This window comes from Phacochoerus africanus, chromosome 2 (assembly GCF_016906955.1).
Source record: "Phacochoerus africanus isolate WHEZ1 chromosome 2, ROS_Pafr_v1, whole genome shotgun sequence".
Classification (NCBI taxonomy): domain Eukaryota; kingdom Metazoa; phylum Chordata; class Mammalia; order Artiodactyla; family Suidae; genus Phacochoerus; species Phacochoerus africanus.
In genome coordinates this window covers 31,874,905-32,019,083 of record NC_062545.1, presented here as the reverse complement: position 1 = coordinate 32,019,083, position 144,179 = coordinate 31,874,905, and the positions used below count along the sequence as shown (strand labels likewise).

General features: G+C 38.9%; 2 protein-coding genes across 4 annotated transcripts; one reads left to right on the top strand and one right to left on the bottom strand.

Annotated features, from left to right (window-relative positions):
* The first annotated feature begins 82,889 nt into the window (after window positions 1–82,889).
* On the top strand, window positions 82,890–96,269 carry ARG1 (arginase 1). Its single transcript, XM_047758641.1, has 8 exons — window positions 82,890–83,216; window positions 87,248–87,320; window positions 90,993–91,167; window positions 93,170–93,329; window positions 94,755–94,849; window positions 95,200–95,304; window positions 95,523–95,659; window positions 95,882–96,269. The coding sequence occupies exons 1-8, from the start codon at window positions 83,160–83,162 to the stop codon at window positions 96,046–96,048; spliced, it is 969 nt and encodes a 322-aa protein (XP_047614597.1). The 5' UTR covers window positions 82,890–83,159; the 3' UTR covers window positions 96,049–96,269.
* A 5,181-nt stretch (window positions 96,270–101,450) lies between these two features.
* MED23 (mediator complex subunit 23) lies at window positions 101,451–142,931 on the bottom strand. Of its 3 annotated transcripts, XM_047758610.1 has the most exons (30): window positions 142,672–142,931; window positions 142,298–142,329; window positions 142,058–142,145; window positions 139,364–139,488; window positions 137,567–137,678; window positions 136,032–136,130; window positions 134,882–134,983; window positions 134,390–134,459; window positions 132,764–132,876; window positions 131,149–131,244; window positions 130,567–130,584; window positions 125,293–125,493; window positions 123,304–123,447; window positions 122,033–122,178; window positions 120,842–121,087; window positions 118,319–118,461; window positions 116,921–117,095; window positions 116,071–116,234; window positions 114,192–114,316; window positions 113,497–113,702; window positions 113,228–113,408; window positions 111,824–111,994; window positions 111,184–111,400; window positions 109,064–109,300; window positions 107,730–107,895; window positions 107,098–107,170; window positions 106,021–106,235; window positions 105,244–105,364; window positions 104,408–104,539; window positions 101,451–102,586 (listed from the first exon to the last, which is right to left on the bottom strand). In XM_047758610.1, the coding sequence occupies exons 1-30, from the start codon at window positions 142,717–142,719 to the stop codon at window positions 102,419–102,421; spliced, it is 4,134 nt and encodes a 1,377-aa protein (XP_047614566.1). In that variant the 5' UTR covers window positions 142,720–142,931; the 3' UTR covers window positions 101,451–102,418. The 3 variants fall into 3 exon arrangements, with proteins under 3 accessions (XP_047614566.1, XP_047614587.1, XP_047614576.1); XM_047758631.1 differs by lacking the exon at window positions 123,304–123,447; XM_047758620.1 differs by lacking the exon at window positions 130,567–130,584.
* Between the last annotated feature and the right edge of the window lie 1,248 nt (window positions 142,932–144,179).

The following is a 144,179-nucleotide window of genomic DNA, read 5'->3' as shown; positions in this document are numbered from 1 at the left end:
ACTCCTGCAGTTCAGGTTTTCGTTCAGTACCCATCAACACCCCTCTTACGGTTGAACTGTGTCCCCTAGCCCAAAGATACATCAAAGTCCTAACCCCAGTATCAGACCATGATCTTATTTGGAAATAGGATCTTTACAAAGGCAATCAAGTTAAAATGAGATTAGCAGGGTGAACCCTAATTCAATATGACTATTGTCTGTACAAAAAGGGGACAGACCCAGAGACAGACAGGGTACAGAGGAAAGATAGCCACGCAAACATTGAGGACTGGAGTGATGCATCTATAAGCCAAGGATTGCCAAGGATTGCCAAGGATTGCCAAGGATTGCCAAGGATTGCCAAGGATTGCCAAGGATTGCTGGCTAACACCGTAAGCTAGAAGAAGGCAAAGAAGGGTCCTCCCAACATGTTTCAGCGGGAACATGGCTCTGCCGACACCTTGATTTTCAGATTCTAGCCTCTCAAACCATGAGACAGTAAATGTCTATTGTTTTAAGCCACTCAGTTTGTGGTACTTGGTTACAGTGGCCCTTGAAAACAAAAATAACCTTGACTTCTACTATCCCCTGCCGGAAGCGCACAGAATTCAGTCTCCTCCTGCACCTGCCCTCCTAGCTGCTATTTAGGTTTTCATCCCAGTACTTTGATGGGACTTAGAATAATGCAATGAAAGGCTAATCATTTGTTAGATGTTCCAAAGAAGGCTTTAGGCAAATTATTTCACAATTTGAGGTGAGTGAATGCATGTGTTATAGTTCAAGATAAGGGCTTATTTATATAATCTCAAATTGGCTAGTGAATATGTTCGTTCATTTAAAAGCTGTGTAATTATTTAACCTGATTTAAGATGTAAGATAACTTAAGAAGACAGGAATCCTGCTGTGAAAATAATTGGATAGTGGGTTAAGTCTGGAGCTATTGCTTCATATGAATTTATGAATTATGAAAATAAGAATTTCCCCCTTGGAGTTCCTGCTGTGGTGCAGTGGGTTAAAGACCTGGCATTATCTCTGCAGTGATGCTGGTTCGAACCCTGGCTCAGCAGAGTGGGTTAAGGATCAGGTGTTACTACAGCTCTGGCATAGGTCAATCCCTGGCCCAGGAACTTCCATTTGCTGCGGGTGCAGCCAATAAAGAAAAAAAAATTTCCTCCTTGTCTTCTTCATCCTTCCTCCCTATTGATACACTCCTAGCCTCCCAACAGGGCACCACTTTTTCTCCTACAGGTGTTCCGTGCCCCGTCCCCAGGGCAGAGAACAGAAGGGCCCTTTGGTACTTTCCAGGATGCTACAGCAGACTAGGTCCTGACCTGGAACATTTGAAGCCTCTCTGTGTCTATTGCTGAGGAAGGTGCTTCTCAGAGGCTGGTACTATTATAAGCTATCCTTATCATTTAGATGTCTGCATGTAATGTCATTGGTAATTTTTTCTTTTTTTTTCTTTTCTTTTTTGTCTTTTCTAGGGCCATTCCCATGGCATGGAGATTACCAGGCTAGGGGTCTAATCAGAGGTGTAGCCACCAGCCTACACCACAGCCACAGCAACGTGGGATCCGAGCCGCATCTGTGACCTACCCCACAGCTCACGGCAATGCCGGATCCTTAACCCACTGAGCAAGGCCATGGATTGAACCCACAACCTCATGATTCCTAGTCGGATTCGTTAACCACTGAGCCACAACAGGAACTCCGGTAATTTTTTCTATTTTTAATTCTGAGAAGGAAAATTTCCCTCTATCCTATCCATTGCCAATATTTAATCATCTAATAAATACATGTTTTCTTATTTCTGTTCTTCGTGAAAGGAAGACACTAATTCAAATTCTTAGAAAAGGGATTACCTTCCCAGAAGAAATGTGCATTTTATCAGGGCCCCTGATCCAAAGACATTAATACCTGTATTTCTTATTCTCTGTAGGGTTGCTGAGGGTGGATTTTGGGGGAAGGGTCTTACCTAATGGGTCCTAAAGCACGTAGCCATGTGGCTGCCCACACTGTCTTTGTATAAAGTTATCCTGAAAGCTTGGCAATATGAAAGTGCAGCACTGTGTGTAAACTCTGAGGGTCAAACAGTATGTGGCCTCCCAGCTTATGGAGCAAAAAAGGTCAAATTCCAAGAGGAGCTGATGCAGGAGATGGGGCAATGGTGGCCTCTTGCCCCTGAGACCGGTATTTCGCCATCCTCCCTATAGCTCATGTTTCCATGACCTTCCTTAAGTGGCAATCAAGCAGTGCTGGGTCAATGTCACCATCTGGTGACTAGTGTCACAAACCACCTGACCTGAAAGTTGTTCCTACTTTCTGGAACAAATTAGACAGAACAAAACCCAACTCCCAATACTCTGCTTTTCCTCAAGGATTAGCATTCACAACTTTTCCCTCTTTAATTGTCATATTGTAATAATATTTTCTATTGTGAATACATAACTTTTTAATAGATTACTCATTTATTTTTTTCCCATTTAAAGCATATACCTTAATAGTTTTCTGCATAGTCACATCACCACAATCCACTTTAGAACCATTTTAAGCAGCAACCCCCCCCCAAAGAAACCCCATTCTCCTTAGCCATCACCCATTCTCCTTAGCCATCTCTGCTCCCTCGCCCCCTCCCTTTACTTCCTGGTCCCCTATATGATTTTAATTTTAAATTAAATTAAATCTTTGAAGGCCAGTTCGATGATCTATTTGCTTTTCTTTTCTTTCTTCTTTTTTATGGCCACGCCCGTGGCATATGGAAGTTGCCAGGCTAGGGACTGAATCCAAGCTGCAGCTGCACCCTATACCACAGCTGCGAAACTTCAGCTCCTTTAACACACTGTGCTGGGCCAAGGATTGAATCCACACCTCCACAGCAACTGAGTCACTGCAGCTGGATTCTTAATCCACTGAGCCACAGTGGGAACTCCCTGGTGATCTACTTTCTATGCCTAACGTTGTTTCTATGGGTAAATGTGTTCATAGTTACAAACTATTGAAATGTTAATGGCATTGACTTTTGGTTTGCAGCCTCCTGATAATTTGGAAGAAAAAAATATATAAACATATATTTTAACACATACCTATATATCATCAAATACATATTTTAATTCAATATCAGGATGCAAAGTGTGTCATTTTCTTTCACACTTTGAATAAAATATTTTCGGAACCTCCATTTGGCTGTAAAGGCAAGAAATCCATTCTCACTCATTGTTAGACCCTCATCACTGCAATTTGAAAGGGTTAGTCAAAGGTCCAAGGTGTCTTTTCAGGCCAAGTCTGCTGTGAAGGGTCCTCTGTCTTTGGTCTTCGTGGTCACTGCTGATTGTAGTGGCAGCGAACAGAGGGAAGATGTTTCTACTGCTTTGTCAGCTGAGGTGCAAAGGAATCTTTGCCAAGTATTGAGATTCCTTTCTCAGGGTCAGAGCTGTGTAGATGCTCCAGACAGATGTTCCTTCCCCAGGGGTCCTGCCGTCTCCCCAGAGTGCTTCCGTAGCTGTTCTCTCCCTGTCCTCTCACTGCTCAATGCCACCTGCCCAGGTGGGGAGGGTTCCCATCCCTCCCTCAAGCCCCCATCTGGCTAGAGCAAGCTCTTTCAGTTCAGGCCACCCTGCATTCCCACTCCCAGCCCAGCAACCCCGATCCCAGCCTCTCCACCCCCAGAAAGCAGATAGTTTCAAAATCTTTCAGTTCTGAGTTGGGAGTAAAGGAAGCCACAGATCTTCTGGATTTCAGTCCTTGCTTGTCACCAAAGTTGGGTTCTGTGGGAAGAACAAGTACTCCTCACTCTTTCTCACCTCCATATGCACACAAATAAAATAGAAAGTAAGCAACAGTAGCAAAGAAAACAAACACAAATTAATGTGGTATCTTAATAAACTGCCTTTCAATATGGATTCTTGTGATGGGACTCTGATGTTCTTAATCTGCTGAGGCATCTTCCACATTCTCAGTCATTAAATGTCACACTTTATGAAATCGTGTCGCTGAGTCTTTGAAAAGAGTAATAGAAAATACTATTTGGATCTCATTTGGTGTCTCTAAAGACACATACCATTCTAATTTTTTAAAACTGGGATGGGGATTATTCCAGAAAGGTTTTCACCTTTGTGTAGTATGCACACTCAACCCCAAAACATTTAAAACTAATTTTTGAGATAAGAGGCAAGTCTTACTGGCAGAGTTACTGTCGCTCTCATGTGGTGCCTCCTACAGGTAGGGAGAGATCCGATGCTAATATTTCCTTTCCTTGCTTCCCTCTCCAGATATGACTCCCTCTAGAAGCATTAGCTTAGTCAGAAAGAGTTAAACATCTACAAGGAGCAAATGTATTATTTATCTTCCTTTAAGGAAAATCACTTCTAAAGCAACATATGAACATTGGATAATACATTTAAGAATTGAAGGGATTTTTTTATACATATAATGGTTTTTATTTTTTTCATTATAGCTGGTTTACAGTGTTCTGTTGATTTTCTACTATACAGCATGGTGACCCAGTTACACATGCATGTATAGATTCTTTTTTCTCACATCATCATGCTCCATCATAAGTGACTGAATGGATTTTTTTTTAATGTTATTTTTCTTTGAAAACCAACTTCCTTCATTTTTCTTGAAAAATATGGAAAAATCCTGCAGAGCTGGGTGATGATAAATGCAGCCCTTGGCCAGCTTTGCCTGTGTTGGAGTGTTGGAGGTGCTGATGTAGGGTTTTTTGTTTAAGTTATTTTGGGGGATAGAGCTTATTTCAATTTCACCAATTTGGAAAAAAAAAAAAAAAACACCCCCAAACAGTGCTGCTTCATTTTGGTTGAATAATTCACAAATGGGCAGATGGAAGTACACATATAGCTACAAACTGAGTGTCCCTTCATATAAGCATCCTTCTGTTCAACATTCCTTACCCAGTTCCATCATGGTTAAAGCAGTACTTGGGAGGAATGAACAAGATGAGGGTCTCCACTCAAATACCTCATTGACACGGTATTTATTAAAAACTCTTCTTAGTGAAGCTATAGGTCTCTGGAATCTTCTAGAAAAAGGACAGTAATCAGCATCCAGGCATTGTACTGAAAAATAAACATCCAGTGAAAGAAGTCTGCTCCTAGTTCTGAGTTTACTCCCCCCCCCCCCAAAAAAAAGGTTGTTTTGGAAAAACACAATTACTGCTCTACTCATTCAAAACATGAATAGAAAATCAGAACGAAGGCCTCTACCATGTTTTCCTGAGCCACTCAGCCCAGGCCTCCTGCAGAGCAGCAGTGGCGGTGGCATGACTCAGGGAATTTGGCACCAGGCTAAATTCCCGGGGCCATCATCTAATTTTCAGTGACTGTGTGAAAATTACCTCAAGGGTCTGTGCCTCTGCTTTGCTTTTAAGGTGAGGCAAATAATATCAGCCTCCTACCAAGAAAGTTGGGGGTGAATAGCAAATGAGTACAATTGAAACTGCCTTGCTAATACAGTGTGACGAGCCATGTGAACTGTGAAAAGATAACCCCACTTGATGTAGCATGACTGAAGGTGAGGGATGACACATAGCCTGGTGCATTTTGAGATCTGCAGTTCAGCCATGATGTAGCTTGCAATCCTTTGAAGGCTTTGTCATGGTTTAAGGGCGTGAATAACTCGTTTTAGTCCTAAAGAAATGAGACTTTAATGACTTGCACAATCAGAATCTGGAAGACCTATGTCTACTTTTAGCTTATCCTAAGAGCGTAGAGGTCTCAGAAGTCCTTGAGTCTACCACTGCCCATATCCAGGGGTAGAGGAACCACATTCCATAAGTAGGGCCATTTCCCATGAGAAGACACTCACATCTCCTAGTGAATATATTGGGCAGCAATTCTTCCTGATATTGACATGAATTTTGATTCCCTATAACATCCATCTGTTAGGTCTGGTCCTATTCTCTGAAGCAACAAAATCAGTCTAGTCCTTCTTTCATGTAACAGACTTTCAAATTGTTGAAGTCTCCCATTTTTCTTGAGTTTCTATATTCAGGTAAAATATTTCTGTTTCTGTTCCATATGTGACAAGTTGCCTGTAGATTCTCATCATCAGTGACATCTTGTAATCAGCCCAGCTTGTTTTTTTCATTTCCCTTAAAATGTAGTCTTTAGGGAGTTCCCATCGTGGTGCAGTGGAAACTAATCCGACCAGGAACCATGAGGTTGTGGATTCGATCCCTGGCCTTGCTCAGTGGGTTAAGGACCTGGTGTTGCCATAAGCTGTGGTGTAGTTCACAGACGCGGCTTGAATCTGGCGTTGCAGTGGCTCTGGCATAGGCCCTAAAAAGACATTAAAAAAAAAAAAAAGTAATTTTCAAAAAGGACCAGTACCTTAAGTGGTGAGTTTAATAGTTCAAGGTTCAGCAAGGCATCTTTTATTTGAATTTTCACCAAATGGGTACTTACTGATTACCACTATGGATATAATGCTGAACAATATAGACACAAGTCTTGTTCTTATGAAGCTTGTGTTTGGAAATTGTGGAAATGCATGGAAAAGACTCTCCTTCCCCCCAAAAAAGACAGTTACAAAAAGTCAATAAAATACTTCCAAGTCTTGAGAACAAACCAAGAAAAAGAAGAAACTCAGAAACCAGAGCAGAATTCTTGTGGTGAATATGGCTGAATGGAGCTCAGTGTCTATTTCCCCTCCTTCCTTTTCTGCATAGCCTGGAAAGCTAACACTGCACATCCCAGACAGCCTTGTAGGTGGGAGTCTGCATAGAAATTAGGTTCCACCAAGTAAATGCAACTCAGGTAGACCCTTGTTAGGGAGTTTTATTAATGCAATGAAAAGACACTGAATGATTTTAAGCATTGTTTTAGCATTTATATCTTTAACAGGTTTAGATAGCTGGTAAGACTAATTTCTTATTTCTTAAAATTTTTAAGCTTTTTTTTTTTGCTCGGTTATCCTTTAGGTGAATTTCAGGATAACTTCATTGATTAAAAAATCCAACCATGGATGATTATAATGAGTTAAGCTTTAAAATTAATGTGAAAAGAAGTGATTCAATTTTCCATTCTTGACATATTATTTCTCTCCACTGATATAAATTTCCATTCTCTTAAAAAATGGAATGCTGGAATTCCCGTCATGGCGCAGTGGTTAACGAATCCGACTAGGAACCATGAGGTTGCGGGTTCAATCCCTGCCCTTACTCAGTGGGTTAACGATCCAGCGTTGCCGTGAGCTGTGGTGTAGGTCACAGACGTGGCTCGGATCCCGCGTTGCTGTGGCTCTGATCCCGCGTTGCTGTGGCTCTGGCGTAGGCTGGCGGCTACAGCTCCGATTAGACCCCTAGCCTGGGAACCTCCCATATGCCACAGGAGCAGCCCAAAAAATGGAGAAAAGACCAAAAAAAAAAAAAATGGAGTGCTAAGCCAAACATACTAAATATTGCTACAATAAGGAGTCATTGGGGGTATTATGAGAACTTACAGTATTGGAACCTAAGCTACACTCACAATTAGAGGCAAGTCTTAGCAAAAGGGACATCTCAGTTGAGTCTTACAAAAGGAATTGGAGTTCACTGGGCAGAGAGAGAGGTGAGGGAAGATACTTCCAGACAATTTGATCCATTTATGGGGAAATCCAGAGGCAAAAGAGATTATGGGGTCATGCTTCTAGGTACCGAGGAAGTTTAATGTGGCTAGCACATAAATTTCAGAAAAGGGGAACAAAAATGGAACAACCCAAGTAGGCAATAGCCAAATCATGAATAGATTTGTAAGCTGTATTTGAGTATTTAGTGTATATTTGGAGTTTAGATGGCAGAACCAGCTTGAGGAAGTATGAGAAGGGTAGGGATGGTGACGGAAAGGGAGGTGTTAAGTTGAGTGCCCAGGCTTCTGGCTTTGGACCTGAGAGAAGGGCTAAGTTTTTCACAGAGACAAGAACAGGAGATGAGTCATATCTGGTGGAGGAAAGATCCTTAACGCACTTCTGTACATGTTGGATTTGTGGTACCTGGGGACACGCAAGCAGCAATGTCCAGGGGATGTTTGCATTACAGTCAAAGAAGATCAAAACCAGAGATGAGCAATGGAGATGGAGAAACTGATTTTTTTTTAATCATTGTAACTGAAGGCACAGAAGTGGACATTATCAGTGAAGGACAGTGTGAGGATCAAGAAGCGCAAGAGAAACAGCATGTAACTTAGACCCTTTGCTTTGAAGCCCGAGGATAACCTTGGTGACATTAGAAGTCCCATCACACTGGTGACTCACTCTGCACTCATGTAAACCTTCTGACACGTTTCACACAAACTCTAGCAAGGTCATCTGGTTGCAAGTGGCAGAGACCCAACTCAAATTAGTTTAAGAAGGAAAAAAAAAAAAAGGAGCATGGGTTCAAAAAAGTAGGAAATCCAAGGTGAACTTCAGGCATCACTACATCCAAGGGCTCAAAATCTTATTTCTGATTTGTAAACTCCTGTAGAGAATCTCCTTCTATATAACAGACAAGATGAACCCCAGCCAATCCAGCTTACAACCTCAAAGCTTAGCAATATCGGTGGAAAGAATATATACACATTAACCTTTTTTTTTTTTTTGTCTTTTTGCCACTTCTAGGGCCGCTCCCGAAGCATATGGAGGTTCCCAGGCTAGGGGTTGAATCGGAGATGTAGCCACTAGCCTACGCCAGAGCCACAGCAACGCGGGATCCGAGCCGCGTCTGCAACCTACACCACAGCTCACGGCAACGCCACATCGTTAACCCACTGAGCAAGGGCAGGGACCGAACCCGCAACCTCGTGGTTCCTAGTCGGATTCGTTAACCACTGCGCCACGACGGGAACTCCTATATACACATTAATCTTAAGGAAGACACCAATTGGTCCTGCCTAAGTCTTTTGTGCAGCCATAATTCAATTGCAGAGGCCAGGAAAATGGAGCAAAATCCTTAGACATCACGGATTAGGATCTCTAAGAAAAATTGCAATTCTTGAAATCCCCTCCAGCCCTTCTGAATCAGAGTATCTGGGGAAGAGTTCCAGGAGTGGCTATTTCTTACAAGCTGCTTGAGTGATTCTCATTGGGGTGGGATAAATAGGGCAGGCTCCAGAACTGGCTGGGAGGATGCTGCCTAAGAGAACCTCAGGTCTGTGTCTGAGAGGACTTCAGATCTGTGTGCCCTATCAGTCTCGGTGACGTTGGAAAGTGTTCAGTCTTTCAAGTGGACGTGAAATGACTTGGGGTGAAATCTAGTCTGAATCAGTTTATTAAATGTATGACCAGGGAATTCACTTCACTCCCCTGACATTTAGCTCCCCCATTTCAGCACAAAGGAAAAATACTTGCCTAGAAGTGTTGCGCAAGGTTAAATAAAACAATATTTGTGAGGTCTGATTGCCCTCTAGCTTTTACCATTACTCAAGCTCCCCAACCCCATGACAAACCTTCCATATTTTTTGAGGTCCCTAACACTGCACTTCCAGGATGCTAAACTCTGCCTACCTGCCCAGACCCTCACTGTCTTTCTACTTCCCAGCCTCCCTACTCAGTGGCTCAGGGAACTTCCTGATCTCCATCTTCTCCAACTCTAAACCCAGGATACAAACATAGAATGTATTCTCAGAGTTCCCGTCGTGGCGCAGTGGTTAACGAATCCGACCGACTAGGAACCATGAGGCTGCAGGTTTGGTCCCTGCCCTTGCTCAGTGGGTTAACGATCCGGCGTTGCCGTGAGCTGTGGTGTAGGTTGCAGACACCGCTCGGATCCCGCGTTGCTGTGGCTCTGGCGTAGGCCGGGGGCTACAGCTCCAATTAGACACCTCGCCTGGGAACCTCCATATGCCGCGGGAGTGGCCCAAGAAATGGCAAAAAGACAAAAAAAAAAATGTATTCTCATGTACAACCTGATGAAAGTGACATTGTCTCAAGGTGAAAGCTGATTGGGCTTTTAGAGAATGACAGATTGCAGGAGAAATAGCAATTATCACTCTTTTCCAGGAAAAAAACATCTCATATAAAGAACCTGATAATAGACTGACTCATGAAACCCCTCCTTAAAGAGCCACGCTTAGATAAAATGGACAAAACCCCACAAATGCTGGGCTACATTCTCCATATATTTGGTTCTTCATTATGTTTTAATATTCTTTTTTTTTTCAGGTGCCATCTTGGGAGAAATTAAAAAAGCAAAGAGGAGACAGATAATTGACTGGTAATTTAAAAAGAAGATGACTCCCTTTATGAGAGCCCTGATGGTGTCGACACAGCACACATTAGAAATGGGACAATGAAAGAAATGGTGTCAGTGGTCTGTGAACTCATGCCCCCCATGATACTTTCCCGGCTCTCAGAATGCTCCCGAATATGTGCGGGGAAGAGGTTTGTACAATTGCTCTTATGTGAAAGGACAACATTTTTAGCTTCTAACTTTCTTGGATATTAAATGCACTGTGCTGTAGTTGACATATTTTGCACTGCTGTGTGCTTGCTGGTTTGGTGCCAGAAGATAAGCTACTGGAACTGTCACCCAGATCACCCAAAGACCTTTATTCTATGCTTTGTTTCTAACAGCTAAGTGGCATTTTTCTTCTAAAGAGCTCAAAGTGGTGGCAAGATACTATTTTGGTATAGTAAAAATACCATATTACTGTATTTTTTTCCTCCTTGTATTTTCTTTGTTGAAACAGCTCATAGGTCTGGACCTTCCTGCCTCCAGAGAGGAAGAGGCAAGATAAACTTAGAAAGCCTGGCTTTAATTTCTATATCCTAAGCCCTGGAGGGAGGAGAACATTTGTGGGTATGGGGAAAGTGACCTTTGGGTAAAGGATTCTGCAGATGAGAAATATTCCTCAGGACCCAGAACCCAGGGCTGTGGGAAAAGAGGTGGGTGAATTTGTGCCCACCTTCCTGGTCATGCTTTGGGTCCCAGGAGCAGAAGGGACCAAGGCAAAGCATGACCATGGGGACCAAGGTGGCTCCCTAACCAGGCTCACAAACTCAGTGTACCCAGGTTCCCTGTAGGCAACATACAGGTGAGCTTTGTATGTGGTGTGAGTGGGAGAGAAAACTCTAGATCGTGTGCCTTGCCCATGTGTTTTCAATGGACAACAATGATACTAGCTGCCAGCAGAATCTTCTCCCAGGTTCAGATTTATAATATAGATGCCATCATTTTTCCTTTTGCAAGTGTTCTGTTCTACTTGCAAGTCAAGGCTGGTGCCACTTAAGGGGATTCCTGCTGCAAGGAGTTTAAGAACATCCTCCTCCTTTATATGCAGGACATCAAGGGCTCCTGACATTGCAAAAGTTTCCCTTTAAGTGACAATAGGAACCCAGAACAAGGTCTTATGGACCTCTCTGTGGGTAACTCAGAAAGGCCAGAAAATCTAATTGAAACTTAATGAAGGCACTTCTATGAGGGCCTAAGTTGCTGTGGTCCACATGTATGGTCTTTGGAACTTTAACATGATTCCAGAAGTGGAATATTTGCAGAAGTGGAAGGATAGGCATGTGTCCCTTCCACTGAAGACTTCTCTCAGCTGGACTCCTGAGTTGTTGCAGCCCCTCCCTCCTGACATTTTGTTTCGTTTTCTACTTAAACCCTTCACACTGGTGGAGAAAAAAAATTACTCAACTCACAGATGTTCAGCTGGTCTTTGAGTTTTTCTGGGAATTCTGGACTGTCCCGGTTATTTTTCTTTTTGCCGTTGTCTGTTATGACAATTCAAACCACCTACTGTATGGCCTCCTCCCTCCGGCTCAATAAATGATCTTGTTTTCTTCTTGTTCTAGAGTCTTCTCTCCTGCCTCCGTGGCTGCCTCCATGAGTTAGCCTCACTGGTCCCTGTATCTTCATCTTCTCTATTTACTGGCTCCTCCTCATTATCAACGCTTGTTCAGAGTCCCCCCACCTTTTTGGTTTTCTTTTTTTTTTTTTTTTTTGCTTTTTAGGGCCACATCTGCAGCTCCCAGACTAGGGGTCAAATCGGAGCTGCAGCTGCCGTCCTGTGTCACAGCCACAGCAATGCCAGCTCTGAGCCATGTCTTCGACCTGCATTGCAGCTCATGGCAACACCGGATCCTTAACTCACTGAGTGAGGCCAGGGATCAAACCCACATGCTCATGTTTACTAGTTGGGTTCTTAACCAGCTGAGCCATGATGGGAACTCCTCTCACTAAAACTTTTGAAGTAGGCTTCTGGCCGGGCTTATTGCATCTCATCTGGGTTCCCACTAGTCAACAGCACAGTCTGAGAGATCTCTCTGAAACAGATAAGCCAATGATTTCTCTTAAGGGCCAAGAGTAATTATGTTAGGTCTGGGGAGCTCTATGATCTCTATTCTCAAGTATTCAAATTTACTTTTGTAACACGACATCAGCCATAGACAATATGTAAAAAATGGGCATGGATGTGATTCAATAAAACTAGTGACAAAACAGGCAGTGGACCAGGTTGGGCTTGTGATACATGGATTGCTGCTACCTGTTCTGAACTATAAACTTGAACACATTCTTCCCACTGCCTTTAAAATAAATTATAACTTCTTGAAAAACAGCTTAAGAGCCCAGCCAGACTGCTTACCATCCATATCCAACACAAACTCAGCTCCAGCCATGTTGGAAGACTTGAATTTTCTGCATCATGTTTTGATCCACAGTGGACCTGGCAGGTCTATTTGGGGCTGATGTTCTTACAACACAAGCTTAAGAGGCATGAACTGAAGAAGGTTAGTTATAGCTCTGTCCTTACTAAAACTGTGATCTTGGGCAAGCCTCAATTTCTTCAGTTATGCAAATAAATGGGGATAATTATATTATCCTGGAATAATAACATTAGCTCTCTCTTACGTAATTCCGTTGCTTAAAAATAAATGGCATCGTGAAGAGGAAAAGCACTCATAAGTGTAAAGCATTACATCAATGTCCATCTTGTCTACCTAGGCTTGGCCAGTCCCTGCCTCTTCTTTCCCCCATTAGACCATCTCAGCCGGTGCTCTCTCTGATCCTGATCTCTGCATCTACCTGCTTTTATGGTAGTGTGGGTCAGCTACAGCTCAGCGGAGCCCTGGAGGATTCAGGCCACCTGTACCTTCCTCAGATCGACTCATTTGTTCCTTTATAGAGCAGCCCACTCTCACTTCCCTGCCCAGCCCCAAATCTGGTGATGGAAGGTCTGGCCCTGTCCCCACCCATTTCTAGAGCAATTTCTCACTCCCATGAAGGCTAGTTAGAAAATGACCTCGGAGTTCCCGTCGTGGCGCAGTGGTTAACGAATCTGACTAGGAACCATGAGGTTGGTTGCAGGTTCGGTCCCTGCCCTTGCTCAGTGGGTTAGCGATCCGGCGTTGCCGTGAGCTGTGGTGTAGGTTGCAGACGCGGCTCGGATCCCGCGTTGCTGTGGCTCTGGCGTAGGCTGGTGGCTACAGCTCCGATTCGACCCCTAGCCTAGGAACCTCCATATGCTGCGGGAGCGGCCCAAGAAATAGCAACAACAACAACAACAAAAAAAAAAAGACAAAAAGACAAAAAAAAAAAAAAGAAAATGACCTCCCTCTCTCCCTGTGCGTGTGTGTGCGTGTGTGTGTGTGTGTGTGTGTGTGTGTGTGTGTGTGAAAGAGAGTTGGGAGAGGTGGTGACAGACAAGGGGAGAAACAGGCTACTCACTGTACCTGGACTTCTCTTGTTCCCTTGCTGTCCTAGGAGGGGACAGTGCATTTCCAAATGGAGGAATTATGGACTGAGCAGATTGTAAGGAAAAACAAGTCAAACCAGTGCATCCTTCTGGATCTCGATGCCCTCAGTGGGCCTGGAGATTATTCCCACGTATTTACAACACCAGAATGTGGTCCATAATTTAACATCAAACAGGACTTTTTATCTTCATATTTACCTTAAAAAAACTGCTTTATACCTTCTATCTTTGGTTATCTTATTTAAGATTTTTCCGACTCATTCAGGCTTGTTAACTCGCCTATTGAAATTTTCTGAGGGCTCAAAATAGGAAACCAATCTTCTATATTCTGTAAAGTTTTGAAGAAACAGCAGCCCTGACATCTGGGCATTGGGATCAATTACACAAGAGAACACTATAAAGGAACAGAGTAGAGCAGGGCTTTTTTTCACTGTCTCAAACTAGAGCAAATTACTTTTTCATAAACTGGAAAATGTACTTTTTTATGCTTGATAGACTATTCACTTTTTGGATTACAAAATTACTAAGAACATCATGACAGGTATTTACATACATATATTTCGTCTGCTCTGAATGGTGCCTCTTACGAAGAATCATGTGTGTGTGTGTGTGTGTATAAATATATATATAGGATAATATAGAATTTTCACAAAGGAGGAAGTTCTGCAGGCTTTCCTATAATTGATTTTCATTTCAAATTTGATTAGAAATCCATTTCATTATCTTAATCTTTCTCTTTTCCTGTTTTAAAAAAATTTCTTTATGTGAATTAATTAACTATACAAATGCTTCCAGACCCTGCATTATGGCAACTACTATGTATATCCCAAATATTATGTTAAATATTAACCTGCAAAAATAGAGCTACCCAATCTAGTGTTAGATTTTATGGCATCTTGGGAAAAAAAATCTGTCATCTCCTTAAGATTCTGAATGAGTATAGAAAGGCTTCATTATGAATCAGATATAATAATTATAAACCTACACACCCAACAACACAGCCCTTAAATGTATAAAGCAAAAATTAACAGAATTAAAGGGAGAAATTATTTTATGATAATAGGCTGAATGCTCCATACCCTACCTTCTGTAATGGACTGAACAGCTAACAGAAGATCAATAAGGAAATTGAGGACTTGAGCAGCACCATAAACAAACTGGACCTGACAGACATACAAAACACTCCACCTGAACAAGCAGAATGCACGCTTTTCTTAAGTGCATTTGGAACATTCTCCAGGATAGGACATGTGTTAGAATACAAAACAAGTCTCAATAAATTTTTAAAGTTTGAAATCATCTGAAGTATCTCCTCTGATCACAATGAAATAAAACTAGAAATCAAAAACAGAAGGAAAACCGGAAAATTCACAGGTTTGAAGAAATCAGACAGTGAGCTCTTAACAAAATTCAGTGCATAACAAGGATTATTATTTGTTTGTTTGTTTTCTCAATTCCAGTTAGGAAACTGGAAAAAGACTCTAATAGTCCAACTGGAGATTAGGTACTTTTCCTGGGACAGTCAGCTGGGGCCGGTGTTAGAAGAGGCCAATACTCCTGCAGAGACATAATGGGGTTTGGGTGATATCTCGGGAACAGGAAGGGGAACTGATCAGAAAGGATGGTAAGTCTACCACACTGATAGTGATCTGTATAAAGTTAAAAAGTTCTAATAATATTACTATTTAAGATACACATGGAGAAAGGAGGCTGGTGGGATGGGTCCTCTATTGCTCCACTGGGTGAGGGGAAGCTTTGAGTTCTGTCATCCAGGCAATGTTGAGTCTCTGTATCTGGAAGTAGCAATGGCCAGTGAACCCCAAAGTAGGTATCTCTGGCTTTCTCAGCTGGAGAGAATAAAGTATATCCAAATGTCTCATTACAACAATGTCCCCTGAGCTAAACATACAGAGTTAGAATACAAAGAAAAAAAAGAGAGAGATAAGAATAGAGATATAACTTAGAGGGATGCCAGAAATTGGGCTGTTGCACAAATACAAGAGTATTTGTGCACATTTTTAGAAGCCTATGGGAAGGTTAGGTTATCAAGATCTTATGATTTTCTGAATATCTTTTTCCTTATTTTAATTCTTTCGTATGTATTTCATTTCTTTCCGTCTTTGTCTCTGGAGATCAAATGGAAAGAGTGCTTCTGCATTATAGGAATGTGACTATGAATTAATTCACCATCTGGAAATATGTAGCTGGAACAAGATCCTTCTGCTATTGTCACTTAAAGGGGAAGACCTGGTAACAGGTAACAAGTCCCTTTCTCCCTTTTGATAATCTCCCTGTTTGTGGTGTCCCTCATTTAAAAGTGCTCATCTCCTTATCTGGATGCAGCTGAGTGACAGGGAACACACCAGAAGCAGCTCAGAGCAGACAGGAGATGGGTGGTTCTCAAGGCAGAGCTTTCTTTTGTGCAGAATCTGCTGAACTTGCCTCTGTTTCTGGTAATTAACAGGCTCTTCTTTACCCTTGTTCTGGGAGAACTACCTTTTCTTGCCCCTGGCAGTGACCAGTCATACTTCTTCAACACCCTTGTGAAATCCCCAGGAGAGAAAGGATAAGAATAGCTTTCAGCAAATCTATGGCAAGAAGAAATTCTTTTCTAAGGAATTTAAATTAGGAAATATACTGACTTTAAATAATATTTGTGCCATATCAAAACCTGGGTGAAATGTCTTAAAATATTTTAGATTTATTTAAGTTCATTTGATACATAAACTATGTGTCGACTAAAAGAAACCTTCCTGAATACTCTAAAAACATAGATTTTTTTTTACAATATTGGACAACTTGAATTTTCCTAAAAATCCTCAAACTCTACGTGAACTTATTAAGATTTCATTTTGAAATCACAGATCTAAATTAATTATTCAATTAGTCACTTTAAATTGGAATTACAAGGCTGATCTGTGACCCTAATTGGCTAATTTCTTGTAAACACACTAAGTACAATATATTAAAAGTACACAGATTCATTAACAGAAATATTAATGCTGTGGATTTGATTACTCAAAAATTTCTGTATTTAATTCTAAATCTTTACAGAAGTGAAAGATGCTTATCAAGGAAATAATTATGCCTTTGAAAGCAATTTTGAAGATATTGTCTCTGCAGTTCTGTAAGTGTTGAGGTTTTCAGCTGGGACACTGGATTCTTGTGGATGACACTGATGGGACATGTTTCGGCCTATTATGTCATGACCCTCTAAATAGGATGGTCTAGAAGTTCCCATTGTGGCTCTGTCAGTTAAGGAAGGATCCATCGCAGTATCTATGAGGATGTGGGTTCAATCCCTGGCTTCGCTCAGTGGGTTAAGGATCTGGTGTTGCTGCAAACTGCAGCATAGTTCAGAGATGCAGCTCAGATCTGCTGTTGCAGCTGCAGCTCCAATTCCACCCCTAGCCCAGGAACTTCCATATGCCTCAAGTGGGGCTGTAAAAAGAAAATTAAATAAATAGAGAGGTCTGAAGTCACTTGTGGTCCCTATTCTTGTGATTACCCTATTCTTTTATCTACTTATAGAGCATAAGACTCTCATTCAGCAGCTACATAAATTATTCTCTTTACTCTTTCTGTTCTTTCAAGAAGAGCAGGGAGAAGGACCTTCTTCCAGCCACGTTTTTCTAGATGATAAACTAATTCAAAACTTGGTGGCTTTAAAAAAAAAACAAAAAAACCTCCATTTAATTTTCTCACAATTTTGGGTGCTAGAAATGTGGACAGTGGATTTCCCATCGTGGCTCAGTGGAAACGAATCTGACTAGCATCCATGAGGATGCAGGTCCGATCCCTGGCCTTGCTCAGTGGGTTAAGGATCTAGCATTGCCATGAGCTGTGGTGTAGGTCGCAGACTTGGCTCAGATCTGGCATTGCTGTGGCTGTGGCTAGGCTGGCGACCACAACTCCCATGCGACCCCTAGCCTGGGAATCTCCCTATGCCAGGGGCACAGCCCTAAAAAGGTTAAAAAAAAAAAATGGACTGGAATCAGCTGGTCCATTCTTCTGTTTCACCAAGTGACTTCCATTAATGCCACATAGAAGATCATCCCAGGAACACCATGGCATTCCTGACCCACAAAACTGGAAAATATGATAAAATGGTCTGAAAAGTCCAAAGTGATCTCATTCTCATGTCTCATACTTTGGGAGAATGGCTGGAAGGCTGGGACTGTCCATCGGAGCGCCTACATGTAGCCTCTCCAGCGGTGTGACCTCAGGGTAGTCAGACTTCTTATGTAGACTCTAAGGCACTAAAAGCAAGTGTTCCTGTAAGCAAGGTGGAAGCTGCAAGGGCCTTTTGTGATCTAACCTCCAAAGTCACATAGGGTTCACTTGCCACTAGACTTGACTGGTTGAAGCGTCACAAGCCCCCTCCATATCCAAGAAGAGGCGACATAGGTCCTCCCTTTCTATAGCAGAAATGTCAACCAATTTGTGACCATGTTTTAAACCTGCCACAAAGCTATTAAGATAATTAAAGGTCTTTTCCATTTAGCTCAAAAGTCTTTGACTTTAATGAGTGTTCTTTTCAAATCTTTCCTGTAATTTGCGAAAACATAACTTACAGATACTGAAGCAACATCTAACTAAACTCTAGGTACATTGCATGGTATTGTCTCATAATCTGGTCACAACTTTGAAAGGTGAGTCTGTTTGGTAAAAAGACCTTGAAAGATCATTCTACTTGATGAAATCAGATATAAGAAAATGTCTGTACTTCATTTGCCATCTCCTGAAATAAACTCAGAGGTGAAATGTCCTGGTCTTACATTTACTATTTTTTAAATTTTCCTAACTGATTAATATGCTATGAAGAATATTTGATGTTTTTAGATATTCAGTTCAACAAATATAAAATGAGTATCTTCTGTAAGAGAAGTGCATATTAAAGGTTTGGATTTTATCAAGTGTAGGTGGTTTGAAAGTCATTCAAAATGAATGAAATAAGATGAGCAATTGAAGTAAGACATTTTTGAGGATACTGTGCTAAGGTGTGAGCACGTCTGCAACCTGCTTCATTCAGTCAGGCTTGGGAACCAAGTTCCTTATGCTTGTCTTACTGTAAGTTAACTCCTTCTACAGGGTTCTTAATCTCTATTCCACTTTTTGAGTGATCTGTCCATTGGCCCTCATTAAAATAAGAATTGATGGCTGTTGAGTAAATATTTGTTGACTGACTAAATGAATGGCCAGTTTCAAAGAACTTGACTGTGATAAATCATCTTTTCTCGCTAAAATTGTACTGTTCATGATTTAATTTTTCAGGGATCAGAAGGCCTTTTAGGTTCTCACTAGTACCTTTGGTCATCATTGTACACAATCGGTTATCATTGTTTTTGCTGTTCAACTTATTTTGCTTTTCTGAGTATTTTGATTCCAGATAAAGAGGCACGTACTACATTTCTCTCCAACTGGTTTTTCTCTAAGATGACAGAGAATAAGGACTCTGAAAATTCAGAGTCAACTGACTCATATACATACCAACCCCAGCTCTTCTCAGTGGTGACTGTAAAATAGCCTCAGGAAGAGAATCTTGTTTGGTTCCAGTGAAATGCACTGAAGAAAGCACAATGTTTGATGTGTCAAAGGCAAGATAATATTACAAAATTGCCACTCCCTCAATTCGGCTGGTTTTGATCTCACATTATAGTTGTGTCCTATAATGTGGGTTTGGAGAGAGATGCGCTTGTGCTGCCCCTGATTTAGTTTGCAGGACTGCTCTACCTTTTATTTTTCATTGCTTGCTTCCACCTCCACATTCACCTCCTCTTTCTTCTCCAAATACCATGATCTTTCTGTTTTGTCTTACATGCTTTGTGCAGCTCTTGAAAATAACCTACTGTAGTTAAGGGGGCCAGAGAAGAAAAGCTCTCTCTGTGATTTAGGCTGATGGTTTCAACTTTCAAAGGCCCTCTAACTATAGCATCTACTTGGCTTGGAAAAAAATGTGTTTAGATTGGGATCAATTGAGTCAGGTTTCTTGTGCTCAGAGTATCTGAAGGGAGTGCTGAACAGAGGTGAGGAATGAAATGTGAGATGAGATTCCTGGTCCTGAACCCTTGCAGGCTGAGCTGTGTCATGGTGGGAAACAATTTAGGGGAAGTGTGACATGGGCCAGTGGATGTGTTTTCTCTTTATGCTATTGCAGCTAAGTGACTGGGCTGTCACTGTTTTGCTATCGTTTAAAAACAAGAAGTATTCCTGGTAGGAGGGCCTCTAGCTATTTTTGATTTATTACCTAATTTTCAGACACTAGAAATTAACAACAAGAACAAGAAATGAAAATGGGCAGAAACTAGCAGGAGCTCTACAGTGATTTTTCCTTCATAAGAATAAATAGCGTCATTTCAGCATTAAGACAAAGCAGGTGTGGCCTCTTGAGAAACACCAAGGTTTCTACTATCTTCTATTTTGGAGAATCTCATCATTGTATAATAATGAAATTGTGCAAAGAGCTGATCATGAACATTAGCCTTTTTGCCAAACTAGTCCATGAGGTTTTACCAAGTAATCTTTTGGGGAGAAACATTTTTTTTCCCCTCTTGAAAAATTAAGTTGGAGAAAGGAGGCTTGCTGAACTAGGGTGCCTAAAATTGTAAAAGCAAATATTCAGTAAAATAAATTTTCACGCACAAAGATTCTCATGCTGCTGACCTGGCCTCTTTTTCTGTGGAATATAAATTTGTCTGACTCAGCTAATTTTGCCACATGGTTTTTACTCAGCTAATGCAGTAATGGATTTTTTTTTAAATATTTAAAAAACATTATATTATGCTTCATTTGTTAATGATAGCAGTGATCAGTCTTATTCTGACTTTAGTGAAAATAGATAAATTTTAATTTAATTTAAAATTGATATTTTTATTTGAATCCATGCTCCCTTTGGTTTGGAAAGGGTCTCCAGGACTTCTTTCCATCCTGATTACACATCGCCACAGTGTCATCGTGGTAGAATGTACTTCCCTGCCCTGTTGATGCTGGGCTTGTCCTTGTGACCTGATTTGGCCCTCGGAGTATTACTGTACATTACTAAAGCAAAATTTTCACAAGTGTTCCTTTCATCGGCCCGCCCCAGGTAGCTGGAACACCTTTTGTGAAGCTCTAAGAATGAAAACACTTGTAACAATAACAGCAAAAAATTGGACCTGAAAATTATTTCACCCTGGGATCACAAAGTCCAGGCTAGAGCAGCCCAACCACTGCAGTGTGCAGACCTATGAGAATGCAAATAGTTGTTTATTGTTATAAATCATTGAATTCTGAGTTTGTTTATTATGCAGCAAAAAATGACTAATACCTTGCTTCTAGAAGTAGTTATTGTCTTTACAAAAACCCAAAATATATGGGGGCAGGTAGTATGAAAACTAGTGTAGAAAGCTGGAAAACATACAATCTGTGTTATATACTGACAAAACATTTGGTTAAACTCTCATCTGCTATACCCTCGAAGGCAGAAAATGTAGCTTAATGACCTTGTGGAATTAGACAGTTCAAGGCAGAATGTTGATAGCATGAACAAGTTGGTGTAGGAAGTGACCTCAGAAAAAAAACCTGGCCAGTTTACAAATGGAACTGAAAGAAAACAGAATTCAAACAATGCTGTTTGGGTAATGAAACTGTTTCTCACTGAATCATAGCAATGGCCATGAAGACATGGAACAGACATAGCAGAGATAGAATCTGTAGCATCCTTTTTTTTTCGCTTTTCAGGGCTGTACCCATGGCATATGGAGGTTTCCAGGCTAGGGACTGAATTGGAGCTGTAGCCACTGGCCTACACCACAGCCACAGCAATGCCAGATCCTTAACCCACTGAGTGAGGCCAGGGATGGATCCTGCGTCCTAATGGATGCTAGTCAGATTCGTTTCTGCTGAGCCATGATGGGAACTCTGTATAATTGGATTGTTTAGTAATTCTTTCCTTCTTTTTTTCTTTCTTTCTTTCTTTCTTCCTTCCTTCCTTTCTTTCTTCCTTCCTTCCTTCCTTCCTTCCTTTCTTTCTTCTTTCTTTCTTTCTTCCTTCCTTCCTTTCTTTCTTCTTCCTTCCTTCCTTCCTTCCTTCCTTCCTTTCTTTCTTTTTAGGGCCAAACCCTGCAGTATATGGAAGTTCCCAGGATAAGGATTGAATCGGAGCTTCAGTCACTGGCCTATGCTACAGCCACAGGTATGCGGGATCTGAGCCATGCTCTCGACCTACACCACAGCTCACAGCAATGCTGGATCCTTAATCTACTGAGCAAGGCCAAGGATTGAATCCACATCCTTATGGATACTAGTTGGATCCGTTACCGCTGCGCCACAATGGGAATTTCCTAATAATTATTTCTTCTTGTGTCTTATCTCTAAGAACTTTTTCTTATCCCAGAGATTCAAAGATATTCCATTTTTTCCCAGGAAATTTATAGTTTTAGTTTTCACATAAAGGTCAATGATTCTTTTTGAATTAATGTTTATGGTCTGAACAAAGAGTTAAGATAAATTTTTTCCCTCTATGGATATTCAGTTTCTTCAGTACTATTTATTGGAGAGTCCTTTCTTTCTCGTATTAAATTTTATTGACATCTTTGTTGAACATCAAATAAATGAGTTCTCTATTCTAATCCATTAATCTACAGATTTATCCTTATGCCAAATAGGAAATTCACTGTTTTAATTAGTGGAGCTTTTTGTTAAGTTTTGAAATCTTTTAGTATATGTCCTCCAAATTTATCTGTTTAAATCAAGATTATTGTACTATTTCAGGTCCTTTTCTCCACATATATGTTAAAATCAATTTATCAATATCTACAAAAAATGCCTGCTGGTATTTTGTTTGGGATGGTAATCAACAACTTAACAATATTGAGTTTGATGCATGAGCCTTGTCTGTCTTTCCATTTATTTAGATCTTTAATTTCAGTAGTAGTAGTTTAGATCTCAGCAGTAGTTTCTTGTTTTAGGTTTTTTGTTTCTTTTTTTTTCTTTTTTTTTTTTTTGGTAGTTTTCTCTTATAGCTTTCAGCATAAAAGAATCTGCTCTTCTTTTGTTAAATTTACTTCTAGGTATTTGCTGTTTTTATGCTATTATAAATGAACTGTTTTTTAATATTTCGTTATACAATGGCTTATTGCATGTATGTGGAAATGCCATTGACATTTTAAGACACTGACCTTCTATTATGACTTTGCTAAATTCTCTGATTAGTCCCAACCATTGATATTGATTCTTTTAGATTTTCTACTTATGTAATCATGTGATCTGCAAATAGTGGCAGTTCTACTTACACTTTTACTCTATTTATTATATTTATTCTTATTATATGAGCTAAGACTTTTATTTCACTGTTAAATGGAAATTGTGAGAGTAAACATCTTGGCCCTCTTAATCTTAGGGGAAAAGCATCCAATGTTTTATGGGATAGTATTAGCTCAAGGATTTTGTTAGATATCTTTTATTAGTTTGAAAAACTTTCTCTTCCTAATTTGCTGAGAGTTTTGTTTGTTTGATTCTGTCATGTACAAGTATTAATTTTATCCATTTTTTTTACTTCTACTGAGATGACTTTATATTCCTCCTCTTTATTTTCTTTATGTGATTGACTTTCTAAAGTTAAAATAACCTTGAATTCCTGGTGTAAATGCTCCACTAGATCATGATATAGTATTATTTTTATATATCACTCAATTCTATTTGCTACTATACACTTTAGGATTTTTTTCTATCTTTGTTTATGAGATATGAGACAAATTTCTTTTTCTAATAATATCCACTTTAGGTTTCAGTCACAGGGTTATGCTGACCTCATAAATCAATAGTGAAGTACTCTCTCTATTCTCTGTAAAAGTTTATCTAGGATTGAAATTATTTCTTCCTTAAATGTTTGGTAAAATTCTCCAAAGGAACATCTGGGCCTGGATTTTCCATTGAAGGAAGAAGTTTTTTACTTGCATATTTGCTTTTTAAAAACAATATACAGCTCTTTAGATTTTCTATATATTCTTGTGTCAGTTTTGGTAAGTTGTATTTTTAAAGAAATTTATCCATTTCCTCTAAGTTGTCAAATATATTTCCATTAGTTGTTCACAAAATATCCATTTTTATTATTTTAATATTTGTAGGTTACATATGGTTTCCTCTTTTATTCTACCCTCATATTGGTAATTTGTGTTTTTCCCTTTACATTTTGATCTGTTTTTTAAAGAACAAACTTTTGATTTTGTTTATTCTGTAGGATTTCCTTTATGGGTTTCTTTTTTCTTCATTATTTCATTTTTTTCTATTTCCTATAGGTGTAATTTATTCTTCCTTTTCTAGATTCTGGAGACAGAAGTCTACATGATTGATGTTAATTTTCTAATTTATCAAATACTTATAACTATAAATTTCCATTTATGCATTATTTTAGCTGCATCTCAAAGATAATATGGTATATTTTCATTATTATTCAGTCAAAACTAGTTTCTAAATTTCATTATTATTTTGTTTTTGACCCTTAAGTTACTTAAACACGTGTTACTTACTAACCAAACCAGAGATTGTTTGGAGAATTTATTATATTCTTTTTCTTATTGATTTCTAGATTCATTGTGATCAGGAAACAGACTTTAAAAATTTTTTTTTTCTTTTTTCTTTTCAGGGCCACACCTGTGGCATATGGATGTTCTCTCGCTAGGGGTCAAATCAGAGCTACAGCTGCTGGCCTACACCCCAGCCATAGCAACACAGGATCCTTAACCCACTGATTGAGGCCAGGGTTTGAACCCACATCCTCATGGATACTGGTCGGGCTCATTACAGCTGAGCCACAGCAAAACTTCCTAGGCTTTTAAAACTTTTCTCTCTCCTTATGATCCTACACATGGTGTGCTTGGGTATATGTACCTTGTGAAGTTAAAAATAATGTGTATTCTGTAGCTATTTTTATAGCATCTTATAACATCAATTAGGTTAATTTGCTTAATATTGTTCACAGCTTCCATATTCTTACCAATTTTAGCCTACCTGTCCTATCAATTACTGAGAGATGCATGCTAAAAACTCCTATGATGGTTAATCTGTCCATTTTTTTCTTTATTCTTGTCTTTTTTTTTTTTTTGCCTAATTTCTTCTGAAGTGACATTATTAGATGCATACATATTTAGGATTATTATGTTTCTAATGAATTGACCCATTTATTATTATGAAATATCCCACTTCATCTCTGGCAATATCCTTTATCTTGAAGTCTATTTTATCTGATATTAATATAATCATACCAGACTTCTAATTATTAGTATTTGGATGGTATAACTTTTGTCTTTTTATTTCATCCTATTTATATCCTTATATTTACTGTGTGATTTTTTGCCTAGATATTTGTTTCTAAATTATTTCCTCACTAAAAGGAAGCAGATACCCTCAGAGAATGATTGAGTTCATGACTGAAGAGACAAGGAAAAAAAAAAGAGCTTGGAGAGTTCCCGTCATGGCTCAGCGGAAAGGAATCTGGTGATGCAAGTTCAAACCCTGGCTTTGCTCAGTGGGTTAAGGATCTGGTGTTGCTGTGTGAGCTGTGGTGTAGGTCACAGAAGCAGCTCAGATCCTGTGTTGCTGTGGCTGTGGCATAGAAAAGCAGCCATAGCTCCAATTCAACCAATCCCTAGCCTGGGAACCTCCATATGCTGCGGGTGCTGCCCTAAAAAGAAAAAAAAAAAAAAAAAAAAGAGCTTGGAATTTTCTTTGTGTGTGCCAGAAATTTAAAAAGCACTAAAAATGAAATTGGGGCATGTTGAAAGGATACGTGATCCTGCTTTAAGGGTCTCCCATTAGCCAAATCCAGGACAGTTTGAACATCAGAATAGGTTAGGAAAATAATAAGTTATAGTGCAGTAAATAAGAATACACGTGTCCAAACTGGAAAGGAAAAAAGGAAAGAAAGAAGGAAGATGTGTGTGTGTAGGCTCTTCCTTACAGTAAAATGTCAATCGATAAATATAGAACAAATAATAGAGTTTTTAAAAATCATCAGAGCATCATATTAAAAATACAGACAAGAAACATACACAAAGGTAATTTAAATAATCTATGGTAGTATATAGTGTAATAGGGGGACAATCTGATGAAGAAAATGCTATTACATTATCTAAAAGAATTTCCCAGAAGTTATTAACCATAAAAAAATAGTAACTTTTCAAGTAAGGAAAACAGATAACACATCATCCAAGTCCTTAGTATTACCACTAAGTAGAAATAAACATATATCTCTAGATATGATACTTCCAGAAGATTGTAATATCATTCATGGAGTATTTCATCAAAAATGGGTAGCCTGTGATTGGATTCGGAAGATGTGGTATATATGCACAATGGAATACTACTCAGCCATAAAAAAGAATGACATAATGCCATTTGCAGCAACATGGATGGAGCTAGAGAATCTCATACTGAGTGAAATGAACCAGAAAGACAAAGACAAATACCATATGATATAACTCATAACTGGAATCTAATACCCAGCACAAATGAACATCTCCCTAGAAAAGAAAATCATGGACTTGGAGAAGAGACTTGTGGCTGCCTGATGGGAGGGGGAGGGAGTGGGAGGGATCGGGAGCTTGGACTTATCAGACACAACTTAGAATAGATTTACAAGGAGATCCTGCTGAATAGCCTTGAGAACTTTGTCTAGATAATCATGTTGCAACAGAAGAAAGGGTGGCGGAAAAAATGTAATTGTAATGTATACATGTAAGGATAACCTGACCCCCTTGCTGTACAGTGGGAAAATAAAATAAATAAATAAATAAATAAATAAAATAAAATAAAATAAGTAGAGCCAATACAAAAAAAAAAAAAAAGGTAGCCTGAATCTAATCATAAGGACAAATCAGGAAAGAAAAAACAAATTTAGGGAAATGCCATAAAATAATTGGACTATATTCTTTGAAAGTGTCAGTAAAGAAAAAGAAAAGCTGAGAAACTTTCAAAAATTGACTAGTATATATATTATAAATCCTACATTACATTGTTTATTTTTGTTTTGGGTAGAAGCCTCTTTAAATTTTTAATAAAAATAGTATTTAAAATTTACCCACGTTTCTCTTTATTGTGCTTTTAATTCCTTCCTTGATTTGTGATTATTTCCCTTCAACCTGAAAAACTGCCAGTAGCATCTCATGTTTTCTACTTCTGCTGACTTCAAATTCTCTTAGCTTTTGTTGTTTGGATTTGTTTGGGGTTTTCAGCAGCTTGCCCTAGGGTAAGTTTAAGTGTGTTTCTTTGTATTTATACAATTCTTTGAGATTGGCTGAACTGCCTCAATATGTAGATTTACGCCTTTCATAAATTTTTGAACACTCTTGGCCATTGTATATTAAAATATTTGTTCTGCCACATTCTCTGCTCCATCTGGAACTTCATTTGTATGTTAGAACATTTAATATTGTTGTTCATTTGGTGGTATCTTTTCCTTCTCTTTTTAGCTTAGGTAATTTATATTGATTTGCCTGGATGTATTATGTGTGCTTGAGGAGAGAGCCACACAAATATATTAGAATATCAAATGAACCATCTCCTAGAAGAGAAAACAGTCACTAAAGACCTGCACATCCATCAGCAGGGGAAACATTTTGTAAGTGATAATGATCTTCCTTTCCTCTGGTTGTTGCTCAATCTTCCTCTGTTTTCCTTCAGTGCATGTCAGTTAATTCTTTGTGAAGTAGTTGGAGTAAGTATAGTACTGTGTCTGTCAAAAAGTCAAAGAGAAAATAATTGATCGGGAAAATTAATTTTTTTAAATTTTTTTTGTCTTTTTTTGCTATTTCTTGGGCCGCTCCCGTGGCATATGGAGGTTCCCAGGCTAGGGGTCGAATCAGAGCTGTAGCCACCGGCCTACGCCAGAGCCACAGCAACGCAGGATCCGAGCCGCGTCTGCAACCTACACCACAGCTCACAGCAACGCCGGATCGTTCATCCACTGAGCAAGGGCAGGGACCGAACCTGCAACCTCGTGGTTCCTAGTCAGATTCGTTAACCACTGCGCCATGACGGGAACTCCCGGAAAATTAATTTTTAATTGTCAAGGTTGGATATTTCTGCAGTAAGTTTAGGATGAAAAAGCCCAACTCACTAGTAAATCAGTAAGAGTGGACCGTGAATGACAGGATTTCTTATTGATGCTGTTCAGATACTAATCTGATGGAGGATCCCTACGCACAGATCTGGTCAGTCAGAGAATGAATATGTCCCGACAACAACTATAATATATCGTCTAAAAAGTTTTTTGAATGAGCCAGAAAGACAAAGACAAATACCATATGATATCACTTATAGCTGGAATCTAATATCCAGCACAAATGAACATCTCCCTAGAAAAGAAAATCATGGACTTGGAGAAGAGACTTGTGGCTGCCTGATGGGAGGGGGAGGGAGTGGGAGGGATCGGGAGCTTGGGCTTATCAGACACAATTTAGAATAGATTTACAAGGAGATCCTGCTGAATAGCCTTGAGAACTTTGTCTAGATACTCATGTTGCAACAGAAGAAAGGCTGGGGGAAAAATGTAATTGTAATGTATACATGTAAAGATAACCTGACCCCCTTGCTGTACAGTGGGAAAATAAAAAAATAAAAAATAAAAAAATAAAAAAATAAAATAAAAAGTTTTTTGGGAGTTCCCATTGTGGTGTAGTGGAAATGAATCCAATTAGTATCCATGAGGACGCAGGTTCAATCCTTGGCCTTGCTTAATGCGTAGGACATCCAGTATTGTTGTGAGCTGTGGTGTAGTTTGCAGACTCAGTTCTGATCCCGAGTTGCTGTGGCTGTGGTGTAGGCCGGCAGCTGCAGCTCCAATTTGACCACTAGCCTGAGAGCTTCCATATGCCCCAGGTGCAACCCTAAAAAGACAATGAATGAATGAATGAATAAATAAATAAATAATGCTTAACTTTGCTCATAATAAGATGAATGAAAATGAAAATCATTTTACACTATTTTTCTTCATCATTGCAAAGACAAAAAAGTTGATAACACCGAAGTTGGTAAGACTGTGGGGAAACAGTATTATCTTATACTTACTGATGGTCATTTAATTGGTACAGCTTTTATGAAGGGTCATTTAGCACCCTCTTTTTTTTGATCCATCAACTCCATTTATAGAAACTGAAATGACATATTTACCCATTGAAATTATATTTTCATGAGCGTATTACTTTCAGTATTGTTTTCAGTAGCAAAAGATTGGAAATGACTTATATGTCTAAGTATAGGGAAACTAATCATATAAATTAGGGTGTACCATGTAATGTAATATCAATGAAGTATTTTTAAAAACAGATAAAATCTTCTAGAAAGAGATAAAGTTATATTGAATTAAAAAAATTCAATTAAATTAAATTAATAGGTACAAAGCAGTGGATATAGTGTGCTATCAATTTTAAATTAAAAAAATAGGTACAAAGCAGTGGATATAGTGTGCTATCAATTATATAAAAAAGACAAAATAAAATTTTGGAGTTTATATATGTTTACATTTACATAAGTATATATTTTTGCAATACATGAATCTGCTCAACAGTAAACTATCTTTAGAATGAAACGCAGGTAAATGATAGCATTTGTTGCCCTCATGAAGGGAAATACATATATATATGTACACACACAATATACATGCACATGTTAGACATAGAACAATTTCTGGTAATAATTTTTAAAAATTGTTCTAGAGAATTTAAAGAATTTTTTCTCTAAAGCTGCATGTTATTCCTTAGACATGTTTCTTGATTAAACAAAGATGTACATTCAAACTTATTGACACAGACTCACAGACGTGGAAAACAGACATGCGGTTACTGAAGGGGAGGGAATGGAATGGACTGGGAGTTTGGGGTTAGTAGATGCAAACAATTACATTTAGAATGGATAAGCAATGAGGTCCTGCTGTATAGCACAGGGAACTATATCCAATCACTTGTGATAGAACATGATGGGAGATAATACGAGAAAAAGAATATATATATGTATGTGTGTGTGTGTGTGTATGACTGAATCGTTTTGCTGTACAGCAGAAATTGACAGACTATTGTAAACCAACTATACTTTAATAAAAAAATTTAAAGAGATGTATTGACACAGAAAGATGCCCACATCACATACCAACAAAATTGCATATATAGGCATCTGTGTGTATGTGTGTGTCTATATATTGATAGACACTTGGAAGAGGGATGTATATATACACACACTTGCCCTTAGAGAGATGCTTGGAAGTAGCATAGGTGCCATATATTATCCATAACATCTCCCTCTAGGTGATAAAATTTGCAGGATTTTTGCTTTCTTCTTTGTGCTGAATTTTGTAGTCTAATTTCTACACATAATGAATATGTATCTTTTTCCCCCCAAAGAACAAAGTTTTTGTAAAAGAGTACAAAATATTCATAAGTTGGAAAAATTGATGCTAGAATGAATAATAGAATTAAGTGCAGTATTTTTTTCTAAATTGCCACTTGAAATTAGAATAAAAACACCCCATTTTAAAATAATAATTGCTGATTCCCTTCCTGAATAGTGTACCAGGCTAGTAAGAGCAGTGTTTTTCTAAGGTTCCAGCTATTTCCAGGTGTACCAGTCCCACATGTTTTCATGCCAGTGCTTTCCTGGATACAATGTTGTTTTCTCTTGCAAAGAAAGACTGACACAGAAAAACATGTGGGAGAAAAAAGGCACTAATTCTCCAAAGTTTTTAGACTCTTTTATCAGATAGGATTTGCAGGCTGAACAAGCCCAGCCTTATGTAGTCTCCTATAGGAGGGATGGTTTGGCCTGACATTTATACCCCTTTCCTGGAGGGTCACTAGTTTATTTCTGCTCTCCACCCTGTCCTTTGGCACTGATTAATTTTCCTGAAGTTCCTCTTCAAGTTTTGAGAAGCTGCCAGCACAGATGCTCCCTACACTAAATTGTTACCTGACCTCTTAACCCAGTAACTCCCAACTTATCATGACAATACGGAAGACCTACAAAAATTTCCAAGGCTGATCGCCAGTGTGCACCTACTAAAAACCAAAACATAGACATACATTAATACATAAAGAGAAAAATATTGCCTTTTTCCTGTGCTCTGCCAGTTCTTCATGATGAATAGACTTAAACTTGTTGGTCTATCCAATCTAAATCATGAAACAATCCAGGATTTTAAAATATATCTACAATCATTAGTCTACTTAGCAAGCATTGGGAGTTACTTGGCATCTCAGGGGGTTAAGGATCCACTGTTGTCACTGCTGTGGCTCAGGTACCATCCCTAGCCCAGGAACCTCTGCGTGGTATAGGTGTGGCCAAAAAAAAAAAGTCTCCTCTTAGCAAGCACTGTAGTGCCAAGGACTATGGTAAGTAGCTTATGTTCTTTATCTCCAACTTGCCAAGGAAACTTCATAGTGTTTTCCACAGTGACTGTGCCAATTTGCACTCTTGCAACAGTGTACCAGGGTTAACAGAGCACTCGTTCAAAGAATGAGAATTCTTTACACTAAGTTTGCCAACTATTCCACATCATGCATACCAAACCTAAAGGAAGGAATAAAGAGGGTGTGTCAGCTAAGCCTGTCATTTTTTATTACATAAGCAAAGTTTTCCAGATGCCCCATTCAACACGCTTCCACTTGTTGGTTAGAACCATAGCCCAAGGCTAATCCAGGCTGGAAGATGTCAAGCGAAAGGGGTTGGAGCTGACCAGAATACAGGTCAAGGAGAGAGAGTATAAGAGAAGACAAGAGAAGGGTGAATGGGGCTGAGCAGAAGCTGGGGAAAAGGACCTGTCGCCACCCCTGGGAAGGTTGTGGTTGGGGATGGGAGAAGGATGGTGGGTGATGTAGACACCTGTGCTATCTTTACAGTTTTGCATTGGACTTGACTTTCCAGCATGGCTTATGTAAAATGGATTTTCTGTGTCTCTCTTTTAGTCATTCCACAGAGATCTATCAAGAGTCTAGTACATATTCCCAGATGGTTTTCAAAGGAACACATAACTCATGATTGGGCTATATATATGTGTGTGTGTGTGTGTGTTCTATATATATTTGGTCTTTGTCCCTAGTTCCTGGCACAGAGCTCCTAAAATTCTTGAAAGGTCCCGAAGGATAAGAGTGTCTTGTATTACTCATAATGAACCCTTTGGGGGAATGCCTGAGCCTGTGCCCTTGAGGTGACCTAGGGTGGAGTTCCTAGATGGTCTTAGCATGGGGGCTCCTCACCGCAGACTAAACGTGTGGTTTTACAGCTTGGGAACTCTCAGCCTCACCCCTAGATGATCAAAGGAGGGGAAGTGGGCTGGATATAAAACTCTTGAGAGTTTCTGGACTGGTGAACACATGGAGTTCTGGGCGAGTGGTGCCTCTTGAGAAGGCAGGTAAGCTCAGCACTACCCCTTCATACTTTGCTCTATGTATCTCCTCCACTTGGCTGGTTCCAAGTTGTATCTTTATTTATTTGTTTATTTATTTTTTGGCCACACCCAAAGCACATAGAACTTCCTGCTTGGGCCTGGATCATAGCAGAGACTCAAGCCACAGTAGTGGAAATGTTGGATCCTTAACTTGCTGAGCCACCAGGGAACTCCTGAGGTGTATCTTGTATAATAGACTTATAATCATAAGTAAAGTGTTTTCCTGAGTTCTGTGAGCCATTCTAGCAAATTATCAAAGCAGAGGGTGGAGGTCTCTCAAACTGCAGTAAGGCAGAAGTGTGAGCGGTCCAGGCACCTCATTCGAGCTTATTTTAGAAGTTGGGGCAGTCTTTTGGCACTGAGCCCTTTAACTTATGGGCTCTGATGCCAACACTGGTACAGAGTGGAGGTTTTTTGTTCATTCCCTCCCCCACAAGCATATTCTCTTTACTTCTTTCAGAAAACAGCCTTTAGTCCTCTGGTCCTTGCAAACATTTAACACAGTTGGTGTGAGATCAAACTGTAAGTATCTATATCCTTGGCCTGTGTTGCTGGGGTGAGTTTATACAAGGAGAAGTTGGAGCAAAGGCAGTGAGCCCATAGTGTCAGCATCAGAAAATTGGTGTTGGAAAAAACATCATATGTTTGGTATCAGGAAAAAAAAAAAAAAACCACACCCCAAAAAACCAAAAAGGCAAAAATGGAACCAAAACCCCATGAACAACAATAAACATACCAGTATGACCATCAATTTTCACATGCTAGTTAGAACCAAAGCTTAGCAGTCCAAACCCTTCCTTTAAAGTTGCAAAATAGTGATTCTTTGAAGCCAAGAGAGCAGTCACATTGGCACATGTCTCCAGAATTCACAGTGCAGGGAGCTGAGGTCAGCATGTTCTACATATATGGATAATCAGCTCAATTGTTCTGTCACCAGGTAACCCATTCCCATGAGACAAGTCTCTAAAACGTTGACCCAGGCCCAAATGAACCCTGGTTTGCTAAACTATTAGAACACACCGTAGAGGTGTGTTTTCCCACAGTCATGTTGGAAAAACACAACAATATTGTGAGTTGTAAACACTTGTTATGGGTTGGATTGTGTTGCCCCCAAAAATATATTGATGTCCTAACTCCCAGTACCTCAGAATGTGGCCATATTTGGGAACAGGGTCATGGCAGATGCAATTAGTTAAGATGAGGTCACACTGGTGTTGAAATGGCCCTTAGTCCAATATGACGGGGGTCCTTATAAGAAGAGAAAAAATACAGACACAGGAGGAGGGAAGGCCATGTGATGATGAAGTAGAGATGGAAGCATTGCAGCTGCAAGCCCAGGAATGCCAAAGGCAGCCAGATGCCCACAAAAAGTTTGGCCAAGCCAGGAAGGAGTCCCCCTTAAAGATTTCAGAGTGAGCATGGCCCCAATGATATCTTTTTTTTTTTTTTTTTGAATTCACACAGTCCCTACTTTTATTTTTTTTATTTTATTTTTTTTTGTCTTTTTGTCTTTTTTGTTGTTGTTGCTATTTCTTGGGCTGCTCCCGCGGCATATGGAGGTTCCCAGGCTAGGGGTTGAATCGGAGCCGTAGCCGCCGGCCTACGCCAGAGCCACAGCAACGCGGGATCCGAGCCGCGTCTGCAACCTACACCACAGCTCACGGCAACGCCGGATCATTAACCCACTGAGCAAGGGCAGGGACCGAACCCGCAACCTCATGGTCCCTAGTCGGATTCGTTAACCACTGCGCCACGACGGGAACTCCCCCCAATGATATCTTGATTTGAGATGTCTTAGCATCCAAAACTGTGAGACAATAAATTTCCTTTTTTTTCTTTCTTTTTAGGGCTGCACCCTTTTTTTTTTTTTTTTGGTCTTTTTGCCACTTCTTGGGCCGCTCCCGCGGCATATGGAGTTTCCCAGACTAGGGGTCTAATCGGAGCTGTAGCTGCCAGCCTATGCCAGAGCCACAGCAACGCGGGATCCAAGCTGCATCTGCAACCTACACCACAGCTCAGGCAACGCCGGATCATTAACCCACTGAGCAAGGGCAGGGATTGAACCTGCAACCTCATGGTTCCTAGTCGAATTCATTAACCACTGCGCCATGACAGGAACTCCAGGGCTGCACCTTTGACATATAGAAGTTCCAGGGCTAGAGGCTGAATCAGAGCTGCAGCTGCCGGCCTATGCCACAGCCATAAGCAATGCTGGCTCCTTAACCCATTGAGCAAGGCCAGGGATCAAAACTTCATCTTCGTGGACACTAGTTGGCATGGACACTATGTTGGGTTCTTAACCCCCGATCCACAAAGGGAACTCCTCCATTATTTTAAGCCATCCAATTTGTGGTACTTTGTTATGGCAGCCCTGCAAAACTATTACAAAACTGATATATTTTTATTTCCTGTTATATGCCATGGAAAAAATTACCGGAAAGGAAATATTTAGGCTCTTGATAGAAAAGAGACTTTTTACTCCTTAGTGTTCTTTCTGGAATTTGACTTGCAATGATTTATTCTAGGATTCTCTTTCTCAAGGATTACCAGTAGTGTGTTTTATATCTTTGGCTAAAACACAACTAAAAATGATAATCTTTCCATTGAGACTGGAAAAATTTTGACCATTAGGACTCTATTCTTTCTACTGCCTGGACCACAGGCTATATTGACTCAGTGGCAATTTTTCCAATCTGTGCCCTCCTGCTCCACCAAATGTCACCTCCACAGCTCTCCCTATGATCAGGAGCTGGAGTGGTGCCTCGAGGCCAGTCTCTTCCTTGCATTCCAACTTCATCCAATGTGGAATTGATTTTCCTTTAAGAAACCTTAGCTTTTTTTTTTTTCTAATAAAGTATAGTTGACTTGTAATGTTTCAAGTGTATATGAAAGTGATTTAGTCTCATATATACATATATAAGATTCTCTTCCATTGTAGGTTATTACAAGATATTAAATATAGTTCCTTCTGCTTATACAATAGGTCCTTGTTGGTTATCTATTTTATGGATGGAATTCATGGCAAGAACCATGAAGTGTCTGAGACCTTACCCTGTTTACAAGCAAACAGGTAATCATGGATGATGGCAAAAGACAGGAGACTCTGGGGTAGAGACAAAGATATGACCAATCATAGCAAAAGCAGTAAACTTTCACGTTCACTTGAATCAGAGTCCCATGGCCCCCAAGTCTCTTGGAGACACTGCAAATAGCCCTTGATGAATGCCTATAGACACACTGAGTTGGATTACAGAACACTGATCTTGGGGAATCTTTCACTTTTAGAGTGAGACTACTCCTTGTCTTGGGGAGATGTGCCTCATCCCTCAAGATTGCTTCCTGCTGATGGACTGGTAAATAGCATCAGGGCCCTGCAATTTTGGCATACCAAGCAAGGCTGTGCAGGACCACTCAGAGCCCAGGGCAATATAGCTTCTCCCAAAGGGGCAGAAGGTAGAAAAAACTACAGATGGCATGAGATGTGGCCTGTTACCTGTTCCTGTACAATCCATGAGCTAAGGATGGGTTTTGCATTTGAACTCTGAATAAGAAAATTTTTATACCTCACAAAAGAGAATTCTATCCTTTTCCTTCATAGATGTATATTACAAAAAATTTACTCAATTATTGTTAAAGTACCTGGACTTTCATCAGCAAAAAAAAAAAAACAAACAAAAAAAATTCTTTTTATATAAGTGTCTATATAATATTGTTGTTTTGTCTCTTGGCCTGCAAACCCTAAAACTATCTGGCTCTTGATAGAAAAAATTTGCAGACTCCTGATCTAAAGTTCACAAAAGGTCCTGCTTATCTTCCATTTTTGTAACTGTTAATTTCAGTGCTAAGCTTAGAAGAAATATGTGACTAACCAAATTAGTTCAAGCATCTGCAGATTCTTTTTTTAAATATAATCTTTGAATAGGTAAACATGTATACTATTTAATTCAAATAAAAATTTAAAAGGCTTCTTATCAGCCTTCCTCCACTAGTGAGGTTGATCTTAAGTGTCCCATCACTAAAGCCAAGGTTTATCACTGAAAAACACCTTGGCTTTGTATTGAGTCTGATAATAAAGAAGATGAGCATGCTTGAATGAGAGAGAGAGAATATTGCTTATCCAAATCATTTTTTACTTGTATCATTTCCTCTTCTTTTTTGAAACCAGCTTGCCCAGATTAACTTCATTTAGTCCTCAGACTCAGTACAAATGTCAAACTAGTTAAAGTTGGTGTTTCAGTTATGTATTAGAGCATAATAAACTACCCCAAACTTAGAGACTTAAAGCAATAACAGTGTATTATGTCTCAGGATTCTATGGGTTGACCAGATTGTTCTCCTGCATTCTGCAGTGTAAGCTGGAATCCCAGGTTGGCTGAAGAACCCTAATGGCCTCAATCACATTGTGGGCTGTTAGTACCAGGGGCCAGCCGGGAGCTCAGTTGGGATTATTGGCTGGGCCCTTGGCTTTTCTCTGAGTGGGTCTCCCACATGGGCTGCCTGGGTTTTTTACTTCCTGGACATTGGGCTCTAAAAGAGAGCATTACAAACCTAGTCTAAGAAGTTATGCTCCAACCATTGAATACCATCGATCAAAATATATCAGAGAAATATATCCTGGTCATGTGAAATATTAACATTTTGAGAAGCTGGGTGAAGGGTACACAGGAACCCACTCTGTTATGTGTTCAACTTTTCTACAAACTAAAATTATTTAAAATAAAATGTTGACCAAGAAGTAAGTCACAGGTTTAGCTCAGATTTAAAGGAAGGGGAAATAGACCCCATTTTTTGATGAAGGAATGACAAGGTTATATTACAAGAGAGCCAGTGAGATGGGAGGGGTTGTTGCAGCAACCTAGTGAGCTTCCAAACCCTGTTCAGGACATTTTAGTCATGGTATGATTTGGAGAGAGAGAAAGAGAGAGAGTGTGTGTGTGTGTGTGTGTGTGTGTGTGTGTGTGTGTGTGTGTGTGTGTGTGTCTGTCTGATTTCTAATTCTTTGCCATCTCAACTTGACAATCTTCCTCTTTCTCTTTTGAACCAGATCTTAAGTACCTCTGTGGTCATATTGCCATTACTCCTCCTTGGATCATGTTTTCTGGGAATGATCCAAGAAAAAATAGGTTGTCTTAGGTAAAGTTAAGGAGCAGTCACCGACTTGACTCCTGTGATGTGCTGATTCCAAGCTTGAGAATCAGACACAGAAATCTATCACAGGCAAATTGTACATGAGCTATAGCAGAGAGCGTTTTTTTCCTGGAAGACCTGGGTCTCTAGGTTGTAACCTCTGGAATCTAGATGAACCACTCATCCTCAGTATTGGCTTTGTGAGCGACTAAACCACCTTTAGATTTGAAAGCTTGGTTGTGATAATTTGGGAGTCATTTTTCAACACCTCAGAGTTTCTTTACATTACATTTGGGAGTCTGGCTTGGTCTTTTCTGAAGTCTCAAATTCTGATTTCTGCTCCTTTAATTTCCTTTCCTACCATAGTATGGGAAGAGAGGATTTATGACGGAAAAAGGAGAAACCTGGGATTATTTGGCACAGAAATTCTATCTACATCTTCACTGTTTAAGAAACCACCATATTCATCAATGAAATTGATCTGTGCTTTACCTTTTGTGCTATGTCGGATTTAGTATACTAGAATGCTAGTTTTCCAAAATGAACTGGAAAGACTTCAGTCTTTGCATGTTCAGCAAAAATTTAAATATCACAGGAGCCATCTGTTCTTTGAGTAGGATAAATTTTTTAGAAGCAGATCTTTGGTAAGTTTTTCAATTTTTTCAGTGACTATTGAAACATTCAGATTTTCTATTTATCCTTGAGTCAATTAAAATATTTTTCTTCTAAAAAAATCAACACTCTCACCTAGACCTTCAAATTCATTGGCAGAAAGCTACACATGGTACCTTATTATGAACTTTCAAATGCATCCCCATCTGTGGTTTTACTGTCTTTCTCACTAAGTTGTACATTTTTTGGTTTATCTCTTTTCCTCAATTAATCTTAGCTATTCTTTTTTTAAATTTTTTTTTGGAAGAAAAGGCTGTGATTTTATTTATTAATTCTACTTTGCTGTTTGCTTTCTAATTCATTAGCTTGATTAATTTCTTTGGCTTTCTGAGGACTCTCTGTTTACTGATAAGGTCTGGGAACCAAGATAATTGAGTGGTAAATTTTCAACGTGGGTATGAAAGTTGTCTAAACTGGTGGCGGGGCACATGGTGGAGAGGAAGGCTGTTGGATGTGATAGAGGCTTCTGAATGGTCAGTAAATGAAGTTGGGAGAGGAGGGACCACTTCATTTTAGTATGAGTGATATCTAGAGATAGTCCTTTTGAGTGATTTCCCTGCAGTGCAATGAATAATTTAAAGACGTTTAGAGGAAGTAGAGCATAAAGAACAGAAAGGAAATAAAATGAGCACATTTAATGGTGCTTAGGTAGTTCTACCCTGCTCTGACTACTGTCAAGTTGTTTTATAGCCATCAAGAGCTTTATGACTTCCAGGGAAAAAAATTACTCTGAAGGTTGTACTTCTAAATTTGAATTTATGAAATATCTTGTTATTCAGCGACACTTTTTCTTCCATCCAGAGCTATGAACTCCCCACATCAAGATGTAGAATTGCCCCTTCTTGAAACAAAAGCATATTCGTAATGAGCAGAAAGAGGTTTTTGTGTCACTGGGAAAGCAAATTATCTTTCTGCCATTTTCATAACTCAGGGAGAATAATTGAGATTGAATTCAGAATGGAGGACTCTGTCTCAGGCTTCAACACCTTATAGACTATTATAGAGAAGCAATTCCTTGGATTCTGATTCCTCTGAGATCAAATGTCTGTCTTGTTGAATTTGAATGCAGAGCATATAAAACTTTTCCCAGCATTTCATGCAAACTGGATAATGAAGTGTTCATATACACTGCTTTTAGCCATGTCCAACAATTTAATTACATCCAACATCTTTAATTCCCTGGCCCCAAGAATCTGGACCCCACAAACCTCTTAAAGTGATATTGTTTGTATTAGTTACTTGCATCCTACTATTACCTCCTATTGGGCCTCTAAACCTTCTCAGTGGCCTCAGTTTTATTGCTCTGAACTCAACCATCTTTGAATTTTTTGCCCACCCTCACTTTCCCCTTACAACTAATCACTCACCATCAATTCTAGCTGCAATGCCTTTTTTTTTTTTCTTTTTAGGGCCGCCCCCACGGCATATGGAGGTTCCCAGGCTAGGGGTCGAATCTGAGCTACGGCTACCAGCCTACACCACAGCCACAGCAATGCAGGATCCAAGCCAAGTCTGAAAGCTATACCACAGCTCATGGCCCCGCAGGATCCTTAACCCACTGAGTGAGGCCAGGGATCGAACCTACAACCTCATGGTTCCTAGTCGGATTCATTTCTGCTGTGCCACAACGGGAACTCCTGCAATGCCTTTTAAATGTAGTTCAGACCCATTCTTGCTTTCAGAGTCAGAGGAACTAGGAGTCACCAAGCTCCTATCGTGTGTTAGACATCGTGGCAGACATTGCTGCCTAATGATGTTTATTCTCCCTTTTCCTTTAGTAAGAAAATCCTGATTTTTAAGCTGGATACATAATTGCTCAGCTAAAAGGAGATCTAATTAAAAGGGAGTGTGCTGGCTTTTCTTATACCCTTTCTTTATCCAGCTGCCCAAGAGAGGGGTCAGTCACTGAGCTGTAGCCTGCAGGCAAGAACAGTAGAAAATTGGGTGAGGGGTGTTATTATGGACTAAATTGTGTCCTCTAACCCCAGTTCATATGTTGAAGCCCTAACCCCCAATGTGACTGTATGTGGAGAGAGGGTCTTTAGGGAGATCATTAAGGTGAAATGAGGTCATAAATGTGGCATACTAATCTGTTGAGACTGGTTTCCTTATTTGAAGAGGAAGAGATTCCAGATATCTCTGTCTCCATCTCTGTCTCTCTCTCCCTGTCTCTCCGTCTCTCTGTCTCTCTGTGTGCACACAAAAAGGCCATGGAGGAAAAATAGTGAGAAGGTGGCTGTCTACAAGCCAGGAAGTGATGCCTCACCAGAAACCAAGCCTGATGTCACCTTGATCTTGGACTTCTAGCCTCCAGCACTGTATCGCACTGTGTTGTTTGTGTCACCCAGGCTGTGGTATCTTGTTGTGGCAGCCCTAGCAGGTGAGTACATATGTATAGGGACTCTCTATACGATACTTGTAACTTTTCTGTGAATTGACAATTATTTTTAAATAAAAAGCTTATTAAAGAAAAAAAGAGTGAGAAGAAAGAAAAGTAAGAGAGGCAGAACACTAAAGAGTCAGAATGCAGAAACACAAAAGCAGGCTGTGTTGGAGAATGGCTCCCCCCCACCTCCTCCCTTTAGATCACCCCCTGCCATTTACAAATTCATTCCTTTCACTTTCCTGCTTTACCTCCCTGCCTTCTTCCTCCTGCTTCCATTTGAGTAGAAATCCTCTACTTTTACAGTCCTGCTATCTTCCTCCCCTCTTACATCTGTATATTTCAATTTCTTGGATATAAGAATTAAGCAAAGTATGATATGTACTACAGGTACTGCCTGCAGCCGTGTTGTTTCATGATTATGATGTGATTCTTACAAAGCACAAGGCCACAGGCAACACATATCAAATGAACGGCATAGATGCTAAAGACACCTGGATTCCAGGAACCAAGGGAGTCTGGTAGGGCCCTGAACAGATTCTGATAATATTCTCTGTGGGTATAATGATATAACAAATGAGGAAACTGAGGTTCAAAGAAAGCAAGTAACTTTCTAATGTTACCCCCTGCTATGATCTGAATGTTCGTGTCCCTTTAACATTTCGTGTGTTGATATCCTGACCCCAAGGTGAAGCTCATAGGAGGGGAGGCCTTTGGGAGGTAACAAGGTCATGAAGGTGGAGCCCTCCTGAATGGGATTAGTGCCCTTTCAAAGGCTCCAGAGAGATCCTTTGCCCATTATTCTGCCGCATGAGGATACGATGAGAAATCTGCAATCTGGAAAAGACCCTCAGCCAGCTCTGCTAGAACCTTGATCTTGGGTTTCTAGCCTCCCAAACTGTGAGCAATAAATGTTTCTTGTTTGTAAAGCCACCCAGTCTGCAGCCTAATTGGACTAATTCATCCCCTTACCAATCCCAGTATGTCTGCTTTAGTAGAGAATCCTAGCTAGCTATTTAGTCCCAAACCTAGAAGTGCCTGGCCCACAGAGGCACTGATTAAATGCCTGTTGAGTGAATGACTCAGTCCTCTTTGATTATTACATTGGAGTTCAAAGGGCACAGGCTTAAATTTAAATCCCTGGCTACTTTGCTGTATTATCATCATCCTCGGATGATGGTTGTTAGGACCTTTGCCTAAGAAAAGAATAATTGAATACTTCTCCAAATATTCTCCTTTTATGCTCTGACACTGTCTTTGTGCTTAACAACCCCACATACTGTCACCATGACAACCCACTGTCCTTAGTCCCATTCAGACCATTAGACATACTTTATAAATAGAATATTCAGTTTCATTCTACCCAATTTTGCCTTAACTTTTTTTTGTGATAAAGCTGGAGATACTAAACAAAGCATTAAGTTTTTGCTTTAAGATTCAGAACATGGTGCTTTCCTGAGCTTTTTATTTAGTAGTTCAAACAGGTCATGTGAGACTTGTCATGAGCATTTAACATTTAGAAAGTATTAATTTTGTTCCCATAACAAGTAGCAAGAATCTTCCATCTGGGTAGGTGTAAAATCAGGTGACAGAAACACGAAGATATGCAAAAATGCCTTTCTTTCCCCGGGGAACCTAACAACACAATACCTCATATATTTGTGTATATGATGCATGAATCTGTAAATTTAAAATTCGACATGATATGGTCAGAGAGTGTTCCTCTCATTTCTTCTAACACAAACACAACCAATTATTGATGTCTTACATTTGCAGTTTATTTTTGATTTTACTCTGAGAGTCTCAACACTGAATGAAGGGTTTGAGTCTTAACACTGAAGGGTTTATAACTTGTCACATGACAAGAAAGCCAAATTAGGGGAAAAAGAGACTGCATATTAATTCCAATCAGTGGGTGGTCTTCCTGTTTTATTTCAAAATACATCTGGTAAAGAAGCATTTTTCTTTACCTCAGGTAATAAAATGTGCTCAAGGAATCTTTTTGAAAAATAACAGAATCCCACCTTATTTAATTATATTTTATATCCAATCATAAGATTATCTTTCAGATTTTTCTAGGGATGGGAAAAATGTGCAGAACTAACTGGGATTGGTAGTAACAATGATAATGCTAGTTTATCATATGCCTTAGGCATGGTGATCTGCCTATTTATATCATTATCTCACTCAGATAATCTTTATGAAAACCTAGTGAAGGATGTACTAACACCGGCCCCAAGGAGGAATCTGGGGATTAAAGAGATTAAGTCGTCTGTTGAGCTCCTAAAGGTGAAGGGGAGGAAGTTTTGGATCTTGTTGGTACTCAACTTCATTAGCAAAAGGTTGACCTTCATTTGTTCTTTTTTTTGGCATGTGGAGGTTCCCAGGCTAGGGGTTGAATTGGAGCTACAGCTTCTGGCCTACACCACAGCCACAGCAACGTGGGATCTGAGCTACATCTGCAACCTACACCACAGCTTGCAGCAACGCCAGGTTCTTAACCCAATGCTTGAGGCCAGGGATTGAATTCGTATTCTCACAGGCCCTATGTCAGGTTCTTAACCTGTGGAGCCACAATTCTCACCTCCATTTGTTCTCAAGGTAACTGTCACATTGACCATTTGCAGCAGAATTTTTTTACTACGAGCGAATATTCTATTAAGCCCAGACATTTCTAGCCCTTGGCCATACACCTTGGGTTATTGATGTCTCTCCTGTTATGAATAAAACCTACTTCTTGTCACCCTGTAATATCAAGGTATCTCCAGCTAGACTCTGGAATCCAGAACACTACCCCTGAGGTCACTGCGATGCTGATGTTTTCTTGTAGATCTTCCTCCTCTTCTCCAGGAGCTCTGTTCTGCATCCCTGACTCACAGAACATTCTAATGGATCCAAGAGGCAGTGATACAATGTACCTTAGTTAATAAGCCCATTAGCAGTCATCACCATTGTGGGTGGAAGAGAAAACAACTCTCAGTTTGGGCTGAAATAAAAATACACAGTACACCAAAGCATTGGAAAGGGTTGGGAGTACAACCAGGAAAGTCACAGTTATTCCCTTAGGGACTCCATGCTGTAAAAAAGCTCATTAAAATATTTTATTCCCATCTTTCCATGACTGAGAAGCATTTCTTAGTGTTAAAAACAGAAGAAGAAGGAAAAAAAAAAAAAAACTACTGAAACTAAAACCTAAAAGGTAACAGAAAGAATTAGGTTTCACCCAGAGTCCTCTAAAAGGTCCAAGAAGAAAAAAATCAGAGTTGTTAAAAAAAAGAAAGATAAAGCAGAGCTCTTTAGGATTTCAGAGTTAATGGGTAGACCTCCAGAGTGCTGGCCACTTGAAAACCACTGAGATGAACATCCAAAAGACTTCACTAGGGAGCAGCCTAATTACTCAAATCTACAGTGACTGAGGGGAAAAGAGGTTGCTCTTCAAGATTCTTATCTTCCAGGGGTGATTAAAATATGGCCCTAATTCCAGGATGCATGGTTGGATGGCATGGACCAGAGTTTCTCAGTCTCAGCACCACAGACATCTGGGCCAGGTGATTCTTTGTTGTGGGGGCTGTCTTGTTCACAGTGGGATGTTTACCAGCATCCCTGACTTCTGCCCACTAGATGCCGGCAACATACCCCTCCCTCAGTCATGACAATCAAAAATATCCCTAGACATTTCCAAGTACTCCATATGGAGCAAAATCACTCTAATCAAAAACCAATGGCTTAGACACTCCTTTTTCAAGCTCCTATTATGTTTCATGACCCAGCAGACCTTTCTTTAAGGAAACTCAAATACATCAGGTCAGGCCAGGGGTATGGACGTCTGCACTCCTTCAGAGGACCTTGAATCCCAACTCTTTCACTTACTAGCTGCATGGCCTTGGTCAAGTTACAAAATAATAAAAGATCAGTAGTTATTATTTATTAAGTGTTTATGCATTCACTTTTTATCCAGAACGTACTGAAGGAGCCAGGAAACATCAGGTCTTGAAGATCATGGAACTAAAAGCCTAGTGATGAGGTGGAAGTTACTCAAATTACTGCTCAGGTAAGTGCTTAATTACCCAGTCAGATGAGTGCTGTGAAGTAAAGTACACAGCATTAGCATGTAAATAGGTCCTGTGGTTGGAGAAAGATTCAGGGTTCTGAAAGATCGGTATGGTTGAGCCACAGAGAGCAGGTTTGCTGGAGGCCAGCCATTCAGCTAGGCACTTTCCTTGTAGGATGGCAGGGAGTGGATTCTTGCCACAAGACATAGGTACTGTGGTTAATACCCCTATTTTTAAAAACTGTTATATTTAAAAGTTATATTTTCTGTCTAATGCAGTTGATTTTTGTATATTGCTCTTCTATCCAACAGTCTTGCTGAAGGCTCTGCTTAGATCTTATAAATTGTCTGCAGATTTTTTGTGTTTTCTATGTAGACAAGCATAATGTTTATACTCATATTGCTAAGACTCAAATTTATCACATGAGGCTCTGTGATGTTGTCACCAGGCTACTGTCACATGATTTGAGAGCGGGGAAACTGGGGTTCAAGACCACATCTGTTGTACTTCACAGACTGTTCTTTCCCCATTCAACTGTGCTACCTCTTCATTATCCCATCTTTTAGTATTTTGTTTGAAGTTTGATTGATTTAACTTTAATAATGAAGTATTTCATACATATCACAAAGATATAGAGAAGAATGGAATAAATACCCATCTATTATCGTTCAGCTTGAGAAATCCCAAGTTACCAATGGAATTGGAGCCCCAACTGGGCTATTTTCCAGTCTCGGTTCCCAATCCCAAACCATGTTCGCCAGAGGTAACTACCACCCTGAATCTAGTCTGTATCTTTCTCATGCATCTCATTGACCTTTCTTCCATATAAGAGCAGCTAACCTAAAAATATGTTGTGCAAGTTTTTAAGTTTTATAAAATGATATAAAATTATAGGTCTCTTAATAATTTGGTTTCGTATTTTCTTTTGAGGTATCTGTTTTCTTTTTCAGTGTATCCATGCTGACACCTGAAGCTTTAGTTCATTTTTTCATTGTTCTGGAGTGTTCAACATATAAATATGCCACAATTTATTTATTATTCCCCTATTGCCAAACTGGATTATTTTTAAGTATTTTTACTATTATAAACAATGCTACCACAGTATTCTTGTACATATCCTCTCGTACACAAGCGTAGGAGTTTCTCTGGAGACCGTATCTAGAAACTGCTAGATTGAGAGTATGTTTCTTCGATATTGTTAGGCATTGTCAAATTGCTCTTCAAAGTGATACCAGCATAGAAACCCTGAGTATGTGAGAGCTCTCCTTGTTCCATATGTTCTCCAGACTTAGGACCTGTCAGTTATATATGATTATGTATCTTCCAGTCTGTAGCCTGTTGTTTTACTCTATCTATTGTGACTATTATGCAATAGTCAATCCTAGTGTCATCAAATCTATCAGTCCTTTTATTTATGGTTTGTGCTTTTTGTGCCTTCTTTGACAAAACCACAGAAATGAATGGCTTATAGAGGTTCTTTACATATTTGGAAAAGCAGTGGTGTGTTAGCCATAGCTAATGGTTTCCTTTTAATTTCCTTGTCATGTCTTTCGTTATTAGTCTATTCTTTTTCATGTTGACTTGTCAGTTATACATGTTGCAATATCTTTTCCCAGTTCATAGCTTATTTTTTCACTTTGTTAAAGTAGTATTTGTCAAGCAAACATCACTAATTTTGAGGCTGACAAATTTATCATCTTTTCCTTTATTGTATATACATTTAACATGTTATTAAAGAAAACTCTCCTTACTCAAAGCCGTGAAGACTTTTTTTTTTTTTTTTTTGTCTTTTTGCCATTTCTTGGGCTGCTCCCACGGCATATAGCAATTCCCAGGCTAGGGGTTGAATCGGAGCTGTAGCCGCCGGCCTACACCAGAGCCACAGCAATGAGGGATCTGAGCCACGTCTGCAACCTACACCACAGCTCATGGCAATGCCGGATTCTTAACCCACTGAGCAAGGCCAGGGATCGAACCCGCAACCTTATGGTTCCTGGTTGGATTCGTTAACCACTGAGCCACGACGGGAACTCCCATGAAGACATTTTTTAAGAAAATGTTTAAAGATATATTTTTCAATGTAAGTTTCTCATAAACCTAGAGATGACTTCTGTAATGTAATCATGTAATACACAGGGATCCTATTTAGTATTTTCCTATATGGATAACCAATTGTTCTAGCATCCCTGAATCCCTCCTGAACCCTACCTCGGTCACAAAAACATTAACCAAATGTGTACAGATCTTCTTCTGGACTATGGCTTCTTGTCTATTTTTCTTTTCTTGTCACATTGTCTGCATTGCTATAGTTTCATCACAAATCTTAATATCTAGTAGGTATGTATTGATCTTATCCAATATTATTTTTAATATGCCTTACCCTTTGTTTCTCCATGTAGATTTTAGGGTAAACTTTCAAGCTCTATCAAACCTTGCTGGCATTTTTTATTGGAATTATATTGATTTATAGATGAATCTGAATGAAGCATTATAATTTGATTACCTAAATATATACAACTCTCTACTTATTTTGGTCTTTAATATCGTCAGTAAAGTTCATAATTTTCTCTGAGTCATGCACATATTTTATAATGTTTATTTCTAGATTACTCATGTTTTAAAATTATGTTTTCTAAATGTTGCTAGCATGTAAAAATACAAAAGATTTTTATTTTGCTCTTATATCTAAAGGTCTTGCTGAACTTTCTGCTTTGAGTTCACAAGTTGCCTATTTTCTTGGATTTTCTGTGTAGACAACCATAATGACTATAATCATATGCCAGTGCTCATATTTATCACATGAGGGTCTGTGATCTTGTCACCTAGCCAAGGTCACATGGTTTTTTTTTTTTGTCTTTTTGCCAATTCTTGGGCTGCTCCTGCAGCATATGGAGGTTCCCAGGGTCGGGGTTGAATGGGAGCCATAACCACCAGCCTCCGCCAGAGCCACAGCAATTCAGGATCCGAGCCGCATCTGCAACCTACACCACAGCTCCTGGCAACGCCGGATCCTTAACCTATTGAACAAGGCTAGGGTCCGAACCCGCAACCTCGTAGTTCCCAGTCAGATTCGTTAACCACTGCGCCATGACGGGAACTCCAAGTTCACATGATTTGAGAGCAGGGAAGCTGAAGTTCAAGCTTGTGTTGTACTTCAGATCTGTTGTACTTCACAGCTTGTGTTCCTCCACCACTCAGTTATGCTACCTCTTCACTAGTGTTTTGCTTGACAGATTTTTTTGGGGGGTTTATTTTTTCAATTGTTAGATATTTTATTTTGCAGACTTTTTCTTTTTGAATTGTTATATATTTTATATATATTTTTTCTTCCTGCAATTGCTAAGACTTCCAGCGTTAGCTTGGACTTGTATTAGAATACTAAATAGAAGCAATACAGTGGACATTCTTGATTTATTCTTGGTTTTAAAGGAATGTTTCTACATTTCTACCATCAGGCATGATATTTACTGTAGATTTTTAAATATATATTTAAATATATTTATATATTATATGTATATTCATATATATATATAAATTTCTTAATAGATTAATAAATTCCCAGAGTCCCCTGATGGGCTAGTGGGTTAAGGACCCCATGTTGCCACTACTATGGCAGGGGTTCCAACCCTAGCCCAGGAACTTCTGCCTGCCACTGGTGAAACTAAGAAAAGTAATTCCTTCTGTACAGACATGGCTCAAACATTTTTATCATTAATGGAAACTAAAATTTTTCTAGTGGTTTTTTTCTGCATGTACTTAGATTTTTTCCTCTTCAGTCTATTACTGTGATGACTTCTACTATTGGAAATGGTGAACTACAGTAAGAGATTTGAGCCTCAGTTTTCTCAAGTGCAAATTGAGAAAATCTTTACTTTGCATAATTATGGTTAGGTGAGAAATAAATTAGATTGTGTCTATGAAGGATTGCCCGGGGCGGGGGGCACAAAATAAAGGCCACACCCATGTCTTCCCCTTTCCCCCACCAGACCCACTCTGTGCTCTGGCTTTGTGCCCTAGTCCTGTGTTAATAATTATGACTCCCTTGTTTCTGTTTCTGGCTAAGTTCAGCCAATGGTAAGTAGTAGCAGGCTATTGGAGCAGTATGGGAGAAGAGTGAATGGGGTGTTTATTGTGCCAGCCATCTCTTCAGGCCACACCAGATTGTCGGTATTCCTTTGCTCAAGATTTTGGTTGCTATCATGCAGCCCTCTATAGAACTGCCCCATCAGATTCTGCTAACACTCCACCTCCCGCCTCTTTGAGCCCAGAGGTGATATAACTCTTTATGCCCACCTGCTCTTACCAAACTCTGAGTCCTACTGTCTTCACACTGGATTCCTTAATCTCTGCCCACATCTTTGTTAAATGTCCTTTTCCTTAACTATCTTCAGATGATTCAGTTTGAGTGCCTTTGTTTCATCTTAGGAACCTGATGAATACAGAGACAAATAAATGCATTTTTTATCCCATCCCACTATAACCTGGGTATGGAAATGGATGAGTTTTAAATCAAGTATTTCTGTTCAGTGGAACATCTATTCATTGTCCTGATTTAAATGATTGAATTAATAATTATTATCTCTGATGGTGTCAAAACTGTTTTCTCTGGTTATTGATTGGAACTACTTGCAGCTTTCAAATCAGAGTTAAATAAGCAATGTACATAAAGAGCCTAGCATGCTACTTTGAGGCATTTTAAAGGCACTTTAACATTTGTTTTGTTTAAAAGAAAGGAAGGAAGGGAGGGTATTATGAAGGGTTTCAGGAGCAGAAATTTGAGCCATTTTAGTAATTTTCAAGCTCACTGTGCTCTGCAAACCTAATATTACCTCTAATTTGTGATATTATAATAGAAATTACAGAGCACAAGTCAGATCTGGAAAGCAAAGATAGGAGAAATTATTTAACGGATCAAAGGAACTCAAGTTTAATCTGATTTTCCTCTGGGTTATGCCGACAATCTTTCTCATTTTGGAAGGTCTTCCATAGCTTTGTAAAATGTCCTGGGCCAACATAATGGGCCCAGTAGAAGCTATGTTGGAACTGGAAAATTGTTCAATAGTCATCCCAGCAAGAAACTAGCAATTCTTTATTTGACGGAATTCTTGCTTAGAGTGTATTTTGAATTATTCCAGGATAAAAAGAAATTTCAAGTGAATTAAAAAACCCAAGGTATTAGAAACTACAGCTTCCCAGCTTTTTCAAAGGTTAAACAAATACCTCTGGAAAAAAAGAATTATCGCAAACAATAATCCACTGACCAATCCCTTGCTCGGTGTTTAAAATTCTGTATTTAATCTATACAAAGTATGATATAGAGTCCTGCTTAGAAAATAGATAATATGATATTACTGAGTTTGGTTACTTTCAAAAATATTCTAGATAGCCCTATATATAATGTCATATCATTGAATCTCTATATATTCCATCTTCCTCACCAGTAATGTTAGAAGAACATAGACTTGTGTTTAATAATGTATTTAAAAGCTCTAATAATTATATGAAAACAAACCAAATAGAAAACAAAGAAGTAGACTCTCTGGATTGACATTTAAAATCCTACAACGCCAATTCTATTGTGCCTTCCTATAAAGGCTATAAAAGAGTTACTTCCCCAGTCTCTGTTAAAGGTCGAGTTCCAGGAGTAACTCAGGTTCTAGCATTAGAAGAGACTCTTACTCTGAGTTACACAGAGGGAAAAGCAGAGCTCAGGGCAACCATCTCTCTCCCCAAGAGAGCTTGTCACCGGTAGCATGTTGGTATCAGCAGCAGTGGCTTTCTGATTCAACAGCCTCATGTTGTGGAAGAGCCAGCAGTTCCTTGGAAGTTCAGCCCATTTTTGCAGTTGTCTCAACAATTCTGGGAGTTGCTTCTATCCCTTAAAAAAAAAACCAAAAAAACAAAAAAGCAAAGAAACAAAAAAGCCTTACCTTAATGGATTGCCTACTGCTAAAAACCCTGCCTAAGAAAGTTCTAGTGTCTGCATCCACGGTAGAGCTGAAATTAGTAATAATAGGAAAGGAATATGACCTCTGAAACAGTAGGGTTGATTCACTTAGTCTTGCACAGATACTATGCAAAGTTTTTGGAATACAGCCCCTGAAGAGCTCCTCATGAGAGTTTTTGAACGTGGTTGTGGGGACGGGTGTCCAGGGAGGGGGCAAGGAAAAATTAACAAATTAAAAACAACAAAATATTAAACATGGCTGCAAGACACATGACACTTTTTGAAATCAGAGAATTTAGGAAGGGACAAAGGAAAAGAAAGAGGAGAGAGGAGTTCCCACCCTGGCTCAGTGGTAATGAACCCAACTAGCATCTCTGAAGACACACGTTCCATCCCTGGCCTTACTCAGTGGGTTAAGGATCCAGCATTGCTGTGAGCTGTGGTGTAGGTCGCAGAGGTGGCTCAGATCCCTCTTTGCTGTGGCTGTGGTGTAGGCTGGCAGCTGCAGCTCCGATTCAACCCCTAGCCTGGAAACTTCCACATACTGTGGGTGCAGCCCTAAAAAGACAAAAAAAAAAAAAAGAAAGAGAAAAGAAAGAAGTATATCCAACACTTTATAGATATTATTTGACCTGTATAGATATTATTACATATTAAATAATGCCATCATGATATACCAAATACATTGAGAATGTCGATCTTCTTTTAGATATGAGAAAACTGAGGCTTTGCGCCTGGGATTTAAACCCACATCCATCTATCCTAAGAACATACACTGTTTTTAATTTAATGTAGTGATGAGAACAATGGGGATAGGGAGAGACTTAGTAAACTTTTGGGTTATCTTTAAAAAAGTATTAATTGAATACCCAATCTGCAGAATGAGATTTAGAACTGTGAAAATTTTCTTCCTTGGACTTTAATTAGAGATTTCTGATTTTTTTCCTCTACATAAATTCAAATCTTTATACTATGGACATTTACTGGACAAATTTGAAATGAGGACATAAATGTTTCCGGATATTTCTTCCCTCTCCTGAAAATTTTGCTGATTTGTTCTTGATAGTTCCTATAAATACCTTTGTGGGATGGGAAAGTGTAAAATTAGGAGGAATGACCCGGCCAGAATGAACTATGATTCATGATAACACTTAATTCCCTTAAATGTTTAAATTTAAAATCCGTGTAAATGAATAACCTTTTAAAAGACATGCTGTATCACCAGTGGAGTTTATTTTGACAACTGCTTCTAATTACTTAATGCATTACATAGGTAAGAATGCTTAATACTCTTAGACCTCATTGCTATTTCAGATCAAATGAGAGATGGGTGCATTGATTTGCCATACATGTTTGTGTGTGTGTGTGTGTGTGTGTGTGTGTGTGTAGAATTCATTCAAAGAAACTTTTGAAATCTCAGATGTAAAAAGAGATTAAATTCCACATGGAATGTGAAAAAACTCTTCAATTGGTTAATACTGACAATTCTCAACTATAGCTACAATTTATTTTATGTTAAATTATATTCTAAAGATAACAAATGTCTGGTCTTTTATGAGATTAATTTATTATATGTAATCTAGCGCCCCCTTGTGTAATAGATTTTATTAACAAAGTTTGGGAACCAGTATTTGTATACTACAAATACTTTCCTGTAAATCATGTATCTGATAAAGTTTTGGTATCGTGGCATATAAAGAATTCTTACAGGAGTTCCCGTCGTGGCGCAGTGGTTAACGAATCCGACTAGGAACCATGAGGTTGCGGGTTCGATCCCTGGCCTTGCTCAGTGGGTTAAGGATCCGGCGTTGCCGTGAGCTGTGGTGTAAGTCGCAGATGCAGCTCGGATCCCACGTTGCTGTGGCTGTGGTGTAGGCCAGCAGCCACAGCTCCGATTAGACCCCTAGCCTTGGGAGAGGCCCAAGAAAATAGCAAGGTTAGACCCCTAGCCACGGGAGAGGCCCAAGAAAATAGCAAAAATACAAAAAAAAAAAGCAATGAATTTGAATATACATTTTTTCTCTAAATGTATATTCTTACATGGCTAATGAGCACATGAAAATATGGTCACATTTGTCCTTAGAGAAACGTAAAATAAAACCACAATCCAATAGTACTTCACATCTTCTTGGATGGCTTATATATTGTGTTTTGATTTCTAATTTTAGTCCTTGGATCATGGTGTTATTTTATCTTTATTTTTTGGTTTGTATTTCCAAAGTCATACACAATAAAAAATATAGAAAGGAGCAAGGTTGAAATTTTCAGGTTTCATGCTTTGCCTATAACTGTCATTGAACCAAAACCACGTATGCATTGGAACGTTTCTTAAGAAAATCAGATTCATTCTCAGGAGGGAGGAAAAATAACTTTGTAAAACAGGAGAATTAGTTCTCAGAGATTCTTGGAATTTCAGGGTAAGAAGAAATTGTGGTGATGGAGCGAGGGGCAGAATGTGGCTGACATTTGTTTTTCCTGTGCAAATACAGCTGTCACTGTGTGGTGTGGCACAGGCTACAGGGCATGGTTAGTCCTTCCCATGGAGTGTGGGTTTATGACAGACTTCTCTTTTTTTAAAAAATTGTGGTACACATACAGAGAACAAACTACTCATTACCAGTAAGAGGGGGAAGGGCAACATAAGAGGTGGAGAAGTGGGAGTTACAAACTATTGGGTGTAAGATAGGCCACAAGGATGTATTGTACAACACAGGAATATAGCCAATATGCTAACAGTAAGTGGAGTGTAACCTTTAAAAACTGCATATGTTGGGAAAATGAGTCATCGTCTATGAGTCTCCTCTTCAGGAAATATTGCTGTAAGACAAAAATCAGTTGAGCAAATATAGTTTGGGGTGCTTTGTTCAAAAAATGTGATAAAAATCACGTAACATAAAATTTACCGTCTGAACCATTTGTAAGTGTGTAGAGTACAGTAGTGATTGGCAGAGGTACATTGCTGTGCACCAGAACTCTAGACCTTTTCATCTTGTAAAATCGAAACCCTGTATCCATTGAACAACTCCCCCTTTCCCCTTCCTGACAGTTTTTCTTTTTTCAGGAAATCTCATGTGAACACCAATATGCGAAGAGGTAGAAGCTATGTTGCTGTAATCCATGGCAAGGGAGGTGGCACCCTTTCCCTGGGACCCCCCTCCCTGTTGATGCTCAGGCTTGTGCACTCTGTGACTCTAGGCTTTTCAAGACTGTGGTTTCACACAATCAGAGACTTAGCTCTTCCCCACTGTAAAGGGTGGAACAGTACCCTTTCTATCCCCCAAGTTCATATGTTGACGTCTCAACCCCCCAGTACCTCAGAATGAGATCCTATTTGGCAATAGGGTCTTTATAGAGGTAATCAAGTTAATATGTGGTCATTAGGGTACAGCCTAATCCAACAGGACTGGCGTCCTTATAAAAGGGGGAAATTTGTGACAACCAAGGCAGAGGTGGTGGTGATGCTTCTAAAAACCAAGCACCTAGAATTGCTCATAAACCACCAAAAGCTGAGGAGAGGGCTGGAACAGATTCTCTCTCACAGCCCTCAGAAAGAACTAGTCCTACTGACACTTTGACCTTGGACTTGTAGCTTCTAGAACTGTGAAAGAATAGATTTCTATTGTTTAAGGCCCCTGGTTTTTGATGACAGCCCTAGCCAGCCAACACTCCCACATTTCCCATCAGTGAAGCTGTGGATTGCTACGGCTGCCGGATATAGCCAACGCAGCCAACAGAGACTTAAGTTTTAGGCTGAGTAGTTACAAATCCCCAGAGATATGACAACTTTGTACTATAATGCAATTACAGGTTATGGAAAATAATTAACTCAGTGAAAAATGTGCTTTCTAATTGGCCATAAAGGAGAGCAGAATATGCACCCCCAAATATACCTCTTTGGCATAAGGATTGTCTTGAGCTGGTCTTTTTTAAGAAGTAGCAGACACAAGGGAAGCTTTGAAAACTGAACAGAAGTTACCCTTTGGTCAGGGACATTTCCATTTATTAGGGATATCTTCACTGGTGAGGGTGTCTCCCTCTCTGTACCAGAAAGAGAAAGATGATGAAATTGCTACAATCTCTTGTCAGTGGAGAAGGCAGCAACTTAAATTGATATAATAATTAAGTGAAATCTTTTTTTAAATTGTTATTTCCCCAATACAATTTTTTTTCTACTGTACAGAATGGTGACCCTGTTACACATATATGTACACATTCTATTTTCACACATTATCATGCTCCATCATAAGTAGCTAGACATAGTTCCCAGCGCTACACAGCAGGATCTCATTGCTAATCCATTCCAAAGGCAATAGTTTGCATCTATCAACCCCAAGCTCCCAATCCACTTGGCCACCTCCCCCTCCCCCTTGGCAACCACAAGTCTATTCTCCAAGTCCAGGATTTTCTTTTCTGTGGAAAGGTTCGTTTGTGCCATATACTAGATTCCAGATGTAAGTGATATCATATGGTATTTGTCTTTCTCTTTCTGACTTACTTCACTCAGTTTGAGAGTCTCTAGTTCCATCCATGTTGCTGCAAATGGCATTATTGTGTTCTTTTTATGGCTGAGTAGTATTCCATTGGGTATATAGACCACATCTTCCTGATCCAATCATCTGTAGGTGGACATTGGGGTTGTTGCCATGTCTTGGCTATTGTAAATAGTGCTACAATCAACCTGCGGGTGCATGTGTCTTTTTTAAGGAAAGTTTTGTCTGGATATATGCCCAAGAGTGGGATTGCTGGGTCATATGGTAGTTCTATGGATAGATTTCTAAGGTACCTCCATGCTGTTCTCCATAGTGGTTGTACCAGCTTACATTCCCACCAACAGTGCAGGAGGGTTCCCTTTTCTCCACACCCCCTCCAGCATTTGTTATTTAGTAATGATGGCCATTCTGACTGGTGTGAGGTGGTATCTCGTGGTAGTTTTGATTTGCATTTCTCTAATAATCAGGGATATTGGCCATCTGTACATCTTCCTTGGAAAAATGTCTATTCATGTCTTTTGCCCATTTTCCCATTGGGTTGTTGGTTTTTTTGCTGTTGAGTTGTACAGGTTGCTTGTATATTCTAGAGATTAAGCCCTTGTCAGTTGCATCATTTGAAACCATTTTCTTCCATTCTGTAAGTTGTCTTTTTGTTTTCTTTTTGGTTTTGTTTGCTGTGCAAAAGCTTGTCAGTTTGATGAGGTCCCATTGGTTTATTTTTGCTTTTATTTCTGTTGCCTTGGGAGACTGACCTGAGAAAACATTTGGAAGGTTGATGTCAGAGAGTGTTTTGGCTATGTTCTCTTCCAGGAGTTTGATGGTGTCTTGTCTTATATCTAAGTCTTGAAGCCATTTCGAGTTTATTTTCATGCATGGTGTGAGGGTGTGTTCTAGTTTCATTGATTTGCATTCAGCTGTCCAGGTTTCCCATCAATACTTGCTGAAAAGACTGTCTTTTTCCCATTTTATATTCTTGCCTCCTTTGTCAAAGATTAATTGACCAAAGGTGTCTGGGTTTATTTCTGGGTTCTTTATTCTGTTCCATTTGTCTGTATTAAATTGACATAATAATTAAATCCTTGTTTACTATGTTTTGCCTGACAACTTCCTATAACCGGAAAATTAGGTTTCCTCCCCTTCATCTAGCAGCTTTCTTAACATTTATTTTTATGCAGAAAATTGTTTTAAAGCGACTTCCAGACACTGAGACATTCCACCATAAGTATATCAGTTGCGTCTTTTAAAAATAGCAGCATTTTCCTGCATAGCTAAAGTAACATTTTCTAAGTAAAAACATTGTTCTAAAATCTTTAGTATCATCTAATAACCAGTCCACATTTAAATTTCCCTAGGTGTTCCCCAAGTCAACTCCAAAACAGGATCCCATTTGAGACCACACATTGCATCTGATTGTTAGTGCTTTAATCTCATTTTAATCTGGCCAGGCTAACATTTTAATGGGACTGTCTTGCTCAAGAGAATGGTTTACAATGAAGAAAATACCCCCAATTCTGGATTTATCTGATTATTTCCTCATGGTATCATTTACCTTTTGGCTGTTAATTGGAAATTAGATATAAAGGCCTGATTTGATTTAAACATTTCTGGCTATAATACATCCTAGATGATGTGTTTCATTTCATATTTCATCTCACCATAGGACTCTTGAAATCTGGTTGTCCACCAGTAGGATGAAAGGGCAGGGGGAGATGTAGGGTTAACATCTTGAGCAGTCCATGGCAACCAAAACCCAATCTCTGTGGTGTTATTGTGGCCGCATTCAGTTGTCCACTTCTCCAACAATTATTCTCCTAAGGGTCAACACCAGTTCCTTGCCTGAATAAATGACTGGATGAATTGTAGTGAAATGTGTATTTCCTAATTTTATTATTTCCTATGTATTGATTGGGAAATTTAAATGTGGACTGGTTATTAGATGATACTAAAGACTTTAGAACAATGTTTTTAGTTAGAAAATGTTACTTTAGCTATGTAGCTATCTTGTTATGCTGTAGGAGAGGGAAAATAATTTTTCCTCCACCTTTCAAGGTTATTGGCTGTGAACCTTTATAATAAAAAGATACATGAATGAGAGAAAAACAAATAGAAGTTTAATAATATGTATACCTCCTGTGTAACTCCTTGAGATGGGCCAAGCTATTACCTTAAATACCATCTCCAACTAAAGATAAAAGGAGATATTGGGGGTGGGGGTGGGGAGATAGGAGAGCTTAGGCAAAGCACAGTAAACAAAGGTATGTTTGTTGTGTAGATTTAAGTCCTTGCCTTTTCCATTGATAAAATTTTCTAGATAGTTTGTTATCGTCCTCTTTCTGGTACAGGAATCCATCTTCCTTCTTTCCTTCTTTCCTTCCTTCCTTCTTTCCTTCCTTCCTTCCTTCTTTCCTTCCTTCCTTCCTTCTTTCCTTCCTTCCTTCCTTCCTTCCTTTGTCTTTCTTTCTTTCTTTCTTTCTTTCTTTCTTTCTTTCTTTCTGCTTCTTCTTCTTTCTTTCTTTGTTGCTTCTTTCTTTCTTTCTTTCTTCTTCTTCTTCTTTCTTTCTTTCTTTCTTTCTTTCTTTTCTTTCTTTCTTTCCTCAAAGACATTGTTAGAGGGAGTACATGTCACCTGGAATTGAAGAAGCCCATCCTCAGGTGTCTTGTCCCATTGATTTCAGGAAGACAGCAGGGAGCAAAGGCTTGAAGTGAGATCTTAATTTCCCATTCAGGAACTGAATTTGGGAAACCAGGAATCCTGGCCACTACATCATCTGGGACTAGAGGTTAAAAGCAGAATTGCCCTGATTCTTGCCCCTGTTGAAAGCAAGAATGTTTCAAGGAGGCAAAAACTGTAAAACAGGCACAAAATTTATTATTGTAAGCACATCATATGTAGGAGAGCACACAGGGAAACAGTTTAGAAGCAAAACAGCAGACTCAGAGAGGAGTGTGCCTGTCCCTGTTAGAGGGGAGCATCCAAAGGGCTGATTTAAATCGCTTATATAAGGGCAGTTCTTCCAGATCTTTGTTTTCCTCTGGCCAATTATCTTGCTTTGTTTTTCTCACCTAATCCAACCCAGGACCCTCCCTCCCAATATGCCTGCACATTTTTAGCCAAGATAGATTCCAGTGTGTGTGTGTGGCAGGGGGAGGGGGGGTTATAAGAAGATTGACAACATCTATCATGGGGTAGTGCCCCCACCTTTTTGAGCCCAAGGAATCATTCTACACTTGTGTAGCTGGGGGCATCCCTGACCCCAAAGATGAGAAATCTGTGCCCTCTTGATCTTTTGCCTATGTAGGGCTTAGCCCCTCTCTGCCCCTGCTATTACCATTATTTTTTAATGGCCCCAGGAGACAAAGCCCAGCTACTTACCCTGACCCTGTTGTTATTTCTACCTCAAAGTATGAACAGGAACCTATCTATTTCCTGCCTCACCATGAAGGGTGAAAATGATAAGTTCATTTGAACAAAAAAAGGAATGAGAAATGACGAATCTCAGTCCTACTCATCTAGGGTGAATAGTTCAGTTTTCATGATCAGTTGAGTTTTCAGATAAGCATACAAACAATACCCTTAATGCTGCATACCATGGAGACTATTATGACAGTTATAAGCAGAATAATTCCCATTGTCTGGAGTACACCTCAGAGCCATGGTTCCCAAGACCCTGATCAACTGGAATCAAAAAGTCAAAGAAAAATCTTTCTTTTTATTTATTTATTTAAAAAAATACTCAATGAATTTTATTACATTTATAGTTGTACGATGATCATCACAACCTGATGTTATGCACTTCCGACCCAAACCCCTAGCCCATCCCCCACCCCCAACCTGTTTCACTTGGAAACCATAAGTTTTTCAAAGTCTGCGAGTCTGTATCATTCACCAATACTGAAGTTCATTGTGTCCTTTTTTTAGATTCCACATATAAGTGACAGCCTATTATGTTGTTCTCACTGTCTAACTTCACTGATCATGATAATTTCTAGGTCCATCCATGTTGCTGCAAATGCCATTATTTCTTTCCTTTTAATGGCTGAGTAATATTCCATTGTGTATATGTACTATATCTTCTTTACCCACTTCTCTGTCGATGGACATTTAGGTTGTTTCCATGTCTTGGCTACTGTATATAGTGCCGCAATGAACATTGGATTACATATACCTTTTCGAGTCATGGTTTTCCCTGGATAGATGCCCAGGACTGAGGAGTCACATTCTTAAACCAGCTGGTTTGTTCAGTGGTCTTATGTAGCAGAGTCTCAACTTCCCCAGAAGTATCAATCCAAGTATAGCAAGTGGTGTTGACCGTAGAACAAATAACCTCCTTGCTCTGCTAGTCTAGCATCTAAACCAATCTTGGCCAGAGAGTCTAGGGATTTTTGTTGGGCAGCTATTGCTTTAGCAGCAGATTGCCCAGTGTCTTTAAGAGCTAAGAAGATATTCCCAATCGTAGCCTAATTTTCACTTACTCCTAGCCAGGGAAATAGGGATATGACAAAGAGAATGAATCAGAGTCATGAATGCCTCCTGGTAATTCCCATCTGAGTCTGTGGCTCAAGACTGGAAGGAAAATTGACAGCCATGGAAGCCAGTAAAGTATAAGGTCTGGTAGATCACACAGGTGGCTTTATTTTGGTTACCCTTGCCTTGTGTCCCTTTCTTTGTACAGGGCCTGGGACGCAGAGTTCCCAGGTTTGGGGTTGGTAACCAGAGGTGGAGAAATGGACCCCTAGGGTTAGGGAGTCTGACAAGATTGAGAGGAGGCTGAGTTTGTTCCACAGAAACCGAGACTATAGGATCAGCAGTGTTGTGGCAAAGCCAGCAGTCATGTGGAGATTGGATTATCCTCTGTGGAATGACCTAAGATACTCGAATAATGTCATCATTTTTCCAGGTCAGAGAATATTTCGTAACCCCTAGAAATGTTACCTGAAAATTGGGTTCACCTTTTGGTGGATGTGGAGCCAAAAGACACAACCAAGCCAAAGATTGGGGAAAGGGGAGTTCCCTTGTGATGCAGTGGGTTAAGGATCTGGCATTGCTGCTGATGTGGTGTTTGATCACTAGCCCAGGACCTGCTGCATGCTGCAAGTGAGAAAAAAGAGGGGGGGGGGGTGATGATAAGGGTTTATTGCTTATAGCAAGCAAGAAGAATGCTGGGGATCTTTCCCAAAGCAGTGCATCTCCAAACCACAAAACTGTGGAAGTTTTAAGCTAAGGATGCATGCATATTCATGAAGGGGCTTGAGCAAAGGAGAATTCAGCATAGAATTTGGGCAAAGGTTGATCGATGGAGTCCAAGCTTTGGTTGATTAAGGTCAGAAGGTTCAGAATGAAGTTCATTGTCATCCTGTAGGTTTCAGGAGATCTGTTGACTGAGCTCTTGGGGAGGGTAGTGTAAAATTCTGCGAAACAGCTCAAGAAAATGCCTTGGACTAATCTTTGCCATTCCAACAGAATCTTTACAACTGATGCATTGTCTTGGCTATTGCTACTTCTCTTGCCTAACAGTCATTTGTTTGGGAATTCCCTTAAGATTGTTGTCACTGAGACCTGTTCAAAAGCAAGCATTGTGGCCAGGTTTTCATCACTAAATGGCTTAGGCCTAAGATGCCTTCTCTTGTGTCAAAAAGCTTTATCTAGTCCTTTTCCTCTGGGACCTCCTACCCACACTGCTTACAAAATTATGTTCTTCCTCACAGTACAGTTTTCAATGTGGCACAATATGTGCTTATTAACAGAACAAAATAGTTTAGTTCCTCTGTAAAAGGAAGACAAAAGTAGACAAACTCACGTGTGGTATTTAGTCTTTTCAGTTTTTTATATTATTTGGACATGATCTAGATATTATTTAATGCATACTCATCAATCAAGTTATCTCCATATGACTTTAAGGTTTCAAGTAACCAAAAAATTTTGGAAATTATTTTTAAGTGCATAAACCATAAAGCACAATTATTGTTGAAAATTTTATTTATAAACTTATATCTTATATCAATTTAATTTACTTGTTATTAACAATTATGTTTAGATTACTCATAAAATTTTCATTGGACATTGAACAGCTAATTGTATTCTTGTTATCTTTTTTTTTTTTTTGTCTATTTAGGGCTGCACCCGTGGCATATGGAGGTTCCCAGGCTAGGGGGTGAACTGGAGCTATAGCTGCCAGCCTACACCACAGCCACAGCAATGCCAGATCCTTAACCTGCTGAGCGAGGCCAGGAATCAAACCTACAACCTCATGGTTCCTAGTCTGATTTGTTTCTGCTGAGCCCCAAAGAGAATTCCCTTATGTTATCTTTTCTTGCTGACTAATTCTGTGACAGAGATAACACAAGCTTATCTTAGTAAACCTAGGTAGAATAAAGTCTTATATTTAATACTGATGACTCTTAAAGGTATGATTTTAAAATTAAATCAAAAAACTTAAACTAGGTTTTATTTATTAATGTGGACAGAAAATGTCAGCTTGCTATGTGTGTATATATACATATATTTTGTCTTTTGTCTTTTTAGGGCCACATCTGCAGCACATGGAGGTTCCCAGGCTAGGGGTCTAAACCTCCACCACAGCCACAGCAATGCCAGATCCAAGCCACATCTGTGACCTACACCACAGCTCATGGCAATGCCAGATCCTTAACCCACTGAATGAGGCCAGGGATCAAACCCGCATCCTCATGGATACTAGTCAGGTTTGTTAACCACTGAGCCATGACGGGAACTCTAAACTTGCTTTATAGAAAACAGAGGATGTTGAAGCCCTCAAGCCATCAGCCACTGCAGCCACCCTTGAAGGTGCATCCTGAAAGGATTCAGGGTGGAGAAAAACAGGATCCTGGCGCTAGATAGATAAGGTGCATATCAAAGGAACAATTTCATTGCATGAAATTTGGTTGAGTTTCATATTCCTGAGAGTCCAGAAATACTTAATTCATGTAAGCGCTTATTTTTCTGTAAGCCAATTAAATAGAACTCTCTTACAAATTAATGTTGGCAATACCCTCTGCAGGTAGAAAAATATCACACAACTATCACATACATACATAGACATACATAAACATGCACGCAGAGATGCAGAGATCTTTGAATTTTTGTTTTAGCATTTGAGCCACCAGACAAGTACAATAAAGCAAAACTCACCAGTCTGTAAAGAACAATTTGATCCAAATTGTGTTTCTGGAAATTCCCTTGTGGTGCAGCAGGTTAAGAATCTGGTGGTGTCACTGCGGCAGCACAGGTCACTGCTGTGGCATGGGTTCAATCCCTGCCCTGGGAACTTCCACATGCCTCGGAATTTGTCAAGGTTTTCCATTAATTTTTATTTTAGACTTCCCTTGGCTGTTTAAGGGAATAACTGGTAGCAGTTATGGGAGAACCCCAGCATCCCATCAACCCTATTGGGGCCCAAATGGGGAACTTCTTCCAGGATGAACATGAGGATGTCTGTAAGGCCACTAACTTGGGGGGCTTTTTAAGAGATTGTATCATCTCTTCAAAAAGGAAAGACAATTCAGGCAGAATATTAGTAGAATGAATACTCATGTAAAGATGTTGAAGCAGTAGGTGTTTTGTGAACGTTACAGTTTTTTGTTTCAGATAATTCTTGGATCTCTAATTTTCCTGAGCCTTTTACCATGAATCTTTCAATAAAGTTATTTTGGAATTTTGAAACCCTTTGGAGTTTTCTCCATGCCAGTTAAAATAGGTATCCCATTCTGTCTGACTTGAGAGTACTTGCTTTCAAATGCCCTTTTAAATAACCAATCTTGTCTAACTGGAACATTCTTCGTAAGGCCATTGTAATTCTAGGTTGTCTTCAGCAAAATTGATCTATGCCCCTAAAGAAAAATCATAATTTTTTTAAAGCATAAAATTGGCTAGGGTTCCTAAAAGGGGAAGGGAGGGGGTAACTTTAGAACATTTAGATGACTGAGATCTCATTTTTGGAGTTTTCCTGAGAACAAAGAAAAAATTTCTATATAACTTATGCCTTGGGACTTGGGTATTTTTTGATAGTATGTTTTTCATGGGATACTTCTTTTCCTGGTAGATGGCCTTGGCCTTACTTGAGCCATGCCCTGGTGTTTCTCCTTGCAGGGAATTTTTCTTGCAGATGGCTAGTGACCTGTTGTGAAACTTGCTCACCCATGACCACTATAGGTCTTTTTTTTTTTTTTTTTTTTGCCACATTCATGGCATGTGGAAATTCTCAGGCCAGGGACTGAACCTGCACCACAGCAGCAACCCAGGCTGCTGCAGTGACCACGGGGGATCCTTAACCCGATTCACCACAAGGGAGCTCCATTTGTAATGATGTCCCTTTTAATCTCCTATGTTTATTTTTGCCAGTGCACTTAAAAGAAAAATTTCTTCCTTTCCTACACAAAGAGTGGTCTGTTATTGACTTTTGTACTCCCTTGCTTTTGTACCTAACCATGTATCCTGGTAATCTCTCCACAGTGGTGTTATTTTTATCCTTTTCTAAGGGTATAGAAAGTCTCTCTTATAGTCTTCATATATTGAGTTTCTTAATCCAGCATCTTTTGAATAGTCTCACTATGTTTAGGAACTACGTAGCCTCACAAGGGTAGATACTGAGACCAGGCAAATTGATTCCCACATCTCCCCACTCCTAGCATCCCCCTTGCAAAAGTGCATTGTCATATTTCTTGGGTCCCTCCAATCAGGCTGAACTGGCAGTGAGCCCTGGGAAAAGGCAGTTCTGCATGATACCACTTTTGATGACCTCGGTGGCAGCAGGATTGTGAGGCTTCTGCGTGCTTCCCGGTGCAGATGCGTCATGGGTGACTATGGCGTTTGCAGATGTGATAAAGTCCACTCGACGGCATCAGGACAAACAGTAGCATCTGGTGCTCTGTGGCAGCAGTCACCGTGAGGACCCCCTTGTCAGGCCCCCTCTGTGGGCATGTTTGAGGTCTTGTTCCCAGAAACAGCCTTGAGTGGCTTTCCAGCCCTCTCCGCATTTCTCTGAAGCTGCCTGGGATCCTTTTAATAAATTCCTTTCTCAGCCTAATTGGCCAGAGTATGCTTTCTTTGCTTACAACTAGGAACTCTGACCTAAATCCTCTTTATGAAAAGATAATGACTTTAATGATTAAACAAGACTAAATATAGAGAGTGAGAAAAAGGAGTGTACCATCTGCCCTCACTTCATCTGTAATAAATTATCTTTGACCCACTCTCTCTAAGCCTGTCCTCAATATTTCTATTATCCTCATTATTCTGCTTTAAAAAAAAAAAAGCAAACAAGTTTTGAATTCTATGTTTTGCTTCCTCATTGTGTGCCAGGATGGTAAGTGGAAGTGGTGAACTGCAGGTTAGCCCTCAACCAGTGCCAGCATTTCTCAGGGTCCTTGGCCCTTCTCCCCTTGTTGTGGCAGCAAAGATGGCTTTGAACATGACTACTCTCAGGACAAGAAAGGTAAGAGAGGAGTCGAATGGCTGACTTTGGGATCTCTACAGAGATTCTTGTGAACTTCTGGGTAAGGGAGATGTTGATTTTTTTTATTTTTTATTTGTTGATTTCTAGGGTCACGCTCACGGCATATAGGCTAGGGGTCTAACTGGAGATACAGCTGCTGGCCTACACCACAACCACAGCAATGTTGGATCCAAGCCGCGTCTGTGACCTATACCACAGTTCGTGGCAACACCAGATCCTTAACCCACCAAGCAAGGCCAGGGATCGAGCCCGCAACCTCATGGTTCCTAGTTGGGTTCCTTAACCCTTGAGCCATGACAGGAACTCCCCAAAGAGAGATGGTAATCTTCAAAACATAATTTTCAATTTCAAGAGCCAGTATTTGAAGGTCCCAAGAAATGTGATTATTTCATTTTCAGAAGTCCGAAAATCTTATCTTTGAATGTTAAGAACAAAATCAGGAGAAATTCACACATTAATGTTTGCACCAAGAGGCACTGAGAAGAAAGAGGGCTACCATGGGGGAGGTTTGGGTTTTCTCCCACTTCTAGAGAAGATGTGGCTGAGTGGATCTGTGGACCCGAAGATTCCTTGGGGGTGGTGCAGGAGGAGAGAGCTTTGTGGATCTTGCTGCCTAAAAGCAGAGGGGTCCGGGGCAGCAGCCACCAAGGGACTAAAAGACCATTAGCATCAGCAGCATGTGTCCACAGAGACGTGGCCACGTGACAGACTCTCGCCTGCCCCTGATGCCATGATCCTAGCTGAGCATGGTTAAACTCACTGCCTGGAATATGGGATCTAACGAATCATGTTCTCCTATTGTTATCACATTGTTATGAACAGGCTGGAGCTCTTCTTGGGCACGGCTGGAACCAAGCGCTTGCTTAATGAAGTTACTCTAGGCTACCTAAAAGAGGGACTGGCCGACTCCTAAGAGAACAGGGGGCACGGCAGTGTGCTGAGCACACTCAGACCTCCAGCGAGGGTCAGAGATGAGAGTGAAGGAGAACACTGGGCTCTGGGAGGCCAGGCACCCTTCACCGGTGCCTCTCCTGGGCTCTGATGTTGAAGGAGCTGTAGTCAGGCTGCTTACATTCAGGAGGGGGAAGAGGGGTCCTGGGAGGTCCGTGGTGCAGAGAGAAGATGTCGCACCTCAGACACAGATCCGGGAAAGCCTGACGTGACCTGGATGAGACCCATAACCAGGGACGTAATTTTCTCCTTCTTCCCTGTGTTCTCCAGCCCAGAGGTTGTCTTGGATGCTTTCCACGACTCCCCTCTTCATGCCTAAGCATCCCCTGACCCTGAGACCCCCCCCCCAAATCTGGGGCCTCCACCTGGCTCCTTGACCCCCATTGCTTTTGTTTTTCATCACTTGATTCCTTCCCGCCAATCTAGAAGGCTCAGGCTGCTTTTACGGTTCACATACAAATTTATTTAAAAAAAAAAAAGTGGGAATTTATTTTCCTTTCCTCATAATAGATTGTAAACTCCTTTGAGACAGGGAACCCACCTTCTACAAGATGCTTTATATGATGGACTAGGCAAACAGGGGAGGATTTCCAAATGTTGCCTGATGGACATCTGGTCCCCTCCATTCTGATGGGAATGCTGACGCCTCTGTCCTCAGCGTCACAGGGGAAAATAACAAATAGCACTAGATGTTCCAAACGTGTTTGCTTTTCTTTCCCAAGAGGACTACTTTGTGCTTCCCTAAGTCGTTCCACTTGGTGGCTCACCCAACTATAACTGTCCAATAAACTTGTCTGGCAAACGACCTCATAGAAGCTGATGCTAATAACCTCGAGGACAAACCAGGATTTCTGGCTTCGCCTGTTGACTTCAAGTACCTGGAGCACTTGTTCATGTTTTCTTGACTTTGTTCCACATTTAATTTTATTAAAAGATGCTGTGTTAACTGGAAAATTCATGGGGTTTAATACGATGATAATGTAGCATACTTAACACAACTTTGACAGCAAGCAAGCTCTCTCAGTGTGAGCTAAGCTTATTACCCCCATCGACAGAGAAATCATTGTATTCATTCTCTCTCTGGTAACCACACATGACACGATAGGAGAAAGCAACGTCTAGGTGGTGGTTCTTTTTGCTTGACACATATTTTAAGGTTTGCCCCCTCCTGCTTTCCCTGCATTTTCTACGTTCTAAAATGGTCACAAATAGTAGCACAGTAAGAACTGCATGAAAAGAAGCTGCATGCTCTGTACATTATTCATGGCCTCCGTTACCCACAAAGGGCTGGCCTAGTTTTCTCTCTCCACAGGGACGTTGCACACAGCCCACGGTCCGTGTGACTGTGAGCACTCATGGCAGGTAATATTTTATTTAGCCGACTCTAGACATCCACACAACCCTCAAACTTGGTAAGAAAGCTGAAGCCCCTCTTGGGAAATTGATTTTCAGGAAATGTGCTGCCTGTTCCAATAGGGTGCCCACTCTGAGATGGTACTTTAAAGGACCCTATCATGGGATTCAAGTTAGTGAAATGTGCACGAGATATTTTCCTGGATTGAACTTGCTTCTCCTCCACTCAAGGAGGTACTGTTACCTTTTCCTACGAGGGAGCTTTATTTATTTAGGGTCACACCCTCGGCATAAGGAAGTTCCCAGGCTAGGGGTCGAATTGGAGCTGCAGCTGCCTGCTTACTCCACAGCCATGGCAATACTGGATCTGAGCTGCATCTGCCAGTTATGCCGCAGCTTGCAGCAACGCCGCATGCTTAACCCACTGAGGGAAGTCAGGGATCGGAGCCGCATCCTCAAGGACATTATGTGGGGTTCTTAACCTGCTGAGCCACAGTGGGAGTGGCTCTTAGATGAAGAGGCTGGTGTCTTTATTGGCTGATTTATTTATTTTTAAAATTTTATTTTATTTTTGGGGGGCCACACCCACAGCATGCAGAAGTTCCCTGGCCAGGGATTGAACCTGTGCCACAGCAGTAACCAGATGTCCATATCTACATATCCATGGCTCCCAGCCTGCATGATGGCACCAGGATAGGGGGTTTAAAGGTGTCCAGGATGACCAGGTAGCCCTGCTGTGGTCATGAGGGCATTCTGAGGCTATGTTCTAATGCTCTTCCTTCTTCCAACTGACATTGTTTAAGAGAAGGAGCTCCAAGCCCTACTTTCTAGTTGATAAACATTAATTTATCTTTTATTTATTTATTTTTATTAAAAATTTTTTTATTGAGGTTCACACTGTGGCTCAGCAGTAATGAACCCAACTAATATCCATGAGGACATAGGTTCAATTCCCAGCCTTGCTCACTGGGTTAAGGATCCAGCCTTGCCATGAGCTGTGGTGTAGGTTGCAGATGCATCTCTGATCTACTGTTGCTGTGGCTGTTACATAGACCAGCAACTTCAGCTCTGATTCGACCCCTAGCCTGGGAACTTACATATGCCTCAAGTGTGGCCCCAAAAAGAAAAAAAAATTATTAAAGTATAGTTGATTTCCAATCTTCTATCAATTTCTGCTGTACAGTAAAGTGACCCAGTGAAAAAGAATATATGTATATATTCTTTTTCTCATATTATCTTCCATCATGTTCTATCCCAAGTGATTGGACCTACACAGTAGGACCTCATTTCTTATCCATTCTAAATGCAGTAGCTTGCATCTACTAACCCTAAACTCCCAGTTATCTTTGAGAGTTATTTTAATGAAAAAGATAAAATACAACCTCTGAGGAGTTTGTATGACACTAGAGGATAGAAAATCCATTCCCGGGGTGGAGGTTTTTAACTTCCAATTGTCGTCCTTAATGATAAATAGATCAATTTTTGTTACTGATCAGCCACTCTGCTAACAGTTTCTGTTAAGACATCTATTTCACAACTAATGGAGAAATTTTTGTTTTGAAGAGTTCTTTCTACTTACATGAGAAGGAATTTTTGCAAGTCACTGTCCTCTAGAATATCTGTACGGGGTCACTCGAGTCAGATAAAAGACACTGCCTTGCCCAATAGTGTGAAGTTAAAGAGATATAGATATATACATATACATACATATTAAAAAATAATAGTAGCCACCACTTTATTGAGCTTTTGTTATTGGATATTGGATTGGACACTGTATTGGATATATACATACATTAGTGAATATATTCTTCACAAGAATCACTCAAAGTTTATTATTGTCCCCATTTTGTAGATGCTCTTCAAGGTCTAATACTCAAGATTCAAAGCCAGACCTTTCTGATTCCAGAATCTATGAACTTTTCACAATATCGCACTATCTTCAATCCTTTTATGACACATAGAATCCTAATATTCATATCATGCTTCATAGATTACCATGGGGAAGAGTTATGCAACAGAACTCCAAACTCCTCTTGCAATTGAACGTTTGCAAGAGCTAGCTGCATAATGCTCATCATTTCCCTTTGCAATTCCTATAAGAGCTGCCTCTCTTTTAAGCTGGTGAAATACTCTCATTTGATATTAGTTTTATCTTGGCAATTGTATGAGAGCCTGTACAGTGGATAACCTTTAAAGTCTAACACAGTAATTTGACAGTAGTGAAGAGTGAAGCAATCTAAATATTCATGACTCAAATTAATTATGATATGATAATGCGATAGACTATTGATAGCACTTTAATTAAAAATCATTACTACTATAGGAAATGTTCAGGAAATAATTCTAAGAGAATAAAGAAAGATATAAAATTGTTCTCAATAAGCAAATTTTTTCTCATGAACAACATATGTAGATACATAAAATATTAGACAGAAACATAGCAGAATATAAGCAGTATTTATGTATGGGAGGTAGATTGTGGGTAATGTTCATTTTCTTTTCTCAATACTTTCAACATTTTACAATAGGCACATATCAATTTTTAATGATAAAAACTTCATGTTGGTCTATCATAAGGAAGAAAAATAACGAGGAAATTTACAAATCATTCAACAGATGATTGAGTTGTCTAACTGAAATGATAAATGACCCTAGTCATTCTCAGTCTCATTAGAGATATTCATGTCTGGATATACAACTTTTATGAAATTATGTCTGTTTTATAGAAAACCACTGGTTATTAACACGTTCTTTGGGAATTTGGATTTATAAGATATTGGTTTGTATCTATCCATTGTTTTCACACTAGAAATAAAGTAGAGGTTGGCTGATACAAAGGACCTTCTCAATAAATATTTGTTGAATGAATGAATGGGTGAGAGGTAATGCCTCAGGTTGTAATAAGTAAAGAGGTCATTTTTTGTCAACTTGCTTTTTTTTTTTTTTTTGGTCAACTTGCTTTTACCATTGCAGTTTTGGATATGTTCAGGACCATTGTCCTCTAAATATTTTATTTTATTTTATTTTATTTATTTATTTTTTGTCTTTTTTTCCTTTTCTAGGGCTGCTTTCCACAGCATATGGAGGTTCCCAGGCTAGGAGTCAAATCGGAGCTGCAGCTGCCAGCCTTCACCACAGCCACAGCAACGCCACATCCGAGCCGCATCTGCGACGTACACCACAGCTCATGGCAACGCCAGATCCTTAACTCACTGAGCAAGGCCAGGGATCGAACCCGCAACCCCATGGTTCCTAGTTGGATTCGTTAACCACTGAGCCATGACAGGAACTCCTCCTCTAAATATTTTAATCATAATTTTCTCTAAGCCTTCTCCTGGAGGATTAGCTTAAATATGCTTACAACATCAATATGCATTCAACTAACACTAAAACTACCTACATTTTATGAGGGTGTGACTTCTTTTTGTTAATACAGAAAAGAAAGCATCAAACGTTACACTTTCATACAATTGTCTGAAAGCCCTGAAAACAGTAGAAGCTCCTCCCAACAGCACAGGTCTTCTTGGAAGTTCACTTGTAATAGAATTTGGCAACCATATCTATGGACATTACATAGTAAATACTGCCTATAGCCTTGCTTCCAAGAGCATTGTTGGCAAAAATTTTGAAACTCTGGAAGTACCATACTCAGAAGGTAGACCTCAGTGGGAATGGAAAGCAAAGGATGTTCCTAAATCAGAGAAAAAAGCAGTAACAGGATGCACCCAATTGAGAAGCTGCCTATCCCCTCCCCCACCTTTTATTTATTTTTATTTATTTATTTATTTATTTTTAGAGCTGCATACAGACAGCATACGGAAGTTCCCTGACTAGGGATCAAATTGGAGCTGCACCTGATGGCCTATGTCACAGCCACAGCAACGCCAGATCCGAGCCGAATCTGTAACCTACACCACAGCTCACGGCAGCACCGGCTCCTTAAGCCACTGAGAGAGGCCAGGGATAGAACCCAAGTCCTCACGGATGCTAGTTGAGTTTGTTACCACTTAGCCACAACGGGATGTCTAAGAAACTACCTATCCTTAACTAAAGTTGTACTTTTATATTCTTAGGGCTTTCTCGCTGTTTCCCGGTCTCTGTTTGCCACTGACTCTCACAAACTATTTAGGGCCACTTTTTCAACAAATACAAATAAATCAACCTCTGGCATTTAAAGAAAAAAAAATGGTATATCAAAACACTTTAAATTTGGCTATTTAATAGCTTATTTATTTTTCCCATGCTTTGAGACAATGATGAATTTGAGGGTGCTTTTAGGCAACATGTAAAATCTAATAATCAAAAATATATTAAAATTAAAATGTGTTAAAGTAAGATTAAAAATCAAGATCAGATAATATGAAAGTGAAATGAAAACACACACACACTCGAGTAATACTGTCCAAAATAATTGACTGCAGTTGGAACATAAATTTAGCTTTGAGCTTCCTAGAGAACATGGCACAGAAGAAAAGTCAGTTGCATAGTACTTATTGTCCAAAAAGAAGAAAATTCAGTTTCTCAAGTTGAATGTTTTATAGCACTCAGTTCTGAAAGAAGAGGACTGCATGTAGGGAATACTTAAAGATATGGCACACGATGACTTCAATAATGTCTCCACTGCAAACAGACATAGATTTCATATGGCTGCTTCTTCTTGTGTCTTTCTAAAAAGATTAATTTCGTAATACTAACAGCAACCCAGAGAGATCAGTCTGCAGTGAATCAAAACAGTGCCCCAGGATATCAGTTTCTTAGATTGTGGTTCAAACTCTGAATAAAACCTACATTTAAAAAAAAAATCAGAAGCAATGGAATCCTGCTGTATAGCACTGGGAATTATATCTAGTCACTTGTGATGGAGCATGTTGGAGGATAATGTGAGAAAAAGAATGTAAATATGTATGTGTGACTGGGTCACTTTGCTGTACAGTAGAAAATGGACAGAACACTGTAAACCAACTATAATGTAAAAAATAAAAATCATAAATAAGTAAATAAATATTTCCACAGAAAATATCAGAAAGGATGAATTTTTTCACTTGAGATCATTCATCTATTAATAGATGTAGGTATAAAGTGTCATTGATTGAAGGATGTTCCAGCCAAATACTATATAATCAGCAAACAGAGGAGTGGCCAAGATGGCCGGGTGGGAAGGCCCTGAGCTCACCTCCTCCCTTGGGTACACCAAAACGGCACCTATTTATAGAGCAACTATTGATGAGAAAAACTGGAAGACTAACAGAAAAGGTCTTCTACAACTAAAGATATAAAGAAGTAATTACAATGAGGTGGGTAGAAAGGGCAGAGATGTGGTACAGTCAGGACCTGTATTTCCAAGTGGGCAATCCATAATTACAATTGCAGGGTTTTCCTCAAGGAGCGAGTAGTCTGAACCCCATATCAGGCTCCCCACCCCGAGATCCTGCACAAGAAAGGTAAACATTCAGAATATTTGGCTTTGAAGGTCAGCAGGACTTAATTTCAGGGAAGTCAGAGGGCTGCGGAAAATAGAGACACCACTCTTAAAGGGCACATGCAAAATCTCACATACTGTGGAACCAGGGCAGAAGCAGTAATTTCAAAGAAGCCTGGGTCAGACCCACCTGATGATCTTGGAGAGCCTCTTAAAGAGGTGGCGGGGCAGGAGGCGGGGGGGAGGGCGCAACTGGAGCTCACCCCAGGGCCATAGACCCTGGTGACAACCATTTGGGGAGCTTGTTCCACCATGTGGACACTTGGGCTGGTAAGCACCAGTTTGGAATCCTCCTTCTAGCTTGTTAGTACAGAGACCAAGCGTAGACCTTTCAGGGTGCTTCAGGCCAAGCGACAGCTGGAGGGAGACACAATCTAATCTGTAGGCAAGCCTACTGCCTTAAGACCCACAGCTGCCCTGGAACCTGGCCCCGTCCACCAGAGGGCCCAGTATGTGGCCCCACACTCCCATGATGGCTGTCAACCAAATGGACTGGGGGCCAGCTCTGCCCGCCAGACCACCCACAGTAGCCAGCTCACCACAGCAGAAGGACCCTGCAACCCAAATAGGAGGCACCCCTAGAGTATATAGCTCTGGTAACCAGAGAGGACTGTGCTACTAGGATGCACAGGGCACCTCCTACAAAAGGCTACTTCTGCCAGGCCAGGAAACATAACCTACCTACCAGATGTATGGAAATAAACACGGCAAATTAAGCAAAGTGAGGCAACAGAGGAATATGTCCAAAACAAAGGAACAGATTGAAACCCTCAGAAGAACAAAGAGAAGTGGAAATAGGCAATCGACTCAATAGAGAGTTCAAGATAACGATTGTAAAGATGTTCTAAGAACTCGGAAGAAGACTGAAGTTTAAAAGACAACATCAAGCATAGCATTTGCATTAGATGGGGTCCCAGAATGAGGAGAGAGAGAGAGAAAGCGGAAAATATATATAAAGATTTCATTCAGACTTGACAGAGGCATCAAAAGCTTTACAGACAAGCAAAAGCTAAAAGATGTCAGCACCACCAAGCCAGCATTATAGAAATGTTAAAGGGATGTCTCTAAGCAAAAGAGAAAAGGCCACAGTTGAAACATGAAAATTCTGAAAAGAAAAATCTCATTGGTAAAGGCAAATATACAGTAAAGTTAGTACATCAGCCATGTATAAAGCTAGTAGGAAAGTTAAAAGATAAAAGTAGGAGTTCCCGTTGTGGCGCAGTGGTTAATGAATCCGACTAGGAACCATGAGGTTGCGGGTTCGGTCCCTGCCCTTGCTCAGTGGGTTAAGGATCCGGCGTTGCCGTGAGCTGTGGTGTAGGTTGCAGACGCGGCTCGGATCCCGCGTTGCTGTGGCTCTGGCGTAGGCCGGTGGCTACAGCTCCGATTCAACCCCTAGCCTGGGAACTTCCATATGCCGCGGGAGCGGCCCAAGAAATAGCAACAACAACAACAACAACAACAAAAAAAGACAAAAAATAAAAAAAATAAATAAATTAAAAAAAAAGATAAAAGTAGTAAAAGTCATCTGCATTTACTATAAGTAGTTAAGCTAAGGGAGACCCAAAACCAAAATGTCAAACATGTTGCAAACTTAGTGGGAGAAGAAGAAAAATGCAGGGTTGTTAAAATGTGTTTGAACTTAAAAGATAAGTATAGAGAGAGAGAGAGAGAGAGAGTGATCGAGCAAGAGAGAGACAGCTGTGTACTAAATGTAGTCGATAACTATGTAGTATGGTGACATATTGTAACTAGACTTACCATGGTGATCATTTTAAAATATGCATAAACACCAAATCACTATTTCATGTGATAGTAACTAACATTGTGTCGTAGGTCAATTATACTTCAAAAACAAATAAACTCATAGAAAAAGAGATTGGATTTGTGGTTACCAGGGGTGGGGAAGGTGGGTGAAGGGGAAATTAGATGAAGGCAGTCGCAAGGTACAAACTTCCAGTTATAAGATAAATAAGTACTTCATGTTAAATATAATGAACACTGCTGTATATTATCTTTGAAAATTGTTAAGAGAGTAGCTCTTCGGAGTTTTTGTTGTTCTCTTTCTTTAATTCGTATCTGTGTGAGATGAAGGATGTACACTAAATTACTCTGATCATCATTTCATGATATTTGCAAGTCAAATCATTGTGCTGTACACCCTAACCACATATAGTGCTGTATGTCAATTAGATCTCAATCAAACTAGAAAAAAACAATAGCAGACTGAAACCAACTAGCTCAGAAGCTTGCCAGCCCCAAATTCAAATGTTAATGCGTCTAGTTGTTTTAAGCATAGCCCAAATAAGCAGACTTTTAGCCATTTAGAGTTGCCTGCCTGTACCCAACATCTGCTAGTCATAGATAAGATAAACCCTGCAGTCATATAAGTGCCAAGCTGCTGCCACCCTTGGAAGCTTTCTGACCCGAGACATCCTGCTAGACTGCTGAGCAACGTGACATAAACCTGTAAGTCCCTTCTTTTCCGGGAACTTCCTCGCCCTTCTCTCTTTCTGGATGTCTCTCCTCCCCCAAACAGTCTTTGGATTGTCTGGTTCTGTGAGGGACTATTTTCATGTGGATGGATGGTTATAGGAATAGGTGTGTATGTGTGTGTATATTTCCCAGCTTTATCTGCTGAAAGACCACAGAGGAAATGTCTTCCCAGGACCAATGGGCACTCCTAGAACCCATATCTTGGTTTCTATATACCACCCTCAGACAAAAGGAACTGGGTCTCCTTGGACCAAAGGCTGGGCCCAAGAGCTGTCACTGGCAAAGCATAAGATGAGCTTGGAATCTATTGTGATGCCAGCAAGTAAGGAAGTGCTCAACGGCGGGGGGGTGGGGGGGGTGTCATTAAACCAAGATGCAGAAATCACCTTGAAACTTTGGACAAATCTAGAGTAATCTGAGAACAAAATAATAAATGATAATAGCATAGGTCAGAAAGCTAAAAAATGCTATAGACTAAGTGGCTTAAACAACAAAAATTTCTTACAGTTCTAAAGTTTAAGATCAAGGTGCCAATAAAGTAAGTTTCTTTCCTGTGGTTTTTAGGCACCCACAATCTCTATATGCTCACACGACTGCTTATTTTTGTGCCCCTGGAGAGAGAGGGAGCAAGATTTTGGTGTGCTTTCTTATAATGGCAATAATCCCATTATGAGGGCCCTATCCTCATGACCTCATCTAACCATAATTTCCTCCCAAAGACTCCTATTTTCAAGTATCATTACATTGGGTGAGGGGTTCAACATATCAGTTGGGGCTGGGGGATGCAAACATTTGCAACAGATAATAATGGATCACAACCTTAGAGTAGAATGAGAATCCATGAGTACATGGCGATGTAAATAATTGAATAAAAAAATAAATGGAGAGGAAATAAAAAAATGAGAGGAAATAAAAAAAAATTTTCCTTAGAGTAGAATTCCAACTAATGTAAAAAATAAAGGAAATAAATGATCACAATTTAGCAAATATCAGGTCAAGAATCATCAATGAGGGCATTCCATTTATGGCTCAGTGGTTAACGAATCCGAGAACCTGAGTAGGATTCATGAGGATGCAGGTTTGATGCCTGGCCTCGCTCAGTGAGTTAAGGATCCAGTGTTGCGGTGAGCTATGGTGTAGATCGTAGACTTGGCTGGGATCCTGTGTTGCTGTAGCTGTGGTGTAGGTCAGTGGCTATAGCTCCGAATCAACCGCTAACCTGGGAACTTTCATATGCCATGGGTTTGGCCCTAAAAAAGAAAAAAAAAAACCAGTCATCAATGAATGCTAAACTTTGTGTTTTGAAGTACGATGAGAAATAGGATAATTATGTAAACTTGATTAACCCCACAAGCTATTTATGAATTACAAACAAAAAAAAATTAGTGACTTTACAGTGGAGAAAGCTGGCAAATCCTACTTTGACAAAGTGTTCAAAGTTAACCTCAACAAGGAGTTCCTCTTGTGGCTCACTGGTAACAAACCTGACTAGTATCCATGAGGATGTGGGTTCAATCCTGGCCTCACTCAGTGGGTTAAGGATCCAGCGTTGTCGTGAGCTGTGGTGTTGGTTGCAGATGCATCTCGGATCTTGCGTTGCTGTGGCTGTGGTGTAGGCCGGCAGCTGTAGCTTCGATTTGATCTCCAGCCTGGGAACTTCCATATGCTGCACATGTGGCCCTAAAAAGCAAAAAACAAACAAACAAACAAAAAGTTAACCTCAACAGTAATGGGACGAATCAACATTACTCACTTTTCTAATGTGGTACACTGAGAGTATGCAATAAGAATATTTTGGTGGTATTCTTGCAAAAATGTGAAACTTGAATTTAATCAGAGACTGAAGTCTGAAGTTGGTGAAACACAAAGAAAAACTGAAGAAATTGGCTGATTATAAAAGACTAAGCGGTCAGGTCAAGTTCATGCCATCTGTGATCCTGGGTATATCCTGAGTGAAGGGTTGTGTCTATTACACCTTTGATTCCACAAAACAAAGGAGCAGAGAAGCAAGTACTAGATAAACTAGTTTTTAGAAATACTTACTGTACTTAGTAATACTTAAGGATTGATTACTCACCACAGAATCTAGGTGGGTAGGGCCCTCTGCCTGCATCAGCCTCCCTCTCTTTAACAGAACTATGTGTTTTGAACAACCCATAGAGAAGGTGGGGTGCTTATACATGTCAGAGGAGCTCTGTACTTCACCAGAGAATTTCTAGTATGGAGGCTGAAAAAACTGAGTGGTTGCCTTGAGTGTGCTAGACTCTGCCAAAGAAGGATGTTTCATAATCTCAGAGGTGATTCTGACTCATTCATTCTTGACTCTAGAGAGCAAGAGAGTTCCCCCTTCTTGCTGAGCTGTCCTCAGTACACAATTTCAGAGTGTCTACCCAAAGAGTGGGTATCTTGTTGACATCCCTTTGGGAAAATGTCACTGGAAGATCATAAATTAAACTTCCTACTGTATTTTTGCCATAGCACTCACAAAAATTCACTTGTAAGCTTTCAGTTTCCAAGAAGAGTAATCTAGATTATTGAGACCAACTCCATTGATGAAAATAACTAAAACTAATGGCACAACTCACTTAAAAGCAGTGATAACCTAACACGATAGTAAAGAATGGTGAGGTTAAAATTAAGAATAAAGGAGTTCCCATTGTGGCTCAGTGGGTTAAGAACCCAACTAGTACCCATGAGGATGTGGGTTCTATCCCTAGCCTCCCTGGATGTGTTAAGGATCCGGTGTTGCCACAAGCTGTGGATCTGGCATTGCTGTGGCTGTGGTGTAGGCCAGCAGCTGCAGCTCTGATTTGACCCCTAGCCTGGGAACTTCCATATGCTGCACTTGTGGCCCTAAAAAGGAAATAAATAAATAATAAAATTAAATTAAAAAGGAAAATAGGAGTCTTGAGGAGTAAGCTAGAACAGAAGATGCTTTTGCTCTGGGGCATTTGAAAACAACTAGATAAAAATCCACATTCCTCCAGAAATGCTTCATTGGAAATTAGATAAGTTAATCTCCAGAGCATGAGCTATTTTTTTTTAATCCTGCCATCTCTTAAATTAACCCCCCCGACCCGATTCCTTTAAGACTAATAAGAAATCCAGGGCCAATTAACATACGAACACACTAAAACTCCTCAGCAAAAAATAAAATTTTGCTTTTCATTTCAGTTTAATTTTCCAAAGAAGTTAGACTTTGAGGGTACCCATCATTTAGTGGAACAAATCAAAAGAAAGAAAGCGCTGAAACATAAGACATAATGATTTGATTCTCCTGGTCTGGGTAGAGACTATGATGAACTTTCAATTTTTTCAGAGTATAGGGTTTACTAGTCATCAGGTTTCATTTCTGAAAGCTTCTCAAAATCCCTTTAATCTTTTAAAAGCTAAACCTTAACTGTCTCATTTATGAAAAGGAAGGGGTCTTGCAGATGAAGAGAAGCAGCATCCGATCGTGGGCAAGCATTAGCAGGGTCCAAGAAATGCAGACCCCATTCTCAGCTCTAGACTCAGTGTTGTGAGTGGAACAAGCTGCTCTACCTCAAGAGCACAGTTATTTCATATGCCTGTCATCCTACATTCTGAGCTGCATTTACCTTGGTGTAATCTAGGCCCCAGTACTAGGCAAACACAGTAGTTCTCTGGCTCCAATCTTTGCCAGTGCAGGACGGTTAAGTGTCCATACTATTTTTAGGGTACTTTGAAATGACTCATACGCACTCATGAACCTAGTGATTTTGTTTCCTGAGATTCATACCTTCATTCCTTCTCTCCTAGATTCTATCTGGGAGTCTGTACCTGCAGCCACCAAAACAAAACTTAAATATCTTCCCCAAGTTGGCTGCGGTTCAAGGTCCCCCTGGGAACTGAGTGATTGCTCTGGAGACTCCGGGACCCCAAAGTGGGTTGCCCTGAGCTCCTGTGCTCATAGAGTCATCAGTGACATTGCTCTTCCACACGTTGTTTCCTATAGCCTGCACACTCTCAGGAGTGCTGCCTCAAGTTGGGCTGGGTTATGGGAGGACCTCAAAGGAAGAGGAGGAAGTTACACAACACACAGCCATGAAGCAACGTAAGCCAGACACTCAAAAGGAATCTTCTCCCTTGGCCGCCCACTGTGCCTAGACATCTCGTGTGCCTCAGAGGGTGAGAAGTTTAGTTCCTTCCTAGAGACATGACTAGGTAATGTAGCAAGGATCATCAGTTTGAATATTTCTATAAACTCAGTGTTTCAGGAGCAAGCCCAAGCTTCCTCTATTGGGTTTAAAGAGTTTGAGCAATGTGCCAGACAAAATGTTCCCTGAAGTCACTCCATGAGTGATTTAGTCCTTTGGATTTTGTGCACCTTCTAGTTCTCTATAAAAGTGTTAAGAATCTTGGCCTACATCAGAAGAGAGTCTTGTTTGTTAGTTGGCTGTTGAAAAAAGAATGCATAAATGGGCCACAGTTTGAAGGCTTAGAAAGAGAAAGGGGTAGATAGTAAGCACTAGATTTTTGTTTGTTTGTTTGTTTCTTTCATCATATTTATTCACTCTTTCTTTATTTTTGAAAAAATATTAATAGAGGACTTGTAGGGTTTGCACTATGTTTCCCAAAGATATGGTGAAGTCTCCTTATCTCCAGTCCCTCAGAATATGGCCATATTTGGAGATAGGTTCATTGCCTATATGTAAAATTGAGGTCATACTGCAGTAGGGTAGGACTAATCTAATATAACCTGTGCCCTTATAAGAACATGACCTTGTGAAAACACAGAGACACAGGGAGAATACCGTATGACGATGGAGGATTAGAGGGCTGCATCTACAAGTGAAGGGAGCCAAAGATCACCAGAAAACTGCCAGAAACTAGGAAGAGACAAGGAAGGATTCTCCCATTGGTTTCAAAAGGTGCATGTCTCTGCCACATTTTGATTTCAGACTGCTAGCCTCCAGAATTATGAGGTAATATATTTCTGCTGTTTTAAGGCATCCGGCTTGTGGTATTTCTGTTTTGGTATCTCTAGGAAACTAATACAAAAGCCTATATGCCAAATCTCATTCTACTGGCTTTGGATCAAAGTCAAATAAAATGTGATTCCATCTTCAGAGAAATGCTAGATAGGGTTTCAGAGAGAGAGGAGATAATGGTTAGGAGATATGTTATATTAAAAGAAGGGCTTTAAAAACCCTATATATATGTGTGTGTGTATATATATTTATTTATATATACTTTTAAGATAAATGAAAAGATCGAGTTGGAAAAAATGGAGCTCAGGTAAGATGATGTAGGTAAGATGCTTTCTGTCTTCTTTTAGAAGTTCTGAGGGGCAGCTTTGGAGCCTGATAAGAAGGTTTATGCTTACAACAAAAAAGAAGCAGTGATCACTAGAAGTCAGCATGGATTTCCCAAGAACAGGGTCTGTCAGGGCCAACTCATCACATTTGCCAAGAACGTCAGACTGGTGGATGACAAACTATAGCAAGAATTTATTGGCACATCTGGTAGTTTTCCTTATGACATCCTTATGGACAAGACAGAGTAGTGGAGTTGGGAAGTGGGAGAACAGCTGTAGCTACAGATTGATGATTAATTAATGGACCTATGGCAGTCTGGGCTGAGTTTTCCAGTGGAATGCCAAGGAGCTCTTACATAGGTACTGCCCTGTTCATAGCTACAGATTGATGATTAATTAATGGACCTATGGCAGTCTGGGCTGAGTTTTCCAGTGGAATGCCAAGGAGCTCTTACATAGGTACTGCCCTGTTCATCAAAGTCAAGCATTACCATACTTGACTTTGATGGGCCAGAAACTCCAGCTCCGCCTGCATGCGTGCACTTTGCTCTGAATGGAAACATGTGCTTAAGGAGGGCATAGGGAAAGCTAGAAGGTGTTTTGAAGGGAATGGCCAAGTTGATGACCTGAAAGAGAGTAGCAATCATCTACTATAAAACACTAGTGAAGTATCTGAGGATATTCTAGCTAAACAACAGAGGACCCAAGAAAGAGAAGAAGCCAAGGGATAGTGTGTTTTACCTGGACTGAAGCATTATGATCGTTGGGTCAAATAACAGGAAGATAATCTCAGTTTACTATAGGAGGAACTTTCAGACGTTAGAGGGAAAAATAATATACCCATGATCAAATTTGAAAGGCCACAAATCTCTATGGACTAACATATAAATTTAGTAAAAATTCTAGCAGGATTTTTTTTAAGGAATGTGACTTATTCTGAATACATAGAAGAATAGAGGCCCATAAATAGCTAAATTAGTTTTGAAAAAGAAATGCAAAAACATTACTCTTGACCAAAGAATCATAAGATATACCGTAAAGCCATGATGATAAAACAGTGTGGATGTGGTACAGCCATAGGTGAATAAGCCAATGGATCATAAGAAAGAGTCTAGCGGCAAGCCCATGTGTTGAGGGGAACTTGGTGTATGAGGGAAATCCACCGAATCCATGAGGCAAAATGGATACTTGTCGCAATGGATGTTGCTGAGAAAACTGATGGACTCTACAGGGGAAAATATAGTTGGAAAATGTACACTTTATACAAGAAATGGGTGTAGACGGGTTAAAGAAAGAAATGTGAAAGATGAACTGTGAGTTCCCATTGTGGTACAGTGGAAATGAACCCAACTAGTATCCATGAGGACATGGGTTCGATCCTTGGCCTCGCTCAGTGGGTTAAGGATCTGGTGTTGCCATGACTTATTGCCTAGACTGGCAGCTGTAGCTCCGATTTGACCCCTAGCCTGGGAACTTCCATATGCTGTGTGTGCAGCTCTAAAAAGCAAAAACAAAAACCAAAAAAAAGACAAGCTTTAAAGCAAATAGAAGAACTGTAGAAACATATATTTGTGATTTTGGAGTCGAATGGACCTGAACAAAACTCCCAAAGCACAGAGCATAAGGAAAAATTATTAAATTGTCTATTGCAAAATTAAAATTTTTGAGTGATCACAAAGTTTTCAGATTACTGACAGATGTGGAAAAGTTATTTGTGATGTGAAACCATAAGAGATTAATACTTAGCTATACAAAATATCACAAGTAAATAACTAGGATATACAACAAATCTGCAAGTAAAAAATAGAAAGTCCGTGGAAAATGGTCCTATTAAAAAGGGACATTATGGAGTTCCCATTGTGGCTCAGGGGTAACGAACCCAACTAGTATCAATGAGGATGTAGGTTCAATCCCTGGCCTCCCTCAGTGGGTTAAGGATCCAGCCTTGCCATGAGCTCTGGTGTAGGTCGCAGACGCAGCTTGGATCCCACATTGCTGTGGCTATGGTGTAAGTGGGCAACTGCTGCTCTGATTCAACCCCTAGCCTGGGAATCTCCGTATGCCACTGATGTGACCCTAAAAAGACAAAAACAAAACAAAACAAAACAAAAAAGACCTTATGAGACCTTGGTTTTCTCATTTACACATTCAGTAAATATTTATTGCGTGCCTATCACATATCAGCACTGTCCTAGGCACTGGGGTTGTAGCAGACAATTCTCTGCCCTTGTGAAATAAGAAGAGTCCACAATGTTCTGTCCTACTAATAGGAAAAAAAGAGATTCATTTCTACAAACAAATTTTCCTTTTACATTACTATCATATTTTTTTAAGGTTCAAAGGTTTTTTGGGGGTGTGTTTCCTCTAAATCCACATTTGCACTAAACAATTTCCCATGGGCATGCTAGTCTGAGAGGCTACCACTTCATCTGTGTTTAGACTGTAAAGCCCAGTGGTTAGGGGATCCAAATGCCTACAACCGAATCATAGCTTTTCTTCTACGTGACATTTGGCAACGTCTCTCACTCAGCTTTGGTTTTTTAATCAGTAAAATACTGCTAATAATGAAACTGGTCATTAAATTCCTCTAAGGATTAAATGAGATAATATGAAACAGAACAGCACTTGGCACACGATTAAAAACTCAGATTTGGCTGTTTTTATATCTATATTTAATTGTGATATTCTGAGTCCCGAAAGTGCTGTTTTCCTGCGCACCAAATTCCAAAATTAGGGTGGTAACACCTCTGGATTACTAATCAGGCAATTAAATTTTCCTTTAAGTAATCATCAGAAAAGGGAGTCATATGCCTTCCCTGAGACTGTACCCTGGTGCTGTATGAGGTGTGTCTTGTGGATTAACCATTAATCCCAGTGTGAAAAGTAAATTCAGAGTTGTGGGGCTAGAAGAGGGCTGAGAGACCATCTCACCGGTCCCAGCCCTTTGGACACAGGAGGAGGCAAAGCCCTGGGGGAGGCAAGTGCTGTGCCCTGAGTTTGCACAGCTAGAACCGTGGCATTGCTTCTGTGGTTATGATGAAGTGGTTAGGATCACGATTAGAAAAGATGATTGTGACTAAGAAGTCAAGGTGGTGATGCAGAAAGATTGGTGTCACCAGCCGGTTTTGTCAGATGGGTGTGAGCTGGCCACATGCATGATCTCACTTAACGAGGAACTCGGACTCAGAGGACTCATGGTCATTCCAGGTATGAACTTGCTGGGCTTCCACCTGACTGTGTCTTCCGTTCAGTAGGTGGAGCCACTCTTCCTCATTAGAATAAAGTCAACAGATTGAACTCAATTATAAATAGGAAAAAAAACGTGCCCTTGGCCACTGAGTGCTGCTGAGAGGGAAGACTGGCTGGAGGACTTGGGTGCAGCGGTGAGAAGTATTGGAGCATGAGTTTCAAGTCAAAATCCATCGGGATCATCGGAGCTCCTTTCTCCAAGGGTCAGGTGAGTAAAAAGCTTGGCTTTGAGTAGCCAGAATTTCTTAGAAAATTTCGACTTTCAAAATGAGTAAGGAATTAATGTCTGGTTAGTTAGGTTCTCTGATGCAACTCTGGCCCGAAATATATAGTTTCAAGTTCTCTTACCATTCTGTGTCATTGTAGAATTATGGTCACAAACCCACTTATTCTTGTGGCTCCTGACCTCAGCCACAGCCAATTTTATTTAAATATGCCGAATTTTTCCTCGTATTTTTAAACAGAAATGTTTTTATTTGAATGGAAAGGGGCTGTTTCTGCATTGTAGCTCATTTAGATTTCCATGCTCTCCTTGCTTCTGAGGTTCCCATGTATAAGCAGGAGAAAGAATTTGAAGAATACACATTTGTTTATTTATGTAATGATCACCTAAAACATTTCAGAGATGGGCGGCTTCAGACTTTTAAAAATGTGAAAAACCTAAATATTACTGCTTTCCCAACTTCATGAGTGGCTTACTTTTTCTTGTCTTTAATGAGTCTATAAAAGCATTAATTTATGGTCTAGGTAGAGTCCTTTGTATACCTCTCTTGGAGGGAGGAAAAAAGAAAAACAGTAAAAGGAAATTTGGCCACATCAAAAGGACTAATGGATTTCTGAAACTCCCAGCTTCCAGAACATGCCAGCAGCACTTAAATAGCCAGTCTTTTTCTTCTGCCCAGGCACACTCATTCTGATAAATCCAATGAGATTGCAGACACCTTCGACTCCTGCAAGAATCTGTGCTAAAAGGGAGGGTGGGGGGTTGCCAGAGAACAAAAACAAAAGCAAACAAGATAAAGTGTGAATTGAATTTTTGTTGTGGTTGTGGTTGTTTTAAATGTTTCTTGGTTTCTCAGAACTTTCTCTTTGCCCATCTGGGCAACTTTTTTGCTTCTCTTAGTTTTGAACTCTTGCTTTACATCTGGATTTTTTACAGGTCGGAGGTTAGAGACACAAACTGCATTTGGACTGTCAGTTAATACTGCTTCGATCCCCCCTTTGAAATCTGTCAAAGCTATCTCCCAGAACATGGGGACATTTTGCTGACACAGAAGTGTTTCTTTTAATGCTGGGGTTAATGGCAAAATCCACAATGTGCTCCTCTATTCTTGGGACAGGTTTTGACAAAAGATAGCACTGAAATAACTAAAGGAAGGAAGAAAGGGAGAGAGGGAGGAAGGAAAGGGACTGAACATGACCTTATCCAAACATGAGGTCCCTAGACCTCAGCAGAAGGTCTTATGCTAATAACAGCCCCTCTGTGGGATACTATGTTGAAATAGAGCCTGATGCATTTGCTGTTCTATGTAATTCTCCCCTTCCCCCAGCCTCCTCTAGCTCTTCTTTATTAAAACCTGGCCCCAGGAGAATGAGGTTTATCATCTCATGATAGTAAGGTCAAAGAGAGAGAGAGATTTGTCTACACTAAGCCATAGCCTAGAGGGGGAACAAATGACCAACCACAAGTGTCTGTCCCACCAAAAGGAGGCAAAAGTTTGATAAACAGGTAAAGGAAGAAGATTAGAGGTCAGATGACGAGAAGGTTGAGCCCGAGAAAGAATTCCATCTCCTGCCTCATTCTCTTGCAAGGCAGCGGTGGGGGGGAGGAGGTGATGTGAAAAAATGAGGTAGGTGTTATGTTTGTTTTACTGTTAACTAAGGCTCCAAGAGGTTTGGTCATCTGCTCAAGGCCACACAGTGTTGACTATGTAATTCCAGACAGCGCTGCTGGATACCAAAGCCTCTGCTCTGACGTTGGTGCCTCTTTAGTGCTACAGCAGATCTCAGAGTGGTGGTCAGTAAGGGATGGGAGTCCTGCTTCAAAGTCAGCTGAGGTGACAAACCAATCTTTGTTGAGAAGCCATCTGAATCAGACAAAATAAACAACAGCAACAACAAAATCATAGAAAGTGTCATTCTGGGAAATTGAACAACTGTGTTATTGTAAATATACAGCCACCGTCCATATCTGTGTGTTCCACATTCACGAGTTCAGAAGCCACCAAAACGGAGTGCTGACTTTACCAGTCATTTTATGTAAGGGGCTTCAGCATCTGCCAGCGAGGGCAGGTGGCAGAGGAGGTATGTTGTCTAGGAACTAATCCTCTACAGATACTGAGGGATGACTTTAGTATCAACTAAGGGGTGTATAAAATCTGTTATTTTTTTTCTAAATAATTCTTAAAGTTACGAATTTTTTTTTTAATTTATTGAAATGCAGTTGGTTTACAATGTTGTATTAGTTTCAGGTATACAGCAAAATGATTATCTTACATATATGTGAATGTATGCATATATGTGTGTATAGTTTTTTAGATTATTTTCCATTATGGTCTACATTTAGAATGGATAAGCAATGAGGGAACTATATCCAGTCTCTTGGGATAGACCATGATGGAAGATGATGCAAGAAAGGGAATGAATATATATATGTATGACTGGGTCACTTTGCCATACAGCAGAAATTGGCACAACATTGTAAATCAACTATACTTTAATTTAAAGAGAGACAGATTGTGTAGTTAATAAGTCAGCTGTAAAGAAGGAAAAATAGTATCTGCTTGGTGAAGAGGTGGGGAGCGGAGGGAAAGAGTAAAATGTGCCCGGCTGAGTGGCTGGGGTCCCTTTGCCACCAGGGACAGAAAATTGACAGGGAGGCTTTGCCCAGCAGCCAGGGCAAGTCATCCGATAATTTAAGTTGGGAGAAAATACCTGCTTAGTTTGGTGATGCAGCGCAATCCTGGGGATAGACACACCTGTTTTTGGCACATCTTCCCACCTGATAACACACAATCACTTTCCGTATTGAAAAGTCTTGCTGGAAATTAGAATCAGAGAGACGCAGAAGAAAACTACTTCTTTAGATGGCTCATCTGCCAGGAGGATGGAGACGATTTACTCTAAGGAAGAAGTCTGTTAGCTTCCCTGGCATAAAAACAACAGGGGTAGGAGTTCCCGTGGCGGCTCAATGGTAATGAACCCAGCTAGCATCCATGAGGACTCAGGTTCAATTTCTGGGCTCGTTCAGTGGGTTAAGGATCCACATTGCCATGAGATGTGGTATAGGTCACAGATGCAGCTCAGATCTGGTGTTGCTGTGGCTGTGGTACAAGCCGGCGGCTACAGCTCTGATGCAACCCCTGGCCTGGGAACTTTCATATGCAGCAGGTACAGCCCTAAAAAGACAAAAACAAAATAAAAAACAGTAAAGGTAGAACTGTGCCAAATGTGCTTAAACAGGTCACAACCTGAAATACTGGGTTGGTCTTTGGTTTCAGCACCCAGGTGATAATTCTCCCTGCTGCCTGCTTTCTCCACAAGAGCCCTGCCTTACTACGCAAGGACCAGCACGTAGGTCTCCTTCATGCCATGCTCCTTCTTACCCTTATGCTTTTACTCAAGTTGTTCTTCCTGTTTCCAAAATTTCTCCATCACCCTATTTTCCTGAACAACTACTCATGTTGCAGGACTCAGCAGAAATGACATCCACTCTGTGTAGCCTTCCCTGACGCACTCTGCCCACATCCTGTGTTTATAGTTATGACATCTTGTATCTGCATTGAAGCAATTGGGGTTAAATATCCAAATTTCCTTTCAGCTTGTGAGTTATTCAAAGACAACACCGTCTCCTTTTAATCCTTGTTGCTCCATCTGTCAGCGTGCTTTTATACAAAATACATGTTCACTGGGTGACTGGCATAGTGTGATGGGAAAGGACATAGGAGTTTTGAAATCCAAAGGACTTGGGTGTGAATTAAGGCTCTGCCACTTGTTAACTGTGTGTCTGTAGGAAATTTATATAGCTTTTCTGATTCAAGATCCTCATATTCCACAGACATAGGAATAATTCAGCCTACCTTGCTGTGATGATTAAATGAGATAACATAAATTCCTGACTCTCTAGGTCCTCAAAAAATGATAGTTATTTTTCAACTGATTAAAGAAATGTGTTCCCATTGTGGGCATCTTATGGTCATAATAATAGTGTATGAATTACCCTATTTTTTAATTGTTCAGCCACGAGGAGGGGTGGAAGAAGGCCCTGCAGCATTGAGAAAGGCCGGTCTGCTTGAGAAACTTAAAGAACAAGGTAATTTAAAAAAATCAACTTTTATTGAAGTACAGCTGATGTACAATATTATATGTTACAGGTGTACCATATAGTGATTCACAATTTTTAAAGGCTATACTCCATTTATAGTTATTACAAAATGTTGGCTATATTCCCTGTGTTGTACAACAGTTCCTTGTAGCTTTATTTATTTATTTATTTATTTTTGTCTTTTAAGGGCCACACCCGCAACATATTAGGCCCCTAGTTCCCAGACTAGGGGCCTAATTGCAGCTGTTGCCACTGGCCTATGCCAGAGCCACAGAAGTGCCAGATCTGAGCCATGTCTGCGACCTACACCACAGCTCATGGCAACCCACTGAGCAAGGCCAGGGATCGAACCTGAAAACCTCATGGTTCCTGGTCGGATTCTTTTCCACTGCACCACGATGGGAACTCCCTTGTGGCTTATTTTATACCTAATAATTTGTGCCTCCTAATGCCCTCCCCTCCCCACCCCCTGCACTGGTAACCACTTGTTTGAACAAGGTAATTATTTTTTTTTTTCTTTTCAGGACCTCGCCTACAGCATATGGAAGTTCCCAGGCTAGGGGTCAAATCATAACTGCAACTGCCATCCTGCACCACAGCCACAGCGATGTAGGATCCTAAACTTGTCTGCAACCTACACCACAGCTCACAGTGACGCTGGATCCTTAACCCACTGAGCAAGGTCAGGGATTGAACCCATCTCCTCATGGATACCAGTCAGTTTCGTTACCCCTGAGCCACAGTGGGAATTCCCTGAACAAGGTAATTAAGTTGAGAGATGATCAGCCTGATCTCCTTCCCGTTCTGAAGAAAAGAGCAGATTTCTGCTAAAAGAAGGTGTGTCTAGAGTGATATTTATACCACAGAACTGCAGAAGGCTATAACCTTTAAAGTACATCCTATTGAAAAAAAAAAGCAGTGGAGATCCCGTTGTGGTGCAGTGGTTAACGAATCCGACTAGGAACCATGGGGTTGCGGGTTTGGCCACTGCCCTTGCTCAGTGGGTTGAGGATCCAGTGTTGCCGTGAGCTGTGGTGTAGGTTGCAGACAAGGTTAGGATCCTACATTGCTGTGGCTCTGGTGTGGGCCGGCCGCTACAGCTCCGATTCGACCCCTAGCCTGGGAATCTCCATGTGCCATGAGAGCGGCCCTAGAAAAGGCAAAAAAACAAAAACAAAACGAACAAACTAAAAGCAGCAACAGGGAGAATGCTCAGTAAATACTGTTGAATGAATACCCCCACTTAGATATTCTGTCTTTACAGCAAGACTATTGTATATGAGAATCTGTGTGTACAAAAACTAGTTGTGGGGGTGGGTGGGTGGTAGAGGAGTCAGGGGATTGAAAATGAAAAGCCAGGGGCAGCAGGAAGTACACTACTAGCAAGAGGACCCTTATTTGTAAAAGGAAATAAAATAAAACACTAATATAATGATAATAATATCTAGTGTTTGCTTAGTGTGTATACGTGTATGTGTACACACACACATATATATATACATGAGCATGCAAATAAAAAATGATGTAGTTTTAAAAGTATGGGCTAAGTAAACTTCATCTTTTTATATAAAACCCTGATAAAGTGTTGGTGAGGATACGGAGCAACTGGAACCCTCATGTATTTCTGGTGGGAATGTGTAATGATACAGCCACTTTGGAAAACAGTTTGTAGGTTTCTTAAATAAATATATATTTACCTTTTAACCCAGCAAATCTCCTTGATATTTACCCCAGAGAAGTGAAAACATATACTACAAATACCTCTCCTTGAATATTTGTAGCAGAATTATTTATAGAAGCCAAGAAATGGAAGCAACGAAATGCCCATCAACCAATGTGGTACATCCCTTACTGTGGGCTGGTACTCACCACTAAAAAGGAACAGACAATGGACACCAGGCAAGAATGTGGATGACTCTCAAAGATATCACACTGAGAGAAAGCGGCCAAACACAGTAGAGGCCAAAGACAAACTATGACTAATATTCCAGCAAAGACAAAAACATAGCAAGAGAAAGCAGATCTGCAGTTGCCTGGGAATGGGGACTGGGGTTGACTCTAAAGAGACATGAGTGGATTTTTGAGGGGTAATGAAAATGTTCTAAATCTATTGGTGGTGGTTGTAGGACTGTGGATGTTTCTAAGTCTGATTCACACTTAAAATGAGTGAATTTTACTGAATAATCATTATATCTCATAAAGCTAAAAAAAAAAAAAGACTCCAAGAGAGAGCATAAGGTTTAGGTAAATGGACTAGACTAATCTTTCAGCTAACAAGCATAATTTGGTCATATTTTTATCAGGTTGAATCTCTTGAAGGTGTTACTGAACTATGGATACACAGACATGGGATAAACTCAATGTACAATGACTAGTTGATGCAGAGCATGGTATTGATCCCATAACAGTTTTCCATGAAGCTCTGTACCTTGAAGGCTAAGCAGGACCATTTAGGAAGTGTACCCGGGTCCTTAGAAACTTTGGGTTACTTGCACTTTCTCCTTATTAAAAAAAGCTTGGGGGTTCCCGTCATGGCTCAGTGGTTAACGAACCCAACTAGGATCCATGAGGAGGCGGATTTGATCCCTGGCCTCTCTCAGTGGGTTAAGGATTCGGTGTTGCCTTGGGCTGTGGTGTAGGTCACAGACATGGCTCGGATCCAGCGTTGCTGTGGCTGTGGTGTAGGCCAGCGGCTACAGCTCTGATTCCACCCCTAGCCTGGGAACTTCTATACACCATGAATGCAGCCCTAAAAATAAAAAAAAATTTTTAAAAAGCATAATAATATAGCCTTTATTTCTTGACCTCATGGAAGTATTAGCTCATTGCTAAGCATGTGTTTTTTATTAAAAAATTATGTTATTATAGTTGATTTGCCATGTTGTGTTAATTTCTGCTATACAACCAAATGATCCAGTTTATATATATGTATGTGTGTGTGTGTATATACATATATATATATACACACACATTCTTTTTCATATTCTTTTCCATTATTGTTGTCACAGGATTTTGAATATTATTCCCTGCGCTATACAGTAGGACCTTGTCTATCCATTCTCTATATAATAGGTTGCATCTGCTAATTCCAAACTCCCAATTCATTCCTCCCCACCTCACCTCCAATATATTTTTATTTAATTCAGACAATACCCCTGTGAGGCAGATACAATGGACAGAGCAAGGAACTGAGCTCCTTCAGGTGGTGACAGATTGGATTGAAACCAAGGACTGTTAATATAGTGTAAGAAAATTTAGAAAATATTGGTGTATTTTCTTCTGGGCATTCATATATATATATATTTTTTCTTTTTAAATGATTTCTTTATCATATATACAAGACATGCTTATTTTAGACAAGTAGACAGCACATAAACAGATCAAGTGTAATGCCACCCATTACACTTTCATGTCTAGCCAAACTGGCTCAATTCTAGAAGTATGTACAGAGAAGCTAGTATACAGCAGGCACCAGTGTGCAGCAAATGTGGCTGGTGAAGTCAGGCAACAGTGGTCGTGGCTTTGCCCTTCATGAGCTTTCATAGCCATTCCAGACATTTTGCGTGTGTGTGTACCAATATACCTCTTCAGTAAGATTGGAATCATTCTGTTTTATAATCTGTTTACTTCATAACCTGAAACTTATAATTTTCATTACAGAGTGTGATGTGAAAGATTATGGGGACCTGTGCTTTGCTGATGTCCCTAATGACACTCCCTTTCAAATAGTGAAGAATCCAAGGTCTGTGGGAAAAGCAAATCAACAGCTGGCTGATACGGTAGCAGAAATCAAGAAGAACGGAAGGACCAGCCTTGTACTGGGCGGAGACCACAGGTCTCATTTAATGATTATCTCTGTGGGAGTCTGGCACAAATACCGTAAAGGAAGTATAACCAAAACCAAGAGAAGAGCGAAAATGAGAGCACTGATCCATATTTTATACCAAATTTTCTGCACTTTTTCTTTTAATTTTATTGGTTATTGCTTTGTTTGGAAACAGACTTAGGTTCTATTTGAAGTCTGGCATTATCTTTTTCTACCTCCAGCAGAATATACATGACATATGAATGAATTTCATGAAATATTTGGGCTTATATTTCTAAGTAGATGAGCACTGAGGAAATTTATCATCAGCGTATTGTATTTGATTACTGATAACAGAAACAACGGATTTAGCTCAACAATTAAAACATGTGTTTCCCATTATTAAAGTCATAACTATAAAATTTGAGGAGTTCCCATTGTGGTACAGTGGGTTAAGAATCTGACTGCAGTGGCTCCGCTTGCTGTGGAGGTGTGGGTTTGATCCTCAGATCTGCCATTATTGCAGCTGTGACTCAGATTCAGCCCCTGGCTGGGGGAACTTCCATATGCCATGGTCGTGGCCATAAAATAAAAAAACTTTTTTTGGAAATACACACACATATATAACAGAAGAAAAAAAAAAAAAAACACTGGCCATTGTTCTCTAACAACAATTTCCACTGGAATTTTGAAAATCCGGCCCATTTCCTTCCTGTCGTGAGTTTTTCCTTTGACATGATTTTGTTTAACAATTGTGTATGTTACCTTGTTTTGTTAATCTATACTACACATTAAGTTAAATGGGTACTTTATGTTACTGTATGATACACACACACACACACACACATATATATATGGGTAATTTTTTTTACTGTTGTTTGATTTTTCATCAGAGTATTATATCACCTATCCATATTGTCAGATATTCAGGTTATTTTCAGATTTGCACCATTAAAAATAATGTGGCAAAGATAATCTTTGCACACAGGCCTTTCCATGTTTACTCTCAAGGTCTCAGAATATGGTATCCGAAGTGTAATTAGATCAAAAAGTACAAACATTAGAATGGGTCTTTTTTCTTCTCTAAAGCCAAAGTGTTACCAGGGCTTCTGTGACAAAACTGCCATTGGGAGCTCACTTTCTTTTTTAAGTGGAAAATTTGAAAGTGGAAATTTGTTAAGTGTGGCCAAAGGAAAAGAAATCTGAAGGGAAAGACAAACATCAAGCTGAATCATCAATAACTGAACATTAGGAAACCACCGCTTTCACTTTGAGAATCTCAAAGTTAAAGGTTCTCCGGATGATCCCTGAGCATTTGCAAGTGGGAGAAGGCAAACATTGTATGGCTAATCCTAATCTCTTAGCTTTTGTGTAGACATTACTTAGCTTTTCCATTCCGGCAAGTTTTCCAAAGTTTGGAGCGTTTGAGATAAATTTTGAGAGTTCTGGAACAGGCAGAGTGGGTCTTTCAATATGCAGGAGAGTAGAAAGTTTCAGCAGAGGCTTTGAACATTGAATAGAGTGAGTGAGCTCCAGGATATGCCAGGACTTTTGAGTGATGGGCTCCTATGGTAAACTCATTGTATTTTCAGAAAAATGGAAGGCTTCCATCATAATTCACTTGGGAGAATTTAGTGTTTGCCAAGAGAGATGTGAGTACAGAAAAAGAGCCTGATTTAACCCTGAGAATTGAGGAGTGTCTCATGTTAAAATGAGTTCTTGTGTGGCTAGTGTCTTTACATACATAGAATTTTTAGTTAAACTATAATTTGCAACTTTATTAGCAGGTGATTTTGAAAAAAAATACAAATTTTTAGCATGCCATTGAAGTGATATATATAACATGTTAGTAAATATTAAGTGTAAGCTATACTTTCTCTACTGTTACAATTATTTAACTGGCACCTCCAGCTTCAAATCTCTTGGAAATACTAGCCACTTAAAGGAAAATCAGGCAAGGATATTGTACTAATGATATGATGTATGTCGTGATATTGCAAACCTGATGTTCACACAAATTTCTTCTCTAAAGTATGGCGATTGGCAGCATCTCTGGCCATGCCAGGGTCCACCCAGATCTCTGTGTCATTTGGGTGGATGCTCACACCGACATCAACACTCCACTGACAACCACGACCGGGAACTTACATGGACAGCCTGTGTCTTTTCTCCTGAAGGAACTAAAGGAAAAGGTAAACAGAGGATTGTGCTCAGTTATGAAAGAATGATCATTAGCACACATTCAAGAGGTGGAAGGTAAATAGGAATCCTTTTGCCATCTTATTCTTGATTAACTTCTCAAGCTGGCAGCTGGTAAGCCATGGGCAGGGGGATGGATAAAAGTGGTGAGGTGCTCTTACTTGATAGTTTGCAAACTGACGTCATGTGTATCTTTCTTTTTGGTTCCTAAACTATCCTTTTTAATAAGTAGGGCAGGGAGTAATCCCTTTTCCCCCCTTCTTTAGAGGGCTGCACCTGCAGCATATGGAAGTTCCCAGGCTAGGAGTCGAATTGAAGCTGCAGTTGCCAGCCTACACCACAGCCTATGCAGCAGCTCACAGCAACGCCGGATCTTTTAACCCACTGAGTGAGGCCAGGGATCGAACCCTCATCCTCATGGATACCACTGAGCCATAGCTGGAACTCCAGGGAGTAATCCTTTATAAGCAAGTTAGCAGGGGTTCAGAGGTTAACAGACATGCTGAAGGTGTAGCAAGGCAAGGACCAGAACTGGTCTCCTTGGGCCTCTTCTTTTTACTACCTGTCCCACCACCTCTCCTTCTAAGTATCCCCTCCACATCATAGGCTTTTTCAAAAATGGAGTTTTTAAATGTGGATTATTATGGTTTGTTACATAACATCTTTACTATGAGAAGCACATATCTAAATCACAAGTGGAAGAACAACCTCCTTGCTCCCAGGAAACTTCTTTTCTAAAAAACGTAAGATGAAATTCCAGAATAGGGGTTAACATTGTGGTTCATAATTTGCATAGCAATTGTTATTTTTATTGATACAACCATAATAAATTGGCCTCCGTGCTGATACTTGGGGATCCAAACTCCTTACGTGAAATGTCAGAGGCCACATTTCCCGAAAGGCTGACCAAAGGGATGGGCTTCTGCACTCGCAAAATTTGTAGCTAGCACATGGGATCAGCCAAGCTCGGCTCCAGAACATTTGAAGATAAGGTCAAACCAAAGATTAAAAATTCCCCTCAGCCATGCTAAATCATCCTCTGGCTGTAGTTTTTATTGAGAAAGAGGAGAAAAGGAAGAGGCTATGAAAGTAGTGGGAGCACACCAGATTTCCTGATGGGAGAGTTCTGGGAAAGCAGGGCCCAGTGGAAATGGGATGCAGGGCAAGTAAATGCTGACAAATGAATGATTCAGGTTGGGTCTGGGCCACACAGCGAGGCTGGGTTAGGCCAGAGCAATCAAGGGTAACACAGAGGCTAAGAAAACATTCCCTTCTTAATTTTGTATTCTATTTTAAGGATTTCCTTGCAATTTATATTCTAAATTAACATACATGCAATCTAAGAGTGTCCTTAACTTTCAATAAAAGATTTGCTCAAGAGAAGCTTGTATAACCAAATGGAACCATTGCACTTTCAGATTCCCGAGGTCCCAGGACTTTCCTGGGTAACTCCCTGCCTATCTGCCAAAGATATTGTGTATATTGGCCTGAGAGACGTGGACCCTGCAGAACAGTAAGTGTATCCCTTGATGAGATTTACCTTCCAGGTTATCCTTTTTTTTTGCTAGGTGTACTGGTCAAGCCAATGAGAAAAGATTACTTTCAGCACCAAGTCTATAAATCTATACCTACATGTATTTATATATATATATATATATATATACATGTACATACATATATAGATATATATTCCGGTGATTTTTACCTTACTTGCTATTAACAGTATATTGAAATACACAGTTCACAGAACTTAAATCTTTTTTGTATCCTACCACATTGACCTTTCCTTCAAAAGGAAACAAGAGGGTATAGAGCCAACCTCCTTATACATTGTAGGTCATCTTAATATCTCCTCTTTCATAGCTATATTTTGAAAACTCTGGGCATTAAATACTTTTCAATGACTGAAGTGGATAAGCTGGGAATTGGCAAGGTGATGGAAGAAGCATTCAGCTATCTACTAGGAAGGTATGATGCTTTGTGCGTCTGTGTCTGTGTAACATAAATATTATTAAAGGGACTTGCTACTGATACCAGTCAATGTAAGTTGTTAACAAAGCCTCTAAGTACAACCATGGAACTTCACTGGGTTGTTGACTTTTTATAAAGCAAAGTAACAACTGTGTTTTTCTACTAAATATTAAACCACTAACTTTAAACTGAATTCCTTTCCCACCTCTTAAAAGAAAGAAAAGGCCAATTCATTTGAGCTTTGATGTTGATGGACTGGATCCATTTTTCACACCGGCCACTGGCACACCAGTCCACGGAGGTCTGTCTTATAGAGAAGGTATCTACATCACAGAAGAAATTTACAAAACAGGTAGGTAAAAATCTGAGTGAATAAGAAGTGTACACCTGGCCAATAACATAGTGATACCTCCCTGATCGGAAAATCAAGCCCCAGCCGACACCATGTGATATCACGTGGTGTAATGTTTTCAGTTGTTACCGCCTCTTTGCATTCCTGGAAAATATGTCAAGTCTGTCTGTACTCAGTTAAAAATGTCAATGATTTAATGACATTATTTCCATTTTGTTGTAGGGCTACTGTCAGGATTAGATATCATGGAAGTGAATCCATCTCTGGGGAAGACACCAGAAGAAGTAACTCGGACGGTGAACACGGCAGTAGCACTGATCTTGGCTTGTTTTGGAGTTGCTCGGGAGGGTAACCATAAGCCTAATGATTACCTGAAACCACCTAAGTAAATGGAAACATTACATGAAAATCTCACAACTGATGACATAATTAGCAAATCTAACAGTTTAGTTAAACTTACAGTTATCTTCCCGATTGGACTTTCAGAAAAATGTTTTGCCCTGGTAAATATGAGTACCATTAGTATAAACTGTATCAATTCCCTCTTGGTGTGAAAATCAAGATATGGAACTGCTAGCTTTTGTGAAATTAAAAAACTTATTATTTCCAATTTGGCAAAGGACTTATCTTTAGAAAGAAATATGCATTAATTCCAAAAAAAAATTGGTAGCATTAAATATAAACATACACCTCCATCAGCCCCCACACATAGAGTGGGACTCTTGATATCAGGAGATAAAGCTACCCAACCTGGAAAGCACCATAGTTCCACATTCTTCAAAGATGTAATCTCTAGAGACCTCTTTTTTTCTTTATCCCAAGATTCTGTTGTCCCTACAAAGGTTTCTAAACACATGCAAAATACACACACACACATTCTGCTTAAGACTACTATAAATATTTAAAAAGCTGCAGTGAAATCATTATCTCCCAAACACTGTAAGAATTTGTGAAGCTACTTAAACTCTTTGGCTCTGGTTCCTTCACCTGTAACATGGGTAATCACGACACTTGGGCCATCTACAAGCTCATTAATGTTAGATGAGTTTGACTTTTTCTAAACTTCAAACATGATATTGGTTGATATTTTAGGCATGGCTTCTATTCAGATAGCCTTTCGGGAAACAGAGGAAAGACATCAAACTACTTTGTTTCCAAGATATGCTAATTTAGGCAGGGATTTGACCTAAAATTATCTGTGGCTTCCAAATGCCCACTTTCACTCTTTGCAATGACAGTGTATCTCAATGGTTGAATTCCTAAACATCCTAAAAACTCATCTTGGCTCTGTTATATAGTGAAGAAAGTAGACAAATGAGAATAAACTATAATCAAAACAAGGGAAGCAAATTCTTTTCCTTTCCTCCAACTTATATAGAACTCAAAGTGGACTCCATAATGAAGCAGTTTCCATGGAAGAATTTTTATTGATATTCTTGTTCTAACAGCTTTATATGTTAAAGAGACTCTACCATCGGATTTTTTTTTTTTTTTTTTTTTTTTGCCTGCAACTCATAGGTGACACTATGACTTTGTACTGAAGGATTTTTAGATAAAAGCAATTATGAAGGACCTTACTCTAGACTACATTGTCCAATACAGTAGTCACAGGTGGTTAAACTAATTAAAGTTTAGGAAATAAGAAATTCAGTTCCACATTTCAAATGCTCAACAGGCACATGTAGGTGCAAACTACTACCGTGGACATCACATAGACTGTTTCCGCCACTGCAGAAAGTCCTAGTGAACAGAGCCACTCTAAAGTTTCTAGTTCTCAGAGTTCCCATTGCGGTAGACTGGAAACAATCTGACTAGTATCCATGAGGACATGGGTTCAATCCCTGGCCTTGCTCAGTGGATCAGTGATCCAATGTTGCTGTGAGCTATGGTGTAGGTTACAGATGTGGATAAGATCCCACATTGCTGTGGCTGTGGTGTAGGCCAGCAGCTGTAGCTCCAACTCCACACTGAGCCTAGGAACTTACGTATGCCGTGGGTAAGGCCCATAAAAGCAAAAAAAAAAAAAAATTATTTTCAAAAATAAGAAATTTAGATCCAACAACATATGAAAAAGATCATACACCACGACCAAGTGGGATCCATCCCAGGTTCATAAGGATGGTTCAACATATGCAAATCAATCAACGTCATACACCATATTAACAAAAGTCAAAACCATATGATCATCTCAATAGATGCAGAAAAAGTATTTGACAAAGTCTGACATCCATTCATGTTAGAAACTATTACCAAAGTGGGTATAGAGGGAGCACACCTTAACATAATAAAAGCCATTTATGACAAACACACAGCCAATATAATACTCAATGAAGAAAAGCTGAAAGCCTTCCTGCTAAAATCTGGAGTAAGCCAAGGATGCCCACTCTCACCAGTTTTATCCAACATAGTATTGGAAGTTCTAGCTATAGCAATAAAACAAATAAAAGAAATAAAATGTATCCAAATTGGAAGAAGTAAAATTGTCACTATATGCAGATGACATGATATTATATATAGAAAACCCTAATGACTCAACCCAAAAACTACTTGAATTGATGAATGAATTCCACAAAGTAGCAGTATACAAGATTAACATGCAGAAATTGGCTGGATTTCTGTATACTAACAGTGCAATATTAGAAAAGGAATACAAAAATACATATCTTTTAAATTTGAACCCCAAAAATTTAATACCGGGGAATAAACCTGACCAAGGAGGTGAAAGACTTATATGCTGAGAACTATATAACATTAATCAAGGAAATCAAAGAAAATGTAAAGAAATGGAAAGATACTCCATGCTCCTGGGTTGGAAAAATTAATGTCGTAAAAATGGCCATACTACCCAAAGCAATCTACAGATTCAATGCAATCTCTATCAAATTACCCATGACATTTTTCACAGAACTAGAACAAACAATCCAAAAATTTACATGGAACAACAAAAGACTCAGAATTGCCAAAGTGATCCTGAGGAACAAAAACCCAGCAGGAGGCATAACTCTCCCAGAGCTCAGGCAATATTACAAAGCCACAGTCATCAGGACAATGTGGTACTGGTACCAAAACAGACAGATAGACCAGTGGAACAGAATAGAGAACCCAGAAATAAACCCAGACACCTATGGTCAGTTAATCTTCGACAAAGGAGGCAAGAATATAAAATGGGAAAAAAACAATCTTTTCAGCAAGTGGTGCTGGGGAAACGAGACAGCTGAATGTAAATCAATGAACTGGAACACATCCTCACACCATGCACATAAATAAACTCAAAATAGCTTAAAGACTTAAACAAGACACCATTAAACTCCTAGAAGAGAACATAGGCAAAACATTCTCTGACATCAACCTTACAAATATTTTCTTAGGTCAGTCTCCCAAGGCAACAGAAATAAAAGCAAAAATAAACCAATGGGACCTAATCAAACTGACAAGCTTTTGCATAGCAAAGGATACCATAAAAAAAAAAAAAAAAGACAACCTTCGGAATGTGAGAAAATAGTTTCAAACAATGCAACTGACAAGGGCTTAATCCCTAAAATATACAAACAACTTATACAACTCAACAGCAAAAAAGCCAACAACCCAATTCAAAAATGGGCAAGAGACCTGACTAGACATTTCTCCAAAGAAGATATACAGATGGCCAATAAGCACATGAAAAAATGCTCAACATCAGTGATTATTAGAGAAGTGCAAGTCAAAACTACTGTGAGGGACCACCTCACATCAGTCAGAATGGTTGTCATTAATACATCCACAAATAACAAATGCTGGAAAGGAATATAGAGAAAAGGGAACTCTCCTACACTGCTGGTGGGAATATAAATTGGTATTACCACTATGGAAAACAGCATGGAAGTACCTCAGAAAAATAAATATAGAACTACTGTATTACCCAGCAATCCCACTCTTGGAGCACATATCCAGACAAAACTTTCCTTGAAAAAGATACATGCACCCATATGTTCACTGCAACACCATTTACAATAGCCAAGGCATGGAAACAACCTAAATGTCCGTCGTCCACAGCTGAATGGATTAAGAAGATGTGGTGTATATACACAATGGAATACTACTCAGCCATAAAAAAGAACAAAATAATGCCATTTGCGGCAATACGGATGGAACTAGAGACTCTCGTACTAAGTGAAGGAAGTCTAAAGAGAAAGGCAAATACCATATGATATCACTTACATCTGGAATCTAACATATGGCACAAATAAACCCTTCCACAGAAAAGAAACTCATTGACTTGGAAAACAGACTTGTGGTTGCCAAGGGGGAGGGAGAGGGGAAGGGGGAGGGGGAGGGAGTGGGATGGACAAGGAGTCTGAGGTTAATAGATGCAAACTATGGCATTTGGAATGGATAAGCAATGAGATCCTGCTGTATAGCAGTAGGAACTATATCTAGTCACATATGATGGAGCATGATGGAGAATTGTGTGAGAAAAAGAATGTATATATGGGAGTTCCCATTGTGGCTCAGCAGAAACAAATCTGACTAGCATCCATGAGGACACAGGTTCCATTCCTGGCCTCCCTCTGTGGGTTAAGGATCTGGCATTGCTGTGAGCTGTGGTGTAGGTTGCAGACGCAGCTCGGATCCCGCCTTGCTATGGCCGTGGCATAGGCCGGCAGTCACAGCTCCAATTTGACCCCTAGCCTGGGAACCTCCCTACGCTGTGGGTGTGGCCCTAAAAAGACAAAAAAAAAAAAAGAAGAAAAAGAATGTATATATGTATTTGTGACTGGGTCACCTTGCTGTAGAGTAGAAAATTAACAGAACAATGTAAACCAACTATAATGGTAAAAATAAAAATTAAAAAAAATAAAAATTTTAGGATGTTATGGATATATATTTTTTCCTCAGCTGCTTTTTTATTTATTTATTTATTTATTGTCTTTTTGTCTTTTCTAGGGCCGCTCCCGTGGCATATGGAGATTCCCAGGCTAGGGGTCTAATTGGAGCTGTAGCCGCCAGCCTATATCAGAGCTGCAGCAACTTGGGATCCGAGCCGCATCTGCAACCCACAGCTCACGCAACGTGGGATCCTTAACCTGCTGAGCAAGGCCAAGGATCAAACCTGCAACCTCATGGTTCCTAGTCGGATTCGTTAACCACTGTGCCACGACGGGAACTCCTCAGCTTTATTTTAAACACAAATAAAGCTTCTGTCTTCTACTAATATCTCTGATTATTAATAATCTCTTAAAAGCCTATTTGGGGAAAATCATGTTCCCATTTTTAAGCTGGAGAGGAAAAACTAAATTTTTTATAAAATTAATTGGAATGTGTATGTCCTTATACATTTTCATTTCCTTTTATTCTGTTTTTATGCAGTATTACAATTATTCCCACTCTAGGATCTCAAAACAATATATACCTTGTGGCAGCAAGAATATATTGCTGAGACAAGGTTAAGAGTAATACTTGAAATCATTTCTAGCATAAAATTTCTGGAGAATTTTAAGAATATTATTAGTTTGGAAAAATTCTTATATGATTATATAAATTTTAAGGTGTCCCTGCACAGCAATAAAAATTAAATAATTATGATAATATGAACTACCAAGATAAAGGTCTAGGAGGAATGTATGTGGAAATTAAAATTTGAAGTATAGTTGGTTAAACTTCACTAATTCTTTTTTTTTTTTCTTAAAAAAATCAGTAACTCTTAACTTCTAGGTCAATGACGGTCACCAACTATAGTGTACAGCCTGTGGAAGTAGCTCAGTTCTCTGTCCTAACCCAGACAGCCCACTGCCTGGCACAGAGCAGACACTCATTCAAACTGGGTAATTAATCAGTTTATTCATTCAACAGGTTTTACAAATTATTTTTCAAATCTTTTACAATTTTAATGTCATTCCTCCCCCCAATTAACAGTCTGTCAAAATCTAATAAACTCTAAAGAACCAAAATGTACATGATATTTAAAAATATAAATACTTAAAAATTTTAAGATTATAAAAATCCAAAGAATCACATCTGCCAGATAAGAATGGCAATCTCGAAAAGCAATTAATTTTTAAAAGCAGAGATTGAATAATCATCACTTAAGCATCATTTCATTAAGTTTATGCATTTCTAGCTTTGTTTTCTTACATGGCTTTCAACTCATTTCATACAGTAAGTTCAAGTCCACAGCAAAGGCAAAAATTTGCCAATATACTGTGATAGAAAAACTAGCTTATTTGCTTGGGTATCTATGATAAAAAAAAAATAAGCCATTTTAAAAAGAGTATGAAAGTATTCTTGCTCCAGTAATGCAATGAATTCTGGAGTCTTTTACTTGACAATAATCTCTTATCCCAACGATATCCCAAAAGAGATGTATGTATAAAAGGATTTGTAATAACTATTTTATATGTGTGGTGCCTTTAAAAAATGTATTTAAAGACTGAATAAGTCATTAATACTAAAAAACAAAACAAAACAAAAACAATGGCCAAAATAGGAAAGATTGAGAGTGCCTTGTACAAGTCACTTGGTAGGTACTTCCCTGTTCCCAGGTAGCTCTAATGCACTGTTATAGGTATGAACAGCGTGTAGCTTACTTGATCTCTTAGAGACAACATATATAGGGGGAAGGGAGTTGGAGTCAATAGATTCACCATTTGAATCAAAATAAAACAATCTGAACGTCACTGCTTTGACTACTCACTATGCAGCATGACCATGTTCAGATTTAATAATTCGAGTCCATTTTCAAAGACGGACGCCTTTCCACTTCACTGCAGCCACACTCTGACTTCACTGAGTCACAGGTAGAGACACTGGCCCCTGACTGGACTGCGGTGCTGGAGACCCACTACTGATGGCTTGTGGAGGCACTGCAGCTGGCTCCATCTTGCTGATGTGAGTGATGAATCGAAGACGAAGTTTTAAAGCTGGTTTTAAATTACAGATAATCTTCTCTACCTAAAATGAAAACACATTAAAAAGATATTTTAACCAGAGAACTTCGACTTCCTACCTTTAAGGAAGCAATTTACCCAGATCATGAGACAATAAACTAGGGAGTGGAATGAGTGGATGAGAAATTTTATGTTTTAACAAAAGCAGATAAAACTACTTCTCTCTTACATGAGGAAAACATGTGCTGTCTCTCATATATATATACATGCACATACACAAAGATATTCACGTACCCAGCTAGCCAGTTATCCCACTGCCAAGAGCTAGTATAGTTCACACTGGGAATTCTACACATCCACGAGGGTGACCATCCTTTTAAAATGCCATCTTCACAGAAGCATGAAGCATGATTCTATTTCAAAGTTCTTTGAATAACTAATGCTCATAATTTATCTATAAAGCTAACATTTTTTTTGGTTTTGATTAACAGTTGGAATTCAAACTAAATAATATTAGCTCTATTCTTACTTAAGATACCTTAAAGAAACACTTTAAAGAAAGCAGTTCCATGGCTTTCTTAATTTATTCAAATGTTCATTTGATCAGCCCATTAATAAATCTCTCTTTTTTTTTTTTTGGTCTTTTTAGGGCCGCACCCACAGCATATGGAGGTTCCCAGGCTAGGGGTCAAATTGGAGCTGTAGCCACTGGCCTACACCACAGTAATAGCAATGCAAGATCTGAGCCACATCTGCGACCTACACCACAGCTCATGGCAACACCAGATCCTTAACACACTGAGCAAGGCCAGGGATCAAACCTGCATCCTCATTGATGCTAGTTGGGTTTGTTACCACTGGGCCAAGACAGGAACTCCGATTAAAAATTCTTCCTTCCTGTGTTCTGTATTGGGTCAAAGTTTCCTAGGCCCAGATAGAAGGGATATGCTAAACACAACACTTCTGTACTAGTCCCATCCAGTGCTCTTTGACAATCTTGCTGAGACATAAAGGAGTCAAGCTCCAAGAATGAATCCCGAAGACTAGGATTCACAGGTTTATGCATATCAATTTATGTTGCTTTCTCATTTTAGAGAGAAATAACATTAAAGTATGGAGAGGAGATCACTTAACTTCACCTCCACCTACCCTCCCTCTACCCTTCTAAAAGAGCCAAGATTCTGCTTCCCACAGACAGGAACCTCAATTATGATCTAAGGAGGTCCTTTCCACTTTGAGACCACCTTACCAGGGGGTGGCTCTTTGTACATTGGGTCAGAACAGGCCTCCCTTTAACTTCACCAGAGTTTGTATGCCTTTTAAAGTGATGCAGAACAAATTTAATACTGATTCTAGATGGCAACCCCCCCAAATAGTAATAAGGATACAATTAATTCCCTGGGACTTTTAAAATTCAAGTTAAGCAGCCCAGGTTCCCTCAAATACCTTTCATTAGTTTATTCTCTTGACAGCTTTAGTCCTCTAGTTACACTGCAGTTTGTCTGATGTCCTGACAGTGTATCCTAATCACTGTGGGGAAAGCTAGGCCCTGCTTCACTCATAACGTAAGGCCTCTCTGATCTTTCCAGTAGCCATAATGTACTGTTTCTTCCTAATGAGTTTACTATTAATAACCCCCCCAGGTCTTTTTCGATGTTTTTTTGCAAATACCAAGGGGGGAAAGTGTAAGAAATTATAATAGGTATTTACTTTAATACTACATCCAGAATAATGTGCTCGTGTAACCTAAAAAGGTCCATTAGCCTTGTCCCCTTAAAAGAAAAAAAAATGCACCAAAAAACCCTACTCACTCAAACAACAAAGTCCAATGGTGTATGTTTAAGTTTTCTAAACTAAAGATCATTTAAAAATAAAGTTAACTTACTTGCTCTTTCACACTGTCGCCAGTGAACATATACTTCATGTGATACAGGAAGTCACAGATAGGATCCATGTAGTTTAAGTGGGTGCTACACTGGTCTACATTCAGCAACATGTCATAAAAGGCCACACCAATCTATTTAACAAACAAGATAAAATGATTTAAATGGTCAAAAAGGAGAGGATAGATAACATTCGTTGAGGAACTGTCACTATCATACAGACCTGTAAGCACATGAAGGACACTATATTGCTTGCATTTATAACGGAATCCAGAGAGCTACAGGGTGTCTGCTACACTAATAGGGCTTAAATGCAATTTCTTTTCCTAACGTAGTAATTTCTCTTCAAATTAAGAGGCAGACAATCCCTCTTCTAGAAACCATCTCTCTCTGGGATACCTGCAGTCTCAGGGAGCCTTTATACTGTACCTTCTTGGTTCCATTTGGTGGCTCATACTTGACGATTCTATTTCTGACTCATTATCTCTTCTCTACACTCTTCTTACAGGTGATCGACTTCAGCCATTCCCATGGTTTTAAAGAATCCCTCTGTCCCATGGTGCCTGTTCTCAAATGCACTTCTGCATCCTTAACTTTCTTCTCAGCCTTGATGATGGGTATCTCTCCTGCATCTCCAGTGCGTCACACCCCACACCAAGCTCATTAGAGGCATACTAGGTTATAGGGACACTAAGTCCTTAAAAACTTCTCTAAGATCCTCCTAAACTGATTTTCCTACTAATGGTAATAATATGCAGTTTGAAAAACACTGGGTAAGAAACCTAAATATATCTTTCAGAATTTAATCCTATCACAGAAAGCCCAGATTATATTTTACCTCTATCATACATCGAGTTCTCTCTTGCTGAAATCTTTGTAAAAATGGTCCCACAAGATGGTACACATAAAGCAACTGGAACTCAGTTTTCACTATAGGAAGAAGTACTTCAGTGAGAAATCTAAAATTTAAAGATAAAAATAAAAATTTCTTATGGCCTGAAATCAGTTGAACTGTTTGAATTTTGTTAATACAGCCTATTCGAGTATTTGCAAAATTTGTAATTTTGTAAAAGTTTCTTTTAATTTTGGTAAAATTTCTAGTTAAGCGCACATCTCTTACTGGCTCTTATTTTCATTTGATTACTGAAATAAATTACTTCATATTTAGGAGTTATTCCTAATAGTAAAATTACTGAATGACAGAATGTTAATTATTTGAAATAAAAAGAATAACCAACCTAATACAAAGGACATTCTTGAGAAATGTGAACTTAGTTAATCCCAACTTTGCAGTAAAAAAAATAATCAGAAGATAGGCTATGGTCAGTTATGCAGTTCAAAAGGCAACTTTGAGATATATTCTGGAAAAGAGCATGCATTTGACTAAAACCCCCCAAAATGGTAATGGAAAACTAGATACCAGATTATTATACATACAAATTAATTCCCTTCAAATAATTCTGAAATAAAGTAGGCTTCTGATTATCTAGAAACTACTTAAGACTTTTACTGTGAAGTTGTTCTACTGAATGAGATGTATACCTCAAGTGTAAATGAGATTAAAAAACAAAACCAAAATGAAGTCAACATGTCTTTAGGAAATAATAATACCTACTTGGGAATGAGAGAAAGTTGCCCGATGCTGGAATGGTGCCACACAGCATGCGCCAGAGCTAACGTGTAGCTACAGCTCATCTCAGAGTAAGACTGATGACAAGCAGTGAAATCAAAGAGGCGGAATGGATAGCCGACCCACTCTGTCTCAGAGGTCAAGCTGGGGCTGCTGATAACACTCACAATTCGATCATGAAGGACAATCCAATACGGCTCCTTGAAAACCAGAAGAAAGCCTGATGAAAGACAGCATTTCTCCAGTATTCTATCCCATATTCTTGACTCTACTGAAGCCTAAAATATAGCACTTTCTTATTCTTTAATGTTTTCTGCTTATCCAGCTTCACAATGAGTCAAATTAAGTCAGTGACAACCTGTGGAAAGGTGTCTGTGAGTTAGAGGGTTCCATACACACTATACAGTAAATTGACTTTACTTACATTTATGATACAGATAACACTAGTACACATTTAAAATTCATACATACATACACACACACACACACACACACACATATAGGAGGTGTGTAAGGAATAAAGGTGTATAATTGAACAGGTTTGGAGAGCATGGGTTTAGACAATATTAATGGCATTCAAAGATACAGACAACTGTGTGGTGCTGACTAGACACATGGAGATCACCAAAGGGAGACTTTACATGAGCAAAGAAGTCATGGAAGGCTTCACTGAAAAAGCAAGTCCTGAGCCAGCAAAGAACGAGTAGGCTTTAGAGAAGATGACAGAGAAGTAAAGGGTTCTGGTATATTCTCTTACATGACAGAAGCACCTGAAACCTATCTCAATGGGCATTAGCTGCAGGAGCAAAGGTTGTAGATACATAACATGTTAAAGGGTTGAAAGCAGATCAGATTTTAATGAGAAAAGTAAGTTGGATAGATAAGGTGGGACCAAAGGTGCTGAGACACATAAGCTGGGTGGATTTATTTAGATCTGATGCAAAAGGCAAACAAAATAGTCACTGTAGATTTCTGAAGTAATAATAATGTGAAAACTTTAAAAATAGGAAACACTTCATTAACTGAATGATGTCCTTACACAAATCACAAGGATTAACTCACTGGTAGGGCAGTGATGATCAATCCAATTGCATTCATCCACGCTGTGATGTTCTCTCGTGGCACTAGAGGCTGACTGTTAGAAGGGAAAAAGAATAAAAAAGTGAAATTATAAAGACATTTTATATGGTTGACAATGGATCTTACTTTGAGAACATACATAGTTTGGAGAATTATTTCAATAAAGCTACAATGACTTTTTATTGAGTAAAAATTTAATATAAACAAAAGCTAAATATAAATAAGGCTTTTTTTTTTTGGTTTCCTTTAACAATGGTTACCAAAGACTATTTCACTTATTTATACTTCTCTTCTCCAATCATTATCCCCTACATTATGGTGGTCTTTAAGAAGGGAATCTTCAAAGACTATCTTTAGTGAGAAGTTAACATTATTCCTAAATTAAATATCAAACAGCTAATTAAAGTAGAAGCGGAAACAAACCCAAGTCTTCTGACCCCGTTCAGGGTTCATTCTATTTCATTTATATCGCAAGAAAAGTCTAGAACTAAAAGGCAGTTGCTATACATTGTGCATTGGCCTTGTGGGACAACAGGTTAGTCTAAGAGTTCCAAATAAAATATCATTCTCTACAAATAAACAATGACTGTTACTGCATGAAACAGGATACACACCTTTTCAAGACAACATTTAGAAGAGCATTTCCAACATCTTGGCCAGAAACAGCCAAGGCCATGAGCTCCACACAAGTAACATGCAGCGCGTGGGCAGCGGGGTTGGGAAACTCATTGAATCTCCAGTCACAGTTTGGGAATGGACCAGGAGACTTGCCAGCCATCGGTGCAGATGATTAAAGCAATATAACTAGTGGATGATTTCGAGATTAAAGGCTCACGTTTGTACAGTGCTTTACAGTTTTCAAAATGTTCACATGTAAACATTTCATTTGATTATCAATTTATCTGATATGAGCCTTCAAGAAGGGGTTTATCAGAGCGCTTTAGGCAAACAATGCAAACCCAGTACAAATTAGTTTGATATGACTGAAATGTATTGATAGCTCCCATATGACCAACCACAGGTATAAATGGTTGGTCTTATGTAAGTGGGCTCTTATATCTGTGACTTAAGAGCTACAGATGCAGCCAAGCTATCCCTAGGCTTTATCAACCTATTTCTTTTAGTACCTATAGGACAGTTAATAAGAAAATTTCTTTAGCCTAAGTAATTCTTTTACTTCAGGAAATAATTCCTTTGTGTAGTAAAATAAACCTAGTAAATAGTGGCATGGTGTACAGACATATTAAGTACAATGTGCTAATTACTTGAAATAAAAATATCAATATAGAATTTCTCACTAAAAAAAGAAAAAGAAGTTTTATTACTATCTATTAATGCTTTAAAAAATTCAGATTTTTATTTAAAGCAACAAAATTCTATGTTCTCTGGTGGTGAATAGATGTATGTACTACAAGACTTAGTACATTTATTTAGGAATAGGATATTTTTCTTTGAAATAAATCTCTTCTCTAAGGTCTTTTTTCTTTTTTTAGGGCTGCATCCACAGCATATGGAGGTTCCCAGGCTAGGGGGTCTAATCGGACCCGTAGCGCCGGCCTACATCATAGCCACAACAACGCAAGATTCAAGCTGTGTCTACAACCTATACCACAGCTCACGGCAACACCGGATCCTTGACCCACTGAGTGAGGCCAGGAATCGAATCCTCCTCGTTCTCGTGGCTAATGGTCAGATTCGTTTCCGTTGAGCCATGACGGGAACTCCCTCTGAGGTCTTTTTTAAATATAAATTTTAATGGAGTAAATTTCTACCTACATGGCATGCTGCTGCTAATTTAAGATTTCAAAACCTTTACAGAAGCAAAAATTAAAACATAAAACATTAAAAAACCTGAAGTCTTGGAACATATAAAAAGACAACATATGTTCACACATATCAACATACAGTTATTTCTGCAGAGACTGGAAAATCACAATAAAAAGGATATTATCTACTAGTCTGCCAATCAATTTGCAATAGTAGGAGTCATCGGGGACCCAGGGATTGTCTTCTCGTGCATTCATAGCACATTTCAGGTAAGTGTCACTTAGACACCAGCCCTGTGGTCGGTTATCCTTGAGCGACCCAATGATTGCATGGACAAGTTTTCGTTTGAGACTTTCACGATTTCTCAGGTGCATTTCATAATAGTGCAGAGTATTATACAAATAAGTTACTGGACGATCTGCCAAGAAGAAAAGAGGTCACTACAATGTTTACCTGGTTACTGACAACTGTGAAAAAATAACCTTCTATTTTTAAGATGACCAATAAATAGCTCAGAAGGTTATGAAAACCATTTCACATGTTGGCCAAGTGCATACAATGAATGTTTTTATCCTAGGACAAGGCAAAAGGCTTCTAACAATATACAGAGCTTATATTGAAGGATATTTATCACATTCTGAGGTCACAATTCCACTTCTGGAAATTTACTCTGCAAAAAATGTCATAAATGTAAGCAATGTCACTGAAGCCCTGTTTATACCAGCAAAAGATCAGAACAGCCTAAAGAGTGAACAACAGTGGACAGGTTAACTTAATTACCGCATATAAGAAGCAGCTTTGTATGTACTGATACAAATTTATCAACCCCAATACATTAGAAAGGTTAGAAAGGTTAAAAAAAAAAAAAAAGGTGCAGAACAATGTGTAGTATTACATATTTGTGGGAAAAAAACTACCAACCTCACAATATTTATGGACACAGAAAAGTGGTAACAGAGATTGCTTATAGAGAAAGAAACTGCTGAACTAGAGCACAGGCTTGGGACTAACTACTTTACACTTCATTATGTGCATATATTATCCGATCCAAAAGAAAAGTATTTTTATTTTTATTTTTTAAATTTTTTTGCTTTTTAGGGCTGTACCCACAGCATATGGAAGTTCCCAGGCTAGGGGTCGCATTGGAGCTGTAGATGCAGGCCTACACCACAGCAACGCTGGATCGTTAACCCACTGAGCAAGGCCAAGGATTGAACCTGCATCCTCATGGATGCTATTCAGATTTGTTTCCGCTGAGCCACGAAAGGAACTCCAGAGAAGTGTTTTTAAAAGAATGCTCCCTTGAACTTCATACTTACTCTACAGTGCTAAAACATAATTCAGATTTGTTTTGGAGGAAGACTTCTTACACCAAGGATTAAGAAGAACTACCCCCCAAATAAACACTCTGTCCTCATAGTGGCTACTCCAAGACTTCCACACTCTGTCACTGATTTCACTATTCTCCAGTTATCAAGCTTAAAACATCGTAGAGCCGTCTTTACTTTCTTTTGATATTCCCCCCTTAACTGGTCAATCAAGCCCAATTCTTACTTCCTTGACTATCTGTCCCTTCTTTCTCATTCAAGGCCATCATACTTGTTTAGATGCTAATACAACTGAATGTCTTGTTATAAGTCTTTAAAATGACTTCCTCCTTCCAAGTTGCCCATATTGGAATTACAACTGACTAGATTTATCTTTCTAAAATAATACTATGACATGACTTAACTCAGTAACTTCTAGTTAATGCTTGATTATCTTTAGGTTATAAAATCAGAACTTCTGAGCCTGGCATTTAAGGTGATCTGCCATCAGGTACAATTTAGCCCAACGAGGCGACTGTTTTCAAAATGCCTTGTTTTTAACACCTCCATGATTCTTCCAAAAGATTTTTTCTGCCTAGTATGTTCTCTTCTCCTTCCTATTTATATAAATCCCATACATCATAGTTCAAACCCTAACCATCCAAGAAGCCCACTAAGATCTATTTAGTTCACAGTAACACCAGTCTGTTCTGAACTTATTTTTTTTTCCTTCTGTACTGATTTGGAAATTAATCATACAATATATACAACAAGGCTTCTCTTGCATATTACTTTTTTTTTTGCTCTGATCTGTTGATATTTTTATGTCATTTATTTTACATTTCATGGCATCATCACACATACCTCCTCTCAAAACACTTATATTAAAATTATTAAAACAAAACCTTTAGAATCACCATTATCCATTTGGTCATGACCAGCCTACTTTTGTCTATAGGGCTATTAGATGGAATTAAAATTTGAAAAAGCTCACCATGAAATTTATACAAGCCTCCAAGGTGATCTAGTAGAGTCTCCAATGATTTGGATACTGGGAGCAATTCTAAAAATCTGTGGATTACTATGTCAAATACTGGAAGGAAGCGGAGACACACATTTCCAAAATAGATGGGCAGGTAAGGAGACTGGATCGGCACAGGAGGATCAACCTGCTCTGCCAGGCCCTCAAAATAGAGCTTCTCCGGATATTTCTGTGGAAATGAGGAAATGGTAAATGTTGAGGCATGTTTTTTTTTCTCCTTAAAGGAGCTAAACTTGTTGTTTTTCACAGAATCTGAAACTGTTTGCTGCTACAATAAAATGAAACTTAAGAGTCCTTTTATCCAACAAAAAATCTCCACTGTTTCAAAGATACATTTATATACAAAAGGACTGGTAATAATTCTTTTCATTTTTTAAGTACTCATGTCTACTAAAACTATAGTTTTAATTTATTCTGAACATTGCAGATAGCCTCTAGAACCTTGAGAAAGTTAAGAGAGCTAATTAAGCACTTCTATACGGACCAGAGAGAAAACAGTAGAGCTGCAGAGAAAACAGCCAGGTCAATTAGCCAAATACCTACAAGAATGGCTTTAAAAAGGATTAACTGAAGCACTAATTTGAATTAGTACCTTGTGATAATTCATGTGCTTGGTGTGCCAGTCATTCTGTAGCCAGTGCTCTGGGGAATTTTCCTTCACAAAGTCACTTACTCGATTTCTAAAATCATTTGGTTTGAGCAACAGCAACTGAATTATGAAATAACAAACCTGGGCTTCATTCCCTTCATGACTACGCATGGCCTTTGAAGAAGAACAGAAAAATTATATGAAAATGCCTACTTGTACAAAAGCATGCCTCTCAAGAGTCTAAATCTGAATACAGTAAAATTTCACCAATATTAGAATTTCATTATACGTCTAGTCTACCCAAAACAACTGTTCAACATTCCCCAAACATATATGACCCCTTCTTGCCTATTTTTGGTTCTCACCTGGAATGTTCATCTTTACTTTTTCAAAATTTAACCCATCCTTCAAAATTCATCAGCTAGGTAAATGTGATCTCTCACTGTTGCCAGGCAATATATTCCCTAACCTCTAAGTTATTCTTTTATTTTATTGATTTATAGACTTACCTTATTTCTCCTACTAGACTATAACCATTCTGTTATCTGTGCTCTACAACTAAGAGGTTAATATTAACCAATTAAGCCCCCCAAATATCACCACTACAGTATTTTTAAAATGTGGCATTTTCCAGCCTGGTTCAGTGATTTTTCTTAAAATTTGACCTGAAATAGACATTAAAGTCAGGAGGAAAAACCACTTGGGGAATATTAGGTGGCTATAAGAAACATTCAGTTATGGCATTCCCGCTGTGGCTCAATGGAAACAAATCTGACTAGTAACCATGAGGATGCAGATTCAATCCTTGGCCTCCGTAAGGATCTGCTGTTGCCGTGAGCTGTGGTGTAGGTCGCAGACGCAGCTCAGATCCTGCATTGCTGTGGCTGTGGTATAGGCCAGCAGCTATGGCTCCAATTCAACAACTAGCCTGGGAACCTCCATATGCTGCAGGTGCGGCCCTAAAAAAATAGACCAAAAAACAAAAAACAAACAAACAAAAAGAAACATTCAGTTATGACTATGGCTACTGAAGAGTACAGAAATGTTTACTAGCACTCTGCAAAGAAATTCAGTGACCTTCTACTACTTCCTGCCTCTAAAAGGAGTCTTTGAGAGTCAACTCAGAGCATCACAAGGCCAAGACCACATCTGTCTTACTTACTTCTATACCTTCTGTGCATGCAACAGAGAAGGTATTCCATACATCCTTACTGAATTAATAAATAAAGAAATTAGGGAATCTAGTTCCTTAGGGAACTGATAGCAATGTTTGACTTATAGTACAAATTTATTAAATCCTTAGAAACAATATAGTATAGATCAGCATGAGACCCATTAGTCATACACACTGATCCAAAAGAGAATGGGACTGCTTAGAACCTTATTCTTAAGTAAGTGTATTCTTACCAGGCAGAGAATTAATCTGTCCAGTGTAACGATGTTGTACTTCCATACCATGTCATTAAGAATTTCAATGCACTTGTTGAGTTGCTGACCCCCAGCTGATGTAGAAAATTCATATACGAGGAAATCTGCAAATGTTCTCACGTGGACTACCAAGGCCCTGGCTCCAATTCTCTCTAATACTCTGGAAAACAGAGATTAAAACATAAATTATATTGCTGTATGGTATAATGGATTGCCAAGTAGAATGCAGATCTAGAATTCCGACTTACCGATAGCCAATCTGATTAATATGATCTGTTTCCAGGAGCATTTTCCAGAGAAGACAAAGGAAGAGAGGAGGAGAGCGTTGTGCAGAAAAGTGGGTAATGATGTCATTTTCATTGGTCATTGACTTCCACTTCCTATACTCCTCCTCCACGTTTTTTTTCAGATTAAAACGGCTTTCCTGAGGTACATTATTTTGTTTAAAAAATGCCTAAAAGGAAGATCAGAAGTTTATTTCAATGGTTGTAGTAAAAAGGGCACTGGCTATAGTCAGGAAACCAGTTCAGTTCTAGGCTTGATCCTGACACTAATACACTGTGGGTCACCTCATGCAGCTCAGTGTTCAAGACCTGCATTTCTATATTGGGAAAATACAAAGGCTTGACTAGATTATCTACAAGATTCCTTCCCTAGATTTCCTAAATGGAAATTCTAAGCGAACTTGAATTCAAACCATCTTCAATCATCTGTTGATACTGCTGCTCATCTTTGCAAAAAAAAAGAAAAAAAAAGGAAAAGAAAAATCTATGTACTCATCGGTTACATACTTTTGGTATCTAGTAAGAGGAAGGATTTTTTTAAAAAAAATAAATGAAAGCTAATTTTCTGTGGATATCATTAAAATTCTAGGATAACACTGTAAATGGGAAGAATAATTTCATATACTGTATACTAATTATGCAAATCAAGACAAAATTACCTGTAGTGGGCCTGGAAAACAACTAAGAGTGTGGGAAGCCCAATTATGAGGTGTAAAACTCATGATGGTCTGAAGTATGTCTTTACACCAAGTTCCCTGAATTGAATCAGAGCCTGTAAAAAAATCTAAACATAAACAAACAGATGTAACCCAGATATAAAATATCATGGCCACAGTTCATAAATGATATCACAAAGAAAGTCACAAGTGGGTACAGTCAGAGAATTTCATTCCAGTGCCTTCGCAATTTAATTAGTTATATTCAACTTAGGACCTACATTCTACTAGTTTATGAATGATTTAAGCAATCACATCAGTAAACATGAACAAAACTGGTGAAAAGATGTTCTAGCTGCCTCACCAAAGTATGAGGGGTATCGAGGAAAAATACTTGTGTAACTGATTATTATGTCAAATTAGCTCTTTTTTCATGAAATTCCAATTTTACTTGAAAACACCTGCCAGAAAACTAGTTATTCAGATTTGGGCATTAAGCACATTTTCTTGAAAATAACAAAGGGAGCCTGTCACTTTAAGAACAAATGACTGCATCTTTTACCAATGGTAAAATTTGAACTTTCAGGTGAAAATTAGAATTTTGGAAAATTTATGTATTACCACACATGTAATAATTTTCCAAAATTTAAAGATTTTTTTCCAATAAAATTTGTAGTGAGATTAAAAAATTTTCTGATCCTGGAGTTCCTGGAGTTCCCGTCATGGTGTGGTGCAGCCATGAGATTGCGGGTTTGATCCCCGGCCCTGCATAATGGGTTAAGGATCCAGTGTTGCTGTGACGTAGGTCGCAGATGCAGCTCGGATCTGGCATTGCCGTGGCTGTGGCATAGGCCAGTGGCTACAGCTCCAATTAGACCCTTAGCCTGGGAACCTACATATGCCACAGGTGCAGACCTAAAAAGACAAAATAAATAAATAAATAAATAATTTCTGATACTTTATAATGAAATTGTCAACATTTACAAGCTCTACATAACTCAGTAAAACCAACATTTTTCAAAAAACGAGTTCATGCAGTCACAAAATATGCATGAACACAAAATCCATTAAAAGCTCAAAATAGACCAGTGGATTATAATGTAATATAGTATAAAGAGTTTACTGATAGGACTTTGGATTCCGCATTGCAACTAACACTTAAGAAACTGTCAATTTTCCAATTTTGTGTTACATGAAAAAAGATTCATAATCAGCTGAATAATCTGTTAAAATATTCTTCCCCTTTCCAACCTCATATCTGTGTGCGGTCAAATTTTCTTTACTTACTTCTACTAAAATAACATTTGTAACACATATAGGTATAAACAAACATGAGAATCCAACAGCAATGTTCCTTTACATCAGATGCTATAGAAAGGTGCAAAAAATGTAAAACAATGGTATTTCTTACTAAACTTTTGTTTCAGAGAACACAGGCTTTATTTTTCATAAAAATTACATTATTTAAGTTAACATGTTTATTACTTTTATTATTGTTATTTTAAAATGAATCAGGTACTTTAAAAACTCCTACTTTAATATCTAACAAAGTAAATATTTTAGATATAACCCACATAAACAAAATCTTTGGGAACTTCAATCATTTTTTTTAAGAGTATAAAGTGGACCTGAGACCAAAAAGCTCAAGAACCATGACTTTAAAATGATGTCAGATGACCAAAAACTGATATTCAATCCAGTTAAAATGGTAGTATGCAGAAGAACTAACATTGACTGAAGTGGTGAAGATATCAGAACAACTGGTTTTTGAGGCACAAGTGAGAAATATCTTTTCAGTATGTTACTCCCTTAGTAATCAGTAGGGACACTGCACACTCTGACTCATCTGTTTCTGTTGGCAGTGGTTGGATAGTCACTGTACCTGTTACGTGAGTTGCTCTAGCTAAGGTCAATATCAAGGCGCGGTTCAGTTCTTCGGATTCCGCTGAGAGCACAGTTTTGGGATCGCTAAGGAAGCGTGTAAACTGAGGCTGTACCTCCGAGCTACCTAATGCTGTTATAAGCCTGAGTGCAGTGCTCTCAACACTGAAAGGAGAACAAAAAAAGAAAAAAAAACATGAAAAATTTAAGTTGCAAATAAAATCTCAGAATTATAGAATTAAATCTAATTCAAGGTTAAACACCATGAGAAAACATGCAAATTATAAATTTCCCTTCCTTGATTATTAAAAAAAAAAAAACCCTCTTCTTTAGTGTGAGAATGAGCTTTGCTTAATTTGTTTTGAAAACCTGAGGTGCCAAATTTTATAGCAAAAATAGTCTAACATTTTTACACATTTGAAAAAGACAGTTTGTAACCTGTGGGACTAAAAAATTTCACTTGGATATACAGCATTTCAAAAATTACATTTTTAAAAATCTGAAATATGTTTTTTCATTTACAAAATCAAAATGATATGATATTTTAATGATAATCTAAAATATATTTAAATCCAGTATTCTAAAGGGCTAAGTCAGAACATAATGTTAATGGCCCTGCCTGGAAGTACCTATTTTCAGTCCAAAGATCCCCAGGCAATGATTCAACTATCTTAGTAAGTTTCTATTTGAAAAGCTGAACTCTACTCCTTTTATATTGGAAATAAAAACTCCAGAAGCAGAGGAGTTTCATGACAAGTGAATAAAAATACTACAAGGTAAAGGGTTAAGTTTTGCCACCTCCAACAAAGTTTCTAGTAAATCCAAGGAAAGACAGTCTCAAGTAAGCTCACCAGAGATGGAGCTGGTTCTGGTTTGTTTGTGCAACTGCAGCCAAGGTATGAAGATGACTCAGGAGCTGAACTCTGTAATGAGGCTGAATGTGGTGCATCCGATAGCTGAACATCTCAAGAAGTGTGTGCAAGATCCCCCAGGCATGAGACTTGAAAACAGTTGGCAGAAGCTGACCTTGAGGAACAAGACAAGGTACCAATTGTAAAAGCTATGTATTAAAAGATATTTGGAGAAAAGTCACATCAAGTAAAAGCCATGCAAAGATTTTGATCATGAACACACATACACACACACACAAATGCACATGCACACATACATATATATATATATACACAAATATACTTTCCAAATTTTTTCCACAATTTATACTTTAAGTAAGAAAACCCAGATACTAATTATAATACTAAGTTTCCTTTTTTTCTCTGGAAGTTGATAAGTGATATTCAAGTTCATCTGGAAAACTAAGAATTAAGATATGGGAAAAAACTTTCCTCACTTCCTTATTTATCTTTTAAATTACTTTTACAAGTTAATGTTCTTAACTTTTCAAGCATGCAGATCACTTTTTTTTTTTGATTGCACCAGCAGTATGTGGAAGTTCCAGGGCCAGGGATAGAACCTATGCCACAGTTGTGATCTGTGCCACAGCTGCAACAACACCAGACCCTTAACCTGCTGCACCACACAGGAACTTCTGAGGATCACTTTTGAATACATAAATTGTATCACACCTGCTCTTATTAATTCCTCCCTGCTAGGAAAGTTTAATCTGACTTCTATTACCTGAGAAGAAAAGTAACCATGGTTAAAATTATACTGTGTTGGCAAAAAACTTAGAATTAGCATAAATCAGAAAAACACTTCCATATTGGAGCACAGCTATTATTTAGAACAGCCTAATAACTAGCAGACATTGTAGCTGTCTACTGCAATGCAGGAATGATCCTTTCTTATTGCCAGTCAGACTTAGTACCCATTGCTATCCTGGGTGGGGCAGACCAGCAAGAGAGGCAAATGGGACCATGGATTTTCACATGGGTACAAGGATCATGTCTGTCTGCTCAATGAATCCCAAACATCTAGTGCAATTGCCACCCTCCTGCTGCCCCCCCCTTTAAAAAAAAAAACAAAACGTAATTTTACTTAAAAAATGCAACCCACTTCCTTGACCCTCTGTGAGGGTCTTATCCTTTTCTTTTGCTTTATTTTTCTCTATATGATTTATCACCTGAAATATTCCATATCTGATTTATTTATTTTTTTGTCTGTCTTCCTCATTAGCAGGTAATCTCTATTAGGGCAGTGACTTCTGTTCACCACTGTGTCCCTAGCAACCAAAAAGTACATGAATTAATAAAAGAGTTAATGGTTAAAAACACCAGAAAGTCCTGCCTTACTGATAAATCCTTTGATGCCCAAAGACTCTATTTCCATGTAGACTAATAAACGGCTGTAAGTTTCCACTAGGGCTGGAGCCAAGGCCACACTGGACTTTGCATGAGCAAGTTTTATCACTCTGGTAGCAATGCTGTGGATAAGGCTGAGAAGAAACAAAAAAGAAAATAAAAATCCATACTTAAATCCGAACTTAAATATATGAAATGAATCAGCTCCATTTTATCACTTAGGTTGTGCAGGGCATGGAAGTGATGCACTGTACAACCTGAGACTAACCGTAGTATTTATGCTGCTTTTCAATGTGCATCAGGATCCCTCTGCTCACGGAAAAGCAAAATTTGGGCACTACTCACGTGAATATCATTGAATAGTTTTAGTCTGAGGTTCTTTTTCATATATGTAACTAAAGCCATTTAAGAAATTAACTTTTGTTACAGAACTACTTAACAAGTCACTGCTAAGACCCAAATATTAGGTTCTAACAGGGCTTTCCTCAACTTTGCATATGCCAGTAAACTGCGTGTAAAATTCTTTTTTTTTTTTTTTGTCTTTTTGCCATTTCTTTGGCCGCTTCCGCTGCATACGGAGGTTCCCAAGCTAGGGGTCGAATCGGAGCTGTAGCCGCCAGCCTATGCCACAGCCACAGCAATGCGGGATCTGAGCCACATCTGCAACCTACACCACAGCTCACGGCAACGCCAGATCGTTCACCCACTGAGCAAGGCCAGGGATCGAACCCGCAACCTCATGGTTCCTAGTTGGATTTGTTAACCACTGCGCCACGACGGGGAACTCCTGCATGTAAAATTCTATCACAATGTTTACCATCTGAAAAAGAGCATGCCCACTTCCCCAACACGCCTTCTTGTTTGACCTACACAGTGTTTTAAGTTTGAGCTAATACTGCTTTTTTGTTTCATTTTCTTTCTTTTTTTTTTTTTTTTCTTTTTAGGGCTATACTTGAGACATATGAAAATTCCCAGGTTAGGGGTTGAATCAGAGCTATAGCTGCTGGCCTATTCCACAGCCACAGCACTGTAGGATCTGAGCCCTGTCTGTGGCCTACACCACAGCTCAGGGCAATGCTGGATCCTTAACACACTGAGCGAGGCCAGGGATTGAACCTGCATCCTTATGGATTCTAGTTGGGTTCATAACCCACTGAGTTACAACGGGAACTCCCTGAGCCAATATTTAACAGCTGAAAGCCTAGAAATTAAAAAAAAAATTAAAAAATCCCAATTTCTAGCCCTTTTCAAAAGAAATCTTAGAAGATCTAGCTATGCTAGTGTGTATTTGTACATTACAGATAATAGCCCAAGTGGCAGCACCATGAGTTGAGCCCTGCACGCTCCATCAATCCCTCTATCCACATAGGCTTCCATGTGCAAGGTTATCTGACTGGCCTTCACACAGCACTATGCATCACTCACATTATCAGCGTGGCTCCTAGGGGCACTTGAGGTTCTAGAATCATACCCAACAGAGCCTTTTCTGTCTAAAAGCACCCTTCTACATACTCAATACTGGAAAGGTATTACAGTTTTTGCATTCTTGGACTCAGCTATTCTACTTCCAGCAAATTATTTAACAAGAATGGAATTATGGATAGGTGCAAAGACAGCCATGAAGATAATCTTCATAGCCATGTTCACAACACTGAGACATTGCCAACAATCTTAATGCTCAACAACGTCAAAGTGACTAAACAATCTGACAGAGCCACACAAAAGACTTCTTTGTCATAATTAAGACATATGTTTCTGAAGAGCATTAGTTCTAAAAAAGGTATTTAATTTAAACAAATAATAAAAAGGTGTTTAATAGATTACTATGAGAAAAAGGTGGTTATAAAATAGTTTTGCAGTTGAGAACACATTTTGTAAAAACAAACAAACAAAAAACCCCTATAAATTCATGTATTTATACATAGAAAAAAAGACTTAGTTTTTACACACACACACACAATTTTACAATACTTACAGAGGGTTTACAGTAATTATTATTATTATTATTTTTAAGTGTTCCAATTTCTCCACACTCTCAACACTTGCCATTCTCTCTCTCTCTTTTTTTTTTTTTTGTCTTTTTGCCATTTCTAGAGCCGCTCCTGCGGCATATGGAGGTTCCCAGGCTAGGGGTCTAATCGGAGCTGTGGCTGCCAGCCTATGCCAGAGCCATGGCAACGCGGGATCTGAGCCGTGTCTGCAACCTACACCACAGCTCACGGCAACGCCGGATCATTAACCCACTGAGCAAGGCCAAGGATTGAAACTGCAACCTCATGGTTCCTAGTCGGATTCGTTAACCACTGCGCCATGATGGGAACTCCCCTATAGTAATTATTTTCTTTGGATTTATTTGTATATCCTCTAAACAATATTTTTGTAATAAAATAAACCTAAATGTTTTTTTAAAATGTACCTGACCATAAAATTTACAAACATAATCATGAAATCAAGTCTATACTATACTGATATCAATTCCCTTACATAGGACCAAATAAATAAAAAAGAACATACCTCATCTTGGCATGAACTGTCAGTGAATCCAGGAGGTTCATTGGTAAGGGAGTAATAGATCCTGAAGCCAAACAGCTAGTTCCAGGAAGTGGTATCCTCATAATTCCATTTCCATAAATAGTTTCTACCAGAGCTCCCATGGGTAATGTAAAACATTCTGAATTTGTAGAATATGCATTACACAGTAGGGCGATCTTATAGTCATTCATCTGTAAACTCTTATTTCTAAGACTTTGCTGCAGGAACCTAAAATTTCAAGTTTCATTAAGCAGAAAAAAATGCAATAATTTCCAGAAAGGTAATTCATATTTAAAAAAAAATTTCAATGCAACTATATACTATCTTCATTCTTATAGATTTCATAATTCCTGCTCAAAACATAGAGTGTTAACACACATAAAAGTTTAAGAAGCATTTCAGAAAGAAGTAATTATAAGTTAACAATTAATGGTTATTTATTAAGTATGTACTACATACACTGCACTAAGATTCAGATAATGAAGAAATAACTCACAGATTCCTGAACTAGTCTTCTATTTATTATCTATTTGCTTAAATACAACAATATGCCTTCATTCCAGATGTCACTTAGAAAAAATGGTTAAGGGGTCATTTCATAAAATGAAAGTCAGATGTGAAGTTTGACTACCCTACAGTCTCCTATGAAGAGCTCTGACAGTCAGCCCTTTCCAGAAGCTCTAAGTGGGAAGTTCAGCTATTCCTAAAACTCTTGATGGAAGCCTAGTCCTATCTGAAAAAGGGCACCTTCTGTGAGTAATCACAGCTTTAGAAATGATGTAAGGGAGCTTGCTGGCCAGATCAGCTCAGTCAACCCTGGCAGCCCAAGGAAGTGAATGATATCTCAGTCAGGTCACACTCAAACTCCAAGCACTTAAGAAATTCTGAAACATTTTCAGTTTTGGAAACGATTTCAGCTAAGGTAAAATGTGTTCAATCAAAGATTAGACTTGAAATTATGTACTAATAAGATGGGTTAATCTTCTAGTTGCTTTCTGATGCAAGTATTGATTAGTTTCTCTTGGTTATGACATACACATTAAATATTTACCCTTATCTCTGGTGGATGTGGGAAGAGTTCCATATTTCACATTAACTACTGAAACCAATAGACTCTATAACCCTCTATTTATTAAATCAAAAAAACGAACTGTTAAGTTACAAACAACTTACTCATGGTGAAGTTTTAGGGAATGAGGTATTGGAATCTGTAGCTTGGAGTTGTCATTTTGGGCTTTTCTGTTGAGGTGAATCCAAATGCAGGTCATTGCAAAGGCATGAGTTGACTGAGGTTTGTTAATGTCAGGAACTGGGATAAACTGAAGAAAAAAAAACCAAACAATTTGCATATTATAAGAAAGTAGAATTAATTACATATATCTCAGCAATCCCATTTCTGCTGTATCTTTTAAAAATATGCTATATTAATTTAGCTCCAATTATTCTTTGTTCAAAAACACAAATCAGAAGATCTAATAGCTATCAAACATTGAAACCATTACAAGATTGTTTTTAACTGCCAATAAAATAACAGAAATCTACTGGTATTTAGTCAAGCTTTTCCCACTGCCACAAAGCATTCACAATCATTAAATTTTTATTCTTTAAAAATTAGGAGTTCCCTTGGTAGCACAGCAGGTTAAGGATCCAGTGTTGTCACTTCTGTGGCTCAGGTTGCAGATATGGCATGGGTTCAATCCCTGGTTCCAAAACTTCCATGTGCTGAAGGTATGGCAAAAAAAAAAAAGACATAAAAATCAAACACATCACTATGAAATCTTACTGAATGTGATAACTATGAATACAGAGTTTCTAAAAGTCACATATGTGCTTTTCAAGAATGCATAAAATTTAAGAAATACGTGATTTAAATGAGTAGCATTAAGCATGAGGATGAAATGACATGGATGTCTGGGATTTGCTTTAAAATTATTATTTATTTTACATTTTTTGTGCATTTTAAAATTCCCATAATAAATATTTCTAACAAATGGCTATCATCAACATATACCGTATTTTACTCAAACACCTTACATAATAAAACACTAGGGCAACACACTCAATTGGCAAACAACCAAAAAAAGTTATTAACAGACACCGATGTTGTATGGTCATTCAATATGTATAGATGGAAACAGTTTTATGCTTTTTAAAACTGTAAACCTCTTTAGAATGTAGAGAGCTTGCCATATTAGATGTTTGATAATGGTTTAAGATAAACTTCAAAAATAATCTAGCTAAATTTCTTCGTTTTTCATAGGAGTAAACTAATGTCAAGCAAGAATGAATGTCCATCCTGTGATCACAGCTATCACAAATATTGGGAAAAGAACTCAATTCCAGATTTCAAGACCTGTGCCCTTTGCACAAAAATCACACTAAAATCTTTAAACATAAATTAGACAAAATTCTAATAAGGTTGTTAACTATTAAGTAAAACTTACTTCTTTTTCTGGGTACAGAAGATCAAAGAGCTTCATGACAGGGAGAAAATCAGCTAGCGCATTTTTCTGAATACTTCCAGAAATGAATTGTAAGAGAACCCACATCAGGTGATCTCTGCCTTTAATCAGTCCTCGCCCTGCTAACTATAAAAGATGTTTAAATACACAGCTACACAGCCAGTTAAAAAAAACAGATGTAGTGACGTTTAAAGAAAGAAAAAAAAAGAGAGAGAGAGAGAAATCTTGCTCTCAGAAAGTTAGCATCTAATGCTGGCATTTACTAACTACTCAGTTTCCATTCAAGGCACACCCAGCAAAGGCATTTATTTATTTATTCCAATTTCTGCTGTACAGCAAAGTGACTCTGTCATACATAGCCATTATATGTATGTTCTTCTTTTAAATGTTATTTTCCATCATGGTCTATCCCAGGAGATTGGATATAGTTCCCTGTGCTATACAGTAGGACCTTACTGTTAATCCATTCTAAATGCAATAATTTGCATCATTAACTCCCAACTCCCAGTCTATCCCACTCCCTCTGCCCTCCCCCTTGGCAACCACAAGTCTGTTCTCTACGTCTTTGAGTCTGCAAAGCCTTTTAAATTATTTTAATATTATGTTTTCTTCCTGACCTCCAAAATAACTATACATACCAAAAACTAAATGTTTTAGAACATAATAAGTCTACCATGTGTGCATGAGAATCATGTTTAATACGGTAACATTACTAAAAATATTCCACTAAAACACAAGGAGTACTTTATTATACAAAAGCGTTAAAAAATTTTTTTTAACTCTACAAGGACTGGTTATCAAAACACTTTTCCTGGTTTCCTGTAGATTATAACAGAAATCGGTGGTGATGATAGGAGTGGTGGGTAAGTGGTGACTGAAAGGATTTTAACAACTCTTATGAAAACATTTCCCCCAAATAATCCAGGCTATAGAGATGTCATAGCTATAACAACACTTGTCTTACTCCCACTGAAGGTGGCTAAAGCTTTATGCCTAAAACCAACCCTTCCCACAAACTCACTCTTCTACTCGTATTCCCTGTTTTGGATTTATTGTCCTCCTCTTTCATTCACTCCCAAAGCAGAAACCAGTGAGGGATCCGAGGCTCCTGTTACTCCCTCGGTCACCTACTGTCAACCAAGTCTTATTCACCTCTCAGCATACCTGCTTTCTGGCTCCTCCTCTCTGTCTCGGTTTAGGCCTTCCGCATCCCTCAACCCAGACCATTCAAGAGCTCCCTTACTAATTTCTCTGATTTTGGCTCCATTCATCTCTACATCACTGTCTTCGTACATGGGGTCATTAGCAGTAATTTTTTTCTAACCTGTATTTGAGGATGTCATTCTCTTCCTCATTTGCTTCCTAAAGCAAATTTAACTCCTTAGAATAAACACAGGGCCAAAGAGAGTTCTCCACGTCTGGTCTTGCCTTCCTGTTTTCCTCATCTTGCCAAAACTTCCCATTTTATATTTTTCTCTTCAGTTATCAAACGTTTCTGTCTCTTTTCCAAACGATGATCTTATTTCTATGGAAACACTTTCATATCTGTTCCTCTTGGCAAATTTCTACTTGTCTTTCAAGTCCCAGTTTTAAGATCCCTTCGATAGTCATTCCTGATGTCTTTAATACCTATTCTCCTTCATTCTTTTTGCAAGGAAACATGCTTCCATTATGTGAACTATTACCATCAAGTCATTTATACCTACATCTTCCCACCAGTAAGGAGCTCCCTGAGGGTACTATACTAGTGCCTTTTCATTTTGTATCCCCTGGTCCTTACACTGTGAATGTGTAAAATGAGTAAGTGAATCCAGCTTTTATAGTGACAAGAAAGTGAAAGGTAAATAAACCCTAAAAGCACTGAACAAAATAGAAATCAGCGCTCAGACCTTCACTAGGTAACATCCACAGCAGCCTAAAACATACTAATCAACAGGGAAAGTAGCTCTGACAAAAGGTTTCTGTTCTTACCTTCTGATGAAGAGAAAGGACCATATGAGGAAAACTTGCAAACTGGAAAAGCACAAAGAAAATGAGCTGACTTGAGAGATGCTGCCACAGGAGTTGGCTTGTTCCCCCATCATCAAACTTCTCCTCCGTCTCAGATCGCTCCATGGCATAAACTACCAGATCCACCAACTGGTCCTCCAGCACTGGGCAGCGCTGCTTGTGCTGTAGGGCAGAGATTAAATACAGTATTCCAAAAGCCTCCCGGTTAGTTTTAGAAGTTACCAGTTAGTGGGCATTAATTGTAACAAGAGGCTGAGAAGCATGGAATGAAGTTGAACTTAGAAAGTTAAGGTTAGATTTAGTCTATTAAAGCTGCATCATGTTACATGATCATAGAGGATGAGTTTCACAAAAAATTATTTTTCAAGTCTCACACAAAACAGGCTTCCCATTAACTTTTGACTTTCACTAAAAACATCACTGTTCCAATTTGACAAGGAGCATTACACAGTAGAATATTTTGTTATTTATTTTTTGAAAACAGATCATTGAAAAGTATGAAATGGGGACAAGAGATTTAATTTGGCAATCTAATTCAAACTATGAAAATCCTGGATTTCCAGGAATCAAATGCCATGACAAGAGAGCAAAGTTCTGTGTGTGTGTGAATCTATTTATTTAAAGTAATCATCACATGTTTATACTAACTTTATATACAGACGTATATCTAAATAGCTGCCAGATTATTCAATGTCTGTTTTCCAGTGGGTGGTATTGATTCGATACTGAGATGGAAACTTCCTCTTCAAAAAAACCCACACTTGATCTCAAAGTAAAATCTCTGCTCTTCCCTCTTAGAAGCCAAACATAATGCAGCTTTAATTTTAAATTAGACTATTTTAAAATCTAAAACAAGAAAAAGAATTGAATTTACACTAAAAATGAAAATGCAACTTCCCTTTCTAGAGGCAAAAAGATTTATGCTTTTTAAAGTGATTTTTTAAAAATACACTTTTATCAAAATATTTTAAGCCATATTTTAAGCCATTTTCATATTTTTAATAAAATGTTACATGACTTAATAGCCAGGCAGTTGGAAGCCTTTCTAATGAATACAGTAACTAATATAGATGCTTTCTCTCTAAACTTTAGATGAGATTATTAGTCTTTTGCCATGAAAAAGGGATATGATTTCTTCAAATTTAGGGGGGAAATGCAAAATGGGGACGAATTTGGAAAAAAACAAAACATAATGATAGCATCCCCTCTTTTGCATGCTTTTTGCCAGCTCCAAACTTGTAAAGCTCCAATATAGCTGCACTTTCTTAAAGCATGCAAATAAAACAAACATCTTTTCAAAACAGTAAGCATCAATGGTTGTTTCATATTTTTTCCAAAAACACAATGCCATGATCACAGTTCAACCACATTACAGATTTACAAAGAGCAATATTAACACCACCAGTTGAGACTACAGTACTTTTCCTCCAAATGTAATTATCATTATGAAGCAGAGCAAAGTGCAACAGACAACACTACAAACTATTTCTTAAGTCAGCATGCAAAACTACTGTGTACAGGGCTTGAAATTCACTAGTTCTGCCAACCACCAACAACCTACGAAATGTGTCAGACAACACAAAATTTAGAGTGAGATCATTCAAAGTATATAAGAGTCAGAAAAATTTGTGAAAAGAAGTAAAGCCAGGATTTCCAGTAGGAATTTTTCATTAGTGATGGGAATTTGCTTCTGGTTTGGAAACTAACCAATCTGCCAACTATTCCTCCATTCATGATGGTCTTCCATCAATCTGCTTCAGGAAAAAAGAATAAACTAAATAAAACTGGTTTTCAGCACCTGAGTCATTTTTGAGTTTCCATTTTTGGTATCAGCTATTTGTTTTATAGAACTGGATATTTAACTACATATTTTTAGGGGTAGAGTGATAGCTATATAGTTAATGATTTAAAGAAGAAAACCAAAACTATTAAGATTTTGGCAAAGTAAGAACAACTAGGAAATTCATAGTTAAAGCGGATGATTCAATATACACCATGACTCAAGATTACGCCCAAATTTTTTTAAGAATTAAATCAGTCAGGAACCTCTATGGCACCAAATGCCCTGGTTAGTTTAAGGGTAGCAGAACATGCATTAGAATTAACTCTATATTTCCCACATGTTTTTGGTTAAATCAAAGGATTGTTCTCAAACCAAGTTTAGGGATAGCTTAAACATGTTCTTTTTTTTATTTGCCAATTTTAAAAATACCAAGAAAAAAAAAAAAGAGGGAAAAGCCTGGAGTATAAAATAATCTGTGCTGTTAACTACTTTAGAATAAGTTTTGCTTTAGTTTTCAATTGCTAAATTATAAGTACATTAAAATTAAGACTCTTCACCACATAAATTACTTTATAAGGTGGAATAAGTGAAAACTTGTAAACTATTCAGTCTAATGATCTGTGAATAAAGGTTAATTATCAATCACTAGGCTGTGATAATTCTGGTAGCTGATGGAAGCTATGTCTACTGCTACTCACAACTTACTTTCTGAATGCTTGTGAAAACTGGTCTTCAAGATATAGACATACAAGTTGAATTAGTTTACATCAAATGTACATGTGTGTTTCGTTAAAACCTGTTTTAACAATAAGAATCTAAATTCAATGATTTCAACAATTCGATTTTTGCACAATAGAAAAAACTGCATTGGAAACGTTTTAAATTTTCAGCTTTGACAAAAGCTGAGAATGAGGCACAAGGTATTAATAGAAACATTAACATTAACCTCCACCCATATTCCTGATGTTTTCCCAGCATATATTTCAAATGGTAAATGATAACGGTTTCAGTCTTAGTAACCACATCCTATACTAAGTGCCACTGACCTTTTCATATAACAGTTTTGATCCTGCTGCAGTGGTGCAATTTTAACATACTGTATTTAGGTGAGCTTAAGTTAATTTACAATCATTCTTTCAGGGCTAGAAATCAATTTTACAGCAGTATCTATTCAGGACAAGTTTGGGAGGAAAATCCCTTTTATGTTATGTATCATACTCTCTACCATTCAGAACTGGAACCCATGCTAGTTAATACCACTTTCAATGGGTAAGGATAAACTGAGTGATTAGTCCAGTATTTCACTGTCTCAGGACAGCCAGAGTTCATATACTATCACATAAGAACTTGAGCAGTGAATCTGTTTTGTAATGCTCCTATTCAGTAGAAAAAACACAAACTCTCCTGGAAACACAAAACAGGATTCTCCCACTGTGAACATCTACCCTGCTGGTCACAGAACCGGGCTATTTATTTATGACTTTCCAAATGCACCTGATTTTAGGATGAAATACCATAGCCCAATTCCTACTGGAAAATGCAATATGGACAGCTCTTAAAAGGTTTCAAAGCTTTAGGTAAATTATTGCATTGCTAGAGAAAGGACAAGAAAGTATAGTGAAGGATATATAGTTCTGTAATGATAAAAGATGTGATCAGATAACTTATTTTTAATCATACGCTTCTTAAACAGTGTGCTCTCATTTTGTACCCTATTTTCCAGGTGGTAAAAATAATATATCAATTCAGCATATCTTCTATCTTCAAGTCCACTCTCTACAGAGTTTTCTACCAAAGCAATTAGTGATGAATTGTGAACTTTTGACAATGTTTACACTACAGTGGGATCAAGACTAATAATGTTCTGTCAGCATTTCCATTATAAACTTTATTTTTTATGGATTTATGTCTTAGTCATAAACTTTTTTTAGGTTGAAACTTGTTACTAAAAGGATCAGATCAGAAATACTCTCCTGTAAATTTTGTCAGCTTCTAGTTTGAGAAGAGCTGCCCCCCAAAAGCAAAAAGCTAAGGATGACTAATGATATCTGGGGGAATGAACTTGCAGCTCAAATGACCGTGGGTACATTTATCCACCAAACTGCAAAAAAACGGAGTCAAGTATGACTTAAAGTTCATTGCAAAAATTAGCTTTAAAACATAGCATGAAGCATTTTTTTCAAAGTTAACTGAATACTTACCTCTAACTCAAGTGAAAGCTGATCAGAATTAATGACTTGGTATTTAAGATGCTACATTGACAGGTTATGTGAGGTAACTGTCAGATACTGTAGTGTGAAGCAGTTTCAGTTTCACATGTACAAAGGCTTGTCCAAACAAGGAGACTTGGTAAATTTTTCAGAAGAAAAAACTTAAAATAATAAAAGAGATACTGCTACTAGGGTGAGGTTTGGCATGCAAAGTTTCAACACTGAGCAAGTTTTATGGCCAAGCTATATGTCCTTAAAAATAGGGCTTTATAAATGGAAGCACTGGCACAACCTTCACTATAGTATTGCAAACAGCAACGCTATTTTATATAACCTAGACAAGAACGTCTTTTTAAAATCAAAAAGCTGGTCTATTTTAATATCTTGGGCTCAAAAATTTTTAACAAAAATAATTGGAACCACTATTTTGCTTAAAATCTCAAAGGTGAAAAGTCCTGGAACAGACTTGGGACTGTATAAGAGTTTGGTTTATAAAGTTTGGCCAGGTGGTGTTCCTCCTGCCATAGGCGGGCTTCAACTGAGAGGCGCTCACTCCAGGAGGAGGACACTTCTGGCAAAGACTGACAAAGAAGGGTGTTTGTCAAGCAGGTGTGGGGTCACCTAAGAGTGTGACATTTCTTAGTCATTCCCCATGTTTCCAAAAAACACCTTCCCTGTGTAAAGCTTACCACTCCAACTTTTAAAAGTAACATATCTCTGTTACAGTGCTTTTTTCTCTCTTTTTCGTTTTGTTTTTCATTTGTTTTTGTTTTTAGGCAAAGCAACGTACACATTTTTTATTGATGTTTGTTTATGTTTTAATAATCTGGAAAGATAAAGGCCACCACAAATCTTTCCATCTCTGAAAATTCCACCAGGCTAGCTTTAGCCCTAAAGTATGAAAAAGAGTAAAATGGAGTGGGAAGGAAAAACAACCCATCAAAAAGTGACAGGCTTTATCATGTGCCAGGTGTTGTCTCTTGGTTTAAAAAAAAAAAAAGAAAAAGAAAAAGAAAAAAAAGAATATATAAAAAAAACAAACACCAAAAACCAAAATCAAAAACAATCCACCAAAAACAACTCTCATATCCCAAGAAGAAATTCATTTTAGTGGCCTTGGTCTCAGCATGGTCCTGCCAATTTCAAGCCCCGACCATACACGTATTCTCTAAATGGAATCAGTGGCTACAAAGCGGCCAGCGTATCGTTAGTCACAATACAACAGTAAGGTTGTGAACATACCTGAGCAATGTTCAAGGTCTAGAGCATTGGAGGATGGGCAGGACAAGACAGGACAGAACAAAAATAAAGGAAGAAAAAAAGAAAAGACAAAACAGTGACTATGAGGCCAGCCTCAAGGAACCCAGAGTCAGCACAAACCCTCCCACATGTTAAACCATTAAAAAAACATACACCAAAAAAAAAAAAAAAAGAAAAGAAAAAAAAAATCAGCAATGAGGCCACGCTGAAGATATCAAGGGTTATAAAAAGAGACACCCAAATAATAATTTTAAAAAAGCCAAAAATCATGGTTAAGTCATGTGTAGGTTTCTCTGGCAAAAGGTATACTTGAAACTGGCCTTATAGAAAAAAAAGCAATGCAAAATAAACCAACTTTTAAAATATCTCCTTTTTAATTTAAACATTCTTAAAGCAATAATATAAATGATAGGAATAATACATTGTTTAATAAACCATATACTTAAAAAAAAAATCACCAAATAGTTCTTAACTGTTTTGCTCAGTTAGCTATAGCAAAGAAAAGAGAAAAGAATAGTGCAGATTCTATGCAGAATTCACTAGGTTTCCAGCACAGTACAGTACCTGCTTATTTAAACCTAGCATATTGCAGACCATATCCCTGGAATAAGGCTGCTCCAAAACATATCTCAACAAAGCAGTCTGTGGTTCAAACAGATCCTTTAAAGAAAATAAAGAAAATTATTGCTTCAAGATGAAAGTTAATGTAAATTCAAATAATTTGAAATTGGGATTAAAAAATCCTCTAAAGGCACTTGTTACCTTCACACAGTAGGCAGTATCTAGTGGAAAAAAATCATAGGATTTTAGTGCTTACAATTAATTTGTTCCCACCCTTTATTAAATAAGTGATGTAACTGCAGTGAAGGGACTTGCCCAAGGACATAGAGAAAAACTTAGAAATGGCTTCAGCAATAGTCACATGAAATTCTTAAGCATCACTGTAAGGAAAGGATTTTTGCCCAGAAATCCAATCAAAGAGGAATAGTGTTTACATTTACACTTGTACATTCTCATACAGGTGTAAATGTAAATACCATTTTCCAAATTTGGACAGAACAAATAATGACTGGACAGCACAGAGCTTAAGAGTTTAGATGCCAGAATCAGACTGTCTGAGTTAAAATTCTGACCATACTATTTCCTAAATGGGGGGGGGAGGGGCTAGTCAAGTTACTCTCCCACTTTGTGTCTCAGTTTCATCATCTGAATAAGGGAAATACTAAGATGATTGCTAAGAATAAAGTTTGTTGCAAAGTCAAATTCTTAAAACAGTGCCTGGCACATAAGTATACAATAAGTTTATCTGTACTCATTATTATTATCATGATAATGGCATATTCCATTTAGTTTACCACTTTTTCACATTCCAAAGTTTTGCTAACTAATGTGCTGAGAGCCCAGAACTATCATCTCAGTTGCACTATTTTACCCTCCTTTTAGACAAGTTTCCTAATCCCTCTGTACATCATTTTTAACATGAAACATTTACATGAAAACAATCTTGCCCTCCGCACCTCCTGCTCTGTTACCACTGCAAACCCTAAGATGGATAAAATGAATTTATCAAACTTCATTAGAACTTTATATCCATATCTCATATTTCATTTTATGGGTGTTTGTATTTTTTTTCCTTTGAGAATTTTCTATTCTACTTTTGTCCTCCCTCACCCCTTCCCTTTGAAAAAAAAAAAAATCTAACAAAGAGGAGGCTCACTCTTCAGATTTTAGCAATACTGCAAATTCATTTTTGGTCCTTGCTTTGTAAAGAAAAATGAAAACAAAGAATTAATTTAAAAATTCAATTTTCTGATGTTCCCTTGTGAGGCAGTGGGTTAAAGATCCAGCGTTATCACCGCAGTGGCCTAGGTCACTGCTGTGGAGCAGGTTCGATGCCTGGCCTAAGAACTGCCATATGCCGTGGCAAGGCCAAAAAGAAAAATTCATGTTTCTAACTGTAAGTGTTTTGCTAGAAGTGGACCACTGGAACATAAACATCAGCAATATGAAAAACCACATGCTATACTTGCGTACTGAAATCAAATGATAAATCATAAACTATCTTTCATTAAATATTCACTTCTTTAGTCTATGAAAAGATAATTTAGCATTACACATCATATAATCTAGGATAAAGACTCTTAATGGATCAAAAGTTCCATTATACTTAGTAACATACCTTATCATATGGCAACAGGCCTTTCAAAGGAAAACGGAGAGTTGCAGGGTCCAATTTCCATGAGTTACAAATGGCACCCGAGTTATTTACAACTGGCAGAAGGCTGCAGCGGCCTGTACATATTACAAAAAATGTTTCTAAATAAATGTGAACATAGTAACGCCTGGTTCTTCAAATATTTAATGAATACATATGCTAAACCAGGCACTGATTTAAAAAATATTTTAATTAAATAGAAGTTTGGGGATTTCCTTCCAGATGGTTAAAGACCAATTTGCATGGGCCTTCCAAACTCACAGATGTTCCATCTATCCAGGGACAGAGGTCGGCAAGCTATGACCCATGAACCAAATCCAGCTAGCCACCTGTTTTGTAAAGTTTTAATGGAATCCTTCTGCTTTTGCACTGTAATGACAGAGTTGAGTAGTTGCAATTGATTGTATAGCCCATGAAGCCTAAAATATTTCTTATATCACCATTTACAGAAAACGTTTATGGACCTTTAGTCTAGGGTCAACATGAGTAACTTTAAGCATGATGTTCCTAGAGGCCTTGGATGTTGTATATGACCATCAGTCTGCTCATGCATCCAACTGCCTGATGAGCACTATCACTTAAGCTAAATTCATCATCATCCTTCTCAAACCTGCACCACTTCCATAATTCATTAAATGATGTCAATATCCACTGTTACAAAAGCTAGAAGCCTGAGGTTTATCCATCTTGGGTCTCTTTATTTTTGTATTTTCAGTGTCTAGAATAGCACCTGACTCATAGAAAATGTTCAAAATTTGGTCACTGACTAAATAATGGCCTATATTGGAGTTCCTGTCGTGGCGCAGTGGTTAATGAATCCGACTAGGAACCATGAGGTCGAGGGTTCAGTCTCTGCCCTTGCTCAGTGGGTTAACGATCCGGCGTTGCCGTGAGCTGTGGTGTAGGTTGCAGACACGGCTTGGATCCCGTGTTGCCATGGCTCTGGCGTAGGCCGGCAGCCACAGCTCTGATTAGACCCCTAGCCTGGGAACCTCCATATGCCATGGGAGGCAGCCCTAGAAAAGGCAAAAAGACAAAAAAAAAAAAAAAAGGTCTATATTCCCAGGCTGTTCAGAGGCTACCAAGATTTCTAGAAAAAATTCAGGAAAATATATGATCCCTGCAAAAATTGCAAAATAAATATTTATTTTTAAAAGAAAACTCAGAGAATCTAACAAACATGAAAAAATGGAAAATAAACAACATACAGAGCAAAGATGTAAATTAGTCTGGGCTGAGAGAGTCAGATAATGTTGTACACTACAGCCAGAGAGGGACAGATCCATTGAGACTTTCAGTTGTCTACAGATTCCATGACACTAACTATTGAAAGTTCCCTCTAATCACTGGGAAATACACTTTCTAGAATGGTTCTATCTCAAGCTTAGACCCAGTCCAGACAGTTGCTTTTCCCTCCTTATGCTCAGCACAAAGTACCTGAAAACAAGCAAAAGGCCATTATTAAGCTCCTAGAGTTATACCTTGTGTAAGTCATGAAGACATGTACTAGATACCATGCATTAACTTTGTTCAATAGTCAGATCGCTAAAAATTGGGTACTGTTTGGTATATTTTAGATTATAGTCCTACCACAAATGGAATTTATCCTTGCTGTAGGCCTGAAAGTATCCACAAAGTCTGATACCAGGTTTCCAAGTAACTAAAACAAAGTAGAAAACAAATAAGTATAAAAATAAAATCAAGATTTTCCTCAATACAAGGATCATTTATATAAAACAATATGTAAAGATTTAATACAATTCCTGACACATAAAATTACTCAAAGATTAGTTTTCTTTTGCTTCTTCCAAACAATTATTTACCAGTTCATTTATCCCTGAATTAAGCCAGGTCATACCACCATGTCCTTCACTAATTAATGAAGCTGGGTATATTTTATCACAATGATATATAAACTGTCTCAACAGAATAGCATAGAAATGAAAGAAATATATCATCTCATAATAAAAAATGATTATTATCTACAGATAAAATGACCTTTAAAAAAGCAAGCACATAAAAATAAAATCAATATAACTATTTTTAATACAAATTTCTAGTAAAAATTTTAGAAAAATTTACCCAGTGTGGAAGTTTTCCCTCAGGATATAGTTTCCTGATCTCTGTAACTGCAAAATATGCTGGTAGTAAGCAAGCATTTCTTTCTAAGATATATGCAATAACCTAAGTAAAATAAAAGGGCAATGTTATTATTTTGACTCACCTTTCCCATAGATAAGCCCTTCAAATGCAACAATGGTATTAAAAGGTAGCAATATCATTTCATTCATTCATTGGGCTTAAGCTATAGCATTAAAAAATTATTTGTAAGTGGAGAATATCTAAAAGTGAAGAATAATAAACAATAGAATGGATTGCTGACAGTTCATAAATGACATTGAAAATGCTCTAAATACTGGTAGACTCCAACAGGAAGCAACAGACTAAGAATTCTTACAACATTAGTTACAAAACACAGCAATCTTTTGAGTGTTCCTTAGGCTGACTTCCTATAAAGGTTGAAATACTTTAATATATCTATATTGTTCTTTTCCTAATTAAAAATTATAAATTAAAATCTGTTTTTTTTAACTAAAAATTATGAATTAAAATTTAAAATTTCAGAGTTCCTGTCATGGCTCAGTGGTAACAAATCCAACTAGTATCCATGAGCACATGGGTTCAATCCAGGGTTGCAGTGAGCTGTGGTGTAGGCTGCAGATGTAGCTCAGATCCTGCTTTGCTGTGGCTGTGGCGTAGGCTGGCGGCTACAGCGCCAATTTGATACCTAGCCTGGGAACTTCCATACGCATGAGTGCCCCCCAAAAAGAAAAAAAAAATTTAATTTCCTCTTCAAATATAATGAAAGTGAAATAGCATTTTTAAAAGTAGACATGATTTTTAGGCGTTCTGGCTGTGGCACAGTGGGTTAAGGATCTGTCATTGCCTCCACAACAATGTGGGTTTGATCCCCAGCCTGTCACAGTGGGAAAAAGGATCTGACATTGCCACAGCTGTGGCATAGGTCACAGGTACAGTTTGGATTTGATCCTTGGTCGAGGAATTTACATATACTGTGTGAGCAGCCAAAAAAAAAAAAATGACATGATTCTTGTAAAAGTAAGCAAATGGCAGATTTTACAAACTACCATTAAGTTTTACAAGCACAGAACTATGTAATACTAGACTTTTTTAAGGCATGATCAACAAGTTGCAGAAATGTTTAAATTACCTCTCTTGCTGCTAGGAGCTGCTGTACAACAGCGGAGCTCACTGTATTGGGAATTGTTAAGATTTTCTCCAAAATCACTTTTAAAAGATCTCGAACACCCTGATATAATAGAAAAGTCATATGTTAAACTTAAGTAATGTCACCTGTGCTAGTTAAAATATCTAAAACTTCCAAGATTATATACTTGGGGGAAAAATGTTATCTTCAAGGTAATACTTTTAATTTTTCTGAACTAGAGCTAACATTCAAGCCCTTAGGATTAACCCAAGAGAAGTATCATGTTCCAAAACAGAATTGTAAAGAACAGCTTGCAGTATAAATGAACAAAAAAACTCGCTCATAAATAAAAATTAAACTTTCCACACTCTACCAAGCTTTTTTGACCTTCATAACATTAAAAGAGTTTCTATTATTATGAGTGCCAAAAAAACCTTAATTTGAACTTAACAGACAGAAATACGTTTGAATAGAACTTGAAAATATTCTGAAAACATGGATAATGATATAAAACTTTCTGGTAGATGACTTCTTCAGCTCCTTCCTGTCGGCATATTCTAACTTTATTCCCTCTCCTCATAATCCATCACATACTTTAATCCCCCCAACTTATCTAATAAAGCTATTCTGTTAATGGTCATCTACTCATATCTACTACCAGCTGCATTATTTCAGAGCAGAATGCGATATGTAGAGAAATTTCATTCTATAATATAAACCATGAGATCAATCTTGTAAAAGAGATAGATAAAACATATACATGAAAGAAATGAGAAACAATTATAAAGCACCATACAAGTAAGTAAAGTAAAAACTACATATTAAAATGCTAAGGAAAGTGAAGTACAAATAAAGAGAAAATAATCAGAAAAAGTTTCTCAGAAGTGATTTTATACTAAATCATGATTCTAACCAATAACTGTCAGCTAAGTCATTTTAGATTAGGCAAAATACGGACATAAAGCACAGGGGAGGTACTGGCAAATCTTTCAAAATGGAAAAAAACAAAAGTAGCTTGATGAAGCAGCAGATTCTACAGCTACAGGGCTCCTGAGTTGTATTATGAGATAATCAGAGAGGGTATGCTGTTGTTTTTGGTCAAGAACAGAGTGCTGAAAATACCAGTTTTGAAAAAACATGTACCCAACAGAGGTCAAAGGGAAGCAGGACCCGCTCCTTTCATCAGCTGATGTCTGTGTCCCTTCTCATTCCACACACCCCTGCTCTGTGCCCTTTGATTTGAAAGGGGCCCAAACACCATTCAGATCTGTGGCATGAAGGGACCCAGAGTCTGCTTGCTGACTTCCCTACTTGCTACAGAAGTTTATCAGCCACCTCTAGTATTAAGAATGTTGGGATGGGAGCCGAGAAGCTGTGGGAAACACAGGAATTTTAAATCCCTTCAGGAAATACAACAACAACAAAAAAGATTTTGTAAATGCTTCCACTTAACTCCTCCCATGTGAAATTAAAATATATACACTGAAAAATTAATCCTGCCTGACAGCAATTACTTCTTATAATCAAGAAAAAAATACCTTGTAATCTACTCCTCCAATTATTTTCCGAACCAGTTTAAATGTTAATGCCCAAAGCTGTGTTCTTTCCCATTCAAGAGTGTCAGAATTTATCAGGGACTCACAAACCATCCTGGAAAAAAAGGAATACCTATTCCAGTTACAAAGCAGAATTTTTCCAAGTTCTCTAATTGCTAAGGTCTGTGTACTCTGCATAGTTGTCATAATAAGTATTTTTCAATAAAGGTATGTATTATCAAGCACACTTTCAAAAAACTACGTATGTATCTTACATTTTTTAGTTGTATGAAGGACTAAACACAAAGTAGAACTAGACAATAATTATGTTATCTTTTAGAAAGAAATCTACCAAAAGCTACTAGTTAAATGTTTACCATCCATCAGTTTGTGGCAAACTGTCTTTTTCCCAAGATGGCTGCAAAACCACTTTCAATCCCACATGCTCTTCTAAATTGATACTCTTCCCATGAAGACTATCAGTGTCATACTCTATCCTTCAATCTGGGCAGGTCTACAACTGGCAAATGGGATGCTGTATGACTTCCAAGGCAAGGTGAGAGAGCTTCTGCCAAGCCCTCTTCTGAATGCTTGCTCTTGGACTCCACCATGCAGTGACAAAGCACAGGTCACATGGAGAAAATATATGTGGGTTCTGGTCAACAGTGCAGGCTAAAGTCCCAGATGACAGCCAGGCATTACCCACCAGATGGGAACAAGAAGACCTTTGTCATGACTCCAGTTCTAGCCACCATCTGACTGCAGTCACGATACCTGAGAAGAAACTACCTACTACTTGGCCAGTCAAGCACCATGAATGTTAATAATAAAAGGATTATTATTATTTTAAGTCACAAAGTACTGCGGTAATTCATCATGAAGCAAAAGTTAACTGGAACTGACCCAGCAATTCCACTCCTGAGTACATATCTGAAAAAACCAAAAACAGGGAGTTCCCATCGTGGCTCAGTGGTTAATGAATCCAACTAGGAACCATGAGGTTATAAGTTCGATCCCTGGCCTTGCTCAAATGGGTTAAGGATCCAGCACTGCTGTGAGCTGTGGTTTAGGTCACAGATGTGGCTCAGATCCTGCCTTGCTGTGACACTGGTGTAGGCCAGTTGCTATAGCTCCGATTAGACCCCTAGCCTGGGAACCTCCATATGCCGCGAGTGTGGCCCTAGAAAAAACAAAAAGACAAACAAACAAACCAAAAACAGTAATCCAAAAAGACAGATGAACTGTAATGTTCACAGTATTATCTGCAACTGCCAAGATATAGAAGCAACCTAAGTGTGTATCAATAGATGAATGAATAAAGAAGATGTGGTGTGTGCACATACACACGCACGCACGCACACACACACACACCAGAATACTACTCATCCGTAAAAAAGAATGAAATTTTGCCATTTGCAACATCATAGATGGACCTGAAGGGTACTGTGCTAAGTGAAATAAGTCAGAGAAAGACAAATACTGTATGGTATCACTTATATGTGGAATAAAAAAAATCAACAAATTAGTGAACAAGAACAAAAAGTTAACTGGCCCAAGCTGGTCAAAGAAAGTGATTTTAGCACCTGGGCTGAAAGGCAAAGACTCCCTGGGTTTGAGCATTTTAGGTATACAATCCTGAGAATACTCCATCCTAAAAATTAGATATTATGAAGGATTTCTTGCTGAATATAACTTCCTTCTTCATTCCCTTATCCTTTTACAACAACAACTTCAACCAATTTCTAAACATATGTAAAAAAGAAAATTTTTTAGATTGCTCATATTCACCACTAAACATACCTGGGTGGAAGAAGACCAGTCTCAACTGCCATTGCTAAGCAGTCATAAAGAAAAGAAATTCTTTTAGGACTATGCTGGCCATGAATGAATTTAACAATCCACTGGATGCACTGTTCATGAGATTCCTGGAAAATTAGAAAATAATTATATTTTAAGTCTAAACTTACAATCTACAACAAATAGCTTATAGTACAAATGAGAGAATATCAAGACTATGAATAAGATAATTTGTGGATGAAAACAATTTCTAAAAAAACAAACTGAAAAAATTCAGGTTTAGTACTTCAGCTATATTAAGCTTAAAATCATACAATTACATAAATTAAACTCCTAACATTTTTATTACATGGGACCTGCAAAAGGAGTATGATCTTATTAACATATTCATGATCAATACAAAGTTCTAGCAAAGACTGTATAAGCTATCGTAAGCGGTGCTCTTAATTGCAGACATAAATATTCCTGTCACTGGGGTAAAAATCCATTATGAATTAGTACATTAGTCTCATGAGAATTTAGTGTGCATCTAATCTCTAAGAGCCCAATCAGTTATGAATCTAACGTCATATCCAATTTCTAGACTTGGCAAAACTTTTAATTTGATACCAAAATGTAGTGCCATACCACAGTCTGTCCTGCTCCTCTGCACTGCCATTGTCCTTCAGTCACACTTCTATTGTAATCCTGATTTAGAAATTCTTATTTTCCTCCTGACTCCCCCTTAGATATAAAATTCTTAAAGACAAAGGCCATATCTTAATTCATAAAGTGCTTAATGAATTATTAAAAAATTAAAGTATGTTGGAAAGATGTTCAACATTACTCAGAGAAATGCAAATGAAACCATACTGAAATGAAATTTCTAAAGTTTTAAATTGGTAAAGATCAAAAAGTTCTTTAACTCTCTACTGTGAGGCTCTATGGAACAGATATTCTTATACACTGCTAGAGAGAGCACAAACTAGTAAAATCCTTACAGAAAGCTATTAGACAATTACACACAGACATACCCTTTGACCCAGCAAAACTACTCCCAGGAATTTATTCTGTGTCCAGTGCATAAAAATATTCATTATAGTACTATTTAAAGTGGAAAAGTTAAGAACTGTCAGTTGTTAGGAGACTGGTTAAATAAAGGAAGGTGCAGCCATATAAAGAATATTATACTGCTCTAAGAAAGTAAGAAAGGAAGGCAGAAGTAATTCTTAATGGACTGATGTAGAACTACATTGAGAATTATAAATTAAGAGGAAGAAAATCAAGGTTCTAATCAACAGTGTACATACACAGTATATAAACATTCTATAGAAATGATTCTATGCATAAAACACTTCTAGAAGGAAACATAAACTAAGAATACTGGCTGCAAACAGGAAAAGGAACAAGTTATTAAGTTAAGAGAGATGGAAAGCAACTTATTCATTGGGTCCAACTTTTGTACCCTTTGCATTTTGTATCATATAAACATTACCTATTATTACAAAATAATTAAAAGTAAAAGGAACTTAAAAAAGAATGTATTGGGAGTTCCCTTCAAGGCTCAGCAGTTAACAAATCTGACTAGTATCCATGAGGATGCAGGCTTCGATCCTAGGCCTTGCTCAGTGGGTTAAGATTCCAGCGTTGCCGTGAGCTGTGGTGTAGGTCACAGACATGACTCAGATCTGGCGTGGCTGTGGCTGTGGCATAGGCCTATGGCTTTGGCTCCAATTTGACCCCTAGCCTGGGAACTCCCATGTGCCACAGATGCAGCCCTAAAAAACAAAAACAAAAACAAAAGAATGTATTGCCACTATGTGATTCACCTCTTGAGTAGCAAGTCTAAAGCAGCAGCTCAATTGCAAAAAGTTCTCATTTTCCTACCTATAATGAACCATGAGAAGATAATGTACTACTGCACCATGAGCTCTCTAAGGATTACACTTGGAAGTTCCCGTTGTGGCGCAGCAGAAACAAATCTGACTAGTATCCATGAGGTTGCGGGTTCGATTCCTGGCCTCACTCAGGGGTTAAGGATCTGGTGTTGCCGTGAGCTGTGATATAGGTCACAGACATGGGGGATCCTGTGTTGCTGTGGGATAGGCCAGCAGCTGTAGCTCCAATTCAAATGCTAGCCTGGGAACTTCCATATGCTGTGGGTGCGGGCCTAAAAAGCAAAATAAATAAATAAAATTTAAATGAAGTATCACACTATTGCCTTTTTCAAGGCTACATTATCTGGGGAATGTTCTTTGTTACTAAGTTTTACTGCTACTTTCATCAATGTTGTCATACTATCTTCGTATCCCTATTATGGCACCTTTGTATCTCTGCTATAGTATCTTTATTATAGGATCTTCATGTCAAGGCTAAGCCAGTTCCTCTGTTGAAATGAATGAAATTTTTATCCATTACAATCACTAACACAGCTGTTCTGAAGTGCACCAAATAAATCAGAATAGGTTGAAAATGGTTTTATATAATCTACCATGGGAAAGACTTTTAAAAACATCTCACACTGTGCTGTAGTTAACCTGATTTTTCTATACAGATTCTCCACTGGAAGAATAGGAATTGAAACAAACAGGATACTAGAATAAACAAAAGACTATTTATTTCCTTTTCCAGAAAGACTTTAACAGCAACATCAAAGTAAATGTAAAGAAGAAGAGGTCAAAAATCATCAGCCAGGTGTATTAAAAATGCAGCGCTCACCTGAGAAAGACCACCCCAAAACTGTCGGAAGGCTCCCAAACAGCTAATTAGTTTTGTTTTTTCATCTTCAGGGTTGTCCATAAACATGCTAAAAAAAAAATTTAAGGTGTTTGCCACTAGTTTTAAAAAGGTAATTCAACATAAACAGAATAATGGATCTTATAAACCTACATACAAGACAGACCTAAATAAAATCATACAAAGATACACTCAGGTAAAATGTGCCATGCATACACTCACCCAGGGAAAGCCTCTTCTATAATTTCTGTTTTCTGTAAAAAAAAAAAAAAAAAAAAAAGTAAATGGTGAACGCGAACTTAAAAAACAAAAGGGGGAGGGGCCTCCCCGAGCAAAACAATATAATGCAACAGAGAGCAAGTCACCTTAATCAGCCACAAGCGGAAGCAAACAATACCTGTCTTGTTGGCCTGTAACAAAGCGTGTTGTGGATTTCGAAGGAGACTTTGAATTTGACAGCAATTTCAGAATTCCTCAGCCGTTGCACACAAAAGTGGCATCACAACAAAGAAGTCTAGGAGAGGTTGCCCGGGCCGTTGTCCCCTCGCCACCCCCTCGCCCAGCCATGGCCCTGGGTTCCTAGCCGTTCCACTCACCACCACCTCCTCAAAAATGCTCTGCAGTTGCGTCTCCATCTGGACCATCGCCCCCTTCTTCCTCGGACGTCAAGCGCGCGGCCCGGACCGGCCGGAACTCCGGGAATAGAGGGGCAGAGGGCCAGAGGGCCAAAGATGCCCACAGGAAACTGCAGCGCGCCAAAGTCGCGTTCCTCTTCAAGGACCCAGCTGAGGCCGACCCCTCCAAGGCCCAGCAAACAACTGGAGCCTGCCCGGAAGCCAGGTAGCGCTGGGTGCGCGCCGATTACGAAACCCGCAGAAACTAGGGATCCAGCCATTAAGGTTCCGCCTGTGGGAAAGAGCGGCCCTCGAGCCAGGCGAGAGTGCCCCCAAGTGGAGCCTGGGGCCTAAGTCATCCCGAGGCGTCGTTGCCTGCATGCTGCCACTTCTCCGCTGAAGCAGGAATTTCCTCCTCCTCGGTGCTTAAGCTTTGGCATACTGGGAAGAATAAAAGTTTGAGACCCAGGGGCTGCAAAATCGGCCGGAAATGCTCCTCCAAGCGGCTGACCTTTTGGGTGTCCGTCAGCAGAGTGGAGTCAGGAGTTGGAATTGCACTTTTCTTGACGACAGGAACCAATGTCTTCTCAACTATGGTAACCTCTGTGCCTTGCACAAAACCAGAAAAGCAGCAGGGTTTCAGTGAAGGTTAAAAAAAATGAATGAACGCAGCGTATTAATTTTTCATTAGAATAATTGAATAATAATATCTATTTTCAATTAATCATCTAGAATAATAAAATTTACCAATTACTGAATATCTATAGCCTCTTTGGCAGGGATAGAGATGGACAAGGGTGGTAAAGAGGAAGACTGATCCACAGGCATGGTCTGAAAGGATGCACTGAGTCGTGTGTGCCCTCCTCCCCGCACTACTCCACTTTATTCTCCCAAGCATCAAGTTTGACATTTTGGTAGAAACTTACTCTCATTTGTAGAAATGGTAAATGTTTAACTCGTTCCCTCAGTACTAGACTTGTGGTGTTAGGCATTTAAAGAACTGTATTGCAGAATGTATTTTTCAGACTGCCCAAGCTAGAAGGGTAACAGAGTCAGAATGATTAAACTTTAAAAGCTAGGAGTTCCTGTTGGTGGCGCAGCAGAAAGGAATCCGACTAGTAACCATGAGGTTTCGGTTTGATCCCTGGCCTTGCTCAGTGGGTTAAGGATCTGGCATTGCTGTGAGCTGTGGTGTAGGCCACAGTGGGGGCTGGAATCCTGCATTGCTATGGCTGTGGTGTAGGCCAGCAGCTGCAGCTCCAATTCAACCACTAGCCTAGGACCCTCCACATGCCTGGGAATTTCCATATGGTGTGGGTGTGGCCCTAAAAAAGCAAAAAAAAAAAAAAAAAGGCTAAAGCCCTCTAGCTTTCTTTTTTGTTCCTTTTGTATGCTAAACAGATTATTTATTGTGTATTATCTTTAATCATATTCACTTCTAAGACAGTTTTCATTTCATCTAGCAGACTTCCATGTTTCGGCTCTGTATT

Bases quoted from the DNA above. Each gene is read 5' to 3' on its own strand.
- MED23 (XM_047758610.1), bottom strand. From the start codon at position 142,719: ATGGTCCAGATGGAGACGCAACTGCAGAGCATTTTTGAGGAGGTGGTG. The intron at 134,984-136,031 runs GTAATTTAAACA...TATTTTACTTAG, and splicing joins AGCTCCTAGCAGCAAGAGAG to GTTATTGCATATATCTTAGA. The intron at 111,401-111,823 runs GTACTAATTCAA...TCATTTCCACAG, and splicing joins AGCACATGAATTATCACAAG to AAATATCCGGAGAAGCTCTA.
- ARG1 (XM_047758641.1), top strand. From the start codon at position 83,160: ATGAGTTTCAAGTCAAAATCCATCGGGATCATCGGAGCTCCTTTCTCC. The intron at 83,217-87,247 runs GTGAGTAAAAAG...TTAATTGTTCAG, and splicing joins CTCCTTTCTCCAAGGGTCAG to CCACGAGGAGGGGTGGAAGA. The intron at 93,330-94,754 runs GTAAACAGAGGA...TTGCACTTTCAG, and splicing joins TGAAGGAACTAAAGGAAAAG to ATTCCCGAGGTCCCAGGACT.